At 35.0% G+C, this 144,179-nt stretch overlaps 4 protein-coding genes, 11 non-coding genes and 1 pseudogene across 15 annotated transcripts; 6 read left to right on the plus strand and 10 right to left on the minus strand.

Annotated features, from left to right (window-relative positions):
* Positions 1-17,316: 17,316 nt before the first annotated feature.
* Trnag-ucc (transfer RNA glycine (anticodon UCC)) lies at positions 17,317-17,388 on the minus strand. Its single transcript has one exon. It is a non-coding gene; the product is annotated as a tRNA-Gly (tRNA).
* An 18,519-nt stretch (positions 17,389-35,907) lies between these two features.
* Positions 35,908-35,979, minus strand: Trnag-ucc (transfer RNA glycine (anticodon UCC)). The gene has a single exon. It is a non-coding gene; the product is annotated as a tRNA-Gly (tRNA).
* An 11,829-nt stretch (positions 35,980-47,808) lies between these two features.
* Positions 47,809-47,880, minus strand: Trnag-ucc (transfer RNA glycine (anticodon UCC)). Its single transcript has one exon. It is a non-coding gene; the product is annotated as a tRNA-Gly (tRNA).
* Positions 47,881-48,235: 355 nt separating this feature from the next.
* Trnag-ucc (transfer RNA glycine (anticodon UCC)) lies at positions 48,236-48,307 on the minus strand. Its single transcript has one exon. It is a non-coding gene; the product is annotated as a tRNA-Gly (tRNA).
* A 4,262-nt stretch (positions 48,308-52,569) lies between these two features.
* On the plus strand, positions 52,570-53,759 carry LOC131949491 (uncharacterized). The gene has a single exon (XM_059311391.1). The coding sequence runs from the start codon at positions 52,651-52,653 to the stop codon at positions 53,233-53,235; it is 585 nt and encodes a 194-aa protein (XP_059167374.1). The 5' UTR covers positions 52,570-52,650; the 3' UTR covers positions 53,236-53,759.
* Positions 53,760-54,816: 1,057 nt separating this feature from the next.
* On the minus strand, positions 54,817-54,888 carry Trnag-ucc (transfer RNA glycine (anticodon UCC)). Its single transcript has one exon. It is a non-coding gene; the product is annotated as a tRNA-Gly (tRNA).
* A 13,068-nt stretch (positions 54,889-67,956) lies between these two features.
* On the plus strand, positions 67,957-68,403 carry LOC131949499 (EKC/KEOPS complex subunit Tprkb-like). The gene has a single exon (XM_059311395.1). The coding sequence runs from the start codon at positions 67,957-67,959 to the stop codon at positions 68,401-68,403; it is 447 nt and encodes a 148-aa protein (XP_059167378.1).
* Positions 68,404-71,111: 2,708 nt separating this feature from the next.
* Trnag-ucc (transfer RNA glycine (anticodon UCC)) lies at positions 71,112-71,183 on the minus strand. Its single transcript has one exon. It is a non-coding gene; the product is annotated as a tRNA-Gly (tRNA).
* Positions 71,184-82,814: 11,631 nt separating this feature from the next.
* On the minus strand, positions 82,815-82,886 carry Trnag-ucc (transfer RNA glycine (anticodon UCC)). The gene has a single exon. It is a non-coding gene; the product is annotated as a tRNA-Gly (tRNA).
* A 934-nt stretch (positions 82,887-83,820) lies between these two features.
* Positions 83,821-84,517, plus strand: LOC131949515 (NADH dehydrogenase [ubiquinone] 1 beta subcomplex subunit 10-like). The gene has a single exon (XM_059311407.1). It carries the CDS (start codon positions 83,829-83,831, stop codon positions 84,264-84,266), a length of 438 nt encoding a protein of 145 aa, XP_059167390.1. The 5' UTR covers positions 83,821-83,828; the 3' UTR covers positions 84,267-84,517.
* Positions 84,518-89,427: 4,910 nt separating this feature from the next.
* On the plus strand, positions 89,428-90,417 carry LOC131949517 (SAP domain-containing ribonucleoprotein-like). The gene is given in 2 exon segments (XM_059311409.1): positions 89,428-89,956; positions 89,959-90,417. Coding segments are annotated over 2 exon segments (726 nt in total). The 5' UTR covers positions 89,428-89,460; the 3' UTR covers positions 90,189-90,417.
* A 187-nt stretch (positions 90,418-90,604) lies between these two features.
* Positions 90,605-90,676, minus strand: Trnag-ucc (transfer RNA glycine (anticodon UCC)). Its single transcript has one exon. It is a non-coding gene; the product is annotated as a tRNA-Gly (tRNA).
* Positions 90,677-97,374: 6,698 nt separating this feature from the next.
* On the minus strand, positions 97,375-97,446 carry Trnag-ucc (transfer RNA glycine (anticodon UCC)). The gene has a single exon. It is a non-coding gene; the product is annotated as a tRNA-Gly (tRNA).
* A 13,232-nt stretch (positions 97,447-110,678) lies between these two features.
* Positions 110,679-110,750, plus strand: Trnag-ucc (transfer RNA glycine (anticodon UCC)). Its single transcript has one exon. It is a non-coding gene; the product is annotated as a tRNA-Gly (tRNA).
* Positions 110,751-118,364: 7,614 nt separating this feature from the next.
* On the minus strand, positions 118,365-118,436 carry Trnag-ucc (transfer RNA glycine (anticodon UCC)). Its single transcript has one exon. It is a non-coding gene; the product is annotated as a tRNA-Gly (tRNA).
* Positions 118,437-130,486: 12,050 nt separating this feature from the next.
* LOC131949500 (ras-related GTP-binding protein C-like) lies at positions 130,487-131,550 on the plus strand (annotated as a pseudogene).
* Positions 131,551-144,179: the final 12,629 nt, after the last annotated feature.

The raw sequence follows: 144,179 nt of genomic DNA on the forward strand, positions 1-144,179 counted from the left end.
GAAAAGAATGGAAAGTTAAAGATAATTACAACACATTAAGTGATTAACAGATAAACTCAGGATTTATGGAAGAACTTATAACAGCGATCCCACAAAAGACGACCAAGAAACTTAGGCCATACTCAACAGTAAAATAATTCTCAATCCGGAAAAATACCAATACTGCAATACAACCATCTTTGCCACAACTGCATTAGTAAACATATACATCATTCCAAAAATAATTTTCGCAGCGACGTACTCTACAATACAATATTAAACAAACAAACAAGCACATTAGATCATTCATTTTCAAAAACACGATTAGAAACATTAGCAACAAAACCTTAATACAAAACAAATTAAATGGAGGTATAAGGCTACACGACATTCATACTAAAATAAACACCTTCCGATTAAAACATCTGGATAGAATAAGGATAGATCCACATTATCATCCACTAGCACAATACTACAAAGGGTTAAACATAAAGATAATTCTAAAATTAAACATCACAACACTACACTATGGGGGAAATGACATAGGCAGCTTTTTATAAAGAAACGCTAGCAAATTTCCAAAGAAACAGAAGCATTATTATGGAAGACACACACAAAATATACGACATCCAAATCAAACAACAAGCGACACCCTTATACACCAGGATTAGTTGGCCCAAGGAACGCAATATAAAGATACATATTTTAGAAACCTACATAATAAACTCATTACACCAAAAGAAAGGGAATTAGCGTACAGACTGATTTTTAATACAACACCAGTGTTACGAAATACAAAGTCAAAATCAAAATGTTAAAATAACATGTCAAACGTCAGACAAAATATACAAGAAACCGAGAAACACATTCATTTAGATTGTTTATTAGTACAGAAAGCAAAGCAAACTTGAGAAAATATTGAAAACCACCAATCAAACAGCCACAAGAAATAAAGTAATCACACTTAACTTAATTATTCTAATTAACACGACTAGATAAAGAACAGAAGACGAAAACAGACTAGTAGCAAACGGCTATTTATATATCGACTATGTGGGGAAATATGAATAAATTCAGATTTTATTTTAAAAAATGCACTAACATCGAGGTAAAATGAATATTTCAAGCAAAGCTAAGACATAGACTGGGAACTCTCACCTAACAAAACAAAACAAAAAAAATTAATCAGCCACAACATGGCGACGCAGCACAACAGCCAGTAACAAGCATGTATGCAGTCATCACACAGATATCGACACCAAAGAAAGAAACATCCGACCCTCAAATCTCACAACAACAAACAATCTTGCTGACATCAACAACCAAAAGGAAGTAAGAGGACAGCCAAGTACCGGAGAAAACATCAAAAGCAGCTTAAGTTAATGTAGGAGAAAACGAGTCAGCAGCCACCACCCCGTCCAAAACACCGACTGAAGACCGACTCAACAATTGTCTACTCTGCTTTTGTTTGTTCTTCGTACCAAGGGCAAACCTTATGGTTAAGGAACACTTCGACGCCTTAATCTGTCGCATATGCAAAGTTACAATAGATACAAACATGCTCAAAAATTTTGCAACGAAAAACCCACAGGACATTTAGATACAAGTGCTCGTATTGTGAGGCTACAGACACCGACTTTACCACAAAGAAACAACTAAAAACGCACCTCAAAAGCTGGCACTCAGACAACGACCCAGCACACACCAAAGTTTATTGTAGAAAAGACTCAAACAACGAAGTTTATTGTAGAAAAGACTCAAACAACGAAGTTTATTGTAGAAAAGACTCAAACAACGAAGTTTATTGTAGACAAGACTCAAACAACGAAGTTTATTGTAGACAAGACTTAAACAACGAAGTTTATTGTAGACAAGACTCAAACAACGAAGTTTATTGTAGACAAGACTCAAACAACGAACTTTATTGTAGACAAGACTCAAACAACGAAGTTTATTGTAGACAAGACTCAAACAACGAAGTTTATTGTAGACAAAACTCAAACAACGAAGTTTATTGTAGACAAGACTCAAACAACGAAGTTTATTGTAGACAAGACTCAAACAACGAAGTTTATTGTAGACAAGACTCAAACAACGAAGTTTATTGTAGACAAGACTCAAACAACGAAGTTTATTGTAGACAAGACTCAAACAACGAAGTTTATTGTAGACAAGACTCAAACAACGAAGTTTATTGTAGACAAGACTCAAACAACGAAGTTTATTGTAGACAAGACTCAAACAACGAAGCAACATATATCTACAGAGATGAAGAGAACTAGTCCAACCAAGTCCAACCAATAATAAAACAGAGTTTCTTCCAGGCATCTCCCCCCCCCCCCCCCCCCCAAGAAAGTCTACCGCCCGCCCGATCGAGATGGAATTTATATAGAAAACACATATGCTTTTACAGGTTGTCAAAACAAATCTAACGTCAGTGTCATATTTTTTCATATCCTCATTACTTTGCAACTACCTTTAAGGATCTGTTCAAAGGAACTTTTATTAAATACCTTAATGTATAAACTTGCAATAAATGTTTGATTTATAATATAGATGGATTATTTTGATTTACTTGCAATAAAATAGGCCTTTCAAGTCCAGAAAAAAATGGTAAACTAGACCATTTGTGTATGGGATAGTGTGGCCTAAGCGGTAGAGCGCTAGGCGGCTAACCCAATAGTCTCAAGTTAGAATCCAGGACCAAGTCATTAGAACGTCCCCGAGTCCACCCAAATCTGATGGGTACCTAACTCTTGTTAGGGAAAGTAAAAGTAAAGGCGGCTGGGCTAAGTGCTGACCACATTATCCCTTCATAATCCGAGGTCAAGAAACATATAAACTCTCCTTCATCTGCCCAATTGATTGTTAGGTCTAAGGAGAATTCTTTACTTTTTTTAATATCATTAGTGTAAGTTAAGATTTTGACATAAAAAACTACATGTGCAGAGATTCTTAGTTAAGATAGAGTAAAGCTCATTTAGGATTGTATTGATTTCATATGAAAAAATTTATCAAGACATAAATACTTTCTGCAAAGTGTGTTCTTTTCAGTATTCAAAATATTGTTGTTGTTTTTTTTTTACTTATAAAAATATTTAAGTTACATTTTTGGTATTTTTTATTTATTTTTAAAAAATTATTCTAGCTTATGACACAAGCACCTAAATTATAAACATAAATATATTTGTATTTGTTTAACATCTGAAGTAAACAGAAAGCTTTTATTCAGATTTTTTTCAAGTTTACTAACAACGTTAAATGAAAACATCCATTGTGAATGACAGTGACAATACATTTTTCTAAATTACAAAAATGGTCTTTTAAAATCTCAAGTTGTGATTTCTATTTTAAAGTAAAATTGTCGCAATAATTATATACACTGCACACACTTTTTTTTACTCCAAAAATTCACTTTGTGTTGAATGTTCTGTGTTATTTGGCGCAGTTAATTTTTTATAAAATGTATGTATCGTGAAATTGTGTTCAGGAAAATAGTGGTGAAATTTTTGCTTGTGACCTTTGTCAGAAATGAATTATTAAGAATAATGCCGAGAAGGATATAGATCTAGTTTTGAAACTGAAATCAGAGAAATGTATAAAATAAATAATGCTTTTTTGTAGCTGAAATTTTAAAACTGAAATCCATATAATGTTTTTTTTAGAAATAATGCATTGTATGTTATAGTTGTGAAATCCTAGAAATTACTTCTAGAAAATGTATTTATTTATTTTATATATAACTCTTGAGATTTTAAGTTTAAGATTTGTAAAGGTGGAATGTTGCTTTGGTTTACAGATCATCTGTATTTTTTATTCTGATATAGACCTATATAATATGTCAAAATGTTTACAAAGCCAGTTACGTGTTTCTCATAGTGTGTGTATATAATTATATAAAATCTGTTTCGGTATGGGTGAAAGGGTTAGATTTCTTTTTGGAGAGTAAACGAGCTAATTTAAGTTTTATAAGATACAATGTTATTAACGAATGTAGTGACTCACACGTGTTGTGAGATGTATTTGTATAGAAATGTGTTGTATCCGGTGAAGGTTTTATTACAGTAGCTTTGTATAAACGAATGGAGTATTTCAAAAAGATCATTTGTAAGTGAAGCAGAGGTAGCCGAAATGTCATGGACCCAACTTGGAGGAATCGCCCTAAAACCTACTGAGATGGAGAGATGTAAATGTGTCCTTATTTTCCACAAGGGGCCTCAGGGATGATGATGATGATGCTGATGTTGATAATGATGATGATGATCAGGGACATGGCTACACTTGATGTTATGGGATGGCGTGGTTTGGTGGTAGAGCGCTTGACTGCTATCCCAACGGTCTCGAGTTTGTATTATTTTTACTTGACCAAAATACAAAACATTACAAAACTGTTGAACGAAGTGGCATAAAAGTAAACAGCTATCAGTACCCTACATTAATAACCTCCTATTAGTTTAGCCTGAAGCCTATCTTTATTGAAAACTGCAAGACAACAAAATTGTATGTTCCGTGTATAATGTCAAATATAGAATAATCCCAATAAGAATGTATACAAAGATAACTTCATCGTACTCCATACATTCGTAAGTCGACTTGTATGATTTATAACATTAAATACCAGATAATTAAAAGTCTATTCAAAATTCAAACCATGCGTAACATATAATCGTAAATAAGCCGTCTTTGTTACAAAATGAATATAAACACATAGACAATAAAAATATAATAATTTCTGATAGGGACGTAAATGATTTCTCCCCCATCTAACCCTTATGATGTAACAAACTGAACTAGGTAAATTGTCTTTAATAGAGGGAACATTTTCCTGACAACACAACGAATAATTGCAATGATTGTCAAACTAAGTGCTGTCAATTATCTCCCATGTTAAAATATAACCATGTTAAAGGGAAACTAAAAACATATTTTCGTTAATATTTTAATTAATACTTTGAGTAGTACAATGGTTATAAAATATTTATAATTGTTATTTTTATTATTAAAAAACAATAATTGGTTGTTTGATTCAGTAATTAAAGTATGTGTTTTTTAATAATAATAATAAACAAGGTTACTACATACGAAAACAAAAACGCGTGGTTTTATTGCACTTTCGTGCTTATAAATTAACACGATACGCCTCTACAGGTGCTTGAATGTTGTGTCCGAATGATCTAATTTTTTTTAAAACTAATACAGACTGTAATAAAAAAATTCAACAACTTTGGGAAAGGGAGCGGGGGAAAAATAAACGCAGAAAAATCAAAAGTAATGGGTATAGGTAAATGGAAAGGTAAAGATAACTATCACATAGACATAACAATAACTGACAAACTCAAAATTTATGGAATAACCTATACTAGCGATCCCACAATAAACGACCAAGAAACTTGGACCACACTGAAAAAAATAAAATAAATCACAATCTGGAAAAATACCAATACTGCAATACAACCATTTTTGCCAGAGCTGCATTAGTAAACAGATATATCATTCCAAAAATAATTTTCGTAGCGACGAACTCTACAATACCCAACTCATTTATTAAAAAAAAAACAAGCTCATTAGAGAGTTCATTTTCAAAAATACGATTAGAAACATTAGCCACAAAACCTTAATACAAAATAAATTAAATGGAGGTATAGGGCTACACGACATTCAAACTAAAATAAACACCTTCCGATTAAAACACCTGGATAGAATAAGGATAGAACCACATTATCATCCATTAGCACAATACTACATTGGGTTAAACATAAAGAGCATTTTAAAATTAAACATCATAACACCACACTATGGGGGAAATGACATAGGCAGCTTTTATAAAGCAACGCTAGCAACATTCCAAGGAAACAAAAGCATTATTGGGGAAGACACAAAAAAATATACGACATCCTAGTCAAACAACAAGCGACACCCTTATACACGAGAATTAGTTGGGCCAGGGAACACAATATAATAGACATTAAAGATACATTTAGAAACCTACATAATAAACGCATTACACCAAAAGAAAGGGAAATAGCATACAGACTGATTTTGAACACAACTCCAGTTTCACGAAATACAAAGTCAAATCAAAATGTTAAAATAACATGTCAAACGTGTAAACAAAATATACAAGAAACTGAGAAACACATTTATTTAGATTGTATATTAGTACAGAAAACAAAGCAAACACTTGCGAAAATATTAAACACCACCAATCAAACAGCCACAACAAATAAAGTAATCACACTTAATTTAATTAACACGACTAGACAAAGAACAGAAGACGAAAACAGACTAGTAGCAATGGCTATCAGTGTTTCTTCCAGACTTTTTTCTCCGGGGGGGGCACTTGAAATCTTCGGGAGGGCGGTAAACTTTCTTCGGGGGGGCGGACACTGTTAAAAGTATATATTTTCTATATAAATTATATAAATTTCATTTCGTTCGGGGGGGGGGGGGCGGTAAAAATTTTTCGGGGGGGGGGCGAGATGCCTGGAAGAAACTCTGATGGCTATTTATAGATCGACTATATGGCAAATTAGGAATAAAGTCAGATATTTTTTCACAAAATACACGGACATCGAGTTAAAAGAAATATTTCAAGCAAAGCTAAGACATAGACTGGGAACTCTCACTTAACTGAGAAAAAAAAGAAATATACAGGAAAGAAATAAATAAAGTATTAATTTTAATTTAGACAGTCTCAAGCCAAACATCACTCGATCAGCCCCCCAAAGTAAATTAACATTAGAACAGTCTTCTGTTTCCCGGGTTTTAAAATGCACAACCTGAATGGTAGAAAGAGATACCCACCTCAACCCCCCCAACACACACACACTCCCCCCCCACCCCACTCAACCGGACTGGCGGACATTTCAAGATAGCGTGCCCTCATTGCCAAGGGTCAATTTTATGTCATGGAAAGTTTTGGAATGATAGGTCAGTACGTGATTACAGAGACACTTCTCCCACAGGATTTTCTATTTCTGTCCATGGGTGGCTACAGTGTGAACTTTTGACTCCGCAGCACACTAAACTAAGCAGTGAAGAGAAACCTAGTTTGCACACCTTATTTTAATCTAGTTCTTATGCCATTTTATTTTTTCACTTTGATTATTATATATGCAATTGATGTTCATTGTTCATGTCTTTGATGCTATGTAAAATCTATCAAATATATTATTATTACTGATTTAAATGTTTAAAACAATTGAATTAATAAAAATAAAAATAAAAAAAATCTACCCCCTCCTCTCCCCCCCTCTATCCACTTTACCCTCAGACATGATAACCCCACGATCCCTTGAACTGTTCCAACGACCCCACCACCCACCGCAACATCAATATCCAGAACTTATTTAAAGTTCTAAATCTTGTCTCTTTCCCCTCATCTTTCACACTGCAACCTTTTGCAACTCAATGCGACCACTACAACACCCTTTCAACTAGTCAACTTAAGTTGTTTCCCTACATAGAAAATGCTTCACTGTCCCATTGACCCTCTCTGAAAAATTTCCTTTCCTCTCCCCACCCAGACTTCTGACACTTTCATTTGACCTTCACCCCTTTTACTGTCATCCTTTGCAATTTTTTTATAATCAAATACATGACATCATGTAAATATTCATTATGTACATTTGCAAAACCTTTCGTTTTCATTTGGTGTTCACAATTATGTTAAAAAATTTGATGTTGATGTACTTGTTTTAATTGCAAATAAAAGTATTTAAAAAAAAAAAAAAAAATTATAATCTTCAAGTAAACAGCCACAACACACAATGCAATCACACTTTATATTGCCTATTAAAATAAATTTAAAAAGCTCTATAATAACATACTTATTGCATTCTTCGAAAATAAGAAATTAAAGCAAACTTTCTCTTTTTAATTAAAGCTAACGCGACATATCATACGCCGCTATTTAGTTGTTGATTTTTCTACTTTTCAGTTATTCATAATTTGTGAATTTGACGCTACCAACGCTGCCACTGAAAATATTTCTTTAAAACACTATAAGTAGCTCGTTAAGGACAATAACCACCCCCCCCCCCTCCTCCCCCCCCCTCCGTTAAAGTAAACTCCACTTAGTTACCCCCCACCCCCCTACGTTTAAAATTGTTTCAAACTAAATTATCTGCCCCTAATAGTCGTCACAAAACCCGGCTCTGTTTGTAAACATTTAGAGTGAACCACAGCTCACCAGACCATGTAGGGGTGAGGAGGTAGGGAGCGCGTTTACAGCTTGTTTTCTAGAGAAGGAGTAGGCGTGTAATATAGTGACAATGTGTTACCATTGATCAGAGCCAAATGGTAGAGTGGGGTCCAGGAAGTAAGGACCACTTTTTATTTTAAAAATAATTTTTGAAACTTGCTATTCAGCTGTTAACTCGCTTTTAAATTGAAGTTTTTGTAAAATTTAATCTTTACACCACCGACGCTTTCATGTAAAAGGCTAAAGATAAATTCTAGAACGTACGAAACAGTTGATGACAGTTATTAGTAATATTACGTTCGTATGACGTCACACGTCTCCAACGTACTCTGTTTTGGGCAGCCCTCTTTATAAGCCCGGCAACCCTTGCCTCTTCTATTGTCCTTCTTCTTGATTTCCTTGACCTGTCTACTTTCCTCTTCCTCTCGGGATTCCAGTCTAACGCTTCTGATAAAATTAGACTGGTCTAAAATTTGACAAATTATTGGATAAAACATAAAACAACAAAGACTGGTACGGGTTGTGGAGTCAATGACATGTAAATTAAGTTTAAACCCGTATTTGGTACTATTATTAATTTAGCCTGAAGAATATCTTTATTGAAAACTGCAAGACAACATAATTGTATGTTCCGTGTATAATGTCAACATTGTTAAAATATCGAATAATCCCAATATGAATGAATAAATAGATAATCTCACCTTACTTTATACATTCGTAAGTCGACTTATAACAATAAATACCTGATTATTAAAAATCTATTAAAAAAACAATACATAATATATAATCTTAAATAAGCCGTCTATGTAACAAAATGAAAATAAAAATATAGACAATAAACTTATAATAATTTCTGATAGGGACGTAAATGATTTCTCAAAATATCTGCGAATGAGAACATAAGATATCTCCCCATCTAACCCTTATGATGTAACAATCTAAATGGGTAAATTGTCTTGAGTGTGTCGATATTTTCCAGACAACACAACGAATTATTCCAATGATTGCCTAACTAATTGCGATCTCCCATATTAAAATATAACTATGATAAAGGGAAACTAGAAATATATTCTCGCTAATATATTAATTATTACTTCGGGAAGTACAATGCTTATATAATGTTTATAAGTATTTGCTGTATTAACAAAAAATAATGTTCTGTTATTTGATTTAGTAATTGGAGTATTTTATTTTTAAAATTAGTAAAGAACGTAACTACATATGAAAAAAATTGTTGTTTTATTACACTTTTACGCTTATAAATTAACGCGAGACGCCTTTATAGGTGGTTTACACGTTACTCTTAATAGGCAGCTAATAATTTTTTTTAAACTACAAGTCAACAGCCACAACAAAATAACCGCCCTTTTTCTTATTAACATAACTAGTAAATTAATAACAAACCTTGTGCATGCTATGAAAATAAGAAATTAAACAAACTTTCTCCTTTTAATAAAAGCTTATGACGCTAAGATATGTAATTTCCAATTTCCCAATATAGCATTTTTTTTTTTTGGTAATCAAACATTTTATTAAAAAACAGTTCGTTAGACGGGAATCGATTGCTTGGAAGACCCCATGCTGACCTTTACACCACGACAGTCGATATGGGAAAAGATAATTTCTAAAGCGCAAATTTGGGAATACAACCTTCTGATCATTTGTTGACGGTGATTGAGTATTCTTACCTTCAATTGACGTCACACACCTTAAAGTCTAGCTGAAGTGTACGTACGACTACAGACCAGAGCCATTCAACAACTAGAAATAGAACTTTACTGAGTTACCAAAGTGATTGATTTAGACAATGACGACGTCAACACACCACTGAAAATATCAAGTTCTTGAAAAACAACCATTAACACTTCCAGACGTAAAAATGACGATTTCTATTGACCTATTTGGGGTAATCCAAAAACCACATCATAGTAATGTAACTCGAAGGTTTCACAAAAAGTGGGGGGGGGGGGGGGGGGGGGTTGTTTATAGTTATAGTTTAAACTTGATTTATCACAAAACGTAGTTTAAAAAAAAACATATGCGTCAGCCGTTAATCGATCCCGGATCGACTGCTTGAAAGCAACCATGCTAACCTTTACACCACCGACGCCGATATTATTTTGTGGCCTCCCTCTGAGTTAAGACAAACCCAATCAGTAGCTATATCATTATAATCAGTCGTTGACATTGATTGATTTGGGCAGTGACGTCGTCAGTAAACTACGTCACATTTCAAGGCGGGCGGAGGGGGTGGCGGAAAATTTCACATATTATAAAGTAATGTATGAAACTGATTCTAAATACGTAGGTCGATTTTTTTAAAACTATTTTTGTAATAAAGAAATTCCGCATCATAATATACTCAATGTTGTCGGAGTTCAGTCAATATTTCAGAAAGAAATCAATTTATTAATGTAACTAGGGTAGTTACCATATTATGGTTAACAACGTATTACAGTCTGATGCAATAGTGCAGATGTTGGGCTGATAACGATCACAAAGCCAAGGCGTAGTTTGGGAAGCGATACGACAAAGCCGCTGCGCAGTTCACATGCTGACGTAACAGTGCAGATGGTTTATTAATCTGATTGTATGACAGAAGCTGCGCAATTAATATTCTGATGCAACGATTAGAATACGAGTACGAATACGAGTACGAATACGAGTACGAATACGATTACGAATACGAAGGGATATATAGGAAGGCGACAGCTGAGAACGATGAGTAGGAGTAGGAGTAGCAGTATCAAGTTGGTTACTGAACGTTGTAGACGTATTGTGTTAATAGGGACGATAGACATGTGCATTCGGTTATGTGAAGACTAGTGAGGACGGTTGGGGGTCAGTTGATTCATTCTATTATTGTGAAGCATTTCTTTTGATTCATGTAATAAAAGGATCAATGGTAAACCTGCATCTTCGAGTATCTATATTGTGGTCGATGTTGTGTAGAATGAGTAAATACACTCGTTAACATTTGGCACTACAAGCAAATAGACTCGTTACATTTGGCGTCGTCAGCAGGATGATTCAACTAGACCAGCCGCTTTAGGCACCCACTATCAACCTAGATCCAGTTCATAACTGTGTTTCGTGTGTGTGAATTCGGACATTCAGGAACAGTGAAAATTGAGGAACGAGGAAAATTATTCATACATACACGGTAGGAAAGGTCTTTTTTTTTTTTTACTCAAGGAATAAAAATTAGAATGTCTACTCTGGACGAGAAGCAGACCCATATTGTGGTCCTGCCCAGAGAGTCCCACATTAACAAATTTTACGGGGACGGTGATCCAACTGTAACCAACAGGTTCAGTGAAGAGGTCAAAGCGGCCTGGGCCTCGAGATACATGTCACCAGAGGAAAGATTAAGACTGCTGATGGGCAGTATAGGAGAGACGGTTAGGGCAGAGGTCAAATGCCACGATAAAACCATCCAATCATATCCAGATAAGGTGCTGGATCTAATTATGGAGACCTTTGGGGAGAGACGGTCGGGATCGCAACTGCTATCGGGGTTCGTAGGCTTAAAGCAGAGAATGGCGGAGAGTGTGATGGAGTATTCACACCGAATGAACAGGGCCTTTGATTTGGTAAAGGGCAAAACACCTGACATTGATGTGCGCCTACTGAGGGACCATTTCATCGAGGGGCTAGCAACCCCGATCTTAAGGAGAGAGTTGAAAGAAGAGGTCTACAAAGACCCACAGTTGACCTTCCTTCAGGTCAGGAACTCAGCGATCCGCAGGTCCGAGGATGAGGACCAATCGAACTGTTCGGTAGACAAAGTCTCTGTGCCGGAACAGAAACAATCCCCACCCACAGGGACCGGCACGATGGAAACCATGATGGCTCAACTGTTGGCCCACCTGGATAAGGTTGACCAACGATTGGAGAGGTTAGAAAGCAGGCCAACAGCAGAGAATCAGGACAAAAACGGGACAAAACATAGACAGGTTAGACGGCCGCGACCTGCCAAGCCATCACTCCAGTGGACAGCTGACGGTAGACCAATTTGCCTGTCCTGCTCACAACCCGGACATATGGCACGGTACTGTCAGGGGAAACGATCGCCTTATGTAAGGCAGGGTCAGGCTACAGAGGGGCGAGGTTATGGCCCAAGAAACAAAATGATGGGAGTCTGTCCCGAAATGATGATTACGATCGGGGACATCGCGGTGAAGGCAATTGTGGATACAGGCTCCCAGGTGACGACAATTACGGAACAATTTTACACCAAATGGATGAAAGGAAAAGTAGTTTAAGGTCTGACACATGCATGCGCCTGACGGCAGCTAATGGACTAACCATTCCATACTGTGGTTATTTTCTGGCGGATGTCGTGGTGGCGGGACATAGGTTAAAGCAGGTTGGGGTGTTCGTTACGAAACACAACCTAGAGACAAATGTGTCAAATATACCTTGCCTGTTGGGCATGAATATCCTGGGCCAGTTGCCAGAATTTCTTGCAAATATTGTCGGATCGCCCACACCAAGTCGGGGATCAAAGTTGGCCAGGTTTGCCAAGACCAGAGGAAGGACATCAGTCCCGGCAAACACGGTCAAGGCAATCACATTACAAATTGGTGATAGAAGTGTGAATGGTGATGTGATGATAGAACCATGTGGCGCCGCACTGAGGGCAGGCGTCGTGTTACTGAGGACATACACATCAGCGGAAAATGGACTGGTTCAAGGATTAGTGGCAAATGTATTGGATGAGGAAATTTTTATACCGCCTAACACTCTGGTAGGAGTACCACAGAACGTCGAGGTACAAAGGTCGGCACGGTGCATCGAACTGATCAATATCAGCAGTAATGAAGTAACAATTAGGTCGGTCAATGTGACGGCCGAGGTGAAGAAAGAGGATGGCCGATCATATACATTCCCGGAAACCGAGGACCGAAAATTAAATGAATTACTGAATAAGTACAGGGATATATTTGCCTCGTACGAGGGTGATTTGGGGTACACGGAAGTAATAAAACACCAGATACCCTTACTACAAGACAAGCCTATGGCGCAACCTTATCGAAGATTACCACCAAGTCACTACTCTGCGGTGAAAGCACACCTGAACGATCTACTAAAAAAGGGAATTATTACAACCAGCACAAGCCCGTATGCGGCACCGATAGTAGTGGTAAAAAAGAAGTCAGGGGAGATAAGACTGTGTTGTGATTACCGGAAATTGAACAATATCACAAGAAGGGATGCATTCCCCTTGCCTCGTATTGATGAATGTCTTGATGCGTTGGGGGGAGCAAGATTTTTTTCTACCTTGGATTTGGCTAGTGGCTACCACCAAGTGGCCATGCACCCCAACGATCAACATAAAACTGCATTTATTTCTCCACTGGGACTGTACGAGTGGACCCGTATGCCGTTTGGTCTAACTAATGCGACTGCTACATTCCAGCGAGTAATGCAGAGTGCTATGAGTGACTTTCTATTTCAAATAATGTTGGTGTACTTGGATGATATACTAGTTTACTCAAAAACTTGGGAGGACCATCTAGAAAGATTAGAACAAGTGTTTCTCCGTCTTAGAGAGATAGGAGTAAAGCTGAACCCAGACAAATGCGGCTTCGGTCTGAAATCGGTACGTTTTTTGGGTTATGTGATTTCGTCGGATGGCATCGCCACTGACCCAGATAAAATTGCAGCTGTTAAAGAATGGAAACAGCCAACAACTACAGTAGAGGTCAGATCATTCTTGGGCTTTGCTTCCTATTATAGAAAATGTGTACCTGGTTTTGCAAAAATTGCCGCACCGTTGCATGACTTGGTAAACAAAATGACAAAGAAACACAGTAAGGAGAAAAAGAAAGGCAAAACACAACTGATAGGTGAATTATGGACTGAGGAATGCCTGAACTCGTTTAAGCTACTGAAAAAGGCTTTGACAGAGGCGCCGATATTAGGATACGCAGACTTTGACAAACCATTTCGGCTAGAAATTGACGCCAGCTCTAAAGGTCTGGGAGCTGTGCTATCACAACAACAGAAGCAAGGTTTCAGGGTTATTGCGTATGCCAGTCGAGCTCTGAAGGAATCAGAGAAGAACATGACAAATTACAGCGCCATGAAACTAGAACTGTTGACATTAAAATGGGCTGTGACTGAAAAATTCAGGGACTATCTATTAGGTGCTAAATGTGTGGTATACACTGACAATAACCCCCTCAGTCACCTACAGACAGCAAAGTTGGGATCCATCGAACAGCGATGGGCAGCAGAATTGGCACTCTTTGACCTGGAGATAAAATATCGCCCGGGGCGGTCCAATGGCAATGCGGACGCCTTATCAAGGAATCCTTACGAGAGACCGGGCGATGAGGAAGAAACGCTGACAGGAATATGTGAGGTCAGAGCGTCAACAGATATCCCTCACGGGGTGCAAGCGATGCAAAACGGGCAGACTGTGGTGGAGCACATATCCACAGAGCCCCGTCATATGGACATTAGTGATTTTAATTGCCTTAATCATAAAGAGATAAGAGATGCCCAGAGATCGGATAGTGGCTTACAGCCGCTGTTGAAATACGTCCAGGAACAAAAATTCCCAGGAAAAAGGGAAAGAGAACAGTTTGGTCGGGAAACAAAGAAACTACTGAGTCAGTGGGACCGTCTCAGTATAAAGGATGGTGTTCTCATGCGGAGAATTCATGACCAAATAGACAGGACAATACACCAGGTGGTGGTGCCTGGACAGTTACGAGAAGAAGTGCTAAGGTTGGCACATGACAGGGCAGGACACCAGGGTCAGGACAGGACGCACAAAATATTACGACGGCGGTGTTACTGGCCCAATATGGAGATGGAGGTCTAACGCCATTGTGAGGCTTGTGTGAGGTGTCAGCATGCGAAAATGCCAGTTGTTAAAATAAGACAGCCACCAGGACACTTACTGGCGACAAAACCACTAGAGATTGTGTCTATGGACTTTACGTCGTTGGAGCAATCATCGGATGGGACGGAACATGTGTTGGTAATGACTGATGTATTCACCAAATGGACTGTTGCGGTGCCCACACGAGATCAGACGGCCAAAACAGTGGCAAAGGTCTTAATAGAACATTGGTTCATCAAATATGGCATACCAAGACAATTACACTCTGACCAAGGAAGGGCCTTCGAGTCAGAAGTAATTAACCGACTGTGCAGCCACTACGGGATCAACAAATCTAGAACAACCACATTTAATCCGAAAGGAAACGGACAGTGCGAGCGGTTCAACCGCAGCATGCATGATTTGCTGCGTACTCTAGAACCTGAACAAAAAAAAACGTTGGCCTGATTTTCTCCCAGAGTTGGTATATCTATACAACTGCACCCCCCATGCCACAACCGGCTTTTCGCCACACATGTTACTGTTCGGACGGGAGGCTCGACTCCCTCTTGACTTGTTCCTAGGAAAAAAGGAGAGTATGACTGGCTCATACACCGCATTAGAATATGTGAATGAACATATGAGACGAATTAGAGAAATGTACAGGGTGGTACAGGAAAGACTAGAACATGAAGCACGGCGAAGGGAACCGCCGGTACAAACAAAGGACCCGCCACTCAAACTGAACGACAGGGTATTACTGCGTAGCCACCCGTTAGGCAGAAACAAAATCCACGACCTCTGGGGACAGAAGATATGGCAAGTCGTGGAGATGCCTAAAATAGCCGGTGGCCCCTTTAAAATAAGACCCATCAATCACACCAAACAGGATCGGTGGGCGAATACTGCTCAATTAAAGAAATATTGTCATAGTCAAGAAGAGCAGTTACACACAAAGAAACCTAAGACAATTAGGGAACCGGAAATTACAACGGAAATTCACATACCCATCCCGGAACCATGTCACCATCAACAGCACAACAGCGATACACAAGGGGAGGATAACGGCAACAATGAGGATCCCGGTCCTCCCAGAAGCAGAGACACAGTAGAACAGCAGATAAGTGGTCCGCGGAGAAGTTTGAGAAACAGAAAGAATACGAAATTTTTCGTCAGCAACCATCAATTCTTTCATGGTCGCGCTGGTATGAGAACAGACTGTTCAAAAAGTTATAAAAGTGAACTGGTGAAGGCACCAAACGAAAAAAGGTGGATGTGAATTCTAGAACTGCGTTGTGTCTGAGGAATATGATGAAGACACATTTGACATGTGAAATAGTGATAACTGTCAATCGTTTACGAATGTGACGACATTGACAGTGAGTGGAACAATAATTTTTTTTACGGCGGTGCTTTTGACATTGAAGGAGTGCACCTGTCAAGCGTTGTTTGTGGTTGAAAACACACAAAAAAAGGCGGGGGTGGATGTAACTAGGGTAGTTACCATATTATGGTTAACAACGTATTACAGTCTGATGCAATAGTGCAGATGTTGGGCTGATAACGATCACAAAGCCAAGGCGTAGTTTGGGAAGCGATACGACAAAGCCGCTGCGCAGTTCACAGGCTGACGTAACAGTGCAGATGGTTTATTAATCGGATTGTATGACAGAAGCTGCGCAATTAATATTCTGATGCAACGATTAGAATACGAGTACGAATACGAGTACGAATACGAGTACGAATACGATTACGAATACGAAGGGATATATAGGAAGGCGACAGCTGAGAACGATGAGTAGGAGTAGGAGTAGCAGTATCAAGTTGGTTACTGAACGTTGTAGACGTATTGTGTTAATAGGGACGATAGACATGTGCATTCGGTTATGTGAAGACTAGTGAGGACGGTTGGGGGTCAGTTGATTCATTCTATTATTGTGAAGCATTTCTTTTGATTCATATAATAAAAGGATCAATGGTAAACCTGCATCTTCGAGTATCTATATTGTGGTCGATGTTGTGTAGAATGAGTAAATACACTCGTTAACATTTGGCACTACAAGCAAATAGACTCGTTACATTAAGAAAATAAACTCTGGAGGGTTGGAGTTGTAAGCATCAGCGTGACGTAACTTTATGGGATGAGCATGATGGGGGGGGGGGGGGAATTGATGAGAAGGCGTTTGGGACTATAGGGCTTTGTGTTAATAGAGTGAAGGTTCTTGCTTTTTTTTTGTTTTAGGTAATTTAAAATTTACCATAGAAGACTTAATTGGTAATAGGTGTAAAATAAAAACAGTGCGTCAGCCGGGAATCGAACCCGGATCGACTGCTTGGAAGGCAACCATGCTGACCTTTACACCACCGACGCCGATATATTGATCCCGTCAAATTTATTTAAAATCCAATTGGTAAATACAGACCTAAAGCATTAAAATTATTCTTTGACAGTGAAGAATTACGTCGTTAATATACTGCGGCACATTCCGTGGGAGGTGGGAGAGGGGGAGGGGCTAACAAACTTTTATTGGAAATTTCAAGTTCTAAAAAACCAGCCATTGACACCGCCAGACGTAAAAACAATAACACTGAGGGATGGGGTGGGGGGCAGAGGCGTAGCTCAAAAAAGTATTATTTCCCTCCCCTATAATTGGTAAAATTTTACATCTGTCGTTTTTGAATGCAGTAGGCCTATCTAATCATAAAATTATTTAATTAATCTATTTGAATGATTTTCTGGATATGCACATATTTTTGTTTGATTGTTTTTGCTTAAAAAATAAAGTTTTACTTAATTATCTAAAACAATAGAATTTCAGACGATACAAAAAAAAGCGTTAACTCAGTGCACAGAGTACAGATTATTCCTTTGGCAAAATAGCATTCATCCAAGAGATTTACTTAATTACTTGCCAATTATTTACTAGACACACTATATGATGTTTACATTAAAAGTTGACGAGCTTAGTTAAACGTCTTGAGCGACTTCACATACGTCCGTGCATTTAACACGTTTTAGCAGTGAGGTTGTTATAATGAGATATTAGGGTTTAAACTAAAAAGGTAACCAAAAAAATAATTTAAAAATCAGACGAACATAGAATAAGGGAATTAAAAACTGTGAAGAATGAGAAAGGGATATCTTATTATTAATTGTCTACTACAGAAAAAAATACTTTGTGTTTTATTAGTGAGTCAGGAATTTTAAAAACTTAGTCTTTAAACAAATGTTTAAATTGTAACGGGACTCAATTGGGATCTTACATTTTTTCGATTAAGGCTACAAAAGCAAAGATTTGTTTTTTAGACACCTGCCTAGAGGTAGGGCACTAGACTACTAACCAGAAAGTCTCGTGTTCGAATCCGAGTCAAAGACAGTGGAACGCACTGAGTCCACCCAGTTCTGGTGGGTAACTCACATTAGGGAAAGTAAAGGCGGCTGGGTATAGTGCTAACCACATTATCCCTTCATATGCCGAGGTCAAGAAACATATGAACTCTACTTCATCTGCCCAATGGATCGTTTGATCTAAAGAGGAAATATTTCCCAAAAGTAAAACTTTGAAAATTTAATAGGCCTATCATAACCAACATTTTAAAGAGCAAAACATACGACTTAATTAAAACAATGCACTGAATTTAAATACTATCGTATATTTATTTCCTTTGTATTACAATTTAAATCAACAATATTTTTATTTAAAAACCATACGTAACATATACTCATAAATAAGCCGTCTTTGTATAATAATTTATAATAATTTCTGGTACGGACGTAAATGATTTCTCAAAATATCTGAGATCGAGACGATAAGACATCTCCCCCATCCAGTGGCGTAGCGAGGTCGGTGTCACCCGGTGCGACACTTAATGGTGTCACCCCCCAGAGGCGTAGCAACCCTTCCCGGGGACAAACTTTCAATTTTCAATTTGCACCCCACCTCAAACTTTCGATTTGCACCTCTTAAAAGACTATTTAAACCTCGAATTAATCACTTAATTAAGTGGAATTATAATTAATCTGCATATATTTTGCTATTTTTTGCCTTGGTGTCACCCCCCTAAATGGTATGACCCGGTGCGGTTCGCATCCCCCCCTCGCTACGCCCCTACGCCCATCTAACCCTTATGATGTAACAATCTGAGATGGGTAAATTGTCTTGAGTGTAGGCGACAACACAATGAATAATTTCAATGATTGCCTTACCAAGAATAAATTTATTATCTCCCATGTTAGTATGTAACAATATTAAAGGGAAGCTAAAATGTATTCTCGTTAATATTTTAATTAATACTTTGGGAACTATAAAGCATATATAAAGTTTATAAGTCTAAGTGTTTTCTTTATTAAGGTATAAAAAATAAACTTATGTGGTTTAATTTGTAATTAGATTTTTTGTCTAATATTAATAAACAGATTGACCATATAAGAAAAAAAAACATAGTTGTTTTATTACATTTTTATTGTTTAAAGTTTAACGATACGCCTTCAACAGCGCTCTTTGAAGGTATTGAATGGTCAACAGTTTTTTTTTAATCTTCAAGCAAACAGCCACTACAAATAAAGCACATCTCAAATCATTTTAATAACATTACTAGATTCTAGTTAAATAACCATTGTAAAAAACTTTATAACAACAAACTTTTAGCATGCAATGAAAATGAGAATGTAAAACAAACTTTCTCTTTTTAATAAAAACATATGTTGCTAAAATATCTAGTTTCCCATTTCCCATTATTGCATTTATTTTGGTGATCAAACACATAATCAGAAGGCTGTAGTCCCGAATTCACGCATTAGAAATTGAACTCATATTGAATGTCGGTGCTGTAGAGGTAGCATTATATAAACTAATGGAGTAGTTTGAAAAGATCAGTTGTCAGTGAAGCAGAAGTAGCCGAAATGTTATGGACCAAACTTGGAGGAATCGCCGTAAAACCTACTGAGATGGAGAGATATAAATGTGTCCATTTTCCACAAGGGGCCTCAGGGATGATGACGATGATGATGATGATAATGATGATAATGATGATGATGATGATGATGATGATGATGATGATGATAATGATGCTGATGATAATAATGATGATGATGATGATGATGATGATGATGATGATGATGATGATGATGATGGTGATGATGATGATGATGATGGTGATGGTGATGATTGTGGAGAGATCTCACACTGATCATGGACAAGCCTACACTTGATGTTATGGGATGGTGTGGTTTGGTGGTAGAGCGCTTGACTGCTAGCCCAACTTTCTCGAGTTTGTATTTTTTTTACTTGACAAAAATACAAAACATTACAAAACTGTTGAACGAAGTGGCATAAAAGTAAACAGCTATCAGTACCCTACATTAATAACCTCCTATTAGTTTAGCCTGAAGCCTATCTTTATTGAAAACTGCAAGACAACAAAATTGTATGTTCCGTGTATAATGTCAAATATAGAATAATCCCAATAAGAATGAATACAAAGATAACTTCATCGTACTCCATACATTCGTAAGTCGACTTGTATGATTTATAACATTAAATACCTGATAATTAAAAGTCTATTCAAAATTCAAACCATGCGTAACATATAATCGTAAATAAGCCGTCTTTGTTACAAAATGAATATAAACACATAGACAATAAAATTATAATTATTTTTTGTTAGGGACGTAAATGATTTCTCCCCCATCTAAACTTATGATGTAACAATCTGAACTAAGTAAATTGTCTTTAATAGAGGGAACATTTTCCTGACAACACAACGAATAATTTCAATGATTGTCAAACTAAGTGCTGTCAATTATCTCCCATGTTAAAGTATAACAATGTTAAAGGGAAACTAAAAACATATTTTCGTTAATATTTTAATTAATACTTTGAGTAGTACAATGGTTATAAAATATTTATAATTGTTATTTTTATTATTAAAAAACAATAATTGGTTGTTTGATTCAGTAATTGAAGTATGTGTTTTTTAATAATAATAATAAACAAGGTTACTACATACGAAAATAAAAACGCGTTGTTTTATTGCACTTTCGTGCTTATAAATTAACACGATACGCTTCTACAGGTGTTTAACGGTTGTGCCTAAATGATCTAATTTTTTTAAAACTAATACAGACTAATAAAAAATTCAACAACTTTGGGAAAGGGAGCGGGGGAAAAATAAACGCAGAAAAATCAAAAGTAATGGGTAAAGGTAAATATAACTATCACATAGACATAACAATAACTGACAAACTCAAAATTTATGGAATAACCTATACTAGCGATCCCACAATAAACGACCAAGAAACTTGGACCACACTGAAAAAATAAAATAAATCACAATCTGGAAAAGTACCAATACTGCAATACAACCATTTTTGCCAGAGCTGCATTAGTAAACAGATATATCATTCCAAAAATAATTTTCGTAGCGACGAACTCTACAATACCCAACTCATTTATTAAAAAAAAACAAGCTCATTAGAGAGTTCATTTTCAAAAATACGATTAGAAACATTAGCCACAAAACCTTAATACAAAATAAATTAAATGGAGGTATAGGGCTACACGACATTCAAACTAAAATAAACACCTTCCGATTAAAACACCTGGATAGAATAAGGATAGAATCACATTATCATCCACTAGCACAATACTACATTGGGTTAAACATAAAGAGCATTTTAAAATTAAACATCATAACACCACACTATGGGGGAAATGACATAGGCAGCTTTTATAAAGAAACGCTAGCAACATTCCAAGGAAACAAAAGCATTATTGGGGAAGACACACAAAAAATATACGACATCCTAATCAAACAACAAGCGACACCCTTATACACGAGAATTAGTTGGGCCAGGGAACACAATATAATAGACATTAAAGATACATTTAAAAACCTACATAATAAACGCATTACACCAAAAGAAAGGGAAATATCATACAGACTGATTTTTAACAAAACTCCAGTTTCACGAAATACAAAGTCAAATCAAAATGTTAAAATAACATGTCAAACGTGTAAACAAAATATACAAGAAACTGAGAAACACATTTATTTAGATTGTATATTAGTACAGAAAATAAAGCAAACACTTGCGAAAATATTAAACACCACCAATCAAACAGCCACAACAAATAAAGCAATCACACTTAATTTAATTAACACGACTAGACAAAGAACAGAAGACGAAAACAGACTAGTAGCAATGGCTATTTATAGATCGACTATATGGCAAATTAGGAATAAAGTCAGATATTTTTTCACAAAATACACGGACATCGAGTTAAAAGAAATATTTCAAGCAAAGCTAAGACATAGACTGGGAACTCTCACTTAACTGAGAAAAAAAAGAAATATACAGGAAAGAAATAAATAAAGTATTAATTTTAATTTAGACAGTCTCAAGCCAAACATCACTCGATCAGCCCCCCAAAGTAAATTAACATTAGAACAGTCTTCTGTTTCCCGGGTTTTAAAATGCACAACCTGAATGGTAGAAAGAGATACCCACATCAACCCCCCCAACACACACACACTCCCCCCCCCCCCCCACTCAACCGGACTGGCGGACATTTCAAGATAGCGTGCCCTCATTGCCAATGGTCAATTTTATGTCATGGAAAGTTTTGGAATGATAGATCAGTACGTGATTACAGAGACCCTTCTCCCACAGGATTTTCTATTTCTGTCCATGGGTGGCTACAGTGTGAACTTTTGACTCCGCAGCACACTAAACTAAGCAGTGAAGAGAAACCTAGTTTGCACACCTTATTTTAATCTAGTTCTTAAGCCATTTCATTTTTTCCCTTTGATTATTATATATGCAATTGATGTTCATTGTTCATGTCTTTGATGCTATGTAAAATCTATCAAATATATTATTATTACTGATTTAAATGTTTAAAACAATTGAATTAATAAAAATAAAAATAAAAAAAAATCTACCCCCTCCTCTCTCCCCCTCTATCCACTTTACCCCCAGACATGATAACCCCACAATCCCTTTAACTGTTCCAACGACCCCACCACCCACCGCAACATCAATATCCAGAACTTATTTAAAGTTCTAAATCTTGTCTCTTTCCCCTCATCTTTCACACAGCAACCTTTTGGAAACTCAATGCGACCACTACAACACCCTTTCAACTAGTCAACTTAAGTTGTTACCCTACATAGAAAATGCTTCACTGTCCCATTGACCCTCTCTTCTTCTTCTTCTTCTTCTTCGTTCTTAATTATTAGTGTTGAAGGGGATCGAGATTTATCTGCCAGTGGGTTTGAACTCGAGACTTTGTTCGAATTTATCAACCATGATTTTTTTGCCGACTCGACCACGCCTCCAACACAATTAAGCGTTACGTGTCAACAGTTTATGCGCCATTGAGGCCATTGACTCCGATTTCAGCCTGCTTTTCTTTTTGGATTTGCTTCCATAGCCTTTGTCCAACCAAGAACAAACTACAAGGCAGCAGTTGTTTGATTTTGGAGTTGTCTCTCCTAGAAGAGTGGCTGTCCCCAGCTAACGAGCCTCATCTGCCCGAGGGTTCGAACTCGAGACTTTTCGGTTTAGCAAACATAAGCTTTACCGACTCGACCACGCCGACCCTCTCTGAAAAATTTCCTTTCCTCTCCCCACCCAGACTTCTGACACTTTCATTTGACCTTCACCCCTTTTACTGTCATCCTTTGCAATTTTTTTTTTATAATCAAATACATGACATCATGTAAATATTCATTATGTACATTTGCAAAACCTTTCGTTTTCATTTGGTATTCAAAATTATGTTAAAAAATTTGATGTTGATGTACTTGTTTTAATTGCAAATAAAAGTATTTAAAAAAAAATGTATAAGTAACTATAAATACTAATATGTAACTAAAAAAAAAAAAAAAAAAAAAATATGTGTAAGTAACTTTCCTCTCCCCACCCAGACTTCTGACACTTTCATTTGACCTTCACCCCTTTTACTGTCATCCTTTGCAATTTTTTATAACCAAATACATGACATCATGTAAATATTCATTATGTACATATGCAAAACCTTTCATTTTCATTTGGTGTTCAAAATTATGTTAAAAAATTTGATGTTGATGTACTTGTTTTAATTGCAAATAAAAGTATTTAAAAAAAAAAAAAAAAAAAAAAAAAAAAAAAAAAAAAAAAAAAAATTACACTATAAGTCAGCAGCCACTACAAAACAACCGCGTTTTATTTTATTAACATAACTAGTAAATTAACAAATATAAACACCTTTTTAATAATTAACTTTGTACATGCAAAGAAAATAAGAAATTAAAACAAACTTTCTCCATTTAAAAAAAGCTTATGTCGCTAAAATATGTAATTTCCCATTTCCCATTATAACATTAATTTAGGTAGTTAAACATTTTATTAAAAAACAGTTCGTCAGCCGGGAATCGAACCTGGATCGACTGCTTGGAAGACCCCATGCTGACCTTTACACAACGACACTTAATATGGGAAAAGATAATTTCTAATGCGCAAATTTGGGAATACAGCCTTCTGATCATTTGTTGACGGTGATTGAGTATTCTTACCTTCAATTGACGTCACACACCTTGAAGTCTAGCTGAAGTGTACGTACGACTACAGACTAGAGCCATTTAACAACTAAAAATAGAACTTCACTGAGTTACATATGTCTGTTTAATTCATTCATAGTTTCCTTTTACACTCTTTGACGTGTAGGCTTGCCAGAACGTTCTCCCAACCCCTTTCTATCTCTGACAAGCTCTCTCAGTTGTCCTTAGGTTTGATCTGATGTATTCAGTTCACTCTCTCAGTTGTCCCCGAGTTTGATCTGATGTCTTTAGTTCACTCTCTCAGTTGTCCCCAAGTTTGATATGATGTCTTCTGTTAACTTTATCAGTTGTCCTCAAGTTTGATCTGATGTCTTTAGTTCACTCTCTCGGTTGTCCTTAGGTTTGATCTGATGTCTTCACTTCACTTGCTACAGTTAGGCACTTGTAGTCTTTGATCGCCCATTGTTTTACCTCTGGTTTACAAAGAAAGTGTCTAATGTCTTTATTAATCAGGTTTCCATCTTTCTCAACATATAGACAATTACTCACTGTCATTTCCTTACCGATGAGATTTCTGTTTTCTCTTTGGTTAATTTCTCGTGTACATCTTTATTTTACAGTATACATTAGCCCGGACAAAAAAAAATTAACAAAGTCTTTGATAAAAAAATAGATTATGCAGTTGAAACAAGTATTTCTTTGATATTTATTTGGACTATTTATCAGACCATAGTTTGAAGAGCGTATATATTTATTTACCTTATTTGTTTTTTGTTTATTCCAATTATTTTCATATCTTATATATGTCTATTAGTTTATTTATAATATTTTAGGGCCTACTATGTTGAATCTCTTACCGTGCCGGAGGAATATCGTCATTTGATTACATAACAAACATCACAATTTTACAATAATTCGTCAGCTTAAGAGCTTAAGCTTGGCATTTTTGTAAAATCTAAAAGTTTGTCAAACATTTAAAACAAAGCGGGAGTGATCACCCCTAAACTAGTCATGTTAATATATAAAGTGTTATTGGTTTGATTTGTTTGTTGTGGCTGTTTCCTTGTGGATTTGAAAATAAAACTATAAACTGACCATTTCAAAGACCGTCAAGTCAACAATAAAAAGCGTATCGTTTAATTTATAAGGATAATAGTGCAATAATTAAAAGCGCTTTCGTTTTCGTATGTAGTACCTTTTTTATTATTGTTAAAAATAAAATAATCCAAATACTAAATCAAACAACTAAACATTGTTTCTATTAATAAAGAAAACACTGAAAACATAGACAATAAAATTATAATAATTTCTGATAGGGACGTAAATGATTTCTCAAAATATCTTTGAATGAGACCATAAGACATCACCTTTTTTTTTGAAGAAGTTTGTTTCGAAAAAAAAAATTACTTCATTTTGTTGAAGACACGGAGAGCGGTAAATTACTTTATTTCGAAAAATTTGAAAAAATTGCTTCATCATTACTATAAACTAAATGAAGGGTGGGTTCACTGAGATATTTGAGAAATACAAAAGAACTGCAAGTACTCTGTCGTTCATAGTAGATCATCTCAACACAAAGACAATTGAGATTTACTTTGAGCTATTTGGAATTGATACTGGTTCGCTTCAAATAAAATTGCTAGATTAACAAACAAAACATTTGTGGAGTTGTAAGTTCACATATATTAAGAGCAATTTAGAAGATTTGGAGGTCAGTAAAACATGCACGTTTCGCCGCACAAGTAGACAGCTCTAAAAGAAATGTCGCGAGTGGAGGCACTATTATGTGACGGATGGAATAGTTTTCCAGGATGCTACAGTGGGGTGAAGAAGTTGGCATTTGGAGTGCTGACAATCTTCGGGTCAACATTCATGCGAGCAAGCGTTTTCTTGCTTGAATAGAATAAACGGATTGAAGCCAACTAACTAAGTAATAAAATTCTAGAGGCGTGCTTGAAAACAGAAAACAAGTTATGAGCCAGGTTTAAACAAACTTTCAAAAGACATGCAAGGCCAAACTATCGTAAATAGTATTCAATAATTAAAGTTATATAATTTGATTACTGATTGTATTGTTCTAGCAGAGCTTGATAAATTATGTTAATATGTTTTCTGCGAAACATGTGTATGTTTTTATAAGAATAAATATTATTTATATATTTAAATCTATTTATTTTAAATTATATATATATATATATATATATATATATATATATTTTTTTTTTTATTTATTTATTTATTTATTTATGTATATTTATATTTATATATATATAGGCCTATTCCTCATCAATATTATAATATTGAAATAAAAATGTTAGTGGCTCATTAAAAACTTAGAAATGTGGTAAATTGTAACTGTTGGCTCTTCCGTCTCAAAAGGTTGCCGACCCCTGGTGTAGGCGATATTTTCCTGAAGACACAACGAATAATTTCAATGATTCCCTTACAACTAGAAATTTATTATCTCCCATGTTAAAATATAACATTGCTAAAGGGAAAAAAATTATTGTCGCTAATATTTTAATTAATACTTCGAAAATACAATGCTTATAAAAAATTTACAAGCTTAAGTATTTTTTTTATTAAGGAATAAAATGTTTTGTTGTTTAAATGTATTAAGAGTATTTTATATCAACATTTATAAACAAGCTGACCATATAAAGAAAACAGAAATGCTGTTGTTTTACTACATTATTATTGTTTAAAATTAAACGACACGCTTTCAACGGAGCTCCTTCCAATCCATATACAAGTCAATTTTTTATAATCTTCGAGTAAAAGTCAAATCATAACGTCAAAGGTGTAAACTAAAGATGCCTAACGTGAGGACTGATAATGGAGGTCACCCCAAGTTGCAAAGCTTGGGGAAGATCATACGTCATTGTAATTTGCCGGATAAATTGTGTGCCTTGGTAATAGTAGCATAATATGGCATTCGATATCGACATGATAACTTCTTTTTTTAAATAAAAATATAAATTGGATTTTTTCCGAGAGGATCAGAACGACAATAAAAGCGTATCGTTTAATTTATAAGGATAATAATGCAATAAAACTACAGCATTTTTTTTTATGTAGTCACGATGTTTTATTAATGTTAAGAATTTAAAAAAAATTTCAAGTACTTAATCTAATAAACAAACATTTTTTTCTATCAATAAAAAAAACACTAATAAACTTTATATAAGCATTGTACTTCCCGAAGTACTAATTAAAATATTAACGTGAATACATTTTTAGTTTCCCTTGTTCAAAGTTATATTTTAATATGGGAGATAATTAACTGCTCTTAGTTAGGCAATCATTAAAACTATTTGTTGTGTTGTCAGAAAAATATTGTCTAGACTCTAGACTTAAGATAATTTACCTACGTCATATTTTTTTTTATAGTTTAATAGACTTCCTTCCACACAGTTCACTCCTGTATAGCCTGGAGCTAGCTGTGTGGAGAGGTTGCATGAACATGATAAAATAGATACAATACATAGCATTGCATAAAGAGAAAAATGTACAATGTCATTTTCTTGATTTTCCTTCTGTTTTCTTGGTTCCATTTTTCCATGTTTCTTGATTTCATTTTCCCATGTTCTTCTGATTTCTTGTTTTTCATTTCCGGTTTAAGGGGTCGGCGTGGTCGAGTCGGTAAAGCTCATGGTTGCTAAACAAAAAAGTCTCGAGTTCGGACCCTCGGGCAGATGACGTTCGTTAGCTGGGGACAGCCACTCTTCTAGGACAGACAACTCCAAAATTAAACAACTGCTGCCTTGTAGTTTGTACTTGGTTGGACAAAGGCTATGGAAGCAAATCCAAAAAGAAAAGCAGGCTGAAATCGGAGTCAATGGCCTCAATGGCGCATAACCAGTTGACACGTAACGCTTAATTGTGTTGGAGGCGTGGTCGAGTCGGCAAAAAGCTCATGTTTGATACATTCGAACAAAGTCTCGAGTTCAAACCCACTGGCAGATAAATCTCGATCCCCTTCAACACTAATAATTAAGAACGAAAAAGAAAGGAAAAAGAAATTTCCGGTTTCTTTACATATAACATAGAGTATATGTAGTTCTTGGCCTTTGTTCTTGCGCGTATAACTATCTTGATTAGGTTGTGGTTGAATCTTGGTTGGTAGATGTAGTTCGAGAGTGTCAGTGAGGGATATTCCGTTGATGAAGGGATGAGTTTGGTGTCATGGCATTGATGGTAGAGTTGAATCGATGTGGTATGATGCACTGGTGAAAGGGCGAGTCTCGTGTATTGTCTTTGATAGTAGAGATGTTCGATGGAGTGGAGTTTGGAGAGAATAGTTGAGTTGGGAGTCCTTGTGTTGAGAGTGAAGTTGTGTGTAGTCTAGTAATTGAGGTGGTCGAAGTGGCATTGAAGAGTGAAGTTTTCCTGATATTGCTGAGTCGAGGGTTTTAGATGTGAAGAATTTGAGCTTGGTCCGGTAGTTGGAATGGGTAGAGTGAAGTGGTTGACGAGTGTTTATTTTGGGTACGTTGAGTTGGTTTTGAGAGATGGTTAGTTCATTTGCTTTACCTACGTCATATTGTTACGTCATTTACATCCCTATCAATAATAATTATAATTTTATTGTCTATATGTTTATATTCATTTTGTAACAAAGACGGCTTATTTACGGTTATATTTTTAGATTTTTTATTATCAGTTATTTAATGTTTTAAGTCATATTAGTCGACTTAAGAATGAATGGAGTTAGATGAAGTTATCTTTGTATTTATTCTTATTTGAATTATTCGATATTTTAACAATGTTGACATTATACACGGAACATACAATTATGTTGTCTAGCAGTTTTCAATAACAATATTATTATCCTCCCCTACATTTGTAAACGAAATATTAATCTTCTAACTAATTTTCGAATTCACTACCTTACAATATTTAATCTCGCAGTTGTTTTTTTTTTTAAATTAAACTATTTGCATAAGATGTTTTGCATATGCACATACTTTTGTTTGATTGTTTTAGCTTGAAAAAAATAAAGTTTTACTTAAAAATCGAAACAAAATAGAATTTCAGACGATACAAAAAATCAGTTCACAGAGCGCAGATCAGTCTTTGGGAAAAATAGTATTAATCGAAAACATTTACTTAATTACTTGCCAATTATTTACTAGCCTCAATTTCAATGATTGTCTTACCACGAGTAATTTTTTATCTCCCATGTTTAAATGTAACTATACTAAAGGGAAACTAAACATTATTTTCATTAATTCTTTCATTAATACTTCAGAAAATACAATGTTTATATAAAGTTTATTAGTCTAAGTATTTTTTTGCCAACAGAAAACAACGTTTTGTTGTTTAATTAGTGCTAAGAGTATTTTACGTCTAATTTTAAAAAACAAGGTGACCATAAAAGAAAACCGAAACGCTGTTGTTTTATTACATTTTTATTGTTTAAATTTAGAGGACTGAGTTAAATATTTTAGGTGTTGGTCTGTTTAATCTTTGAGTTATTAGCAGCCTCAACAAATAAAGCAATCGCAATGCAGTTTATTAACCTTGCTAGATAAATAACCAATATAAAAACCTTTATAATAACAAAATTTGTGTATGCAATGAAGATAAAAAAAATAAACAAACTTACTCTTTTTAATAAAATCTTAGGTAGCTAAAACATGTCATTTTCCATTTCCCGTTACAGCATTTATTTTGGTGATCAAACAAATCATCAGAAGGCTGTAGTCCCAAATTTACGCATTAGAAATTTTCTCTCATATTGAATGTCGGTGCTGTAAACGTCAGCATGGTTGCATTCAAAGCAGTCGGTCCGGTTTCGATTCCCGGCTAACGCATTGATTTTTTTATAAAAGGGAATTTTAAAATGTTGGTTAACATACATGAAAACAATAACGTTTTGTCGAACCTACAGATAATTTTAATTTTACATCATTTATTTAAATATTTGACTGTTTTTATTTAGCTTTTTACCACTTGTCTATCAAAATCATCGTTTTTTTTTCGTCTTCCAATGACAATAGTTGTCTTCCAGCGTGCCACTGGAAACACTGACCCCCCCCCCCCCCCCCCCCCCCACTCTCCCGCTCCCCCACACCCACCCTGTTACTGAGGAATTTGTGGGGGAAAAAAAGAAACCCTGCCATTTTTTATCTTAGACCATGTCCAATGTTCACCTTAGTCCAGACTAATGTTAAACAGTATGTTTGTCTTCGATTCTCGGCTGACGCACATTTTTTTAATTGCATAGATCAAAGATGTATTTTCAAATAGATTGAACATTCTTAACCCTGTCGTATACGCAGTTTCAAGTATAGAAGGCGTCTTGTAAAAAGGGCTAAATTTGTTTTACACCTCATTGAGACCGTCAATATTTCAGAAATAAATCGATTCAATAATTAATAAGAAAACAAAAACTGGCACTTTTAAAGCCGGGTGTGTATGTCTGTGGGAGAGGGGTTGATTAAGAGAAAGAGAGAAGTTGTTTGCTGACGTGTGACTTAATTTTATGTGAATTGTAGGGAGTGGTTGTTTGGGTCATTCGGTCTACGTATCAACAGTGAGGTATGCGGACATTAGTTTATTATTTTAGGATCATTAAAAGTTCAAATTAACTATTATAGATTTTTTTTTAAAAATAGTAAAATATAAAAAATAGCATGCGTCAGCCGGGAATCGAACCCGAATCGACAGTGAGGTATGCGGATATTAGTTTATTATTTTGAATCATTAAAAGTTCAAATTAACTATTATAGATTTTTTTTAAAAGTAAAGTATGAAAAATAGCATGCGTCATCCGGGAATTGAACTCGGATCGACTGCTTGGAAGGCAACCATGCTGACCTTTACACCACCGACGCCGATACACGTACCAACTTAGATTTATTTAAAATTCTGATCGGACAGTGGTTGAATCGACGGTGATTGATTTGAAGATTGACTGTTTGGTGTCACAAGTCAGTGGAAAGCACCTGAGTCCAACCAGCTCTGATGGGTACCTGACTCACAATATGGAAACTAAAGGCGGCTAGGCATAGTACTGATCATATTATCCCTACATAGGCCGATGTCAAGAAACATGAACTCTACTTTATCTGCCCAAAGATCGTTTGATCTAAAGAGGAATATTAACTAAAAGTAAATATTTTAAAATGTTATATCCCTATCATAACAATAATTCTAAAAAAGTAAAACAAAAATAAGGCACTGAGTGTAAAAACTAATGTAGCTTTTTTCCCTTAGTTTTAAAATTTAAATCAACAATATTTTGATAGGTAAACAGAAAAATTCTATTTAAAAAACGTACGTAACATATACTCGTATATAAGCCGGTGTTAGTTACAAAATGAAAATAAAAATATAGACAATAAACTTATAATAATTTCTGATAGGGACGTAAATGATTTCTCAAAATATCTGCGAACGAGACCATAAGATATCTCCCCCTTCTAACCCTTATGATGTAACAATCTGAGATGGGTAAACTGTCTTGAGTGTGTCCATATATTCCAGACAACACAACGAATTATTTCAATGATTGCCTTACTAAGAGCAATTAATTACCTCCCATATTGAACGACAACTTTGTTAAAGGAAAAATAGAAATGTATTCTCATTAATTTATTAATTAATACTTCGGGAAGTACAATGCTTATACAAAGTTTATTAATGTTTTTTTTTTATTAGTAAAACACATTGATGGTTGTTTAATTCAGTAATTAGAGTATTTTTTTTTATTATTAATAAACAAGGTGACTATATACGAAAACGAAACAGCTGTTGTTTTATTACATTATTATCCTTTAAAAAAACGATACGCCTTTAATTGTATTGCTGGATTTCTTCGATTGTTCTGCTTATTATTTTAAAATCCTCAATTAAACGGAAAGGAAAAATATGGAAAGGTAAAGATAATTACAACACAATAACAGACAAACTCATGGAATAACTTATAACAGCGATCCCACAAAAGACGACCAAGAAACTTGGGCCATACTTAAGAATAAAATAATTCTCAATCTGAAAAAATACCAATACTGCAAAACAACTATCTTTGCCACAACTGCATTAGTAAACAGATACATCATTCCAAAAATAATTTTCGCATCGACATACTCTACAATTCCCAACTCGTTTAATAAACAAACAAACAAGCAAATTAGATAATTCATTTTCAAAAACACTATTAGAAACATTAGTCACAAAACATTAATACAAAACAAATTAAATGGAGGTATAGGGCTACATGACATTTTATAAAGAAACGCTAGCAACATTCCAAGGAAACAAAAGCATTATTAGGGAAGACACACACAAAATATACGACATCCTAATCAAACAACAAGCGACAACCTTATACACGAGAATTAGTTGGCCCGGGGAACACAATATAATATATATATATATATATATATATATATATATATATATATATATATATATATATATATATATATATATATATATATATATAAGAGAAACCTACATAATAAACTCTTTACACCAAAAGAAAGGGAATTAGCGTACAGACTGATTTTTAATACAACACCAGTGTTACGAAATACAAAGTCAAATCAAAATGTTAAAATAACTTGTCAAACGTCAAACAAAATATACAAGAAACCGAGAAACACATTCATTTGCTTGTACATTAGTACAGAAAGCAAAGCAAACACTTGAGAAAATATTAAAAACCACCAATCAAACAGCCACAAGAAATAAAGTAATCACACTTAACTTAATTATTGTAATTAACACGACTAGACAAAGAACAGAAGACGAAAACAGACTAGTAGCAAACGGCTATTTATAGATCGACTATGTGGGGAAATATGAATAAATTCAGATTTTATTTTTAAAAATACACTGACATCGAGTTAAAAGGAATATTTCAAGCAAAGCTAAAACATAGACTGGGAACTCTCACCTAACAAAACAAAACAAAACAAATTAATCAGCCACAACATGGCGACGCAGCACAACAGCCAGTAACAAGCATGTATGCAGTCATCACACAGATATCGACACCAAAGAAAGAAACATCCGACCCTCAAATCTCACAACAACAAACAATCTTGCTGACATCAACAAATAAAAGGAAGAAAGAACCGGAGCAAATATCAAAAGCAGCTTAAGTTAATGTAGGAGACAGCGAGTCAGCAGCCACCACCCCGTCCAAAACACCGAATGAAGACCGACTCAACAATTGCCTACTCCGCTTTTGTTTGTTCTTCGGACCAAGGGCAAACCTTATCTACTGTAGTATCTATTCCAAAAATAAATTTCTATAATTAACTTTTCTAGAACTTAAATATTTTATAGAAATCTTTGTTTGTTTAGCAATGAAACTGGCTAATTTTGGGTAAAAACATAAATTTGAAAAAATAGGCATATTCGCGTGTTATTTTTTTTAAACATTTCTTTTATTCTCCTTATTTCAAAAGGTACCTAATTAGCTCAGATGATAATGTACTTGATACCTCACTGGTGGTGCTGGATCGAGACACACCAAGTCAAACCTAATTTTTTTTAATATGTGAATCTTCCTATTTTAGACTATAAAGTAAGCAACTACTTTGGAAATCTTTGTTTATCTATGCAATTTGCTAATCTCTATAATATATGAAGCAAAGTTGTCGGGTGCCCGAATTAATTAAGCATTCAAATTCTCAATGTTTTTGAAAGCCTAAGCGAAGCTGGGCAGCATGCCTAGTAGAATAGAATCTCGTAAAATAAAACATTCATTGAAAATTTAAAATCTAAAAAACCAACCATTGACACTACCCGACGTAAAAACATTAATAATGAGGGATGGGGTGGGGGTGGATCACTGATCAGTGGTAGAGGTGGGAGGGGGTTCAGGGAGTCAGGACCACTTTTACGGTGTAGAAAGTAATGTTTCAAACTTAATCTCAGCATTTATTTCCCCTTTTGAAAGACTATTTTCGTAAACTGTAATAGAATTGTGTAACATATTGATGTGCTTAGTGTTGAATCAGCTCAGCAAATATTTCAGAAAGCAATCGATATTTAAAAAAAAGAAAAGCTACGATTTTAGAAATATAGTTGGGGGGGGGGGGCGGGGCTGGCAAAGGAATGGTTAGCATAGGTATGACGTCATTTTATGGCGTGTGTGTGTGTGGGGGGGGGGGGGGGTAACTTTGGGGCTTACAGTCTATGTGATAACTGGCATGTTGATGTTATTATATTTCCTACGATCATTAAAATTTAAAATAAATATTTACTACGAGCCGGCCCGCGGCATAACATACGCCGCTATTTAGTTGTTTCTAATTTTCAGTAATTCATAATTTGTGAATTCGACAGTACCAACGCTGACACTGAAAATATTTCTTTAAAACACTTTAAGTAGCTCATTAAGGACCATAACCCCCCCCCCCCTTCCTGAAAGTAAAAATATAGGCAATTAAATTATAACAATTTCTGATACGGACGTCAATGATTTCTCAAAATATCTGCGAACGAGACAATAAGACATCTCCCTATCTAACCTTTATGATGTAACAATCTAAGATGGGTAAATTGACGTGAGTGTGTCGATATTTTCCTGACAACACAACGAATAATTTCAATGATTGCCTAAAAAATAGCAGACCATAAGATATCACCCATATCTAACCCTTATAATGTAACAATGTATGCAAGGTAAATTGTCTTGAGTCTAGATGATATTTTCCTTATCAAACTAGTACTTTAAATGATCAATTATCTCCCATATTTAATGATAACATTGCAACAGGGAAGCTAGAAATTTATTCTCGTTATTATTTTAATTAATACTTCGGGAAGAACAATTCTTATATAGAGTTTATTAGTATTGTTTTCTATTAAAAAAAAATGTTTAGTTGCTTTTTAGTAATTAGATTATTTTTGTTTTTAACATAAATAAATAATATGACTAAATACGAAACCAAAACCCTGTTGTTTTATTTCATTATTATTCCTATGAATTAAAATAAACTTTATTTCATTATAGTACTGCAGTATACAATACGGATCAGCTTATAAAATTTTCTTTACTCTACAAGCAAAAAGCGACAAAAAACTAAGCCAGGGTTCGGCAAATGCGGTTCGCATGCGGCCGGCTCTTTTGGTGTGCAGTTGCGGCTCTTCAGCTCCATGCACAAATAATAATAATTTTATTTTCAAAACTCATAAAAATATTAGTCTACAACACTCGGTGATAAACGATATAACAATAGCTCTAAACAATAAACATTCACAATTCTATTAGAATATGTAGTTACTCCTTATCTCAATGCACTTCCTATTACATTGTCCATTCCGAAGCATTCAAACTTTTCGTTTTTCATTCGACTTTTGTAAAAAGTAAACTAAAAATTAAACTTGCGTCAGCCGGGAATCGAACCCGGATCGACTGCTTGGAAGGCAGCCATGCTGACCTTTACACCACCGACGCCGATATTTATTAGCAGCCTCCCTCTGACTTACGCCAAAACCAATCAGTAGCTATAGACATACAACATTATAATCAGTCGTTGATATTTGAGCACTGACGTAGTGAGGAAACTACGTCACATTTCATGGCGGGAGGAGGGGGGGGGGGGTGGTGGTGGAGAATTTCTCATCTTATAAAGTAATGTATGAAACAATATGTAGGTCGATTTTTGAAAAACTATAGAAATTCTGCATCATAATTTACTCAATGTTGTCGGAGCTCAACTATATTTCAGAAAGAAATCAATTTATTACGAAAATAATTTTCTGCAGAGGTGGGGTTGTGAACATCAGCATGACGTCACATTATGGGATGGGTCAGAGAGGAGGGGGGTTGGGAAATTGAGGGAAGGCGTTTTGGGACTATAGGCCTTTGTTATAATAGAGTGAAGGTTCTTGCTTGTTGTTGTTTTTTAGGTAATTTAAAATTTACAATAAAATACTTAGTTGTTAATTGGTGTAAAAATAAATAAAAAGTACGTCAGCCGGGAATCGAACCCGGATTGACTGCTTGGAAGGCAACCATGCTGAACTTTACACCACCGACGCCGACACTGAACTTAGCTCAATTTGATTAAAATTCAAATCGGATTGTGATTATTTTGACACTGTTTGCTTCGAATATTGACCTATTTTTAGTCACACTCCTGGGATGGGGATGGGGGGGGGGGGGAGAAACTTCAACTGGAAATTTCAACTTTCTAGAAGTTAACTATTGCCACAAAAACAATGAATGTGAGGAATCTGAATATTGCCTTGTATAAGGTCATCCATAAACCACATCACAATGGGACATATTTACCAAAAGTAAATCTTTTAAAATGTAATAGGCCTATCATAACCAACATTTTAAAGAGCAAAACATACGACTTAAAGGGTTTACTATTCACGACTTTTGTAAAAGTAAAAAAAGTAAAAAAAGTAAAAATGCGCAATGCGTCACTCGGTAATCGAACCCGGATCGACTGCTTGAAAGGCAACCTTGCTGACATTTAAACCGCCGACGGCGGTAAATAGCTACGCTCAATTCCATTCAAATTCAAATCGGATAGTGAATAATTTGAAGAACATATAATCGTAAATAAGCCACCTTTGTTACAAAATGAATATAAACATAAAGACAATAAAATTATAATAATTTCAGATAGGGACCTAAATGATTTCTCCCCCATCTAACCCTTATGATGTAACAATCTGAGCTAGGTAAATTGTCTTTAATGTAGGGGATATTTTCCTAACAACTCAACGAATAATTTCAATGATTGCCTAAGTGCAGTCAATTATCTCCCATATTGAAATATAACTTTGTTTAAGGGAAACTAGAAATCTTTTCTCGTTATTAATATTTTAATTAATGCTTCGGTAAGTACAATGCTCATATGATGTTTATAAATGTTTACTGTATTAACAAAAACAATGTTTGGTTGTTTAATTTAGTAATTGAGGCATTATAGTTTTGAAATAATTAACAAGGTGACTAAATACGAAAACTAAAACCCGTTGTTTTATTGCATTTTTATCCACTTGAAACATTGAGTTCTTAAAAAAACATCTATTGACACTTACAGGAGTAAAAACGTTGATTTCTATTGACCTCTTTGGGGTCACGAGTAAATAGCTAAAATGGTAGCGTAGTCAGCTCTCATGCAGGAGGCACGGGTTCTAGACCAATATGTCAATGAAATTTTTGACTGAAATTACATTTTACAAAAAAATAAAGGTCACGAGTAAATAGCTAAGTTTGTAGCGTAGTCCGCTCTCATGCGAGTGGTACAGGTTCTAGACCAATATGTCAATGATATTTTGTTTGGTGTCCAATGGCCGCCGCGGCATGTGTTTGAAAATAGTGCTCCGTATATTTCCATTTTTAATGTGTTATTTGTGACAATTTTGTGTTTTCTTATTTTCAAAATTTGGATTTTAATGACATTGATTGAATCGAGATACCCTTGTTATCTTAATTTAGTCTGCGTGTTTTTTTCTTGCTGTGGACTTCATTTGTAAGTAAATTTTCATACTAAATAAAAACAATTGAAACTTGTTGAGTGTATTTTGGTCCTGGTGGGGCCAAAACACAAAAACAAAGAATGGATGAAGATGGCTTATTCTTTGACGTATGCATACCGGGATTCAAAGCCTTCTTCCATGAACCCAATACGGTAGAAATTACAATCCTCCAAGGCCGATGGCTGACCACAATTACAAATGCCGAGTTTCTAACTCAATTTTCCAAAATAATAGGCTGCCAGGAGACCGAATTCAAAAGAGTATATAATTATGGAGAGGTAAATGTCTGGTACGCCACTCTGAGTTCTAGGAAAATTTATGAGAGTCTTATGTTAACCGAATTTTACGAGCCCAAGACATTGGCCAATGAAAGGACGCAGAGGCTAATTAGAGTGAGCGTCACTCACGTTGACAAAAAGAACTGTGTTAAAGGTACACTGAGATGCGTTCCCCCTCACATCAGTAAGGCTGAACTAGAAACTGCCCTTCAGGGCCTATGTGAAGAGGGGACCACCCCAAACATCAAGACTGAGGACCGAGGGAACAACTATAAATTCATAATTAAACCCAAAATGGACAAAGAAAAAATACCTCACTTTATAAGGTTTAAAGACGCTGAAGGGGCGGCACAGGTGGCAGTAATCCACCTCTCTGAAAGGAGGATGTTGTGCCCCAACTGTAAAACAGATAGGCACTATCCCACCATGTGTAACAAACTCTACGCTCGGTTCATGGACGGGATCCAAAAGAAAGACGGGAGGTATAATGTAATACAGCCTTGGGGAGAACAAGAAAAGGCAGCTCAAAGACAACGACTACAAAACGACAAGAGAAGTTTGGAAAGTTGGGACGAAGACGACATCACTGAACTTAGAGAAAGAAAGGGCAAGGAGATCAGCGCTAACACGGCACGAAGAGAACAGCGTCTGAAGAGGAAAAGAGAAGATGGTGTTGGTGATAAGGAAGAGAGGAGTACACCAAGAGACACAGGAAGTAAACACATGGGTTCCATACAAATGGTGGATGGTGAAGAATCGCCTTCAATATTTAATAACACACCACTATCCAAACCATCTTACAGCGACCTAGTCAAAAGAGGAACAGATCAAGCTAGGCAACTGAAGGCCACAATAGAAAAAGTTAAATCACCAGAGGATAGAGAACTCCCAGACAGCGACAGGGAAGAGCTAGTAAGGCTAGAGTACGACGCTGACAGTAAGGACAGCTTACATTCTGCAATAATGGATGTTCCCCTCCCATCAGAAGAACCGGATATTTTCAACACAACAAACAGTTCAACGGATATGTCAGATAATGAAAATGAGATGGAAAGCGACAATGAACAATTTGAAAGACTCGACATACAGCAAGATCAACAACTACAGGCCAAATAAAATGATCAGAACCAACCATGGGTCTACACACAGTAGTAACTTTAAACATTAGGGGAACCGGCGGTAAAACCCCGGCTCTCATTAATTTCATTCATAAACATAATATCGACATCTTGCTATTGCAAGAGACAAATTTTAACACATTAGAACAAGCACAGACATTTTGCAATAAACTGGGAATTAAACAATCAATACATAGTACAGGGCAGCACAGTAGGGGAACCAGCATACTTTGCACAAACAACAAATACAAACTAGAAAATATGAAAACAGACACACATGGCAGATTTACAAGTGCCATAATTAAAGACAACACATCAGAATACACGATCATCAACATTTACGCACCAACAAAAAAACAAGAACAGAAACACTTCTACAGAAACTTACAGAAAACAATAACCACAGAATACAAAGATGATAAAATAATGCTAGCAGGAGATTTTAACATGGTTCTTAATATGGCCGACATGACGGGACAACAAGAAAATAAAATCCGCAGAATAAAGACAGACGAAGAACAAATTGAAATACTGGAGAACATAATATACACCAAAAATTTAAAAGACGCACATATCAACAAACCTAACAATGATACAGAAACAACCTACTTTAGTACAACACACCATAGTTCATCAAGGCTAGACAGGATATACGTGCATGAAGACACACAGGTGACCAAGATAAAACACATAGCTCAAACACTTCGATTTACCGACCATAAAGCAACATTAGTACAGATAAATACCACACCCAATGAAAAAAATAAATCTGCATACTGGAAATTTAACAACACTCTATTAGAAAACGACAGATACACTGCAGCGATAAAAGACATGGCCGCACACTACACACAAACTATTCCAAAAGCATACGCATTAGAACACTGGGAAGAATTTAAACATGTAATAACAAAACTCACTATTAAAATAGCTAGGGAAATCAACATTGCAAGGAAACAACAAGAAGAATACTTAGAAAGCCAATTAGACACACTAATTAGTTGCAATAGCACTCGAGATAAAATAGATGCAATAGAGAGAGAACTAAACACACTGCATGCACATAAATACAAAGGCGCCCTCATTCGCAGTAGAATAGATACTTTAGGGAGTGAAGAACCATCCCACTACAATATAATACTCGAGCAAATACATGCCAACAACAAACACATCCACAGCATTACAACCAGCAACGGCACGGTGACAACCGACCCCGAAACCATCAAACAAAGTTTTACAACATTTTATCAACAATTCTTTAAATCAGAAGAGGTCAATGCCGACACCCAGGAGAAGTATTTAGAACATATCATAACGGCAGACGACGAAGACCGAAAGAAAATAGACACTCCCATTACTAAAGAAGACATACTCAAAGCAATCAATGGACTAAAATTAAACAAAGCCCCTGGCCCAGATGGCCTGACAAACGAGTTTTATAGGACTTTTGTAACCGACCTCGTCCCCATTTTACAGGCAGCTTATAGCGACATGCATAAAAGGAGAGACTGCGGAACCGACTTCAACAGATCATATATAACTCTGATCCCAAAACCCGATACAGACAAAACAATAATAACCAGCTACCGACCAATATCATTACTAAATAGTGACTATAAGATACTGACCAAAATCTTGGTAAGCAAGCTGGAAACTGTCATACCCAAACTAATTAACTCAGACCAGCAGTGTAGCGTACAGGGGAGAAACATACAGAACCACACACACTTAATACGAGACATCCTACATTACAGCACACAAAAAAACTTCAAGCTAGCGTTACTTAGCATAGACCAACAGAAAGCATTTGATAGGGTAGCACATACATGGCTATTTAAAACAATAGAAGCCTACAATCTAGGCAATTACTTCAGCACGTGGATAAACACACTCTATAACAAAGCACACAGCCACTTACTTATAAACAATAACATTTCTACTGCCATACACATCCAAAAATCAGTTAGACAAGGTTGTCCACTATCCCCTATTTTATACATCCTTAGTTTAGAACCCCTCTTAGAAAATCTTAGACAGGACATCACTATAAAAGGACTGAAACTACCAAACATGGCTGATAAAAAGATACTGGCCTACGCCGATGACACGACTTTTCTACTTCAATCTGAGAAAGCCATAAAGACAGTAATGGAAAGATTTATTGACTTTGGTAAAGCCAGTGGCGGAAAAATCAACACGGACAAATCGAAGGTTATGGGAACAGGACAATGGGCAGACAAAGACGACTACAATACAGACATCACAGTGGTGGACAAACTAAAAATTTACGGAATAACCTATACAGGTGACAACAAGATTAAAGACAATGCTACATGGCTAAAGGTGACCGAGAAAATCCAATCATGCCTTAAAAAATACAAAAATATTAACACAACGATCTTCGCCAGAGCCGCCTTAGTGAACAGATATGTCATACCTAAAATAATATTCATAGCAACAAATTCTGTGATACCTAACAGATTCATTAAAACAACGAACAAGCAAATTAGGGAATTCATCTTTAAAAACACAATTAGAAACATTAGCAACAAAACTTTGATACAAAGCAAGCTAAATGGAGGCATAGGGCTACACGATATACATACAAAAATCAATGCCTTTAGGTTAAAACACTTAGACAGAATTAGGATAGAGCCACACAACCACCCATTGGCTCAATACTATATAGGGCTTAAAATAAAGAATATTCTCAAAGTTAATATCACAACACCACATTATGGAGGGAATGATATAGGGAACTTCTACAGAGAAATATTAAAAATATCTAAAGGAAACAGCAACATCATTGGAGAAAAGTCCAAAAAAATATACGACATCCTAGTCGAGAAACAAGCAACACCTCTATACCATAGGATTAAATGGGCTAGAGAGTACAATACAATAGATATAAGCGACACCTTCAGAAACTTACATAAGAAGCAAATAACACCGAAAGAAAGAGAGATTAGCTATAGGTTAATATTTAACACAACCCCAATCCAACGCAACAACTTTAAAATTACATGCCAGACCTGCAAACAAAACATACACGAGACAGAAAAACACATTTTTTTAGAATGCAGTACAATTCGATTAGCAAAACAAACACTAATGACCATTTTGAAAACAAAGCAAACAATCACTGTAAACAAAGCTATTACATTTAACGAAATCAACAAGACTGGAGACGCAACATATGACGACGACAAACTGATTGCGACGGCCGTCTTTAGATCGCTAGTCTGGTATTTACGAAATAAGATTAAGTATGACGGATTTAAATATACAGACAAAGCTATCAATGAAATCTTTAAATCGAGACTTAGATCAAGACTCAGTCAATACACAGACAATTTCGACGGACAGCAGACAATATAAAATGCAAACTATTAAAATAATTATGTTTAGGTGACATTATGGACAGATATTTTCAGGTCTTCTTTTTCCCACAGCACCGGTATAGTCTTTGCCCTCATTTAAAATTCATCAAAAAGTGTCAAATATGGCCTTGGTTTGAGACCACTGCCCTACTAGGCCTAAAGTATGTCAAATTTGACCTTGATCTGCAATTTTGTTTCTGCTAGTTCTATAGCAGACCCACGTATAGCGCCATATCTAAGACGTGAAAACTGGCCTTGAACTGTTCCTCTTATACTTTGCTTCAAAATAGAACGTGTCAAAATACAGCCTCGAACAACAGTTACACTTCTCTCCCCACTGCAGTGTCACATGTCTTTTATGACGTAGCCGCCTCCGCTAAGTTTGGCCTAAAGGGGAATAATCTTCTTTCCAAAAAAGAAAAAAAGATAACACCACCCTCAACCCATTTGGTATCCAATTAGAATCTACTATCTGTTTATCGCTTTCTACCTTTTATTTACATATTGTTAATATTTTCTATTAATTCCTCACGCTGTTTATATTGCAAAAAATTCTCAACAAAACTGTAAAAACACTTAAGACTATTATGGTAAAAAAAAACACCATGTTTGTATTTCTTTAATTCTGGTTATCTTCATTTGAATTGTTGATCCTTTTTTTTTTTAATAATGTTCACCATTTTGTTCATGTAATGACAATTTTTATTAATGTTTGAACTATGTTAAATACACACTATATCAAGCACACACACATTTGTATATATTGATGTAATGATTTTTATTTGAAAATAAAGATATTTAAAAAAAAAAAAAAAAAAAAAAAAAAAAAAAAAAAAAAAAAAAAGACCTCTTTGGGGTCACCCAAAAACCATATTACAGTAGTGGGGGATAGGGCAGGGGTCGGCAACCTTTTGTGACTGAAGAGCCAAAAGTTACAATTTACACAAATTCCAAGTTTTTAAAGAGCCGCCAACATTTTTATTTCAATATTAGGTATATATATATATATATATATATATATATATATATATATATATATATATATATATATATATATATATATATATATATATATATATATATATATATATATATATATATATATATATATATATATATATATATAGACCTATATATATATATATAATTATATATAGACCTATATATATATATATATATATATATATATATATATAAATATATAGACCTATATATATATAAAGCAATGTGTGTGTGTTTGTGTGTCAGTTTTTCTTTTACGCATTACTACATCATTCATCCGATCGCCATGAAACTTTGGGAAGTTGTTAAAAATTTTCCTGGAGAGGTTTCTGCGAACAAAAAATTTCAAATTGGCAGGCGTGGCGCCCAGGCATGGCGCGGCATGTTTTTCCTCTATATACGGCATATAAAAAATAGGAGTCGATTTTGTATTGACACTCTTCATCCGATCGTCATGGAACCTAAAGGAGTTATTAAAACACTCCAGGGGAGGTTTGTGCAAAAAATATAATCTTTTTAAATTTCGCAAGCGAGGTGCCCCGGGAAATTGCGATTTTTCTCTATATACTGTAAAAAAAATGTCGGATACAATTAGAAAAAGTTTATCCGAGTGCCATGAAACTTTGGGGAGTAAATGAAAATACTCCTGAAAAAAATTATGCGAAAAAAATTTCTAATGGGCGGCGCCCGGGTGGTGCATTTTTTGTCCAGAGTTCCAGGGCGGCTATGTTAGTACTTGGCATCCGTTAATCGGGCGTCCTGCATAGCGGGTAAGGGGTACTACTATATTCAGCGGCAAAACTGCAACAAGCGCAACCACCGGCACCTCGTCCGAAGCGTCCCGTGATCACCCGCGAGCACTATGACGCCCACGTTTTTTTTAAAATAAAACGCTATACACTATAGACACGATGGGCAAAAATACGTTTATTTTAAACAGCGCGATAGGCTGTAGATACAATGAGTTGCTATAGTCGCTCACTAAATCGAATCAGGCGCATCATGTGTCTCTGCAGGTTGCCCAGGGCTATCTCGCGAGCACTAAGCGCCTATCCTTAGATTTAAGAAGCACCCTACAATACGACAATCGATGATTAATCCGAGCTAGGGATTAACAAGGAAAAAAAGAAAACAAGTAGGTACATTGAAATAGGGATTATCTAAATATTCTAATAGAATATAGTATTTATTGTTTACATTTATTATTATATCGTTAATTACAGATTGTTGCAAATTAATACTACTTTGAGTTTTAAAAATAAATTAAATTAATTTTTAATATTTGTGCTGGAGCTGAAGAGCCGCAACTTGACATCAAAAGAGCCGCATGCGGCTCGCGAGCCGCAGGTTGCCGACCCCTGGGATAGGGTAAATTTTAAAAAACAGCTATGCGTCAGCCGGGAATCGAACCCGGATCGACTGCTTGGAAGGCAACCATGCTAAACGTTTACACCACCGACGCCGATATTAAAGAGTGGCCTCCCATTGACTTATAGGAAAACCAAATAGTAGCGATAGACCTACAACATTATAATTAGTCGTTGACAGTGATTGATTTGAGCATTTACGTCGTCAATAAGCTACGTCACATTTCATGGCGGGGGGAGGGGTGGCGGAAAATTTCTCATTTTAAAAAGTAATGTATGAAACTGATTCTCAATATGTAGGTCGATTTTTTTAAAAACTATTTTTGTAATATAGAAATTCTGCATCATAATATACTCAATGATGTTGGAGCTCAGTCAATATTTCAGAAAGAAATCAATTTGTTAAGAAAATAAACTCGGCAGGGATGGAGTTGTTAGCATCAGCGTGACGTAACTTTATGGGATGAGTAAGATGGGGGGGGGGGGAAGTTGGGGGAAGGCGTTTTGGGACTATATGCCTTCGTGTTAAAAGAGTGAATGATTTTGCTTGTTTTTTTTTTTAAATTTAAAATCTCTTTTCTTGGAGACGTTAGAAAACAAGCTGTAAGCACGCCTTGCAGTCGTCTCTCTTCCTTACTAGGAAGTCTGGAGAGTTGTGGTTCACGCTTAATGTTTACAATAGTAGTGCCGGGATTAGTGACGGCTATTAGGGAAAGATAATTTAGTTTGAAACGATTTTAAACTTAGGGGAGGTAGCTAAGAGGAGGCTGCTTTCACTGGGGGGAGGGGGGGGGGGGAGGGGTTGGGGGAAAAGAGGGGGATTATCGTCCTTAACGACTTACTGATAGTGTTTTAAAGCAAATATTTCAGTGGTTAGCTTAGGTATGACGTCATTTTATGGAAGAGTTGGGGGCGACTTCGGGACATTCAGTCTATGTGATAACTGGCACGTGGATGTTATTATATTTTATAGCATCATTAATAATTTAAATTTACTATTATCGACTTGTGTAAAAGAAAACCCCACCTTGGTACAGTGGCTGGTTGCTGCCTACGCTGAAGAAGGGCGACCATTTTGAGGAACATGAACATCTTCTACGCCATGCTGCAGATGGAGGACATGAGCATGGCGGAGATCATGAGCGAGACACTCTTCAAGCCACAGAGCCTGCTGAGCCCTAAAACCTACTGAGAGGGAGAGATGTAAATGTGTCCCTATTTTCTACAAGGGGGCCACAGTAATGATGATGATGATGATGATGATGACAGTGATGATGATGATGATGATGATGATGATAATGATGATGATGATGATGATGATGATGATGATGATGATGATGATGATGATGATGATGATGATAATGATGATGATGATGATTGTGATGATGATGATAATGATGATGATAATGATGATGATGATAATGATGATGATGATGATGGTGATGATGATGATGATAATGATGATGATGATTGTGGAGAGATCTCACACTGATCATGGATAAGCCTACACTTGATGTTATGGGATGGCATGGTTTGGTGGTAGAGCGCTTGACTGCTATCCCAACGGTCTCGAGTTTGTATTAGTTTTACTTGACATAAATACAAAACATTACAAAACTGTTGAAAGAAGTGGCATAAAAGTAAACAGCTATAGGTACCCTACATCAATAACCTCCTGAGTACATTTAATCAACTTTTAATAAGCTTTAAAAGATGGTGTAGCAACCATCTATATACACACTTGTTACGTCCGGGTTAGATTCGAATTCAAGAACGACTCGGGTTAACGTTCGATACGTTTATTAGGTCTCACATATCACATTACAACATAGCCCTCGACCTAACCCTGCCAACTAACTAACCCCTGACAACCATTCACTCCAGCTTTTATACCGCATTCGACCTTGGGATAACAATACACAAACACACCGGGGTTAACAATATTCTAGGGTAAACTCAACTCACACACTCACTCTCCCCTAATTCTAGATCATTCTATCCTATTCTAGTCTAACCTACAACTGACCCGTAACAACACTCTAAATCAGTCTTTCTTAACCTTTTTAAAGGTACCGAACCCCACCTGTTTCGTATGCGCATTCATCGAACCCTTTATAACAGTTCTATGATCCGCATTGACACAATCCCATCGTGAATCACATGAGCCGTGTGTGTGTCTCGACCTGCGTCGAACCCCTGAGGCTCACTCATTGAACCCTAGGGGTTCGATCGAACTCAGGTTAAGAACCATTGCTCTAGATAAACTTGTTCAGAAAACTGCATTTGTTATAGTTAAATTATGTACGTAGCTATTAATGTTTCTAATCTAAACAGTATTACACGTTTTTTAAACATGATTTGGGTTGTTTTGTACGCGATGTTTTATGTACAAAATAAACAATAACAAAATTAAATCAGAAACTGTTTCATTTACTAAATCATTGTTCACTGTTCAGTTTTCAACATCAAGTTCAAAAATGGCTAATAATATTCTTCACTGGTCTATTTCACTCAAAAGACTCGTGAAATGTAACTCCAAGTTTTCACAAATAGGGTGGGGGGGGGGGGGGTGAAAGAGTGGTTTATAGTTACAGTTTAAACTTGATTTATCACAAAATCTTGTTAAAAAAAAAAACATATGCGTCAGCCGGGAATCGAACCCGGATCGACTGCTTGGAAGGCAACCATGCTGACCTTTACACCACCGACGCCGACATACGTCAGAAAAAACTAAAAGATATATGATCATTAGTTAACAGTGATTGAGAAATAAACATATTTATTTCTTTTAGATGTCATCCATAAATGACTTTAAATTAAGCTTTTTGGACAATTTTTACCTCCCCTCCGTCACACATCGTCACAAAAATCACGTCACACCTCAGCCTACAAACGCCCTCACTATTACAGTTGAATTGTTTTTAAAACATCGATATGTTTTCCAAAATCATGTCTGAACTCTGTCAACATAAAGTATTCTAATCCATTTCTATTACGAGTTTTAAAAAAAAAAGTTTTCTAGAACAAGAAATAAAGTAAAAAATAAAAAAATTAAAAAAATATAATTGCGTCAGCCGGGAATCGAACCCGGATCGACTGCTTGGAAGGCAACCATGCTGACCTTTACACCACCGACGCCGATACATAGCGATCAATTTCATTCAAATTCAAATCGGATAGTGATTATTTTGACAATTTAATTTAGCATTTGGAGTATTTTAGTTTTTAAATCAATAAACAAGGTGACTAAATACAAAAACAAAAAGCCGTTGTTTTATTGCATTTTTATCCTTATAAATTAATACGATACGCCTTTGTAGGTATTTCTAAATACAATTTAAAGCAGACACTTAACTATTTTTTTTAAATACTAGTCAGTAACTAGTCAACAGCCACAACAAAACAATCGGGTTTTATTTTGTTTCTTTAACTAGTAAAATAACAAATATAAACTCCTTTATTATAACAAACTTTGTGCATGCAATGAGAGTAAGAAATATTAAAACAAACGTTCTCCTTTTAATAAAAGATTTTGAAGCTAAAATATGTAATTTCCCATTTCCCATTATAGCATTTATATTGGTAATCAAACATTTTATTAAAAAAGAGTTCGTCAGCCGGGAATCGAACCCGGATCGACTGCTTGGAAGGCAACCATGCTTACCTTTACACCACCGACGCAGATGCACTACCAACTTAGACCATGTCAAATTTCCACCTTTCTCCAGACTAATGTAAAACAGTCTAAGCTCAGCGTAGTCTAGTTCAAGTGTCTGTTTTCACCAGTAGCCTACTTTGCTAGATCTCATTCAACCGAACAAAAAAATGTCGACGTCACATTTAAGAAAAAAAAAACTATTTTACAACCACCTCTCCATTGTGAAATATGGTCCAAAAAACGCAGTACACCATTGTCACATATAGTCCCAAAAAGTCAGTCATCTCCCCATTGTCACACATAGTCCTAAAAAGTCTTCCATCCACCATTGTCACATTTAGTCCCAAATAGTTATTCCTCCATCCCCCATTGTCACACATAGTCCCAAAAACTCACATCTGATAGTGTCAATAGTTGACTTATACAAATTTTAAATTTCCAGTTGAACTTTCTTCTACAACTTTCTTCACATTATCCCTTCATATGCCGAGGTCAAGAAACATGAACTCTACTTTATCTGCCCAAAAGATCGCTTGATCTATGGAGGAATCTTAACCAAAGTAAATCATTTAAAATATAATAGCTCTATCATTACAATCATTTAAAAAAGTAAACATACGACTTGAATAAAATAAGGCACTGAATTTAAAAAAAAAAAACTAATGTAGTTTATATTTCCTTTGTATTAAAATTTAAACCAACAATATTTTAATAGGTAAACAAAAAAAATCTGTTAAATAAAATACGTTACACATACTCTTAAATAAGCCGTCTTTGTAACAAAATAAAAATTAAAATATAGACAATAAAATTATAATAATTTCTAATAGGAACGTAAATGATTTCTCAAAATATCTGCGAACGAGGCCATAATACGTCACCCCCACCTAACCATTTTTGGTGTAACAATCTGAGCTAGGTAAATTGTCTTGAGTATAGGCGATATTTTCCTGACGACAAACCGACTAATTTTAATAATTGCCTTACTGCGAGCTATTTATTATCTCCCATGTTAAAATTTAACAGCGTTGAAGGGAAACTAAAAATAAATTCGTGTTAATATTTTAATTAATACTTTGAGAAGTACAATGTTTATATAAAGTTTATTAGTCTAAGTATTTTCTTAACTATAAACAAACGTTTTATTGTAAAGTTTAGTAATAAATGTATTTTATGTCTAACATTAATTAACAAGGTGACCATATACGAAAATAAACACGCTGTTGTTTAATGACATTTTTATAGTTAAATTATAAATGATATGCCTTTAAGTAATGTGAGTGTTTGCTTAAGAGGTAACTAATTATTTTTCTCTAAACTTCAAGCAAAAAAAAAAAAAAAATCAATAAAAAAAAAAAAAAAAAAAAAAAAATCTTCAAGCAAACAGCTACAACAAACAATGCAATCACACTTTATTTTATGACTATTAAAATAACAAAATTGAAAAGCTTTAAAAAAAATTAACTTTTTGTATCCTTTGAAAATAAGAAATTAAAAAAAACTCTTTTTAATAAAAGCATATGACGCATGCGACTTTTTTGATGTCGAGATGCGGCTCTTCAGCTCTATGCACAAATATTAATAACGAGACAAATGGCCCGTTGAGCAGTTTCTTCCAGGCATCTCTTCGGGGGGGGGGGGGGCGAAGCCTCTCCGAAAATTTTTACCGCCCCCCCCCCCCCCCCCGAACGTAATGAAATTTATATAATTTATATAGAAAATATATACTTTTAACAGTGTCCGCCCCCCCCCCCCGAAGAAATCTTACCGCCCCCCCCCCCCCCCCCCCCCGAAGATTACCCCCTCCCCCGGAAAAAAAGTCTGGAAGAAACACTGCCGTTGAGGGAGAGATACAACGGGCGCTAGGTTGATAATGTCTTTTCCTCTAAATTGGAACTAAAAACAAAATCATCACCTCAACTGTAATTTTAACCAGAAACGAAAAATGTTATTGAAAACGGATTTCTGATCAGAATCGGCATTATAACCGGAATTAAGCTTGATCTGCGCGTAGTTATTGCTGCATATTAATACTAAACATAGTCGAAGTCATACCCCTAAACCAGGGGTCGGCAACCTGCGGCTCGCGAGCCGCATGCTGCTCTTTTGATATCAAGATGCGGCTCTCCAGCTCCTTGAACAAATACTAATAATCTGAATAAAAATATAAAATATTTGAAATAAAAAAAAAGTTAGTGGCTCTTTAAAACCAGGGAAATTTTGAAAATTGTAACTTTTGGCTCTTCCGCTTCAAAAGGTTGCCGACCCCTGCCCTAAACCTTGCATCTTTTGAATTTTCAAATCCCTCAGTGAGCTCATACTTTGTTTTTTTTATAGTAATGCTGAAGTAATTAATCTTAATAGTAGCGTTGGTTTTATCATGATATTTTTTTCATTTTTTTTCGAAATAAAGTAATTTACCGCTCTTCGTTTTTTCAACAATGAAGTAATTTTATTTTAACACATTTCATGCATGGCATATGCTGGGTTTTCCTTTCTTTGCAGTTTTACATTTAGCTCGTTTACTTTGTGATATCAAAAAAATAATTAAAAAATCAGACGAACATAGAATAATAGGATAAAAATTGTGAAGAGTGAGAAAGAAATATTCTAATCTTAATTGTCTTTAAAAGACAGAGGCCTAGAAGAAATAGGTTTCTTTTTTCTACTAATGAGTCAGTCTTTTGACAAATGTTAAAAATATAACGGAATTTAGTCATTATTCAATTGGGATCTTAAAATTGTTCGATTAAGGCAAAAAAAGAAATGATTTTATTTTTATACATCTATCTAGACTGGACGTCTCGTGTTCGAATCCTGGTTCAAGTCAGTAGAACATACGTGAATACATCCAGCTCTGATGGGTACCTAACTCACGATTACGAAGTTAAAGGCGGCTGGGCATAGTACTCACCACATTATCCCTTCATATGCCGAGTTCAAGAAACACGAACTCTACTTCATCTGCCAAAAAGATCGTTTGATCTAAAGAGGAATATTAACCAAAAGTAAATCTATTAAAATGTGGCAGGCCTATCATAACAATCATTTTAAAAAATTAAAACATGCGACTTGATTAAAATAAGGCACTTAATTTAAAAACGAATGTAGATTTTTGTCCCTAGATTTTTGTATTAGACTTTAAATCAACAATATTTTGATAGGTGAATCGAAAAATTCTATTTAAAAATCTTACGTAACATATAGGCCTACTCGTAAATAAGCCGGGTTTGTTACAAAATGAAAAAAAATATAGAGACAATAAAATTACAATAATTTCTGATAGGGACGTAAATGATTTCTTAAAATATCTGAGAACTAGATATAAGACATCACCCCCATCTAACCCTTATGATGTAGCAATTTGAGCTCGGTAAATTGTCTTTAGTATAGGGGATATTTTCCTAACAACAAAACAAATAATTTCAATGATTGGCTAACTAAGTGCAGTCAATAATCTCCCATATTGAAATACAACCTAGTTAAAGGGAAACTAGAAACGTATTCTCGTTAATATTTTAATTAATACGTCGCGAAGTACAATATTTATATAATATTTATGAGTGTTTACTTTATTAACAAAAACAATATTTGGTTGTTTAATTTAGTAATTGGAGCATTTTATTTTTGAAATCAATAAACAAGGTGACTACATACGAAAACAACATCACGTTGTTTTATATCGTTTTTATTCTTATGTATTAACACGATACGCATTTTCAGTTGTTCGACTGGTGAACTTTTTTGGACATCGCAATCAGAGGATCTCATTGAACTTAAAAATATGTTTGTTTTAACCGTTTGATAAAAACATTAGAAAATCATGTCTTTTTGTTTTAGCAGAATGTCTTCTTGTTTGAGAACATTAAAGATACACAAGACATGTAAACACATTCACGCGTCGTATTCACATTTTACAAAGATAAAAAGAACGCAAGACAAACTGAAACTTACATCAGCTGTTTTTAAAAACGAAAGTGAAGATAAAATCAGATTAAACATTTGCCATAAGCTCCACTATCAGTTTAAACATCACTTTAACTCATCCAGCAAACTTCATGATGACAGCATTGATGTGTCTGATATAACACAACATGAACTAAAATCTAAAAAGTTGGGAGATTTTGTACCTCGTCTTGCAATCTTGTACAAGTGTAAAATATGTGGAACCAGAAACAACCATACATTTTCTAAAAAATCTTATGAAGAGGGAGTTGTGATTGTGAAATGTTCTAAATGCCAGAGTAACCATTTAATTGCTGACAATTTGGGATGGTTTAAAGATGTTAATAAAAGAAATATTGAGGAAATTTTGGCAGCTAAAGGTGACGAGGTGACTAGATTAAAAGACATAGACATTCCTAAAGAGGTGTTGGAGGAATTAAAAAAGATGCAACAAAAGGACTGAATCTTGTTATTCACATGCCAAGATACTATTCTATTACTATGTTGTTATTATTCCTAGAAAATATCTGCGTGATAAAAATGTAGACCAGCAGTATCATGAGGTCAGGATCTGGGTGCTATAACATATAAGATGTGATGCCATCACTTTTTTCTCCTCTTTTGTCTGGAAAGTATAACACTGCCTATATTTTAAAGAATTGCTAAATTTACCAACAAAGAATGTAAAAATAAAATATCTCAGGAGAAGGGAGCATGTAACATCATAGTTAAAATGTTGAATTTTTTAAGGGTGTATGTGTGGTGTAACCTTGAGAAACAACAACTTTATATCCAAATTAAAATATGAACAATGGTTTCTACTTGTATTAATCAAATTGTTTCGGTTCTTCAATCTTATTATATTTATAATGTTATGACTATAATAAATAGTTCCTTTTTATATCAAGATAATAAAAAGTGCTTATTATTAATACCAGTAAATAACTTTCAAGATAACACTGACATTTTAAATTTAGCATTTCATTTACCCTTTTATTGATTTATACTCAGGTATATTTTAGGTTTTAACAACTTCTAATACATACTGTGTGTCACATTATATAAATTTAATATGGTTTCATCAGTGTATACATTGTCTCAGTATACACAATACAAGACATGAACATAAATATTTATTGTTTTAAAAATACATTTTTACTGAATGTGAATGCCTTACTTTTGTACTGGTGGAATGCTGTGGATAACTCAGTCGGTGTGTTTTAAATTTTAATGTATTTGGGTTCAATTAAATGCCTTAATATTTAGATTATGCTGTTTCCTGCAAATGTAACATAAGTTAAAATGTTCTATAAAATATGTATATAGACATTACTTTCACTGTTTGAATAAAGTGAAGAAAAAACCCCACCTAAAGGAAAAAAAAAAAAAAAAAAAAAAAAAAAAAAAAAAAAAAAAAAAAATTTTAAACTACAAGTCAACAGCCACAACAAATCAATCGCGTTATCAACAAATATTAAGTCCTTTATTATAACAAACTTTGTACATGCAATTAGAATAAGCAATTAAAACAAACTTTCTCCTTTTAATAAAAGCTTATGTCGCCAAGATATGTAATTTCCCATTTCCCATTATTTCATTTTTTTTGGTAAACAAACATTTTATTAAAAATCAGTTCGTCAGCCGGGAATCGAACCCGGATCGCCTGCTTGGAAGACCCCATGCTGACCTTTACACCACGGACTATATATGGGAAAAGATAATTTCTAATGCGCAAATTTGGGAATACTAACTTCTGATCATTTGTTAACGGTTTTTGAGTATTCTTACCTTCAATTGACGTCACACACCTTGAAGGCAAGTTGAAGTGTACGTACGACTACAACCATTGAACAACTAGAAATAGAACAGTGGTTAGCTTAGGTATGACGTCATTTTATGGAAGGTGTGGGGGCGACTTTCGGACTTTCAGTCTATGTGATAACTGGTACATTGATGTTATTATATATCGTAAGATCATTAAAATTTAAAACAAAAATTTACTATTCACGACTTTTGTAAAAGCAAAAAAAGTAAAAATGAATCTTGCGTCAGCCGGGAATCGAACCCGGATCGACTGCTTGGAAGGCAACCATGCTGACCTTTACACCACCGACGCCGATACATTGACCGACTTAGATTTACTTGACATTCCGAACTGGCGGTGGTTGAATCGACGGTGATTGATTTGAAGATTGACCTCCTCTTAGTTACCTCCTCTAAGTTTAAAATCGTTTCAAACTAAATTATCTGCACCTAATAGCCGTCACCAAACCCGTCTCTATGATTGTAAAATGTAAACAGCGTGAACCACAGCTCACCAGACCATGGGGGGGGGGGGGTTGGGGGTGGTAGCGATAGAGACGAAGAGAGGGGACTGTAAGGAGCGCTTGCAGCTTGTTTTCTAACGGCTCCCAGAAGAGAATTATATATATAGATGATTGTCTAAGTGCAGTCAATTATCTCCCATATTTAAATACAACATTGTTAAAGGGAAACTAGAAACGTATTCTCGTTAATATTTTAATATTAATACGTCGCGAAGTACAATATTTATATAATATTTATGAATGTTTACTTTATTAACAAAAACACTATTTGGTTGTTTAATTTAGTAATTGGAGCATTTTATTTTTGGAATCAATAAACAAAGAGACTACATACGAAAACAAAAACGCGTTGTTTTATTGCATTTTTACCTTTATAAATTAACACGATACGCTTCTACAGATGTTTTGCCGGTATTACAAAATGGAGTGCTAATAAAATTTTTTAAACTACAACTCAACCCACCTCAACCCCCCCCCCCCCCCCACCAACACACCCACACACTCCCCCCCCCCCCCCCACTCAACCGGACTGGCGGACATTTCAAGGTAGCGTGCCCTCATTGCCAAGGGTCAATTTTATGTCATGGAAAGTTTTGGAATGATAGATCAGTACGTGATTACAGAGACCCTTCTCCTACAGTCGTTTCTATTTCTGTCCATGGGTGGCTACAGTGTGAACCTTTGACTCCGCAGCACACTAAACTAAGCAGTGAAGAGAAACCTAGTTTGCACACCTTATTTTAATCTAGATCTAGTTCTTATGCCATTTTATTTTTTCCCTTTGATTATTATATATGCAATTGATGTTCATTGTTCATGTCTTTGATGCTATGTAAAATCTATCAAATATATTATTATTACTGATTTAAATGTTTAAAACAATTGAATTAATAAAAATAAAAATAAAAAATCTACCCCCTCCTCTCTCCCCCTCTATCCACCTTACCCCCAGACATGATAACCCCACAATCCCTTTAACGGTTCCAACGACCCCACCACCCACCGCAACATCAATATCCAGAACTTATTTAAAGTTCTAAATCTTGTCTCTTTCCCCTCATCTTTCACACTGCAACCTTTTGAAAACTCAATGCGACCACTACAACACCCTTTCAACTAGTCAACTTAAGTTGTTTCCCTACATAGAAAATGCCTCACTGTCCCATTGACCCTCTCTGAAAAATTTCCTTTCCTCTCCCCACCCAGACTTCTGACACTTTCATTTGACCTTCACCCCTTTTACTGTCATCCTTTGCAATTTTTTATAATCAAATACATGACATCATGTAAATATTCATTATCTACAATTGCAATACCTGTCTTTTTCATTTGGTGTTCAAAATTATGTTAAAAAATTTGATGTTGATGTACTTGTTTCAATTGCAAATAAAAGTATAAAAAAAAAAAAAAAAAAAAAAAATCTTTGCACACTGTAAAAAAAAAAAAAAAAAAAAAAAAAAAAAAAAAAAAAAAAATTAAACTACAAGTCAACAGCCACAACAAAACAATCGCGTTATCAACAAATATTAACACCTTTATTATAACAAAATGTGTACATGCAATTAGAATAAGAAATTAAAACAAACTTTGTCCTTTTAATAAAAGATTGTGTTGCTTTGATGTGCTTAGTGTTGAAACAGCTCAGCAAATATTTCAGAAAGAAATGGATATATTAAGAAAAACAAAGCTGCAATTTTAAAGCGGTGGTTGGGGTGGGGGTTGTGAGGAGGGGGGTGGGGCAAAAGTGGTTATCTTAGGTATGACTTCATTTTATGGAAGTTGTGGGGGTGACTTCGGAACTTTTAGCCTATGTAATAAGTGGCATGTTGATGTTATTATATTTACTTGGATCATTAAAATTTAAAATAAAAATCTAATATTAACGACTTTTATAAAAGAAAAAAGTAAAGCCGGGAGTCGAACGCGGATCGACTGCTTAGAAAGCAACAATGCTGACCTTTAAACCACCGACGCCGATATATATCAAAGCTCAATTTGGTTCAAATCCAAATCGGATAGTGATTAATTTGATTGTATTTGCTTCGAATATTGGCCAATTTGTAATCACATTCATTGGATGGGGGGTGGGGGTGGGGGTTGAGGAGAAACTTCAACTGGAAATTTCAATTTTCTAGAAGTCAACTATTGACACTTAAACAATGAGTCTGAATATTAACCTGTATAAGGTCATCCATAAACCACACCAAAATGGGGGTGGGGATGGAGACGGTGGGGGGGGGGGAGAAAGAGGTGGGGTGGAATACGGTGACAAAGTGTTGCCATTTATCAGAGCTAAATGGTAGTGTGGGGTACAGGAAGTAAGGACCATTTTTTATTTTTTTAAATAATTTTTGAAACTTGCTACTCAGCTGTTAACTCGCTTTTAAAAAAAAGTTCTTGTAAAATTAAACCTTTACACCGCCGAAGCTTTCAGGTCAATGGCTAAAGATAAATTCTTAAAGTTCAGTTCCGTTGGTGGCAGTGATTGAGTAATATTATATTCGTTTGACGTCACACGTCTCCACCGAACTCGGTTTTGGGCAGCCCTCTTTATAAGCCCGGCAACCCTTGCCTCTTCTATTGTCCTTCTCCAGGATTTCCTTGACCTGTCTACTTTCCTCTTCCTCTCAGAATTCCAGTCTAACGCTTTTGATAAAATTAGACTGGTCTAAAATTTGACAAATTATTGGATAAAACATAAAACAACAAAGACTGGTACGGGTTGTGGAGTCAATGACATGTAAATTAAGTTTAAACCCGTATTAGGTACTATTATTAATTTAGCCTGAAGAATATCTTTATTGAAAACTGCAAGACAACATAATTGTATGTTCCATGTATAATGTCAACATTGTTAAAATATCGAATAATTCCAATATGAATAAAAAAAGATAACTTCATCTTACTCTATACATTCGTAAGTCGACTAATATGATTTATAACATTAAATACCTGATAATTAAAAGTCTATTAAAACCATACGTAACATATAATCGTAAATAAGCCGTCTTAGTTGCAAAATGAAAATAAACATATAGACAAAAAAATTATAATATGGACGTAAATGATTTCTCCCCCATCTAACCCTTATGATGTAACAATCTGAGCTAGGTAAATTGTCTTTAGCATAGGGGATATTTTCCTAACAATACAACATATAATTTCAATGATTGCCTAAGTGCAGTTAATTATCTCCCATATTTAAGTATAAATTTGTTAAAGGGAAACTAGAAATATATTCTTGTTAATATTAATTAATACTTCGGGAAGTGCAATAATTATATCATGTTTGTGAGATTTGTTATTTGTTAACAAAAACATTTTTGTTGTTTAATTTAGCATTTGGAGTATTTTAGTTTTTAAATCAATAAACAAGATGACTAAATACAAAAACACAAAGCCGTTTTTTTTATGCATTTTTATCTTTATAGGTTAATACGATACGCCTTTGTGGTTGTTTCAAAATACACTCCTAAAAGTCACTTAACTATTTTTTTTTATTACTAGTCAGTAACTAGTCAACAGCCACAACAAAAAAAAACGGGTTTTATTTTGTTTCTTTAACTAATAAAAATAACAAATATAAACTCCTTTATTATAACAAACTTTGTGCATGCAATGAGAGTAAGAAATATTAACACAAAAGTTCTCCTTTTAATAAAAGATTTTGAAGCTAAAATATGTAATTTCCCATTTCCCATTATAGCATTTATATTGGTAATCAAACATTTTATTAAAAAGAGTTCGTCAGCCGTGAATCGAACCCGGGTCGACTGATTGAAAGACCTCATGCTGACCTTTACACAACGACACTTAATATTTGAAAAGATAATTTCTAATGCGCAAATTTGAGAATACAGCCTTCTGATCATTTGCTGACGGCGATTGAGTATTCTTACCTTCAATTGACGTCACACATCTTGAAGTCTAGCTGAAGTGTACGTACGACTACAACCATTGAACAACTAGAAATAGAACAGTGGTTAGCTTAGGTATGACGTCATTTTATGGAAAGTGTGGGGCGACTTTCGGACTTTCAGTCTATGTTACAACTGGCACATTGATGTTATTGTATATCTTAGGATCATTAAAATTTAAAATAAAAATTAAACTGAGACTTGCGTCAGCCGGTAATCGAACCCGGATCGACTGCTTGGAAGGCAACCATGCTGACCTTTACACCACCGACGCAGATGCACTTACCAACTTAAATTTATTCTGATCGGACAGTGGTTGAATCGACGGTGATTGATTTGAAGATTGACCTGCTTGGTGTCACAAGTCACTGGAAAGCCCCTGAGTCCAACCAGCTCTAATGGGTACCTGACTCACGATAAGGAAACTAAAGGCTGCTGGGCATAGAACTGACCATATTAAAGCTTTTAAAATGTAATAGGCCTATCATAACAATAATTTTAAAAAGTAAAACATGGGACTTGAATAAAATAAGGCACTGCATTTAAAAACTAATGTAGATTTTTGTCTTTAGTATTAAAATTTAAATCAACAATATTTTGATAGGTAAATCGAAAAATTCTATTTAAAAATCTTACGTAACATATACTCGTATATAAGCCGGGTTTTTTTTACAAAATAAAAATAAAAATATAGACAATAAAATTATAATAATTTCTGATATAGACGTCAATGATTTCTTAAAATATCTGGGAACGAGAACATAAGACATCACCCCATCTAACCCTTATGATGTAACAATCTGAGCGAGGTAAATTGTCTCGAGTGTAGGCAATATTTACCTGACAACACAAAGAATAATTTCATTATTTCCAAACTAAAAGCAGTTAATTATCTCCCATATTATAACATTGTTAAAGGGAAAATGAAAATTATTCTTGGTAATATTTATTTAATACTTCGGAAAATAAATGCTTGTATAAAGTTTAAGTATTTTTTTTATCAATAAAAAAAAATGTTTGTTGTTTAATTTAGTAATAAGAGTATTTTATGTCCAAAATTAATAAACCCATTGACAATATCAGAAAACAAAAAGCTTGTTTTTTTTTACATTATTATTGTTTAAAATTACACGATACGCTCTCATTAGCGTTAGAAGTCTACAATTAATGATCATCAATTTTTTTATAAGAATTACAATAAACTTTCTCTTTTTAATAAAAGATTATGTTGCTAAAATATGCAATTTCCCAAATCCCATTATTGCATTTATTTTGGTGATCAAACAAAAACCTAGAAGGCTGTAGTCCCAAATTTACGCATTAAAAGTTATCTCTCATATTGAATGTCGGTGGTGTAAAGGTCAGCATGGTTGCCTTCAAAACAGACGGCCCGGATTAGATTCCCTGCTAACACAATAACGTTCAATAAAAACGAGCTGACCCGCTATTTAGTTTTTTTACTTTCTATTTTTCAGTAATTCATAATTTGTGAATTCGACACTACCAACGTTGCTACTGAAAATATTTTGCTTTAAAACACTGTCACTAGCTCGTGAAGGACGATTATCCTCCCCCACACTTTCTACTCCTCCCCCTCCCCTGTTAAAGCAGCCGTCCGTGACGACAGTTTACAGGCGACAATGAAAAGATAATGCAGAACTTGTTTTTTTTACCTCCCCTTTGTTTAAAATCTTTTAAAAACTAGATTATCTGCCTTTATTAGTCGTTTTATTTTAACTTTACAGTCAACATACCATTGTTGCAGAACCACGGATGACTTCTGCAAGACTCAAGACAGGTGAAATTCATCGTTTGACATCTGATAGTGTCAATAGCTGACATATACAAAAATGAAATTTGCAGTTGAAGTTGCTCCCCCTCCTCCAGAGTGTGACATGGTCGATTGAGGACTACAAACAGGTCAATAGTCAAATCAATCACTGTCAAATGTATCATTAGCCAATCAAAATTTAATTTTTTTTAATTGCATAGATCAAAGATGTATTTTCAAATGGATTGAACATTCCTAACCCTGTCGTATAGAAGACGTCTTGTAAAAAGGGCTAAAATCGTTTTACACTTCATTGAGACCGTCAATATTTCAGAAATAAACCATTTAAATAATTAATAAGAAAACAAAAACTGGCCTTTTTAAAGCTGGGTGTGTAAGTCTGTGGGATGGGAGGGGGGGGGATGTTGAGTAAGAGAAAGAACAGAGTTGTTATGTGACATGTGACTTAATTTTATCTGAATTGTGGAGAGTTGTTTTTTTGGGTAATTCGGTCTACGTATCAACAGTGAGGTATGCGGATATTAGTTAATTATTCTAGGATAAAAGTTCAAATTAACTATTATATTTTTTTTTTTAAAGTAAAATATAAAAAATAGCATGCGTCAGCCGGGAATCGAACCCGGATCGACTGCTTGGAAGGCAACCATGCTGACCTTTATACCACCGACGCCAATACAACTTAGATTTATTTAAAATTTTGATCGAACAGTGGTTGAATCGACGGTGATTGATTTGAAGATGGACCTGCTAGGTGTCACAAGTCAGTGGAAAGCCCCTGAGTCCAACCAACTCTGATGGGTACCTGACTCACGATAAGGAAACTAAAGGCGGCTGGGCATAGTGCTTACCACATTATTCCTACATATACCGAAGTCAAGAAACATGAACTCTACTTTATCGCCCCAAAAGATCGTTTGATCTAAAGAGGAATATTAACCAAAAGTAAATATTTCAAAATGTTATAACCCTATCATAACAATAATTCTAAAAAAGTAAAACAAAATTAAGGCACTGAATTTAAAAGCTAATGTAGAATTTTCCCCTTAGTTTTTAAATTTAAAAATACAATATTTTGATAGGTAAACAGAAAAATTCTATTAAAAAAAAACGTACGTAACATATACTCGTTTATAAGCCGGTGTTACAAGATAAAAATAAAATAAACCGGGAGTAATCTCCCCTAAACTTTCTCGAATATTCTTATATAACTAGGAATATAGACATGATTTTTAATTACTTAAACTTTTAAAAATAGAATAGAATCTCATAGAAAAAAAGAATTGCGCACCAAGCGAACGCCAAAACAAAATGTGCATAATAGTGCGCAATATTATAAGTACTTTATAAATTTACATTAGTTTTTTTGAGAAATCGGAAATAGCGTAAATTAGTACTTCCGGTCAACGGAAATTACTCAAAATTTAACAGAAGGTAGAGAATTAGATCTTGTACTTACATGTGAAATTTCATTGATCTATCTGAAATAGTACTCAAGTTATAGGCTTTTGAAAAATTCAAAGTAGAAAAGTACCACTTCCGGTTATCGGAAATTGCTCAAAAGTTGTTCAGGATCTACGATTTTGATAAAATACTTATATATGAAATTTCATCAACCTAGCTGTAACGGTACTCGAGTTATCTTGTTTACACACAGACAGATACACAGACAGACACACAGACATACGGACAAGATTGCAAAATTATGATTTTCTGTATCAGCGAGTTGTAAAACGTCGAGATTTGTAAAAATCTAGATTTTTTTTTGCACGATTACAATACTTTCTCTTTACTTCGTATATACGAGAAAGTAAATATAGACAATAAACTTATAATAATTTCTGATAGGGACGTAAATGATTTCTCAAAATATCTGCGAACGAGACCATAAGATATCACCCCCTTCCAACCCTTATGATGTCACAATCTGAGATGGGTAAACTGTCTTGAGTCTAGGGCAGGGGATATTTTCCTGATAAAACTACGAATAATTTTAATGAGAAGTTAATTACCTCCCATTTTCAACGACAACTTTGTTAAAGGGAAAGTATAAATGTATTCTCATTAATATTTTGATAAATAGAGCCTACTTCGGGAAGTACAATGCTTATATAAAGTTTATTAGTGTTTTTTTTTAATTAGCTAAACATATTGCTGGTTGTTTAATTCGTAATTAGAGTATTTTATTTTTAAAATTAATAAACAACGTGACTATATACGAAAACAAAACAGCTGTTATTTTATTACATTATTTTCCTTTAAAATAAAACGATTTTTAAATTAATTCTATTTCCAATGTGTTTTCCAATGTTTTGATGACTATTTTTAAAATCCTCAATTTAGCGGAAAGGAAAAAAATGGAAAGTTAAAGATAATTACAACACATTAACAGACAAACTCAGGATTTAAGGAAGAACTTATAACAGTGATCCCACAAAAGACGACCAAGAAGCTTGGGCCATACTGAACAATAAAATAATTCTCAATCCGGAAAAATACTAATACTGTAAAAAAACATCTTTGCCAGAGCTGCATTAGTAAACAGATACATCACTCCAAAACTAATTTTCGCAGCGACAAACTCTACAATTCCCAAATTGTTTAATAAACAAACAAACAAGCACATTAGATAATTCATTTTCAAAAACACTATTAGAAACATTAGCCACAAAACCTTAATACAAAACAAATTAAATGGAGGTTTAGGGCTACACGACATTCATACTAAAATTAAACACCTTCCGATTAAAACATCTGGAGAGAATAAGGATATGTCCACATTATCATCCATTAGCACAATACTACATAGGGTTAAACATAAAGAAAATTTTTAAATTAAACATCACAACACTACACTATGGGGGAAATGACACAGCAGCTTTTATAAAGAAATACTAGCAACATCCCAAGGAAACAAAAGCATTATTGGGGAAGACACACAAAAAATATACGACATCCTAATCAAATAACAAGCGACACCCTTATACACCAGGATTAGTTGGGCCAGAGAACACAATATAACAGATATATATTTTAGAAACCTACATAATAAACTCATTACAGCAAAAGAAAGGGAATTAGCGTACAGACTGATTTTTAATACAACACTAGTGTTACGAAATACAAAGTCAAATCAAAATGTTAAAATAACATGTCAAACGTCAAACAAAATATACAAGAAACCGAGAAACATATTCATTTAGATTGTAATGTATATTAGTACAGAAAGCAAAGCAAACACTTGAGAAAATTTAAAAAACCACTAATCAAACAGCCACAACAAATAAAGTAATCACACTTAACTTAATTATTGTAATTAACACGACTAGACAAAGAACAGGAGACGAAAACAGACTAGTAGCAAACGGCTATTTATAGATCGACTATGTTGGGAAATAGAAATAAATTCAGATTTTATTTTTAAAAATACACTGAAATCGAGTTAAAAGGAATATTTCAAGCAAAGCTAAGACATAGACTGGGAACTCTCACCTAACAAAACAGAACAAAAAAAAATTAATCAGCCACAACATGGCGACGCAGCACAACAGCCAGTAACAAGCATGTATGCTGTCATCACACAGATATCGACACCATAGAAAGAAACATCCGACCCTCAAATCTCACAACAACAAACAATCTTCCTGACATCAACAACCAAAAGGAAGTAAGAGGACAGCCCAGAACCGGAGAAAACAACAAAAGCAGCTCAAGTTAATGTAGGAGAAAACGAGTCAGTAGTCACCACCCCGTCCAAAACACCGACTGAAGACTGACTCAACAATTGTCTACTCTGCTTTTGTTTGTTCTTCGTACCACGGGCAAACTTTATGGTTAAGGAACACTTCGACGCCTTAAAACTGTCGCATATGTAAACTTACAATAGATACACACATGCTCAAACATTTTGCAACGAAACACCCAAATGACAATTAGATACAAGTGCTCGTGTTGTGAGGCTACAGGCACCCACTTTACCACAAAGTAACAGCTAAAAACGCACCTCAAATGCTGGCACTCAGACAACGACCCAGCACACACCAAAGTTTATTGTAGACTAGACTCAAACAACGAAGGAACGTATGTCTACAGAGATGAAGAAGACTAGTCCAACCCAGAGGCGTAGCGACGGGGGAGGAGGGGGGTACATATGTCCCCGAGTTCAGACCCTAGGGGCGCCAAAATAAGCTCATTTTAGCTGCTATTTTGAATTATAAATATAAAATATATATGGTGAGGGGGGGTGGAAGACGCCAAATTGAAAGTTTGTCTCCGGGAGGGGTCTTTCAGACTCTCTAGTTCAACCAAAAATGAAAAATAACAACAATGTTTGAAATGACAACCAACCAACACCATAAGAGCTTAAACAATCGTAAATTTTGTGTATTAAATCCAACCTTTTTATCTGGTAAAAAGCAATTTTAAAATATTGCTCGTCTATTAATTAGAACCACTACGCATTTAATTTATGATCATGTCTTTGAAATTGTATTTAAATAAATCGGGAGTGAGCTCCCCTAAACTTTCTCGAATATTCTAATATAACACTACGGGGTATGGCAACTCGGGACAATATTTTTAATCCATTTTTAATTACTTAATTTTTTTTCTAATAGAATAGAATCTCTTAAAATAAAACGTTCATTGAAAATTCAAAGTTCCAAAAATGAACCGACCATTGACACTACCAGACGTAAAAACAATAATAATGTGATGGGGTGGGGGTGGATCACTAATCAGGGGTAGAGGTGGGAGTGGTATCAGGGAGTCAGGACCACTTTTGCGATGTAGAAATTAATGTTTCAAACTGAATCTCAGCATTTATTTCACGTTTTGAAAGACTATTTTTGTAAACTGTAATAGAATTGTGTAACCTATTGATATGATCAGTGTTGAAACAGCTCAGCAAATATTTCAGAAAGAAATCGATATATTAAGAAAAGAAATGCTGCGATTTTAAAAACATGGTTGGGGGGGGGGGGGGGCAAGGAGTGGTTAGCATAGGTATGACGTCATTTTATGAAAGTTTTGAGTTTGTAGGGGGGGGGGGGGTAACTTTGGGACTTTCAGTCTTTATGATAACTGGCATGTTGATGTTATTATATTTCCTAGAATCATTAAAATTTAAAATAAAAATAAGCTATTAACGACTTTTGTAAAAGTAAAAAAAAGGAAAAACAAAGTAAAAATGAGCCTTGCGTCAGCCGAGAATCGAACCAGGATCGACTGCTTGGAAGGTAACCATGCTGACCTTTACACCACCGCCGACGGTAGCTAAATTCCATTGAAATTCAAATCGTATAGTAAATAATTTGACAAACATATAATCGTAAATAAGCCGTCTTTGTTACAAAATGAATATAAACATATAGACAATAAAATTTTAATAATTTCTGATAGGGACGTAAATAATTTCTCCCCCATCTAACCCTTCTGATGTAACAATATGAGCTAGGTAAATTGTCATTAATGTAGGGATATTTTCCTGAAAACACAACGAATAATTTCAATGATTTCCTAAGTGCAGTCAATTATCTCCCATATTGAAATATACATCTTATAATGGGAAACTAAAAATGTATTCTCATTAATATTTTAATTAATATTTTGGGAAGTACAATGCTTATATAATGTTTATAAATATTTATTGTCTTAATTTAAACAATATTTTGTTGTTAGATTTAGTAATTGGAGTATTTTATTTGTTTAAATTATGAAAAAACTGTAACTACATACGAAAACAAAAACTCGTTGTTTTATTGCATTTTTATCCTTATAAATAAACACGATACGCTTTCTAGGTGTTGGGAAGCTCAAATTTAAAATATAACCTAATAATTATTTTTCATGTCCAAACAAACAAAATGGCGGCCCACATGAAAGGAACTCTTACACGTTACGAAGACTCAAAACTAATTCAAACATTATTTGCTGATTTAAGGTCATGCAAGATCCTTAGCAGGGGTCGGCAACCTTTTGAGACCGAAGAGCCAAAAAGTTACAATTTACAAAATTTCAATTTTTAAAGAGCCACTAACATTTTTATTTCAATATTATGACCTTATAATCTTTATTTAGGATTTGGTGTATATATATATATATATATATATATATATATATATATATATATATATATATATATATTAAAAAACAGTCCGTCAGCCGGGGAATCGAACCCGGATATATATATATATATATATATATATATTTATATATATATATATATATATATATATATATATATATATATATATATATATATATATATATATATATATTATATATATCAATGTATGTGTGTGTGTGTTTGTTTTCTTTTATGCATTACTACACCTTTTGTCCGATCGCAATGAAACTTTGGGAAGTTGTTGAGAATACTCCAGGAAAGGTTTCTGATAAAAAGGTTTTTCAAATTCGCAAAATTGGCGCCCCGGTAGCGCACTATTCGATTCTTCTCTATATACTTTATATAAAAATAAATGTCGATTGCGGTTCCACACCTTTCATCCGATCGTCATGAATCCTCAAGGAGTTGATTAAAACACTTCAGGGGAGGTTTGTAAAAAAAAAATCATTTTAAATTTCTCATAGGCGGCGCCCAGGTGGTGCATTTTTTGTCAATACACCTTTTGGCGCCCAGAGTTCCTGAGCGGTTATGTTAGTATTTGGCATCCGTTAATCGGGCGTCCTGCATAGTATGTAAAGGGTACTACTATGTTCAGCGACAAAACTGCAACAGGCGCAACCACTGAAGCCTCGTCTATTGCCCAACACGAAGCACCCCGGGCTCGCCTGTGAGCACTATGGCGCTTGGTTCGTTTTTAAAAATAGGCTATACACTATAGACAAGATGGACAAAGATACGTTCATTTTAAACAGCGCGATAGGGCTATGGATACAATGAGTTTCTTTAGTCGCTCAAATCAGGTGCGTTCTCCGGCGTATCCGCAGGATGCGATTTAGCGCCCAGGGCTGTCCCGCAAGCAATAAGCGCCTACCTTTGTTTTAAGGCGCACCATACACTACGACATTCGATAATTAAACCGAGCTAGAGGTCGTACGCTGCGCCCCTGCGGTAGTGTAATCGGGTTCACGAGAGCACCTCTTTCCGTCCTCGACAGTTAGGCGGTGAGTTAGTTAGGCAAATTGTCATGAGTGGATTAATCGAAGCAAGTCTTCTTAAAGCTAATATGGTGATGGATCAATTTCAAGTTTTGGTAGCAGCCAACAAAGCAGTCCACCTTCAACGTACAAACTCACTGGTAACAAAGAATGTGCAATCAGAGATTTTATATAGTCTTTCATCAAGCAAAAATATTTCTGAATCTTTTCGATCTTTTGGTGCATCAGATTCAGACAAAAGTGTGTTTGTAGCTATTGTGGATGACACTGATTTCAATACATTGAACAAAATATCTGAATTGCTTGGGAAAGATACATCTGATTTAGATCAACTTCCGAAAATAGCATACACAAAATTAATCACAAAGGTATATAAACTAACAGAAGAGGAGTTATCAAACTTTTCTTTACTGGATTCTCTTGTGGCCAGCATATCATCGAAAGAAATAATAACAGCAGGGAAAGGAAAAGACTAAATGTTATTATCATCTCATCATAATAAATCTTGTTTGTAGAATGAAAAAAAAATTTAACTACAAGTCAACAGACACAACAAAACAATTGCGCTTTATTTTATTACTATAACTAATAAAATAACAACTATAAACTACTTTGTACATGCAATGAGAATAAGAAATTAAAACAAACTTTCTCCTTTTAATAAAAGCTTATGTGACTAAGATCAAAGTGTAGTATCTGTTATGGATCTACATAAATCTTAGCCATTTTGTTGGTCAGCCCTTTTTAGGGCTGGCTGCCGGGGCCGAGAGGCGGTCAATCTACTACTCAACTCCTCAAGCAATCAAATGCAAATCTCGCCAACGATCGCAGCGGGGTTGCGCCCACACATCCCTCGAAGTGCACATGCCCTCGAGATGAGTCACCCAGTAATTGTATTGGGTGGCTTCAAATGTACGAGTGGCTAATTTTTCCATTTCTATTCCTCAGCCTGACGACACCCACCTAGGAGAAATCTTAGGTGGGAGGCTCCGTCACAATCGCCAGCAAATCAACTCATCATCTCTCAAAGATCAACTACGCAAAACACAACTGCCTCGCTATCAACAACCTCACTATCACTCTGACGACACCCACCTAGGAGAAATCTTAGGTGGGAGGTTCCATCAAATACCAGCAAATCAACTAACCACCTCTCAAAGGTCAACCACTCAACTTACCTATAATAAACACTCGTCAACAGCTTCACTTTGCCCATTTCAACTACTTGACCAAGCCCAAATTCTTCACATCTACAATCCTCGACTCAGCAATATAAGGAAAACTTCATTCTTCAACGTCATCTCGCCCACCTCAATTACTCGACTACGAAACAATTGCACTCTTTTTCAAACCACAACAATAATTCAAAGCAACCCTCTTTAAACGATATCTCAACACAAGAACCCCCAACTCAACTACTCTCTCCAAGCTCCACTCGTTCGAACAACTCTACTATCAACGACAATACACGAGACTCGCCCTTTCACCAATGCGTCATACCTCATCGATTCAACTCTACCATCACGCCACGACACCAAACTCATCCCTTCATCAACGGAACATCCCTCATTGATACTCTCGAACTACATCTACCAACCAAGATTCAAACACTACCTAATCAAGATTGTTATACACGCAAAAACAAAGGCCAAGAACTACGAGAAGCGATGATGTTTCGTCATGTACTCTATGTTATTTCTAAAGAAACCGAAAATGAAAACAAGAAATCAGAAGAAGATGGAAAAATGAAACCAAGAAAACAGAAGGAAAATCAAGAAAATTACATTGTAAAATTGTATGTATGCAATGCTATGTATTGTATGTATTTTATCATGTAACCTGTCCACACAGCTAGCTCCTGGCTCGAATGGAGTGAGCTGTGTGGAAGGAAATATATTAAACACAAAAAAAAAAAAAAAAAAAAAAAAAAAAAAAAAAAAAACAGCGACAACAAACTAAGCAATCACACGTTATATTTTTTAACATGATTAGTAAAATAACAAACATTTGGCATGCAATAACAATAAGAAACTAAAACAAACTTTCTCATTTTAATAAAAGATTATGACGCTAAAATATGTAATTTCCCATTCCCCATTATAGCATTTTTTTCGCGTAATCAAACATTTCATTAACAAACAGTTCGTCAGCTGAGAATCGAATCCGGATCGACTGCTTGGAAGACCCCATGCTGACCTTTACACAACGACAATCAATCGGAACAGGGCCCCTAAACGTCCTAGGCCCCCCCGCATTGCGGGGTCTGGCGGTATGGTAGTTCCGCTCTGCCCCATGCTGACCTTTACACCACGACACTTAATATGGGAAATAATAATTTATAATGAACAAATTTGAGAATACAACCTTCTGATAATTTGTTGACGGTGATTGAGTATTCTTACCTTCAATTGTCGTCACACACCTTGAAGTCTAGCTGAAGTGCACGTACGACTACAGACTAGAGCCATTCAACAACTGGAAATAGAACTTCACTTAGATAACTAAGTGATTGATTCGAACAATGACGTCGTAAATACATCACTGAAAATATCGAGTTCTTGAAAAACAAATTTAATTAAAAAGTCTAGTGACATTTATGCGCAATTTCCTTATGTTATCTAAAAATAGCTCTGACGTATAATGCTGGGATGCGTTCAAGCTAGAAGAACGATCGGTTTGTAGGTGTTTATGTAATTTTCAAATTTGTGACTAAACGAGAGGATATTTTTGAAAACGGCAATATTGTTCTAAATTACGGCAGGAATCGATTGGTACATGTTTCAAGTCGCTAAGTGGTCTGGTTGCCGAGATATGGGCCAAAAACTGCATTTTTTCGAGGTTTTTTGAATTTTCCGGGAAATACATGAAAGAAACCCGGAATTTTTATGGCCTATGCTCATTCTCGTAACTTGCTTAACATAATTGCTTTTGGAACTAGTCATCGATATTGCTTCGTTGAGGAGGAGATACGACTTAAAGCCCGGACACACATTCATCCATCCATCCATCCATTCCCAGAAATGACGCGTTAATAAACGCAATTCTCCAGAATGGAAATTGCGCTAAAAAACAATAACACTTCCAGACGTAAAAATTGTGATTTCTATTGGCCTTTTTGGGGTCACCCAAAAACCACATCACAGTAGTGGCGGACGGAGTGGTAGAAAGTAAATAAAAAATACCATGCGTCAGCCGGGAATCGAACCCGGATCGACTGCTTGGAAGGCAACCATGCTGACCTTTACACCACCGACGCCGATGCATAACATAGCTCAATTTGATTGAAATTCAAATTGGATTGTGATTATTTTGAAAGCTTCGAATATTGACCTATTTGTAGTCACACTCCTGAGAGGGGATGGGGAAGAAACTTCAACTGGAAATTTCAACTTTCTATAAGTCAACTATTGACAATAAAACAAGGAATTTGAGGAATCGGAATATTGATCTGCGTATGGTCATCCATAAACCATATCACAATTAGTTGAGGGGAGGGGGGGGAGAGAGAGGAGGAGGAGGTGGGGTGGAATATGGTGAAAAAGTGTTGCCATTGATCAGAGATAAATGGTAGTGTATGGTCCAGGAAGTAAAGACTTGCTACTCAGCTGTTAACTCGCTTTTAAATAGAAGTTCATGTAAAATTTAACCATAACACCACCGACGCTTTCATGTAAAGGCTTAAGAAATATTAGAGACCGTTCGAATCAGTTGATGTCTGTGATTGAGTAATATTACATTCGTTTGACGTCACACGTCTCCGCCGTACTCTGTTTTGGGCAGCCCTCTTTATAAGCCCGGCAACCCTTGCCTCTTCTATTGTCTTTCTCCAGGATTTCCTTGACCTGTCTACTTTCCTCTTCCTCTAGGGACTCCAGTCTAACGCTTCTGATAAAATTAGACTGGTCTACGATTTGACAAAAAATTGGATAAAACATAAAACAACTAATACTAGTACGGGTTGTGAAGTCAATGACATGTAACTAAAGTTTAAACCCGTATTTGCTACTATTATTAGTTTAGCCTGAAGCCTATCTCTATTGAAAACTGCAAGACAACATAATTGTATGCTCCGTATATAATGTCAACATTGTTAAAATATCGAATAATACCAATAAGAATGAATACAAAGATAACTTCATCTTACTTTATACATTCGTAAGTCGACTAGTATGTTTTACAACATTAAATATTTGATAATTAAAAGTCTATTTAAAACCATATGTAACATTCAATCGTATATAAGCCGTCTTTGTTACAAAATGATTATAAACATATAGACAATAAAATTATAATAATTTCTGATAGGGAAGTAAATGATTTTCCCCCATCTAACCCTTATGATGTAACAACCTGAGCTATGTAAATTGTCTTTAATGTAGGGGATAATTTCCTGACAACACAACGAATAATTTCAATGATTGACTAGCGCAGTGAATTACCTCCCATATTAAAATACAACCTTGTTAAAGGGAAACTAGAAACGTATTCTCTTTAATATTTTAATTAATACTTCGGGAAGTGCAATAATTATATCATGTTTATGAGTTATTTTTTGTTAACAAAAACATTTTTGTTGTTCAATTTAGCATTTGGAGTATTTTAATTTTTAAATCAATAAACAAGGTGACTAAATACGAAAACCAAAAGTCGTTGTTTTATTGCATTTTTATCCTTATAAATTAATACGATAAGCCTTTGAGGTGTTAATAATTCAACTCCAAGCAAACACTTAACACATTTTTTAAAATACTTTTAACAGTTTGTTTTAAGATTTAGTTGTAATCGGGTATTAATTATTTGTCTGTTGATGTTGCTTTAAGTTAAGACTAAAGAACAAGAACCAATTCCTGTTATTGATTTTAATATAAGAATGCTCAATCTTCTGCACTAACAAATAGATTGTTTCAGGGTAGAAAATAATACTTGTAATAAATATTTTCTTGTCTCAAAAAAAAAAAAAATACTAGTCAACAGCCACAACAAAACAATCGGGTTTTATTTTTTTTCTTTAACTAGTAAAATAACAAATATAAACTCCTTTATTATAACAAACTTTGTGCATGCAATAAGAGTAAGAAATATTAAAACAAACGTTCTCCTTTTAATAAAAGCTTTTGACGCTAATATATGTAATTTCCCATTTCCCATTATAGCATTTATTTTGGTAATCAAACATTTTTATTAAAAACAGTTCGTCAGCCGGGAATCGAACCCGGATCGACTGCTTGGAAGACCCCAAGTTGACCTTTACACCACGACACTAAGGGAAAAGATAATTTCTTATGCACAAATTTGGGAATACAACCTTCTGATCATTTGTTGACGGTGAGGGGGGGGGGGGGGTTATCGTCCTTAACGAGCTACTTATAGTGTTTTAAAGAAATATTTTCAGTGGCAGCGTTGGTAGTGTCGAATTCACAAATTATGAATAACTGAAAAGTAGAAAAAAAACAACAACTAAATAGCGGCGTATGATATGCCGCGGGTCGGCTCGTTCTATTTAAAAATCTTACGTAACATATACTCGTAAATAATCCGGGGTTCGTTACAAAATGAAAATAAAAATATAGACAATAAAATTATAATAATTTATGATAGGGACTTAAATGATTTCTTAAAATATCTGCGAACGAGAACATAAGACATCACCCCCATCTAACCCTTATGATGTAACAATCTAAGCGGGGTAAATTGTCTTGTGTGTAGGCCAGGGGTCGGCAACCTTTTGAGACGGAAGAGCCAAAAGTTACAATTTAAAAAATTTCCTAGTTTTTAAAGAGCCACTAACATTATTTTTTTTCAATATTTTGGTATTTCATATATGGATTAGGTAAATAAATTTGATTTTTGATTTGAGATAAATAGCGTTAAATATGAACTTATTGTTTCATATAAAAACAAACAAATGTTTCGCACAAAAACTGTTTTAGCTAGATCTGCTATGATAAAAGCAGTAATCACATAATATAACTATATGACTATCCCAATACACTTTAGAAGCCAAAAACTTATTTTTCTTTCTTTACGGACACCGCTGGTCCAGTAGGTATCTTTCATAGCCAGGCAGGCGTTAACATGGCAAACTCTAACAGTTTGATTACTGTATCGGTCGCTTCTGTCTTTGGTTCTCACAAGGCTTATCTTTCACCCTACTCAACCCAGAGTCCAGTACCTGGCTCAACTGTATGAAACTAATAACTAAAATACTTCGTCACTCGGGTCAAATTAATGCATACTGACAGGTAGAGGAATGTATTCTCTATAAAATAACATTCCCCATTTAACGATATTCGAAAACGTCGGCACTTCGACAGTGACAAAAATCGAATAGTCGCCACGGTGCTAGCTACAGCATAGCTGTGGGGCTGGGCCTGGTGCCCAAGCGGCTGTCGTATACTTTCTACCTTACCTTTTCTCACTGTTCTCTGATGAGTGTTTTAATCCTGTATAAAGTTGTTTTTCTTTAAGGTATAATATTTTTTATGAGATTTGAACATGAAATAGTATAACTATTAATATGTGTGCATTGAACTCGAGAGCCGCAACCTTGACATCAAAAGAGCCGCCTGCGGCTCGCGAACCTCAGGTTGCCGACTCCTGGTGTAGGCGATATTTTCCTGACAGCACAACAAAAAATTTCATAGATTGTCTAACTAAGAGCAGGTAATTATCTCCCATATTATAAAATAACATTGTTAAAGGGAAAATGAAAATTATTCTTGGTAATATTTAATTAATACTTCGGAAAATACAATGCTTGTATAAAGTTTAAGTATTTTTTCTTATTAAAAAAAAATTTTTGTTGTTTAATTTAGTATTAAGAGTATTTTATGTCCAAAATTAATAAACACATTGACAATATAAGAAAACAAAAAGCTTGTTTCTTTTTACATTGTTATTGTTTAAAATTAAACGATACGCTTTCAATAGCATTAGCACGCTGTAATCAATGATCGTCAATTTTTTTTACAAGAATTAAAACAAACTTTCTCTTTTTAATAAAAGATTATGTTGCTAAAATATGTAATTTCCCAAATCCCATTATTGCATTTATTTTGGTGATCAAACAAAAACTTAGAAGGCTGTAGTCCCAAATTTACGCATTAGAAGTTATCTCTCATATTGAATGTCGGTGGTGTAAAGGGCAGCATGGTTGCCTTCAAAACAGACGATCCGGATTAGATTCCCGGCTAAAGCAATAAAGGTCAATATAAACAGGTTGGTTGTTTTACTTTCCATTTTTCAGTAGTTCATAATTTGTGAATTCGACACTATCAATGTTGTGACTGAAAATATTTTGCTTTAAAACACTATCACTAGCTCGTGAAGGACGATTATCTTCACCCACACTTTCTTCTCCACCCCACCCCCGTTCAAGCAGCCCTCCGTGACGACAGTTTACAGGCGACAATGAAAAGATCAAGCAGAACTTGTTTTTTTTAACCTCCCCTTAGTTTCAAATCTTTTAAAAACTAAATTATCTGCCCCAAATAGCCGTCACTAGTTCTACCCGTCTCTGATTGTAAACATTTAGTGTTAACTACAGTTCACCAGACTGGTAGGGGTGGGGGTGGTAGGTATCTGCCTTGAGAGCGGGGAAGTAACGGCATGCGTCTTCATTGTGTCTCGCATGGTCCCCATGAAGAGAATCATATATATAGATGTTGATTCCCAAATGCTATAAAGGGAATTTTAAAATATTGGTTAACCTACAAGAAAACAATAACGTTTTGTTGAACTTTCAACCTACAGATAATTTTAATTTTGCATCATTTATTTAAATATTTGACTGATTTTATTTAGCTTTTTACCCCTATTCAGTCAAAATCATCGTTTTTTTTTCGTCTGCCAAAGACAATAGTTGTCTTTCAGCGTGCCACTGGAAACACTGACACCTCCCCCCTCCCATCCCACCTCCCCCACTCCCCCACACCTACCTCGTCACTGAGGAATTTGTGGGGAAAAACCCTGCCATTTTTATCTTAGACCATGTCAAATTTTCACCTTAGTCCAGACTAATGTTAAACAGTCTAAGCTCAGTGTAGTCCCGTTCTAGTGTCTGTTTTCACCAGTAGCCTACTTTACAACATCGCCTTCAACGGAACAAAAATTTTCCGTTCGTCTAGAGTCTAGAGGGTCGTCCAGTCCAAGATACGACGTCATAATTTTTTAAAAAACAATTTTTGTAACCACCTCTCCAGCCTCTTCATTATGAAATATAGTCCCAAAAAGTCAGCCCCCACTAAATATTGTCACATACAGTACCAAAAAGTCAGTCCTCCATTCCCCATTGTCACATATAGTCCCAAAAAGTCAGTCCTCCATCCCCGCTAATGCAGTCACACCTCAGGCTATACCCCCACTATGCCTCCGAATCGAAATAAAAAAAAACAAACATCAAGTCCTTTCTTAATTACATTATGAGGTTAATCAACTATAACTATTAAATTTTAGAAAAACTTCCTTTTAAAAGCGAGTTACCAGCTCAGTATCAAGTTTCAAAATTTACTTTAAAAATAAAAAGTGGTCCTTATTTCCTGAACACCACTCCACCCTTTAGCCTTGATCAATGGCAACACTTCATCACTATATTCCACCCCACCTCCCTCCCCCTCCCCCCCCCCCCCCCCCCCGTTATAATGTGGTTTATTGATGACCCTACAAAATTCTTCGTTTGACGTCTGATATTGTCAATAGCTGACTTACACAAAAATGAAATTTCCAGGTGAAATTTCTTCCCCCTCCCCCCGGATGGTGACGTGATCGATGGAAGACCACAGCAAGGCCAATACTCAAATCAATCACTGTTAAATTAATCAGTATATAATCATAATATATAAATCATAATTTAAAACAAATTGAACGTGGTGTAAAGGTCAGCATGGTTGCCTTCCAAGCAGTCGAGTCGTGTTCGATTCCCGGCTGACGCATGCTATTTTCTATATTTTACTTTTTTTCCCACAATAGTTAATTTGGACTTTTAATGATCCTAGAATAAACTAATATCCGCTTACCTCACAGTTGATACAATGACCGAATGACCCAAAAAGCCACTCCCGACAATTCACATAAAATTAAGTGCCACGTCGGCTAACAACTTCTCTCTTTCTCTTACTCAACCCCCCCCCCCCCCACCCTTCCACACACACACACACACACACACACACACAGACATACACACACCCCCTTTAAAAGTGCCAGTTTTTGTTTTCTTATCAATTATTTAAATGGTTTATTTCTGAAATATTGACTTTCAACAATGAGCATATTAATATGAATCAATTATCGCTTATACATCTGATAGTGTTAATTGTTGATTTGAAAGAACTTGAAATTTCAAGGTTAATATATATATATATATATATATATATATATATATATATATATATATATATATATATATATATATATATATATAGAAATAGAAATAGAAACAGAAGTGGTAATGTCTGAAAGAGGTGGAGAAAGTACAACTTCCGTGTTTCGGAAATCGCTCAAAAATGGATTGAACATTTTTGATCAAATACTAATATAATTAAAAATAACTAGAAGGGTACTAAAGTTATCGTGTTTTCAGATGAACAAATAGACAAAATTACGACTCAATCAGGTGAAAAACGATTTTAGCCCTTTTACAAGACGTCTTCTATACTTGAAACTGCGTATACGACAGGATTAGGAATGTTGAATCTATTTGGAGATACAACTTTGATCCAGGCCAGGGGTCGGCAACCTGCGGCTCGCGAGCCGCATGCGGCTCCTTTGATGTCAAGTTGCGGCTATTCAGCTTATTGTATTTTATTTTTAAAACTCATAAAAACATTGTTCTGCAACAGTCGGTAATGAAAGATATAATAATAAATATAAACAATTGACACTCGCTAATACATTAGAATATTTAGTTACTCACTATTTCAATGTACTTTCTATTAAATTGTCCATTCGGAATTGTAACATTCAACTTCATGGTAGATATCATAAAGAAACTAAATGAGTTTAATGTTAAACTGGAAGGAAAACCCAGCATATGCCTTGGTTGAAGAGGTGGATTGTTTCGAAAAAAAAACAACCTTTTTTGGTTAAAACCACGGAAAGCGGTAAATTACTTAATTACGAAAAATCTGGAAATAAAAATATCGTGATGAAACCAATGCTACTATAAACATGAATTACTTCAGTATTACTATAAACAAAATGAAGGATGTTTTCACTGAGAGATTTGAGCAATTCAAAACAAATTCAAGCACTCTGACGTTTATAATAGACCCTTTCAACACAGAAACAAATGAGATTATTTCATACATTTAAAGCTATTTATTTAAAATTATAATATATATATATATATATATGTAACTGGGGTAGGCCTAACTACCAGTTACAAATGATAACGAACGATAAGCCGCGACGCAGATTACAATCTGATGCAACCATAACAGGTGGCTTATTAGATCGGACGGATAACAACCTCAAAGCCAACGCGTGCTATTTTGGGAAATGGTACGAGGAAGATTCAGACGATCTGTCAACTTTGATTGATGGGATGCAGATGTTTTATTGGATCGGACTGTACGTCAGAAACTGCGCCGTTGGTATTCGGAGACATCGATTACAAGTATCGATTACGGAAATGGATACAAGTACGACTACGATTTCAGGGGATAAATAGGAGGGGACGACTGAGCTCGACCTCTTACCTCTTTCATCGCTCGCTTAGATCAGTCAGTCTGTGTGACTATGTCAAGTCGGTTATAGAACGGGTTAGCCGTATTGTGTTAAGAAGGATTATAGACATGTGGATTCAGTTATATAAAGCCTAGTGAAGGACTGTTAGGGGTCAGTTGATTCAGACTATTATTGAGAAGCATTCCTGTTGATTTATTGTGTTATTATGAAGCATTTCTTGATTCATGTAATAAAGGATCAATAGCGAACCTGCATCTTGAGTATCTATACTGTGGTCAATGTTGTCTAGAATGAGTGGTTAAACTCGTTAACACGTGGCACTACAGGCAATTAGGTCTCATTACATGTGGCGTTGCGAGCATGGTAACTGTTGGCTCGTTACAATTGGCGTTGTCGGCAGGATAAATGTTCGCTCGTTACATATATATATATATATATATATATATATATATATATATATATATATATATATATATATATAATCTTTAACAAACACTATACTATTGACTATACTATTGACATAACAATGTTTGTGGCTCTTTAAAATCTGGGTAATTTTGTGAATAGTAGCTTTTGGCTCTTCCGTCTCAAACGGTTGCCGACCCCTGATCTAGGCAAATACAAAATGTGCGTCAGCCGGGAATCGAACCCGGATCGACTGCTTGGAAGGCAATTATACTGATATTTACACGTTCACATTTAAATGGTTGAAGATAAATTCTAGACCATTCGGATCAGCTGATGACAATGAATGACTAATATTACTTTCATTTGACGTCACACGTCTCCACCGAACTCGCTTTTGGGCAGCCCTCTTTATAAGCGCGGCAACCCTTGCCTCTTCTATTGTCCTTCTCCATGATTTCCTTGTCCTGCCTACTTTCCTCTTCCCCTCGGGATCCCACACTTTGGCGACTATTGAAATTATACAGGTCTAAAGTTTGATTTAACATAAAGCAACACGCTGAGACTGACAATTGTTGTGGAGCCAATGACACCCAAATGAAGTTTAAACCACAAGCAGTATGAGATTATTAGTAGTTTAGATTGTTCGTGTTTGGAAAATGCAAAAAGCCATAATTGTATGTTCCGTGTATAATGTAAACATTGTTAAAATATCGAATAATCCTAATTAGATACAAAGATAACCCCACCTTACACCAGGGGCGGAACTACTGTGCCGCCAGACCCCGCAATGCGGGGGAGGGGGGGGGCCTTTACGTTTAGGGGCCTAACTCCGACCAAAATAACAATGAGTTTACTTTTCATAAATAATGTTTTTCGTGTACCTTGATATTGGTTTTGTAAAAAACAAACAGGTCGACTATAGCAGTGATTGTTCTACAGTAACTAACACACCCTGTTGCGTAGAAAAATATAAAATCTGCAAGAGCTGTACCTTTAAAGATAGGCAAACGTTCAGACTACTTCCATGACTTAATGCTCTTCTTTAAAATAGGGGTGCCAATAAAGCTCATTTAAATAGTTTTGTACTATGTAATTCAAAAGCAATTTATTCTCTTAATTATTATAAAAATAAGGCATACTAAAGAATCCTATAGCTATAAAAATGAATGTATCCAAAACTAATAATACAATTACGAAAAATCATAAAAATAAACATAACGCGAGAAACCTTTGCACAAATCAAGCTTACGTGATTATATAATTTTACCAGCTTGCTTATTATAAAATATTATTTTCACAATATTCGGTACATATGAAAAAACAAGTTAATTAAAAAAGTCTAGTGACATTTATGCGCAATTTCCTTATGTTATCTAAAAATAGCTCTGACGTATAATGCTGGGATGCGTTCAAGCTAGAAGAACGATCGGTTTGTAGGTGTTTTTGTAATTTTAAAATTTGTGACCAAACGAGAGGATATTTTTGAAAACTTTCTTCGGCAATATTGTTCTAAATTATGGCAGGAATCGATTGGTACATGTTTCAAGTCGCTAAGTGGTCTGGTTGCCGAGATATGGGCCAAAAACTGCATTTTTTTCGAGGTTTTTTGGCTTTTCCGGGAAATACATGAAAGAAAGCCGGAATTTTTATGGCCTATGCTCATTCTCGTAACTTGCTTAACATAATTGCTTTTGGAACTAGTCATCGATATTGCTTCGTTGAGGAGGAGATACGACTTAAAGCCCGGACACACATTCATCCATACATTCATTCATTCATTCATCCATCCATTCCCAGAAATGACGCGTTAATAAACGCAATTCTCCAGAATGGAAATTGCGCTAAAAATTGTTTACTGGCTCAACCCCTTTGTTGAGGTAACTAAACTAAAAGAACATTTCTTTCCTTCTCGAAGTACATTCTTTAATTTACAGTCAAAGGGGAACAGCCACAGAAATATTACGTAACTCGGGACAGTATTAATATCCTCCCCTACATTTGTGAACAAAATATTAATCTTCTAACTTAAAATCTAACTCATCTTCGAATTCACTACCTTACAATATTTAATCTCACAGTTTTTTAAATTAAACTATTTGCATAAGATGTTTTGCATATGCACATACTTTTGTTTGATTGTTTTAGCTTTGCCAATCAATTTCAATGATTGTCTTACTACGAGTAATTTTTTATCTCCCATGTTAAAATGTAACAATACTAAAGGGAAACTAAAAATTATTTTTGTTAATTCTTTAATTAATACTTCAGAAAATACAATGCTTATATAATATTTATTAGTGTAAGTACTTTTATATTAACAAAAAACAACGTTTTGTTGTTTAATTAGTGTAAAGAGTATTTTACTTCTAACATTAAAAAAAAAGGTGATTATATAAGAAAACTAAAACGCTCTTGTTTTATTACATTATTATTGTTTAAAACTAAACGATGCGCAAATCTAAGTATTGTGTACAATGCATTAGCAAGTCAGCTAATATTTTGTCAATCTTTGAGTTAACATGAACATATATGTTACATATTTATACAAGTTTTGTTTTATCATTGATATTTTCCCATTATGTGGCTAATACAAAACGTTCAAAAGTGGTTAAATAACAATGTAAAATAGAAAAGAGCAAAAAAAATCTTTAAGCTAACAGCGTCAAAAAACAAAGCAATCGCAATGCAGTTTATTAACCTTGCTAGATAAATAACCAATATAAAAACCTTTATAATAACAAAAATTGTGTATGCAATGAAAATAAAAAATAAACAAACTTACTCTTTTTAATAAAATCTTAGGTTGCTCAAATATGTCATTATCCTTTTCCCGTTACAGCATTTATTTTGGTGATCAAACAAATCATCAGAAATCTGTAGTCCAAAATTTACGCATTAGAAATTTTCTCTCATAATGAATGTCGGTGGTATAAAAGTCAACATGGTTGCCTTCAAAGCAGTCGATCCGGTTTCGATTTCCGGCTAACGCATTGATTTTTTATAAAATGTTGATTCCCAAATGCTATAAAGGGAATTTTAAAATGTTGGTTAACATACATGAAAACATTAACGTTTTGTTGAACCTACAGATAATTTTAATTTTACATCATTTATTTAAATATTTGACTGATTTTATTTAGCTTTTTACCACTTATCTGTCAAAATCATCGTTTTTTTTTCGTCTGCCAATGACAATAGTTGTCTTCCAGCGTGCCACTAAAACACTGACCCCCCCCTCTCCCTCTCCCCCACACCCACCCTGTTACTGAGGAATTTGTGGTGGGAAAAAAGAAACCCTGCCATTTTTTATCTTAGACCATGTCCAATGTTCACCTTAGTCCAGACTAATGTTAAACAGTATGTTTGCCTTCTAAGCAGGCGATGCGGGTTCGATTCCCGGCTAACGCACAATTTTTTAATTGCATAGATCAAAGATGTGTTTTCAAATGGATTGAACATTCCTAACCCTGTCGTATACGCAGTTTCAAGTATAGAAGACGTCTTGTAAAAAGGGCTAAAAATCGTTTTACACCTCATTGAGACCGTCAATATTTCAGAAATAAATCGATTAAATAATTAATAAGAAAACAAAAAACTGGCACTTTTAAAGCCGGGTGTGTATGTCTGTGACATGTGACTTAATTTTATGTGAATTGTAGGGAGTGGCTTTTTGGGTCATTTGGTCTACGTATCAACAGTGAGGTATGCGGATATTAGTTAATTATTCTAGGATCATTAAAAGTTCAAATTAACTATTATAGATTTTTTTTTAAAAAGTAAAATATAAAAAATAGAATGCGTCAGCCGGGAATCGAACCCGGATCGACTGCTTGGAAGGCAACCATGCTGACCTTTACACCACCGACGCCGATACACGTACCAACTTAGATTTATTTAAAATTCCAATCGGACAGTGGTTTAATCGACGGTGATTGATTTGAAGATTGACCTGCTAGGTGTCACAAGTCAGTGGAAAGCCCCTGAGTCTAACCAGCTCTGATGGGTACCTAACTTACGATAAGGAAACTAGTACTGACCACATTAAAGCTTTTAAAATATAATAGGTCTATCATAACAATCATTTAAAAAAGTAAACATGCGACTTGAATAAAATAAGGCACTAAAATAATAAACTAATGTAGATTTGTGTACTTGGTATTAAAATTTAAATCAACAATATTTTGATAGGGAAACCGAAAAACTCTATTAAAAAACCGTTCGTAACATATACTCGTAAATAAGCCGGGGTTTGTTACAAAATAAAAATAAAAATATAGACAATAAAATTATAATAATTTCCGATATAGACGTAAATGATTTCTCAAAATATCTGCGAACGTGACCATAAGATATCTCCCCATCTAACCCTTATGATGTAACAATCTAAGATGGGTAAATTGTCTTGAGTGTGTCGATATTTTAGAGACAACACAACGAATTATTTCAATGATTGCCTTACTAAGAGCAATTAATTACCTCCCATATTAAACGACAACTTTGTTAAAGGAAAAATAGAAATGTATTCTCATTAATTTATTAATTAATACTTCGGGAAGTACAATGCTTATACAAAGTTTATTAATGTTTTTTTCAATTAGCAAAACACATTGATGGTTGTTTAATTCAGTAAATAGAGTATTTTATTTTTAACATTAATAAACAAGGTGACTATATACGAAAACGAAACAGCTGTTGTTTTATTACATTATTATCCTTTAAAAAAACGATACGCCTTTAATTGTATTGCTAACAGCTCTTCGATTGTTCTGCTGATTATTTTAAAATCCTCAATTAAGGACATAAACAAGAAATGGGGCACGAAGAAGAAGAGCATCATTCAGCATCACCCCAAAATAGTGGAAATTTCAAGTTTCAGAATGTTGCAATGGCTTTATTTAAAGTTTTCGACGGGCCAGTGACTTATGTACGAGAGAAGGTGGTGTTACCTATTCAGAGCAGGAACCAAACCAAGTATTATCACAGGCATTTCAATAGGGTCCCAACAGTGGACCAGTGTGATGAAGAAGATCCAGTTTGCATCTATGAAGCTGACCAGCAGTTCCACAGAGACAGGATGGTTGACAGCGATATTGTCAGGATTCTGAGGCAAAGAAAGATTGAATGCTATGCGTGGGAAGGTCCTGATAAAAAATACAAATGTCAACAGATTGATGAAGATTATAACCAGGCGCCTGTTAACTGGTTCATCAAATATAGTGATATGAGAAGCGGGAAAGGTGCTTTATAGGCCTACATGAAACAGAAACATAGACTTATTTGGGAGAGAAGGAATCCAGGTAAAAAAAATTACACTGAATAAATAGTTCTATTCAAGATACTAGGTTTTAAATAAATGAACTAATTAGAATGTGTATACTCGCTGTTGATGTCAAGTCTATGAAAACGTAGTTGATTAAAAGAAAAAATTGTGTTAACAGTTCAATCTGATTTGCCAATATTTTTATTTTCATTATTGATTCAACTGACCTAAAAATAAGGACAATTTAAACAATTTTCCTGTTATAAAAACTTAATTCATCTTGTTTTCAGTGCTTTAGTTTTCAAAATAGCCATGTTTTGAAACTTTTTTAACTTGCTGATTTTCAGTTGAATAAAAATGTGTAACTTGTCTTAAAAAAAAATAAATAAATAAAATCCTCAATTAAACGGAAAGGAAAAATATGGAAAGGTAAAGATAATTACAACACAATAACAGACAAACTCATGGAATAACCTATAACAGCGATCCCACAAAAGACGACCAAGAAACTTGGGCCACACTTAACAATAAAATAATTCTCAATCTGAAAAAATACCAATACTACAAAACAACTATCTTTGCCACAACTGCATTAGTAAACAGATACATCATTCCAAAAATAATTTTCGCAGCGACATATACTACAATTCCCAACTCGTTTATTAAACAAACAAACAAGCAAATTAGATCATTCATTTTCAAAAACACTATTAGAAACATTAGCCACAAAACATTAATACAAAACTAATTAAATGGAGGTATAGGGCTACATGACATTTTATAAAGAAACGCCAGCAACATTCCAAGGAAACAAAAGCATTATTGGGGAAGACACACACAAAATATACGACATCCTAATCAAACAACAAGCGACAACCTTATACACCAGGATTAGTTGGCCCAGCGAACACAATATAATATATATATATATATATATATATATATATATATATATATATATATATATATATATATATATAGATGTATATATATATATATATATATATATATATATATATATATATATTAGAAACCTACATAATAAACTCTTTACACCAAAAGAAAGGGAATTAGCGTACAGACTGATTTTTAATACAACACCAGTGTTACGAAATACAAAGTCAAATCAAAATGTTAAAATAACTTGTCAAACGTCAAACAAAATATACAAGAAACTGAGAAACACATTCATTTGCTTGTACATTAGTACAGAAAGCAAAGCAAACACTTGAGAAAATATTAAAAACCACCAAGCAAACAGCCACAAGAAATAAAGTAATCACACTTAACTTAATTATTCTAATTAACACGACTAGATAAAGAACAGAAGACGAAAACAGACTAGTAGCAAACGGCTATTTATAGATCGACTATGTGGGGAAATATGAATAAATTCAGATTTTATTTTAAATAAACCGGGAGTGATCTCCCCTAAACTTTCTCGATTATTCTTATATAAAATAACAGGGGACGGGAACTCGGGCTATAGACATGATTTTTAATCCATTTTAAATACTTAAAGTTTTAAAAATAGAATAAAATCTCCTAGACAAATTAATTGCACACCAAGTGAACGCCAAATAAAAAAGCGCATAATAGTGCGCAATATTATTAGTACTTTTAAAATTTACATTAGTTTTTTGAGAAATCGGAAGTAGCGTAAAGTACTACTTCCAGTCAACGGAAATTACTCAAAATTTAACAGAAGGTAGAGAATTAGATCTTTTACTTACTTGTGAAATTTCATTTATCTATCTGAAATAGTACTCAAGTTATAGGCTTTTGAAAAATTCAAAGTAGGAAAAGTACCACTTCCGGTTATCGGAAATCGCTCTAAAGTTGATGCGGATCTACGATTTTGATAAAATACTTATATATGAAATTTCATCAACCTAGCTGTAACGGTACTCAAGTTATCGTGTTTACACACGGACAGACAGACAGACAGACAGTCAGACACACAGACATACGGACAAGATTGCAAAATTATGTTTTTCCGTATCAGTGAGGTGTAAAACGTCGAGATTTGTAAAAATCTCGATTTGTTTTTTGCACGATTACAAGACTTTCTCTATACTTTGTATATACGAGAAAGTAAAAATGCACTAACATCGAGGTAAAATGAATATTTCAAGCAAAGCTAAGACATAGACTAACAACTCTCACCTAACAAAACAAAACAAAAAAAATTAATCAGCCACAACATGGCGACGCAGCACAACAGCCAGTAACAAGCATGTATGCAGTCATCACACAGATATCGACACCATAGAAAGACACATCCGACCCTCAAATCTCACAACAACAAACAATCTTGCTGACATCAACAACCAAAAGGAAGTTAGAGGACAGCCAAGTACCGGATAAAACATCAAAAGCAGCTCAAGTTAATGTAGGAGACAGCGAGTCAGACAGCCACCACCCCGTCCAAAACACCGACTGAAGACCGACTCAACAATTGCCTACTCTGCTTTTGTTTGTTCTTCGTACCACGGGCAAACCTTATGGTTAAGGAACACTTCGACGCCTTAAACCAGTAGCGTAGCGAGGGGGGGGGGGGGGAGATATGTCCCTGGGCGCCGACCTTAGGGGGCGCCAAAATGGGTTGTAAAAAAATTGAAAGGTTCAGGGGGGTGCAAATCAAAAGTTTGAGGGGGGGGGGTGCAAATCGGAAAGTTTGTCCCCGGGCGCCGGGAAGGGTCGCTACGCCTCTGCCTTAAACTGTCGCATATACAAACTTACAAGATACAAACATGCTCAAACATGCTCAAACTTATTGTGAGGCTACAGACACCGACTTTACCACTAAGAAACGGCTAAAAACGCACCTCAAAAGCTGGCACTCAGACAACGACCCAGCACACACCAAAGTTTATTGTAGAAAAGACTCAAACAACGAAGGAACGTTTGCCTTCAGAGATGAAGAGGACTAGTCCAACCCAGAGGCGTAACGACGGGGGAGGAGGGGGGTACATATGTCCCGGAGCTCAGACCATAGGGGCGCCAAAATAAGCTCATTTTAGCTGCTATTTTGAATTATAAATATAAAATATAAATGGGGAGGGGGGGGAGACGCCAAATTGAAAGTTTGTCTCCGGGAGGGGTCGCTACGTCTCTGGTTCAACCAACAATGAAAAATAACAACAATGTTTCAAATGACAACCAACCAACACCATAAGAGCTTAAACAATCGTAAACTTTTTGTATTAAATCCAAGCTTTTTATCTGGTAAAAAACAATTTTAAAATATTGCTCGTCTAGTAATTATATTAATTAGAATCACTACGCATTTAATTTATGATCATGTCTTTGAAATTGTATTTGTTGCAGACCGGACTACAATGTTGCCGTCGGGTTGCTTAGTCACCGGCCGAATACGTTGCTGACACTGGCTCGGGCACTAGCCAATAAGGCCGACGTTGTCTAGGGGTATTCAATGATTCTACCCGAGTCAGCAACAGTAAAATAATCAACGGAACAGGAGACCTTCTTAGTTTGTGCTGTTTATTAATGTGCTGAATGCCTGTTCTGCTGAGCGAGGCTTCCCCTAACCGCTAACGTCGGGAGCGCTTGTGCGAGAGAGAGGGAGACTAATTAACCTGCCTGTATTTATACCCCTGTCTTAACCCCCTAGCTATTCCCATGAGACAATGGGCTCAAAACTTGTGACCTAACAAATTATCCCCCCTGGCGCTAACAACCCTGGCTACTGGTCAGTATAAAGACTACTATTGTCCTGTCAGAGCGGTCAGTCTCCTTTGAACGTGTCACCTACTGTCCATCCCTACTGTGTGCCCTGTAATTATCTAGTGAATGGATGTTTGTGGAATTCTGACCTAACAGTATTTAAATAAATCGGGAGTGATCTCCCTTAAACTTTCTCGAATATTTTAATATAACACTACGTGGTATGGCAACTCGGGACAATATTTTTAAATACCATTTTTAATTACTTAAACTTTTTATAATAGAATAGAATCTCGTAAAATAAAACGTTCATTGAAAATGTATAGTTCCAAAAATGAACCGACCATTGACACTACCAGACGTAAAAACAATAATAATGTGATGGGGTGGGGGTGGATCACTGATCAGGGGTAGAGGTGGGAGGGGGTTCAGGGAGTCAGGACCACTTTTGCGATGTAGAAATTAATGTTTCAAACTGAATCACAGCATTTATTTCACGTTTTGAAAGACTATTTTTGTAAACTGTAATAGAATTGTGTAACCTATTGATATGCTCAGTGTTGAAACAGCTCAGCAAATATTTCAGAAAGAAATCGATATATTAAGAAAAGAAATGCTGCGATTTTAAAAATATGGTTGGGGGGGGGGGGGGAGGGGGGCAAGGAGTGGTTAGCATAGGTATGACGTCATTTTATGAAAGTTTTGAGTTTGTAGGGGGGGGGGGGTAACTTTGGGACTTTCAGTCTTTATGATAACTGGCATGTTGATGTTATTATATTTCCTAGAATCATTAAAATTTAAAATAAAAATAAGCTATTAACGACTTTTGTAAAAGTAAAAAAAAAAAGGAAAAACAAAGTAAAAATGAGCCTTGCGTCAGCCGAGAATCGAACCAGGATCGACTGCTTGGAAGGTAACCATGCTGACCTTTACACCACCTCCGACGGTAGCTCAATACCATTGAAATTCAAATCGTATAGTAAATAATTTGACAAACATATAATCGTAAATAAGCCGTCTTTGTTACAAAATGAATATAAACATATAGGCAATAAAATTTTAATAATTTCTGATAGGGACGTAAATGATTTCTCCCCCATCTAACCCTTCTGATGTAACAACCTGAGCTAGGTAAACTGTCTTTAGTATAGGGGATATATTCCTGACAACACAACGAATAATTTCAATGATTGCCTAACTAAGAGCAGTCAATTATTTCCCATATTGAAATATAACCTTGTTTAAGGGAAACTAGAAACCTTTTCTCGTTAATAATATTTTAATTAATACTTCGGTAAGTACAATGCTTATATAATGTTTATAAATGTTTATTGTATTAACAAAAACAATGTTTGGTTGTTTGATTTAGTAATTGAAGCATTATATTTTTTAAATCAATAAACAAGGTGACTACATACAAAAGTAAAAACGCGTTGTTTTATTGCATTTTTATCTATTAAAATATCCGACCAAACCATGGAAGATTACAACAAAAATGAAAGTTCCTGAACTCAAACAAGTGTTGAAAGAAAGAGGATTGTCCATAACTGGTACAAAAGCAGAGCTTCTCAAACGTCTTGAAGAAGCGTTGGGTGCAGTAGTTGAAGGATCAGAAGGTGGACTTGATGATAGTATTCATAGCATTGATAACATATTAAATGATGACAGCATCACACTGGCAACAAAACCTGAGGATAAGCCTGATCCCCAACCAGCAGTCACTCCACAGAAAGTAGAAGTAACTGCATCAAATAGTGTTAAGAACTTGGCAGATACAACAAAACAAAATACACCAGATACTACACAGACAGCTAAACCAGCAGAAATGGCTAAACTTTCAGAAGAAGAGAGACTGAAACTCAGAGCGAAAAAGTTTGGTGCAGAATCTTTAGAGGCAAAAAAAGAGTTGAGGGCTCAAAGGTTTGGTTTACCTGCAAGTGCCAACAAATCTCCTACAGCAGCTCTAGCCAGCCCAACTGGAGAGGACATTGATGTTTTAAAAAAAGAGCAGATAGGTTTGGTGCAGTGGTGTCCTCATCATTAACCAAGGCTGATGAAGAAGAAAGAAAAAGAAAAAGAGCTGAAAGATTTGGAACTCCAACTGCTGCTTCTGCTACACCTTCTACTACTTCTAGTCTGAAAGTTAGTACCGTCACTTCAACAGATTCAGACATAGAGGCCAAGAAGAAAAAGAGGGCAGAACGATTTGGACTAGCTACATAATGTTAATGGGCAGCTTACAAATCTATGTGCGTTCATCATATTGACCTTTTCTTCATTAATTTAAATATTCACTTAGGATCTTCAATTATTTTAAACTGTTGTAAATTTTTTTAGTTTCCACTGCCATGTATGGTTCTTCATCTTTAAAATTAATGACTGTTTTAAGATTTGAAAAATGTTAAGGTAAAATTTTTAATGTCACAAGAACAAATAAACATACTTGTATGGAAAAAAAAAAAAATATATATATATATATATATATATATATATATATATATATATATATATATATATATATATATATATATATATATATATATATATATATATAAACTATTGACCTGTTTGGGGTCACCCAAAAACCACATCACAGTAGTGGGGGATAGGGAGGTAGAAAATAAATTTAAAAAATACTATGCGTCAGCCGGGAATCGAACCCGGATCGACTGCTTGGAAGGCAACCATGCTGACCTTTACACCACCGACGCCGATACATAGCGATCAATTTCATTCAAATTCAAATCGGATAGTGATTAATTTGACAATGATTGATTTGAATATTGAGCCATTTATAATAACAGTCCTAGGGGGGGGGGGGGGAGAAACTTCCACTGGGAATTTCAATTTTCTAGAAGCCTACTATTGCCACAAAACAATGTATTTGAGGGATCTGAATATTGACCTGTGTAAGGTCATACATAAACCACATCACAATGGGGATGGGGTGGGGGGAGGATTGGGGGGAGGGGGATAAGGTGATGAAGTGTTGCCATTGATCAGAGCTAAAGGGTAGAGTGGGGTCCAGGAAGTGAAGACCACTTTTTATTTAAAAAATATTTTTTGGAACTTGCTACTCAGCTGTTAACTCGCTTTTGATTAGAAGGTTTTGTAAAATTTAACCTTTACACCACCGACGCTTTCATGTAAAGGCTTAAGATAAATTCTAGAACGTTCGGATCAGTTGATGTCTGTGATTGAGTAATATTACGTCCATATGACGTCACACGTCTCCACCGAACTCTATTTTCAGCAGCCCTCTTTATAAGCCCGGCAACCCTTGCCTCTTCTATTGTCCTTCCCCAGGGTTTCCTTGTCCTGTCTACTGTCCTCTTCCTCTCAGAATTCCTCTCAGAATTCCAGTCTAACACTTTTGATAAAATTAGACTAGACTAAAATTTGACAAATTATTGGATAAAACATAATTGTTCCGGGTATTATGTCAAAATTGTTAAAATATCGAATAATCCCTATAAGAATGAATACAAAGATAACTTTATCTTTCTCTGTACATTCGTAAGTCGACTAAAATTATTTATAACATTAAATACCTGATAATTAAAAGTGTATTAAAAACCATACGTAACATATAATCGTAAATAAGCCGTCTTTGTTACAAAATGAACATAAACATATAGACAATAGAATTATAATAATTTCTGATAGGGACGTAAATGATTTCTCCCCCATCTAACCCATATGATGTAACAATGTGAGGTAGGTAAATTGTCTTTAGTATAGGGGATATTTTCCGTACAACACAACGAATAATTTCAATGATTGCCTAAGTGCAGTCAATTATCTCCCATATTGAAATATAACTTTGTTAAAGGGAAACTAGAAACGTATTCTCGTTAATATCTTAATTAATACTTCGGTAAGTACAATGCTTATATAATGTTTATAAGTGTTAACTTTATTAACAAAAACAATGTTTGGTTGTTTGATATAGTAATCGGAGTATTTTGTAATTGAATTCAATAAACAAGGTGACTAAACACGAAAACGAAAACCCGTTGTTTTATTGCGTTTTTATTCTTATTAATAAACACAATACGCCTTCGCTGGTGATTGCCAGAATGTTAGATAAAGAGCTGATAATTTATTTTTTAACCACGCAAGAGTGTGAACAAGAGTAACAAACTTGATCAGTATGCATTGATTAAGTACCCTCTGACCACTGAGTCTGCCATGAAAAAAAATTGAAGACAACAATACTCTTGTATTTATTGTCGACAAGCGTGCTAACAAGCCCATGATAAAGATGGCTGTCAAGAAACTGTACGATATTGAAGTATCAAAGGTTAATACATTAATTAGGCCTGATTGTGAAAAGAAAGCCTATGTGCACTTGGCTCCAGATTATGATGCCTTAGATGTTGCCAATAATATTGGAATCATCTAAAGTGGAATATAACTGCATTAAAATTTGTTCTAAATGTTAAAAAAAAAAAAAAAAAAAAAAAAAAAAAAAAATTAACTACAAGTCAACAGCCACAAAAACAATCGCGTTTTCAACAAATATAAACTCCGTTATTATAACAAACCTTGTACATAGAGTTTCTTCCAGGCATTTTTGCCGCCACCCTCCTCCCCCGAAGAAAGTCTACCGCCCCCGCCCCACCCCCCCCCCGAAAATCTCAAGTACCCACTCCCCCCCCCCCCCCCCCCTGAGAAAAAAGTCTGGAAGAGACACTGTTTGTACATGTTATGAAAATAGGAAATTAAAACAAATTTTATCCTTTAAATAAAAGCTTATGACGCTAAAATATGTAATTTCCCATTTCCCATTATAGCATTTATTTGTAATCAAACATTTTATTATCGAACCCGCATCGACTGCTTGGAAGGCAACCATGCTGACCTTTACACCACCGACGCCGATGCACGTACCAACTTAGATTTATTTAAAATTCCAATCGGACAGTGGTTGAATCGACGGTGATTGATTTGAAGATTGACCTGTTTGGTGTCACAAGTCACTGGAAAGCCCCTGAGTCCAACCAGCTCTTATGGGTACCTGACTCACGATATGGAAACTAGTACTGACCACATTAAAGCTTTTAAAATATAATAGGTCTATCATAACAATCATTTAAAAAAGTAAACATGCGACTTGAATAAAATAAGGCACTGAAATAAAAAAAACTAATGTAGATTTTTGTACTTAGTATTAAAATTTAAATCAACAATATTTTGATAGGGAAACCGAAAAATCTATATATATAATTCTCTTCTGGGAGACTCTAGAAAACAAGCTGTAAACCCGCTCCCTACCACCCCCACCCCTAAATGGTCTGGTGAGCTGTGGTTCACTCTAAATGTTTACAAACAGACCCGGGTTTAGTGACGACTATTAAGGGCATATAATTTAGTTTACTTTAACGGAGGGGGGGGGGGGGGAGGGGGGTTATCGTCCTTAACGAGCTACTTATAGTGTTTTAAAGAAATATTTTCAGTGGCAGCGTTGGTGGTGTCGAATTCACAAATTATGAATAACTGAAAAGTAGAAAAAACAACTAAATAGCGGCGTATGATATGCCGCGGGACGGCTCGTTTTATTTAAAAAACGTACGTAACATATACTCGTAAATGATCCGGGGTTCGTTACAAAATGAAAGTAAAAATATAGACAATAAAATTATAATAATTTATGATAGGGACGTAAATGATTTCTTAAAATATCTGCGAACGAGAACATAAGACATCACCCCCATCTAACCCTTATGATGTAACAATCTAAGCGGGGTAAATTGTCTTGTGTGTAGGCCAGGGGTCGGCAACCTTTTGAGACGAAAGAGCCAAAAGTTACAATTTACAAAATTTCCCAGTTTTTAAAGAGCCACTAACATTATTTTTTTTCAATATTTTGGTATTTCATATATGGATTAGGTAAATAAATTTGATTTTTGATTTGAGATAAATAGCGTTAAATATGAACTTATTGTTTCATATAAAAACAAACAAATGTTTCGCACAAAAACTGTTTTAGCTAGATCTGCTATGATAAAAGCAGTAATCACATAATATAACTATATGACTAGCCAAAAACTAATTTTTCTTTCTTTACGGACACCGCTGGTTCAGTAGGTATCTTTCATAGCCAGGCAGGCGTTAACATGGCAAACTCTAACAGTTTGATTACTGTATCGGTCGCTTCTGTCTTTGGTTCTCACAAGGCTTATCTTTCACCCTACTCAACCCAGAGTCCAGTACCTGGCTCAACTGTATGAAACTAATAACTAAAATACTACGTCACTCGGGTCAAATTAATGCATACTCACAGGTAGAGGAATTCATTCTCTATAAAATAACATTCCCCATTTAACGATATTCGAAAACGTCGGCACTTCGACAGTGACAAAAATCGAATAGTCGCCACGGTGCTAGCTACAGCATAGCTGTGGGGCTGGGCCTGGTGCCCAAGCGGCTGTCGTATACTTTCTACCTTACCTTTTCTCACTGTTCTCTGATGAGTGTTTTAATCCTGTATAAAGTTGTTTTTCTTTAAGGTATAATATTTTTTATGAGATTTGAACATGAAATAGTATAATTATTAATATGTGTGCATTGAACTCGAGAGCCGCAACCTTGACATCAAAAGGCCGCCTGCGGCTCGCGAACCTCAGGTTGCGGACCCCTGGTGTAGGCGATATTTTCCTGACAGCACAACAAAAAATTTCATAGATTGTCTAACTAAGAGCAGGTAATTATCTCCCATATTATAAAATAACATTGTTAAAGGGAAAATGAAAATTATTCTTGGTAATATTTAATTAATACTTCGGAAAATACAATGCTTGTATAAAGTTTAAGTATTTTTTTATTAAAAAACATTTTTGTTGTTTAATTTAGTATTAAGAGTATTTTATGTCCAAAATTAATAAACACATTGACAATATAAGAAAACAAAAAGCTTGTTTCTTTTTACATTGTTATTGTTTAAAATTAAACGATACGCTTTCAATAGCGTTTGCACCTCATCAGCAATGATCGTCAATTTTTTTTACAAGAATTAAAACAAACTTTCTCTTTTTAATAAAAGATTATGTTGCTAAAATATGTAATTTCCCAAATCCCATTATTGCATTTATTTTGGTGATCAAACAAATAATTAGAAGGCTGTAGTTCCAAATTTACGCATTAGAAGTTATCTCTCATATTGAATGTCGGTGGTGTAAAGGTCAGCATGGTTGCCTTCAAAACAGACGGTCCGGAATAGATTCCCAGCTAACGCAATAAGATCCAATAAAAACGAGCTGACCCGCTATTTAGTTGTTTACTTTCTATTTTTCAGTAATTCATAATTTGTGAATTCGACACTACCAACGTTGCGACCGAAAATATTTTGCTTTAAAACACTGTCACTAGCTCGTGAAGGACGATTATGCTCCCCCAAACTTTCTACTCCCCCCCCCCCCCCCCCCCGTTAAAGAAGCCGTCCGTGACGACAGCTTACAGGCGACAATGAAAAGATAATGCAGAACTTGTTTTTTTACCTCCCCTTAGTTTAAAATCTTTTAAAAACTAGATTATCTGCCCTTATTAGTGGTTTTATTTTAACTATACAGTCAACATACCATTGTTGCAGAACCACGGAAGACTTCTGCATGACTCAAGACAGGTGAAATTCATCGTTTGACATCTGATAGTGTCAATAGTTGACTTATACAAAAATGAAATTTCCAGTTGAAGTTTCTCCCCCCCCCCCCACCCCCGGAGTGTGACGTGGTCGATTGAGGACTACAAACAATCAAATCAAAATTAGCAAATCAAAATTTAAATCAAATTGAGAGTGACCATGTATCGGCGTCGGTGGTGTAAAGGTCAGCGTGGTTGCCTTCCAAGCAGTCGATCCGGGTTCGATTTCCGGCTGACACATGCTATTTTTTATATTTTACTTTTTTAAAAAAATCTATAATAGTTAATTTGAACTTATAACGATCCTATAATAATAAAGTGATATCCACATTCCTCACTGTTGATACGTAGACCGAATGACCCAAACAACCCCTCCTTACAATTCAGATAAAATTAAGTCACATGTCACATAACAACTTCGTTCTTTCTCTTACTCAACCCCCCCCCCCCCCCCCACCCTCCCACAGACATACACACACATGGATATGTTGACTGCATAGTTAAAATAAAATATTTTTGCTACATTATCCTCAGCGACAAAATGTTTGTAAACGATAAATTACAAAGACTAAAGACCCAAACTTTTGGTTTACTGAAATGGTTGTGAATTATTATAAATTTAAAGAAAATCAGTTTATTCACTGCATTCAAAAAGCTTTTTATTATTATAGTTGTTTTTTGTTTTTTTTTAATTTCATTAAAACGAGTTTTTTTCTGGATAAATTTATTAGAAATGTGAATTTTTTCGAAAATATGCTACAATTTATCAGTTATATGTTATATGTCATATTAGTCAACTTACGAATGTATGGTGTAACGTGGGGTTATCTTTGTATCTAATTAAGATTATTCGATATTTTAACAATGTTGACATTATACACGGAACATACAATTATGGCTTTTTCCAAACACGAACAAGCTAAACTACGAATAATCTCATACTGCTTGTGGTTTAAACTTCATTTGGGTGTCATTGGCTGCACAACAATTGCCATTCTCAGCTTCAAGCTTGTTGCTTTATGTTAAATCAAACTTTAGACCTGTATAATTTCAATAGTCGCCCAAGACTGGGATCCCCGGGGAAAGGGGAAAGTAGACAGAACAAGGAAATCATGGAGAAGGACAATAGAAGAAGCAAGGGTTGTCGGGCTTATAAAGAGGGCTGCCCAAAAGCGAGTTCGATGGAGACGTGTGACGTCAAATGAAAGTAATAATAGTCATTCATTGTCATCAGCTGATCCGAAGAATCTAGAATTTATTTTCAACCATTTAAATGTGAGCGTGTAAAGGTCAGTATAATTGCCTTCCAAGCAGTCGATGCGGGTTCAATTCTCGGCTGACGCACATTTTTTAATTGCATAGATCAAAGATGTATTTTCAAATGGATTGAACATTCCTAACACTGTCGTATACGCAGCTTCAAGTATAGAAGACGTCTTGTAAAAAGGGTTAAAATCGTTTTATACCTCATTGAGACCGTCAATATTTCAGAAATAAATCGATTAAATAATTAATAAGAAAACAAAAACTGGCACTTTTAAAGCCGGGTGTGTATGTCTGTGGGAGAGGGGTTGATTAAGAGAAAGAGAGAAGTTGTTTGCTGACGTGTGACTTAATTTTATGTGAATTGTTGGAAGTGGCTTTTTGGGTCATTTGGTCTACGTATCAACAGTGAGGTATGCGGATATTGGTTTATTATTCTTGGGTCATTAAAAGTTCAAATTAACTATTATAGATTTTTTTTAAAAGTAAAATATAAAAAATAGCATGCGTCAGCCGGGAATCGAACCCGGATCGACTGCTTGGAAGGCAACCATGCTGACCTTTACACCACCGACGCCTCTACACAATGCTGATCGGACAGTGGTTGAATCGACGGTGATTGATTTGAAGATTGACCTGCTAGGTGTCACAAGTCAGTGGAAAGCCCCTGAGTCTAACCAGCTCTAATGGGTACCTGACTGTGAGGGTGGGGATTTTTAAGATGCGCGGAACGAATGAATCCAACAACACGCAGTTCAAGTTCAACTATAATTGTTCTTTATTAAAATGATATATATGTTCAAGTTTCTACCTAACTGATCTACACTGTACTATTTACTTCTACTACTGACTGTTCACTATACTACTAACTCCCACGACCAATCCTAACACTATCTACATTCTACAACCTAACACCTTCTCTACTCTTCGCTATCTAATCATGATCTCCTAACTATCTACATTCTCGGCCGTCTCTGACCGCTACCTAACAACTCCTGGCCTATCGCTCTACTGCCCCACGCCTCAGTGGTCAGCTGACCGTCCCACGTGACCGGTCAGTCCTGTGCGCCCATTGGTCTCTCTAACCAACCAACTAGGCCTATGGTCTGTTTCTGCTAACCTATATCTGCTAAACATGTCTGACGTAATCTTGCGTCATCACATATCTCCCTCCCTTTCTGTAGCTGACAAATTATATTTTTCAGCGTCTGCTACTAATCTAATACATCAACAACTATCTATCTTACTACTCTATTCTATCCCTAACATCAATCATAGAAATCAAAAACAAAATGGGACAGCACAGTTTACAAAAACATAAAATCTTGTGTCTGTGTTCCTGAAAAAAGTCATTGTTTTCGTTCTTGTGTAGGTATCCTAACGTCTGTGGTGTTTCTGTTTGATAATGTATGTCTATGTTATGGTATGTGTGAATTCAATCATGTGAAACTCAGTTCTGGCTAGGTTGCCGTGTACTGGCCTTGAGCCAATCTTAGTAGAATGTGTAACTGGTTGAACGGCTCTGCGAGCAGTGTATGTGTAAGTGTTATGTAATTACTGGCGTTCCTCTGTGGTGGGTGGGTTGTGGTGAGTTTTGATGTAAATTCCCGTGAGGCGGGTGTAGGCGTAACTTTCGTTGGTCAATGTGATGACGCAACAATTTCATCTCAACGCTGGTTGAGACGTCCACGTAGAGTGATTATACGATGAACTGGAGCTGTCTGATGCGGTGGTGAACAATGACGTAACATTCCGACGCTGGGAACTTGGACGATGGGTCGTCTACCCTTTGTATGTGCCGACGTAGGTGTACGTAGCTGGCGGTCTGTTATTCAACCCCAGTGCGGGGGCGAAGCGGTGGCGATGCACCCGCTGTCTTGACCAGGGCAATTCTCTGTTAAGCAGGGCTGTTCGCTGTCCAGGTAATTCAACGTAATCAGGGCTTCAGGTGGCGGCACTCTTTGAAGTGTCTCTTCATCTCGTCTCATTCTGTGTAACGCTGGTGGGTCTGAAATTGTATTACGAGACCATGAGCAATGGCTTTACATGACCATTTATTGCCCGCGCAGACAAGTATTCAGACAGAGGTACCTTCCATTAAATGAAAACCTCAATCCCAAATTTATACGTGCTGAACATTTGTCTGGCGGCATAACAACATTAAGAAAATAACATTACAAATATAACATTACAAAAATAACCAAATAAAAAAATCAGTACACTCTAATCTAACAACAATCTGTAAAGCCTAATAAACTCAATAGACGTAAACACTACTAGAGCTTAGAAATAGCTTCACAAAAAGAATAGACATGTAAGTGTATATCGTGCCATTTCAACACGTGATCATATAGTGGAGCAGCTCTCACTATCTGACTTCTGACAAAAATCTGGCTGGCTTGACTTAATTGACTGACTTCACTTATGACTTCAGTAACCTGACTTATTTCGCTTTAACTGACTTCAGTAATTTCACTTATTTAACTTTGACTTCAGTAACGTGACTGACTTCAATTTAACGACTGATTCCACTTTGACGACTTCAATTACTTCAACTTGACGACTAACTTCACTTTGAAGACTAACTTGACCTCGACGACTTCACTTCAATTCAACTTAAAAGACTTCACTGACCGACTTAAACTTCGACGACTTTAACGTCTTCACTTTGACTTCAAAGACTTTTCCTTGACTTCAACTACTTCAATATGACTTCAAAGACTTCACTTTGACTTCAACTACTTCAATATGACTTCAAATAATTCACTTTGTCTTCAACAACTTCAATATGACTTCAAAGACTTCACTTTGACTTCAACAACTTCAATATGACTTCAACGACTTCAATATGACTTCAAAGACTTCAATATGACTTCAAAGACTTCACTTTGACTTCAACAACTTCAATATGACTTCAACGACTTCAATATGACTTCAAAGACTTCAATATGACTTCAAAGACTTCAGTTCTGACTTTTACTTCACGCCGATTTCTCGACGACTTAGATTCACACAAAAAAAACATCGACTTGACTTTAGTCCGTTGTTCAAAATCATTCGTGGGGGCGTTCCGGGTCAAATTCTATCCAGGCCTTAATATACCACACTAGGACCGATAGGGTGGGGCTCGGTGTGGGCAAAGGTGTTGTGAGCTTTCACATGGTCTATGATTACTATACTTGTGTTTGTGTAGGTGTGTTGATGGGGTCATCTGGTTTAACGCTGACCGGGAGTAACTGTGCTCTCTGTCTGCTATAAAATTCTTTGTTACATATTCCTCTGATTCCTTGTTTACTGATTTCTTCAATCTCAGCAATCTATTACTGACTGTGTCGTTCTGCGGCCCTAAGTTATGAACATCTGCACCAATCTCGGTAGTCTTTCTAGAATGATCATCAATAACCTCGTTAACTTTTTCTATCCACTTGTCCGTTTTGAAATGCAATTCGTCTACTTTTGTGTCTATTTGTTCTTTGTCCCGAATACTGGGCTGCTTGTTTATTTGTTGCTTGTGACTCATGAATTCTACATTAAATTGCTTCACTCCTGTAATGTTGCCTAATATCATATCGTATGGCCCGTTTTTGAAAACAACTGCTTCAACTGTTTTACACGCTGAGGGTGTGGCTATGGTGACTATAGCTGTTGGCCAAACATATGTGCTGCCTCTTGAACTGTGAACACGTTGTGTTCTGCCTGTGTATTGGTGGTGTTGTACGAATGTGTTACGTACTGCCACTGTGGAGCATAGTGTATCCCTAATTGATGTGGCGTATCTGTTATTGACTTTTGATGTAAATATGTCTGTTCTTCTACTGGCTTCTGTAAACGATGACATAAAAGCTTTTCTATTTATCTGTCTATATTTTGGTCTGTTGCGTTGTGCATCTTGTTGGCGTCTATCATAATATCGTATTCTGCAATTTATTTGTTTGTGGCCTGTTCTATTACAATAGTAGCATCTGACACTGTAATTGTGTTTTTGTTGACTGTAGTTAATCTGAATGGTGTGATTTGCCGTATTATGTTTTTGGAGTGTATGTTGTGTTTCACTTTTTGTTGTAGGTATTTCGCTTGCTTCACTGAACGTGTCATCTGAATCTGAATCGTAGGAATAGTAAAATGTTGTTTCAGCTGTCTGGTTGTTATTATTAGTATCTAAACTTTGCACCGTTTCTTGTTTGGCTTGGCAAAGTTCTCTCAATTTTTCTCTTTCTTTACGAATTCTTTCTGTTTCTTCTTTAAGTCCGGCAATATATGTTTCTGCTTCTCTTTGTTTCTCTGCTAACTCGGCATCTATCTTTGCATCATATTCTTCTTCAGTCAACAAGGAATCTGGATCTCCGAATACCTTGTAATCTACAATTCTATTGATCAAATCTTCCATAGCATCTGGATCATCTAGAGTTTTTACGTCAAATTCTTTAACAGTTAATAACCAGTCTCGATTTTCTGTTGTCGTGTATTGTCCAAGCCTAATAATCAATTCATCCAGAATATCTGGATCCTCAATAGTTCTTGAATTGCTTTTCACTTTGACTGTATTCTGAACATTTATATCTAGTAACGAGTTATTAATTCTACCTGACTCTTCTAGGCCTGACTTAAGCTCAGTTTTAGTGCCCACTTCGTACAATGGAGGCATTTTTAAGGGTAGTGTGGTTGAAGAAACAGATAAGAAAGAGGCAGAAAAACCGCTGGTACCAAATATCCAGCACAAGTCTAAACCCAAACGTTTAAAAAAATTTTGGAAGGTACTTATCTTTTTGGACATGTTGACTGTTCCCTTGTGTTGGTAATCCAAACTCGTTCCGGTTGAAGAAACCCTCTGTTGTGTTGAGTTAAGAAAGCTGTACACCAATACACTCCGTCATGAGTAACCAATATACTGTCTTTCCTGTCCTCGACCCGCGCTCCACCAATTGTGAGGGTGGGGTTTTAAGGGAGGCCGGAACGAATGAATCCAACAACACGCAGTTCAAGTTCAACTATAATTGTTCTTTATTAAAATGATATATATGTTCAAGTTTCTACCTAACTGATCTACACTGTACTATTTACTTCTACTACTGACTGTTCACTATACTACTAACTCCCACGACCAATCCTAACACTATCTACATTCTACAACCTAACACCTTCTCTACTCTTCGCTATCTAATCATGATCTCCTAACTATCTACATTCTCGGCCGTCTCTGACCGCTACCTAACAACTCCTGGCCTATCGCTCTACTGCCCCACGCCTCAGTGGTCAGCTGACCGTCCCACGTGACCGGTCAGTCCTGTGCGCCCATTGGTCTCTCTAACCAACCAACTAGGCCTATGGTCTGTTTCTGCTAACCTATATCTGCTAAACATGTCTGACGTAATCTTGCGTCATCACACTGACTCACGATAAGGAAACTAAAGGCGGCTAGGCATAGTACTTACCACATTATCCCTACATAGGCCGATGTCAAGAAACATGAACTCTACTTTATCTGCCCAAAGATCGTTTGATCTAAAGAGGAATATTAACTAAAAGTAAATATTTTAAAATGTTATAACCCTATCATAAAAATAATTCTAAAAAAGTAAAACAAAAATAAGGCACTGAATTTAAAAACTAATGTAGATTTTTTCCCTTAGTTTTAAAATTTAAATCAACAATATTTTGATAGGTAAACAGAAAAATTCTATTTAAAAAACGTACGTAATATATACTCGTTTATAAGCCAGTGTTAGTTACAAAATGAAAATAAAAATATAAACAATAAACTTATAATAATTTCTGATAGGGATGTAAATGTATTCTCAAAATATCTGCGAACAAGACCATAAGATATCACCCCCTTCTAACCCTCATGATGTAACAATCTGAGATGGGTAAACTGTCTTGAGTCTAGGGCAGGGGATATTTTCCTGACAACACAACGAATAATTTTAATGAGAAGTTGATTACCTCCCATATTAAACGACAGCTCTGTTAAAGGGAAAATAGAAATGTGTTCTCATTAATATTGTGTTAAATACTTCGGGAAGTACAATGCTTATATAAAGTTTATTAGTGTTTTCTTTAATCAGCAAAACACATTGCTGGTTGTTTGATTTAGTCATTAGAGTATTTTATTTTTAAAATTAATAAACAAAGTGACTATATACGAAAACGAACCAGCTGTTGTTTTATTACATTATTATTCTTTAAAATAAAACGATACGCGTATAATTGCTGTTGTAAGATAATTTTGGATGTCCTGTTGCCTGTTTTAAAATCCTGAATTAAACGGAAAGACACTTTCATTTGACCTTCACCCCTTTTACTGTCACCCTTTGCAATTTTTTTATAATCAAATACATGACATCATGTAAATATTCATTATGTACATTTGCAAAACCTTTCGTTTTCATTTGGTGTTCAAAATTATGTTAAAAAATTTGATGTTGATGTACTTGTTTTAATTGCAAATAAAAGTATTTAAAAAAAAATTTAAAAAAATAAAATAAAATAAAAAAAAAAAATAAAAATAAAAATAAAAAAAAAACCGGAAAGAAAAAAAAAGTTGAAAGGTAAAGATAATTACAACACATTAACATATATATATATATATATATATATATATATATATATATATATATATATATATATATATATATATATATATATATATATATATATATATATATATATATATATATATATATTACATATAAAATAAATAGCTTAAAATACGAAATAATATTTATTCATATAAAAGCATACACATGTTTCGCACAAAACATATTAAAGAAGTTTAGCAAGCTCTGCACCAAATAAGAAACTTTTCATTGTTATTAGATCTAAATCTTTAATTACCGAGTATTGCAGACTAATATTTTTATGAGTTTTAAAAATAAATTAAAATAATTATTAATATTTGTGCATGGAGCTGAAGAGCCGCATCTTGACATCAAAAGAGCCGCATGCGGCTCGCGAGCCGCATGTTGCCGACCCCTGCATTAACAGACAAACTCAGGATTTATAGAAGAAATTATAACAGCGATCCCACAAAAGACGCCCAAGAAACTTAGGCCATACTGAACAATAAAATAATTCTCAATCTGGAAAAATACCAATACTGCAATACAACCATCTTTGCCACAACTGCATTAGTAAACATATACATCATTCCAAAAATAATTTTCTCAGCGACATACTCTACAATACCCAATTCGTTTATTAAACAAACAAACAAGCACATTAGATAATTCATTTTCAAAAACACTATTAGAAACATTAGCCACACAACCTTATAATACAAAACAAATTAAATGGAGGTATAAGGCTACATTCATACTAAAATAAATACATTCAGATTAAAACATCTGGATAGAATAAGGATATATCCACATTATCATCCATTAGCACAATACTACATAGGGTTAAACATAAAGATAATTCTAAAATTAAACATTACAACACTACACTATGGGGGAAATGACATAGGCAGCTTTTATAAAGAAACGCTAGCAACATTCCAAGGAAACAAAAGCATTATTGGGGAAGACACACAAACAATATACGACATCCTAATCAAACAACAAGCGACAACCTTATTCACCAGGACTAGTTGGGCCAGGGAACACTATATAACAGATAGATATTTTAGAAATCTACATAATAAACTCATTACACCAAAAGAAAGGGAATTAGCGTACAGACTGATTTTTAATACAACACCAGTGTTACGAAATACAAAGTCAAAATCAAAATGTTAAAATAACATGTCAAACGTCAGACAAAATATACAAGAAACCGAGAAACACATTCATTTAGACTGTTTATTAGTACAGAAAGCAAAGCAAACTTGAGAAAATATTAAAAACCACCAATCAAACAGCCACAAGAAATAAAGTAATCACACTTAACTTAATTATTGTAATTAACACGACTAGACAAAGAACAGAAGACGAAAACAGACTAGTAGCAAACGGCTATTTATATATCGACTATGTGGGGAAATATGAATAAATTCAGATTTTATTTTAAAAAATGCACTAACATCGAGGTAAAATGAATATTTCAAGCAAAGCTAAGACATAGACTGGGAACTCTCACCTAACAAAACAAAACAAAAAAAAATTAATCAGCCACAACATGGCGACGCAGCACAACAGCCAGTAACAAGCATGTATGCAGTCATCACACAGATATCGACACCATAGAAAGACACATCCGACCCTCAAATCTCACAACAACAAACAATCTTGCTGACATCAACAACCAAAAGGAAGTAAGAGGACAGCCCAGAACCGGAGAAAACATCAAAAGCAGCTCAAGTTAATGTAGGAGACAGCGTGTCAGCAGCCACCACCCCGTCCAAAACACCGACTGAAGACCGACTCAACAATTGTCTACTCTACTTTTGTTTGTTCTTCGTACCAAGGGCAAACCTTATGGTTAAGGAACACTTCGACGCCTTAATCTGTCGCATATGCAAACTTACAATAGATACAAACATGCTCAAACATTTTGCAACGAAACACCCACAGGACATTTAGATACCAGTGCTCGTATTGTGAGGCTACAGACACCCACTTTACCACAAAGAAACAACTAAAAACGCACCTCAAAAGCAGGCACCTAGAAAACGATGCAGCACACAACGAAGTTTACTGTAGACACGACTCAAACAAAGAAGTACCATATATCTACAGAGATGAAGAGGACCAGTCCAACCAAGTCAAACCAACAATAAAACAGAGTTTCTTCTAGGTATCTCCCCCCCCCCCCCCACTTCCCCCACCCCAAAGAAAGTCTACCGCCAGCCCGATCGAGATGGAATTTATAAACATATACTTTTACAGGTTGTCAAAACAAATCTAACGTCAGTGTCATATTTTTCATATCCTCAATACTTTTTCAACTACCTTTAATGATATGTTCAGATAAGCTTTTATTAAACACATTGATGTATAAACTTACAATAAATGTTTGATTTATAATATAGATCGATTATTTTTATTTATTTTTGCAATAAAATAGGCCTTTCAAGTCCAGAAAAAAATAGTAAACTAGACCATTTGTGTATGGGATAGTGTGGCCTAAGCGGTAGAGCGCTAGGCTGCTCACCCAACAGTCTCAAGTTAGAATCCAGGACCAAGTCATTAGAACGTCCCCGAGTCCACCCAAATATGATGGGTACCTAACTCTTGTTAGGGAAAGTAAAATTAAAGGCGGCTGGGCTAAGTGCTGACCACATTATCCCTTCATATGCCGAGGTCAAGAAACATATGAACTCTCCTTCATCTGCCAAATGGATTGTTAGGTCTAATGAGAATTCTTTAGTTTTTTTTATATCATTAGGATAAGTTAAGATTTTGACATAAAAAACTACATGTGCAGAGATTCTTATTTAAGATATAGTAATGCTCATTTAGGATTGTATTGATTTCATATGAAAAAAATGTATCAAGACATAAATACTTTCTGCAAAGTGTGTTCTTTTCAGTATTCAAAATATTGTTTTTTTTTTTTTTTTTTACTTATAAAAAAATGTAAGTTACATTTTTGGTATCTTTGATTTATTTTTAAAAAATTATTCTAGCTTATGACACAAGCACCTAAATCATAAACATAAATAAATTTTTATTTGTTTAACATCTCAAGTAAACAGAAGGCTTTTATTCAGATTTTTCAAGTTTACTAACAACGTTAAACGAAAACACATCCATTGTGAATGACTATGACAATATATATTTCTAAATTACAAAAACGGTCTTTTAAAATCTCATGTTGTGATTTCTATTGAAAGTAAAATTGTCTCGATAATTATATACAGTGCACACAAAATGTGTTACACCAAACATCACTTGGTGTTGAATGTTCTGTGTTATTTGGCGCAGTTAAATTTTTATAAAATGTTTGTATCGTGAAATTTTGTTCAGGAAAATAGTGATGAACTTTTTATTTGTGACCTTTGTCAAAAACGTATTTTTTAGATTTTTATAATATTAAATACCTGATAATTAAAAGTCTATTAAAAACCATACATAACAAAATGAATATAAACATATAGACAATAAAATTATAATAATTTCTGATAGGGAAGTAAATTATTTCTCCCCCATCTAACCCTTATGATGTAACAATCTGAGCTAGGTAAATTGTCTTTAGCATAGGGGATATTTTCCTGACAACAAAACGAATAATTTCAATGATTGCCTAACTAAGTGCATTTATTATCTCCCATATTGAAATATAACCTTGTTAAAGGGAAACTAGAACTATATTCTCGTTAATATATTAATATTAAGGGGAATTAGACTGGTCTAAAATTTGACAAATTATTGAATATAACATAAAACAAATAAGACTGGTACGGGTTGTGGAGTCAATGACATGCAAGTAAAGTTTAATCCCGTAAATGCTACTATTATTAGTTTACCCTAATGCCTATGTTTATTGAAAACTGCAAGACAACAAAATTTTATGCTCCGTGTATAATGTCAACATTGTTCAAATATCCAAAAATTCCAATAAGAAGGAATACAAATGATTGCCTATCTAAGTGCAGTCATTAATTTAACACGACACGCCTTTATAGGTGTTCCATATAGGAAGCCGAATGGACAACTGATATTTTTGTTTAAAACTACAAGTCAACAGCCACAACAAAATAATCGCGTTTTATTTTATTACTTTAACTTAGGGGTTCCCAACCTTTTTTTACTCTAGAGCACATTCTAAAATATCGGTAGGGTGGCGGGCACCATCTATTTTAAATCGACAAACTCCTTCCAGAGGCGTAGCGACCCTTCCCGTCACCCGGGGACAAAACTTTCAATTTGCACCCTCCCCCCCCCCCCCCCCCCCCTCAAACTTTCGATTTCCATCCCCTTCAACCTTTCAATAATGTTTATGAAAAAAAATTCTGTCTCTGTGGAATAGTGAGAGGCGGGCACATACGAATCGTTCGGCGGGCGACATGGCGCCCGCGGGCACGGGGTTGGAAACCCCTGCTTTAACTGGTAAAATAACAAATATAATCTCCTTTATTATTACAAACATTGTACATGCAATGAAAATAAGAAATTAAAACAAACTTTCTCCTTTCAATAAAAGCTTATGTCGTTAAGATATGTAATTTCCCATTTCCCATTATAGCATTTGTTTTGGTAATCAAAGATTTTATTACAAAAAAAAAACAGTTCGTCAACCGGGAATCGAACCCGGATCGACTGCTTGAAAGATCTATGCTGACCTTTACACCACGACATTATGAGAAAAGATAATTTTTAATGCGCAAATTTTGGAATACAACCTTCTGATCATTTGTTGACGGTGATTGAATATTCTTACCTTCATTTGACATCACACACCTTGCTAGATTGCCTTACTAAGTGCAGTCAATTATCTCCCATATTGAATATAACCAGATTAAAGGGACAATAAAATTGTATTCTGGTTAATATTTTTATTAATACTTTCGCTAGAAAAATGGTTATATAATATTTATAAGTGTTTTCCTAATTAACAAAAACATTATTTTATTGTTTGTTTGATCTAGTAATTGGAGTATTTTATTTTTGTGAAATTAATAAACAAGGTGACTAAATACGAAAACAAAAACGCGTTATTTTATTGCATTTTTATTTTTATAAATTTACACGATACTCCTTTGAGGGTGCTTTATACATTTTCCAAAAAGTACATCTAAAATATTTTTTTTAATCAGAATAATCAGCCACAACAAAACAACTGCACTTTAAGTTTATTAACATAACTAGTAATTTAACAAATTTAAACACCCCATTAATAACAAGCCTTGTACATTCCATTTTGTTCTTTCTGAAATCAAACATTTTATCGGAAAACAGACATAAAAACAATAAGGGATATGGTGGGGGTGGATCAATGATCAGGGGTAGAGTTGGGAGGGGGTTCAAGGAGTCGAGACTACTTTTGTGTTGTAGAAAGTAATGTTTCAAACTTAATCAATACATTAATTTCACTTTTTGAAAACTATTTTTGGTAAACTGTAATGGGGCCGTCCATAAATGACGTCCCACTCGTAGGGGTCAGGGCTGGGGTCCGTAATTTTGTGACGGTCTGTGATCAGGTGGGGCTCAGATGGTGCGACGACACACTTTTTCATTATAAAAAAGCAATGTTAGAAAATGTATGTTAGACGTTATTTCACGTTTTAGAAAACAGTTTTAATAAATTGTAATAGTAATTGGTTAAAATACAATATTTTGACGAGACAAGATTTTGGAAAAATAGTGACTTTAAAAATAAATCCAACTGCAATTTAGAAGGGGGTTGTAGGCTCAGGTGTGAAGTCATTTTAGGGGTGGGGTCTGGCTTTTTATGACAATGTGTGACGCAGGGAGGGGGTAAAAATCGTCAAACGTGACGTCATTTATGGATGACCCCAATAGAATTGTGTAACCTATTGATATGCTTAGTGTTGAAACAGCCCAGCAAATTTTTCAAAAAGAAATCGATATATTAAAAACGAAAAGCTGCGATTTTAGAATTATGGTTGGGGGGGGGGGGGCGGCTGGGCAATGAGTGGTTAGCATAGTAATGACGCCATTTTTTGGAATGTGTGAGTGGGGGGGGGTAACTTTTGGACTTCCAGTGTATGTGGTAACTGGCATGTTGATTTTATTATGTTTCCAAGGATCATTAAAATTTAAAATAAAAATTTACTATTCACGACTTTTGTAAAAGAAAAAAAGTAAAAATGAGACTTTGTGGCCGGGAATCGAACCCGGATCGACTGCTTGAAAGGCAACCATGCTGACATTTACACAAACGACGCCGATACCTTTCCATTTTCGATTTATTTAAAAATCTGATTCGACAGTGATTATATCGACGGTGATTGATTTGAAGATTGACCTGTTTGATCTGCCCAAAAGATCGTTTGATCTAAAGTTGAATATTAACCAAAAGTAAATCATAACAATAATTTTAAAAAGTAAAACATGCGACTTGAATAAAATAAGGCACTCAATCTTATCTGTCAAAATCATTGTTTGTTTTTTTCGTCTGCCAATAACAATAGTTGTCTTCCAGCGCGCCACTGGAAACACATAAAATAAAATTTTTCAAAAAACGATTTTACAACAACCTTTCTATTGTGAAATATGGTCCAAAAAAATCAGTCCTCCATCCCCCCTTGTCACACATATTCCAAAAACGTTAATCCACCATTCCCCGTTGTCACATATAATCCCAAAAAGTCAGTCATCCATTCCCCATTGTCAATTTTAGTCCCAAAACGTCAGTCCTCCATCCCTGCTAATGCAGTCACACCTCAGCCTATATCCCCCACTATGCCTGCAAATCGCTATTTAAAAAAAAAATATCAAGTCCTTTCTTATTTAATAAAGCTTAGTCAACTACATCGATTAAATTTTACAAAAATTTCTTTTTAAAAACGAGTTAATAGCTCAGTATCAAGTTTCAAAATTTACTTTTTTTTTAAAAAAAGTGGTCCTCAGTTCCTGAACCCCACTCCACCCTTTAGCCTTAATCAATGGCAACACTTCGACACCCTATTCCACCCCACCTTACCCCCACCCCTCACCCCGTTGTTATAATGGTTTATTGATAACCCTATATAGGTCAAATTCATCGTTAGACGTCTGATTGTGTCGATAGTTGACTTATACAAATTTGAAATTTCCAATTGAAGTTTCTTCCCCCCCCCCCCCCATCCGCTCGAAGTGTAACTTGATCGATGGAGGACCACAAACAGGTAAATATTCAAAGCAATCTCTGTCAAATTAATCATTAGCAAATCATAATTTAAATCAAATTGAGCGTCACTAACAACCGGCGTCGGTGGTGTAAAGGTCAGCATGGTTGCCTTCCAAGCAGTCGATCCGGGTTCGATTCCCGGCTGACGCACATACTTTTTTTAAAATTGCATACATATTACAACCAAAACAGTCAGATTTTTCTATTATATATGACAACTATCGAGCATTCGCAGAAATACAGGATGTAAGTTCAAATATTGATCAACTGTTTTATTTTTGTTTTTCCAAATAACGTCAATATATCAGGATGTACATAGTCGACAATATTTTAGTTTTACAGCTTTTAACTTCGGATAAAAGATGGATGAATTAAATCATAATAAACAAGTTCAATAAATAAATTAATTACTCAATCATTGTTAACGTGTGATTGGTAGGCGGTGTAGTCAAACATCTGAGTTTCACATTTGTTTTCCATTTTTCCAACTTACATACGCGTCGGTAGTGTAAAGGTCACCATGGTTGCCTTCCAAGCAGTAGATCCGGGTTCGATTCCCGACCGACGCATGCTATTTTTGTATGTTTTACTTTTAAAAAAATTATATAATAGTTAATTTGAACTTTTAATGATCCTAGAATAATAAACTAATATCCACATACCTCGCTGTTTATACGTAGACCGAATGACCCAAACAACCATTCCCTACAATTCAGATAAAATTAAGTGACACGTCAGCTAACAACTTCTCTCTTTCTCCTACTCAACATCCCCCTCCCCCATACACACCCACCTTTAAAAGTGCCGTTTTTGTTTTTCAATTAATTATTTAATTTATTTATTTCTAAAATATTGACTGAGCTCTACTATCAACAATGAGTATATTAATAAGAATCAATTATCGCTTATACATCTGGTAGTGTCAATTGTTGATTTGCAAGAACTTGAAACTTCAAGTATAATGTATATATATATATATATATATATATATATATATATATATATATATATATATATATATATATATATATATATATATATATATATAGGCCTATATATATCTATATATATAATTCTCCTCTTCGAGCCGTTAGAAAACAAGCTGCAAACGCTCTCCCTACCTCCCCACCCCTACATGGTTTTAGTGAGCTGTGTTCACTCTAAATGTTTACAAGCAGAGCCAACGATTTTAAACGTAGGGGGGGGGGGGGGGGGACGGGGGGGAAGGAAGGGGGGGGGGTTATGGTCCTTAACGAGCTACTTATAGTGTTTTAAAGAAATATTTTCAGTGTCAGCGTTGGTACTGTCGAATTCACAAATTATGAATTATTGAAAATTAGAAACAACTAAATAGCGGCGTATGTTATGCCGCGCGCCGGCTCGTATATTATATTTGTCGGGTGTGATTGTCAATGAACTTACAGGTATATTCTCAAATGACATTAAGGGAAGTAATATTTCAAGTCCAATCGGGCGATAGAATTACAGAAACTGGTAAAAAAAATCGCTAGTGTTTCCAAGAAATAGAAACACATAGAAGTGGAAATGTCTGAAAGAGGTGGAGAAAGTACAACTTCCGTGTTTCGGAAATTTCTCAAAAATGGATTGAAAATCTTTGATAAAATACTAATATAATTAAAAATTTCGTTCAAATAAATAAAAGGGTACTCATCGTGTTTACAGATGAACACAATTAGACTAAATTGCTACTCAATCAGGTAAAAAAAACGATTTTAGCCCTTTTACAAGACGTCTTCTATACTTGAAACTGCGTATACGACAGGGTTAAGAATGTTGAATCTATTTGGAGATACAACTTCGATCTATGCAATTAAAAAAATGTGCGTCAGCAGGGAATCGAACCTAGATCGATTGCTTGGAAGGCAACCATGCTGACCTTTACACCACCGACGCCGGTGCAAAACGGAAAACAAAGAAATGTGGAATTAATTCACGAAGTGTGATCACTGAACAGGGGTAGAGGGAAGGGGGGGGGGGGGGGTACTTTGCCATTTTAGAAAGTAATGTTTGGAACTGAATCACAGCATTTATTTTACTTTTTGAAAGACTGTTTTTGTAAAGTGTAATAGAATTGTGTAACCTATTAGTGTTAAAGAGCTCAGCCTATATTTCAGAAAGAAATCGGTATATTAAGAAAAACAAAACTGCAATTTTAAAGAGATGGTTGGGTGAGGGGGGTGGGCAAAACTGGTTTGTTTAGGTATGACGACATTTTATAGAAGGTGTGGGGGGGGGGGGGGTCCAATTCGGGACTTTTAATCTACGTGATAACGGGCGTTGATGTTATTATATTTCCTAGTATTATTTAAAAAAATTAAAAATTACGATTCACGACTTTTGTAAAAGTAAAAATGAAAATTGCGTCAGCCGGGAATCGAACCCGGAACGACTTCTTGAAAGACAACCATGCTGACATTTACACCCTCGACGCCGGTACATAGCTACGCTCAATTCCATTCAAATTCAAATCGGATAGTAAATTAGTTCGAAGAGCCTGGTATGTCGGACTCCCAAGTCCCCTACATGATAATGAGCCAGGAGAATTGTCCGCACTAGACGGGCGAATCTCTGTTGCTTGCTCCAAATAGCGTGGGGGAGGAGAGGGGAAATACTGCCGGGAACCAAGAAGGGTTTTGCTCTCGACCCTAGCCAGATGTCTTGACTTTAAGCTGCGGCCTTCACTTGGCTTCGGATGTGTGCCACTAGTCGGACCAAGCTCATGACCCCCCTAGTGGGTGCGGGATGGCTAGTGGTAGCCAACAGCAGCTAGAGGTTTTTGATCTTGACGAGTAGAACTGCTGTATGCGTTCGGCTCTTCCGAAGAGCCTGGTACGTCGGACTCCCAAGTCCCCCACATAACAGCGAGGGGGGGGGGGAGAGGTGCAAGACTGCCTGGAACCAAAAGAGTCCGCCGCCAAATCTTTCTTTTGACTTTAAGCGGCGGCCTTAACGGGGCTTCGGAATAATGCCACTGGTCCGACCAAACTCATGTCCCCCCTAGTGGGTGCGGAATGGCCAGTGGCAGATAACAGCAGCTAGAGGGTTTTGATCTGGCGGAATGCCCCCCCCCCCCCCACGATCAAGCTGGGTACCAGGCGGTAGGACGACGTCCCGCGTCTGGTGGGTGGGGAAGGAAAGCCCGGTGAGAGCCCACGGAAGTAGCGACCGAGGTGTGGGGAACTCTCTCGGGGTTTGCCACACTGAGGCCTGCCTGGCTAATGGAAGTGAACATTCTGAGCCGGTTTCCGTATAAGGAAGGAAGTAAATAAGCCGTCTTTGTTACAAAATGAATATAAACATATAGACAATAAAATTATAATAATTTTTCGATAGGGACATAAATGATTTCTCCCCCATCTAACCCTTACGATGTAACGATCTGAGCGAGGTAAATTGTCCTTAGTACAGGGGATATTTCCTGACAACACAACAAATAATTTCAACGAGCCGACCCGCTGCGTATCATACGCCGCTATTTAGTTGTTTTTTTTTTCTACTTTTCAGTAATTTATAATTTGTGAATTCGACAGTACCAATGCCGCCACTGAAAATATTTGCTTAAAAACACTATAAGTAGCTCGTTAAGGACGATAACCCCCCCCCCTCCTCCACCCCCCCCCCCTTCTCCCCCCTCATATATATATATAGATGATTGTCTAAGTGCAGTCAATTATCTCCCATATTGAAATACAACATTGTTAAAGGGAAACTAGAAACGTATTCTCATTAATATTTTAATATTAATACGTCGCGAAGTACAATATTTATATAATATTTATGAATGTTTACTTTATTAACAAGAACACTATTTAGTTGTATAATTTAGTATTTGGAGAATTTTATTTTTGAAATCAATAAACAAAAAGACTACATACGAAAACAAAAACGCGTTGTTTTATTGCATTTTTATCGTTATAAATTAACACGATACGAATTCAGCGATACTGTCCTTCAAGCTCAAAATGGAGTGCTAATACATTTTTTTAAAACTATAAAAAAAAAAAAAAAAAAAAAAAAAAAAAAATTTTAAAACTATAAGTCAAAAGCCACAACAAAACAATCGCGTTATCAACAAATATTAACTCCTTTATTATATAACAAACTTTGTATATGCAATTAGAATAAGAAATTAAAACAAACTTTGTCCTTTTTAATAAAAGCTTGTGTTGCTAAAATATGTAATTTCCCATTTTCCATTTTAGCATTTATTTTGGTAAACAAACATTTTATTAAAAAACAGTTCGTCAGCCGGGAATCGAACCCGGATCGACTGCTTGGAAGACCCCATGCTGACCTTTACACCACGACACTATGGGAAAAGATAATTTCTAATGCGCAAATTTGGGTATACAACCTTCTGGTCATTTGCTGACGGTGATTGAGTATTCTTACCTTCAATTGACGTCACACGCCTTGAAGTCTAGCTGAAGTGTACGTACGACTACAGACTAGAGCCATTGAACAACTAGAAATAGAACTTTACTGTGTTACCAAAGTGATTGATTTAGACAATGACGACGTCAATACAATACTGAAAATATCAAGTTCTTGAAAAACAACCATGGACACTTCCAGACGTAAAAACGATGATTTCTATTGACCTGTTTGGGGTCAACCAAAAACCATATCACACTAGTGGGGGATAGGGAGGTAAATTTAAAAAAAATACTATTCGTCAGCCGGGATTCGAACCCGGATCGACTGCATATGGAAGGCAACCATGCTAACCTTTACACCACCGACGCCGATATTAAAGTGTGGCCTCCCTTTGACTTATAGGAAAACCAATCAGTAGCTATAGACATACAACATTATAATCAGTCGTTGACAGTGATTGATTTGAGCATTTACGTCGTCAATAAACCACGTCACATTTCATGGCGGGCGGAGGGGCTGGCGGAAAATTTCTCAAATCATAAAGTAATGTATGAATCTGATTCTCAATATGTTGGTCGATTTTTTAAAAACCATTTTTGTAATAAAGAAATTCTGCATCATAATATACTCAATGTTGTCGGAGCTCAGTCAATATTTCAGAAAGAAATCAATTTATTAAGAAAATAAATTCTGCAGGGGTGGAGTTGTTAGCATCAGCATGACGTCACATTATGGGATGGGCAAGATGGGGGTGGGAAGTTGGGGGAAGGAGTTTTGGGACTATAGGCCTTTATGATAATAGAGTGAAGGTTCTTGCTTGTTGTTGTTTTTTAGGTAATTTAAAATTTACAATAAAAGACTTAGTTGGTAACAGGTGTAAAAATAAATAAAAAGTACGTCAGCCGGGAATCGAACCCGGATCGACTGCCTGGAAGGCAACCATGCTGAAATTTACACCACCGACGCCGATACATAACTTAGCTCAATTTGATTAAAATTCAAATCGGATTGTGATTATTTTGACACTGTTTGCTTCGAATATTGACCTATTTGTAGTCACACTCCTGGGAGGGGGGGGGGGGAGGGGGAGAAACTTCAACTGGGAATTTCAACTTTCTAGAAGTCAACTATTGCCACAAAAACAATGAATTTGAGGAATCTGAATATTGCCTTGTATAAGGTCATCCATAAACCACATCACAATGGGGTGGAGGGGGTGGGGGGAAGAGGAGGAAGTGGGGTGGGATATAGTGACAAAGTGTTGCCATTTATCAGAGATCAGAGGCGTAGCGAGGGGGGTGCGGAGCGCACCAGGTGACACCATTATCGAAAGTATGAGGGGGGGGTGAAAATCAAAAGTTTGAGGGGGGGGGGGGGTGCAAATCGAAAATTTGAAAGTTTGTCCCCGGGAAGAGTCGCTACGCCTCTGTGGTGGTGACACCATTAAGTGCCGCACCGGGTAACACCCGACCTCGCTACGCCACTGTCAGAGATAATTGGTAGACAATCGTAGAGCCGGGTTTATTAACGGCTATTAGGGGCTTATAATTTAGTTTTAAACGATTTTAAACTTAGGGGAGGTAACTAAGTGGAGGCTGCTTTCCCGGGGGGGGGGGGGGGGGGGGTAGGGTAGGGGTTGGGGGAAAGGAGGGTGGCGGGGGGTTATCGTCCTTAACAACCTACTGATCGTGTTTTAAAGCAAATATTTTCAGTGGCAGCATTGCTACTGTCAAATTCACAAATTATGAATTACTGAAAAGTAGAAAATAAAACAACTAAATAGCGGCATATGATACGCCGCAGGTCGGCTCGAAACTTATAATCGTAAATAAGCCGTCTTTGTTACAAAATGAATACAAACATATAGACAATAAAATTATCATAATTTTTGATAGGGACGTAAAAAATTTCTCCCCCATCTAACCCTTATGATGTAACAATCTGAGCTAGGTAAATTGTCTTTAGTATAGGGGATATTTTCCTGACAACACAACGAATAATTTCAATGATTGCCTAAGTGCAATCAGTTATCTCCCATATTTAAATATAACCGCATTAAAGGGAAACTAGAAATATTTTCTCGTTATATATTAATTAATACTTCGGGAAGTACAATGCTTATATAATTTTTATATGTGTTTACAGTATTAACAGAAAATAATGTTTGGTTGTTTGATTTAGTAATTGGAGTATTTTTTTTTAAATAAGTAAACAACGTGACTACATATGAAAACAAAAACTCGTTGTTTTATTGCATTTTTATCCTTATAAATTAACACGATACGCCTTGTCAGATGTTCCGTACCACTTACTGAATGAGCAGCTGATACTTTTTTTAGACTACAAGTTAAAAGCTACAACGAAACAATCGCACTTCTTTTTAAAAACATAACTAATAAATTAATAACAAACTTTGTACATGCAATGAAAATAAGAAATTAAAACAATCTTTCTCTATTTCATAAAAGCATATGTCGCTGAGATATGTAATTTCCCATTTCCCATTATTGCATTTTTTTTTGGTAATCAAACATTTTATTAAAAAAACAGTTCGTCAGCCGGGAATCGAACCCGGGTCGACTGCTTGGAAGACCCCAGGCTGACCTTTACACCACAACACTCAATATGGGAGAAGATAATTTATAATGCACAGATTTGGGAATACAACCTTCTGATCATTTGTTGACGGTGATTGAGTATTCTTACCTTCAATTGACGTGACACACCTTGAAGTCTAGCTGAAGTGTACGTACGACTACAGACCAGAGCCATTGAACAACTGGAAATAGTTAACTAAGTGATTTATTCGAACAATGACGTAGTTTAAACACCACTGAAAATATCAGTAAACTACGGCACATTTCAAGGCGGGGGGAAGGGGGGGGGGGGGGATTTCTCATTTTATTAAGTAATATATGAAACTGATTCTCAATAAATAGGTCGATTTTTTTAAAAACTATTTTGGTAATATAGAAATTCTGCATCATAATATATTCATTGTTGTCGTAGCTCAGTCAATATTTCAGAAAGAAATCTATTTATTAAGAAAATAAACTCTGCAGGGGTGGAGTTGTAAGCATCAGCGTGACGTCACATTATGGGATGGGCCAGATGAGGGGGGGAGGGAAGTTGGGTGAAGGCGTTTTGGACCTGCCCTCCGTCACAAAAAAAATGACGTCACGCTTCAGCCTACAAACACCCTCACAATTACAGTTGAATTTTTACTTAATACATCGTTATGTTTTCCAAAATCCTGTCTGAACCCTGTCAACATAAAGTATTCTAACACATTTCTTTTGCGATTTTTTAAAATAACAAAAGTTTTCAAAAACAAGAAATAAAGTAAAAAAAATAAAAAAATGTATTTGCGTCAGCCGGGAATCGAACCCGGATCGACTGCTTGGAAGGCAACCATGCTGACCTTTACACCACCGACGCCGATACATAGCGATCAATTTCATTCAAATTCAAATCGGATAGTGATTAATTTGTGATTGATTCGGATATTGACCCATTTATAGTCACAGTCCTGGGAGGGGGGGGGGAGTTCAACTGGAAATTTCTATTTTATAGAAGTGTGTTTTGTTTATTAACAAAAAACAATGTTTGGTTGTTTGATTTAGTAATTGGATAATTTTTTTAAATCAATAAACAGGGTGACTACATACGAAAACAAAAACGCGTTGTTTTATTGCATTTTTATCGTCATAAATTAACGCCTTTATATGTATTAAGACTTTCCGGATTGTACATCTAAAACATTTTTTTTTTAAAACTACAAGTCAACAGCCACAACAAAAATATCGCACTTTATTTTATTAACAAGAACAGTAAAGTAACAAATATAAACACGTTTATAATAACACTTTAACCTAGTACACGACTACACAACCTGCCAATCACACTTAGACCGTGCCTGAATAATTGTCAATTGTTTTATTTTTTTTAATTTATCCTGTTTATTAAGAACTAATTTAAGCCAACTTTTATCCGATATAAAAATAATGTAAACCTAAATTATGATTTGGCTTATTAGGGCCTGAAATTAGAATGCCTAAACAGAGGCGTAGCGAGGGGGTGGGCGGGGGCTGGGGATAGCACCGGTTGACACAATTTAAGGGGGGGGGGTGACACCAATGCAAAAAATAGCAAAATGTATAGAGAAAAACTTGAGCGGGGGGGGGGGGGTGCAAATCGAAAGTTTGAGGGGGGGGGGGAAGGGGGGGGGTGCAAATCGAAAATTTGAAAGTTTGTCCCAAGGGAAGGGTCTATTCGCCTCTGAGGGGGGGGGGGGGGTGACACCATTAAGTGCCGCACCGGGTGACACCCGACCTCGCTACGCCACTGTGCCTAAACATGCTGGAAGAAATTTGTCATTTGAAAATTCAAAATAAAAATCTTTCAGATAAACCTGTTTATCAATATTTGAACTTACGTATTGTATTTCAGTGAATGCTCGGAAATTTTCATTTATAAAAGAAATATTGGAATCTTTTGGAGCTAATATCTATGCAGTTTCAAAAATCAACTGCGTCAGCCGGGAATCGAACCCGGATCGACTGCTTGGAAGGCAACCAAGCTAACCTTTACACCACAGTTTCCGATATACAGCTAAGCTCAATAGTGATTAATTCGACAGTTATTAATTTGAAAATAGACCCGTTACTAGTAAATCGTCATTTGGAAATACAAAATTAAAAAAATAAAATAAAAAAATATAAATATGCAGATAAACTAGTTGATCAATATTCGAACTTACATCATGTATTTCTGTGAAATACAAAAGTTGTGATATATTATAATAAAAAGAAAATTTGATTATTTTGAAGAAACTATCTATGCAATTAAAAAAAAGAACGCCTTATAATTAACAAATATCAGATGCGTAGCGATGGGGTGGGGGGGGGGGATGCGGGCCGCACCGGGTATTTATTGATGCATTTATTGATTATTTAATGCATTGATTTATATAGTTGTTGAATTTGTTTTCATTTAACATCTAAATTTAAATTTTAAAAAAGAAACATTTTTATTACCATGTGCCTTTGAAAAAGGAAACCCACTAAAATTTATTTTACTGGCTCAACGCTTTGTTACGCTAACTAAAAGAATTTATTCTCTTAAAATACCTTCTTTAGTTTTACAGTCTAGGGGAAATAACCGCGGAAAAATTGCGTAGCTCAAAAAAGTATTATTCCCCTCCCCTATAATTGGTAACATTTTACATCTGTCGTTTTCGAATGCAGAATAAAGTTTTACTTAAACATCGAAAACAATAGAACTTCAGACGATACAAAAAAAAGCATTAACTCAGTGCACAGAGTACAGATTATTCCTTTGGCAAAATAGCATTAATCCAAGAGATTTACTTAATTACTTGCCAATTATTTACTAGACTCACCATGTGATGTTTACATTAAAAGTTGACGAGCTTAGTTAAACGTCTTGAGCGACTTCACGTATGTCCGTGCATTTAACACGTTTTAGCAGTGAGGTTGTTATCATGAGATACAAGGGTTTAAACTAAAAAGGTAACCAAAAAAATAATTTAAAAACTGTGAAGAATGAGAAAGGGATATCCTATTATTAATTGTCTTCAACAGAAAAAAATACTTTGTGTTTTATTAGTGAGTCAGGAATTTTAAAAACTAAGTCTTTAAACAAATGTTTAAAATGTAACGGGATTCAATTGGGATCTTTCATTTTTTTCGATTTAGGCTAAAAAAAGCAAAGATTTGTTTTTTATACACCTGCCTAGAGGTAGGGCACTAGACTACTAACCAGAAAGTCTCGTGTTCGAATCCGGGTCAAAGACAGTGGAACACCCTGAGTCCACCCAGTTCTGGTGGGTAACTCACATTAGGGAAGGTAAAGGCGGCTGGGTATAGTGCTAACCACATTATCCCTTTACATGCCGAGGTCAAGAAACATATGAACTCTACTTCATCTGCCCAATGGATCGTTGGATCGTTTGATCTTCTTCTTCTTGAGGCCATTAACTCCGATTTCAGCCTGCTTTTCTTTTTGGATTTGCTTCCATAGCCTTTGTCCAACCAAGAACAATCTCTCTCCTAGAAGAGTGGCTGTCCCAAGCTATCGAGCCTCATCTGCCCGAGGGATCGAACTCGAGACTTTTCGGTTTAGCAACCATGAGCTTTACCGACTCGACCACGCCGACCCCCCATCGTTTGATCTAAAGAGGACATATTTACCAAAAGTAAATCTTTTAAAATTTAATAGGCCTATCATAACCAACATTTTAAAGAGCAAAACATACGACTTAATTAAAACAATGCACTGAATTTAAATACTATCGTATATTTATTTCCTTTGTATTACAATTTAAATCAACAATATTTTTATTTAAAAACCATACGTAACATATACTCATAAATAAGCCGTCTTTGTATAATAATTTATAATAATTTCTGGTACGGACGTAAATGATTTCTCAAAATATCTGAGATCGAGACCATAAGACATCTCCCCCATCCAGTGGCGTAGCGAGGTCGGTGTCACCCGGTGCGGCACTTAATGGTGTCACCCCCCAGAGGCGTAGCTACCCTTCCCGGGGACAAACTTTCAATTTTCAATTTGCACCCCACCTCAAACTTTCGATTTGCACCTCTTAAAAGACTATTTAAACCTCGAATTAATCACTTAATTAAGTGGAATTATAATTAATCTGCATATATTTTGCTATTTTTTGCCTTGGTGTCACCCCCCTAAATGGTATGACCCGGTGCGGTTCGCATCCCCCCCTCGCTACGCCCCTACGCCCATCTAACCCTTATGATGTATCAATCTGAGATGGGTAAATTGTCTTGAGTGTAGGCGACAACACAACGAATAATTTCAATGATTGCCTTACCAAGAATAAATTTATTATCTCCCATGTTAGTATGTAACAATATTAAAGGGAAGCTAAAATGTATTCTCGTTAATATTTTAATTAATACTTTGGGAACTATAAAGCATATATAAAGTTTATAAGTCTAAGTGTTTTCTTTATTAAGGTATAAAAAATAAACTTATGTTGTTTAATTTGTAATTAGAATTTTTGTCTAATATTAATAAACAGATTGACCATATAAGAAAATAAAAACCTAGTTGTTTTATTACATTTTTATTGTTTAAAGTTTAACGATACGCCTTCGACAGCGCTTCCTTGGAATTTCGAATAGTCAACAGTTTTTTTTTTATCTTCAAGACATGTAATGACAATTTTTATTAATGTTTGAACTATGTTAAATACACACTAAGTCAAGCACACACACATTTGTATATATTGATGTAATGATTTCTATTTGAAAATAAAGATATTAAAAAAAAAAAAAAAAAAAAAATGAAGTTAATAGGAATGGCCAAGAAAATTAAAACAATGGTTTTCCATAATAAAATACACAATAGAGGTCAATGAATGGGGAATATCCTGGTTGTTTATTTGTATTAAACAATATAACATCCTCTAAAAAAAAAAAAAAAAAAAAAAAAAAAATCTTCAAGCAAACAGCCACTACAAATAAAGCACATCTCAAATCATTTTAATAACATTACTAGATTCTAGTTAAATAACCATTGTAAAAAACTTTATAACAACAAACTTTTAGCATGCAATGAAAATGAGAATGTAAAACAAACTTTCTCTTTTTAATAAAAACATATGTTGCTAAAATATCTAATTTCCCATTTCCCATTATTGCATTTATTTTGGTGATCAAACAAATAATCAGAAGGCTGTAGTCCCACATTTACGCATTAGAAATTGAACTCATATAGATGTAGCATTGTATAAACTAATGGAGTAGTTTGAAAAGATCAGTTGTCAGTGAAGCAGAAGTAGCCGAAATGTTCTGGACCAAACTTGGAGGAATCGCCCTAAAACCTACTGAGATGGAGAGATATAAATGTGTCCATTTTCCACAAGGGGCCTCAGGGATGATGATGATGATAATGATGATGATAATGATGATGATGATAATGATGATGATGATGATGATAATGATGATGATGATGATAATGGAGTAGTTCTCACACCTATCATGGACAAGCCAACACTTGATGTTATGGGATGGCATGGTTTGGTGGTAGAGCGCTTGACCGCTATCCCAACGGTCTCGAGTTTGTATTATTTTTACTTGACAAAATGACAAAACATTACAAAACTGTTGAAAGAAGTGGCATATAAAATACTTAAAAAAAAACTTTTTAAAAAACCACGTTTTTCTTGTGGACTAAAAAGTAGAAAATAACTATTTACATACATTTGATGACAAAAAACGTGGGTACGTTCACCATAAAATTTCCCGACCCATCTGCCCAACCCACGTTTTTTGTCATCAAATGTATGTAAATAGTTATTTTCTACTTTTTAGTCCACAAGAAAAACGTTTTTTTTTTTTTTTTAAATTTTTAAGTATTTTATTTTCTCCTTTTTAGTCCGTTGCTACACATGAAAAACGTGGTTTTTAAAAAAAAGTTTTTTATATAGTTTATTTTCTACTTTATCCAATGACTTGATTAAGTATGACTTGACTAAGTGTTTATAAATACACGGACTAAAAATCTTGAGCGACCAGGATTCGAACCTGGGTTGTCGCGGCCACAACGCGAAGTACTAACCACTATACGATCACGGCCAGCGCGCTCACATCGATTGGGGCCGAAGTAACTGTGTCAATAGGCCTTCAGTCTTGTCGGTATCTTTAGAAATCATGTCCTCAATTTTATGGTCCTTTGGGCGTAATTAAATTAAGCTAATTACGGTCTCTAATTGCTAGTTTTTATGATTGCATCTGAAATTGTTAGGCGAAAGTAGCCTGCATGCCAAATTTCAGATCTATAGAGCAATCAGAATTGGGCTAATTTTCGATGTCAATTTTAACAACAAACAAACACACGCGAAGCTGAGTTAATAAAAACGTGTTAAAAAGTAAACAGCTATCATTACCCTACATCAATAACCTCCTGAGTACATTGAATCAACTTCTAATCAGCTTTAAAAGATGGTGTAGCAACCATCTATATACACATTCTAGAACAGTGGTTCTTAACCTTTTTGGAGTTACCAGTTTCATAAGCGCATTCACCGAACACTTGGGTTTCGATCGAACTCAGGTTAAGAACCACTGCTCTACATTGCAAAAGATAAACTTGTTCAGAAAACTGCATTTGTTATAGTTAAATGATGTACGTAGATATTTATGTTTCTAAACTAAACAGTATTACACGTTTTTTTAACATGATTTGGGTTGTTTTGTACGCGATGTTTTATGTACACAATGAACAATAACAAAATTAAATCAGCAACTGTTTCATTTACTAATAAATTATTGTTCACTGTTCAGTTTTCAACATCAAGTTCTAAAAAGGCTAATAATATTCTTCACTGGTGTATTTCATTCAAAAGACTTGTGAAATGTAACTCCGGGAGAATGGTTTATAGTTACAGTTTAAACTTGATTTATCACAAGATGTTGTTTAAAAAAAAACATGCATGCATCAGCCGGGAATCGCACCCGGATCGACTGCTTGGAAGGCAACCATGCTGACCTTTACACCACCGACGCCGATATACAACTAGAGGAAAAACAGATTTAAACGCAGATGTATAATCATTTGTTAATAGTGATTAAATAATAAACACGAGCCGGCCCGCGGCATAACATACGCCGCTATTTAGTTGTTTCTAATTTTCAATAATTCATAATTTGTGAATTCGACAGTACCAACGCTGACACTGAAAATATTTCTTTAAAACACTATAAGTAGCTCGTTAAGGACCATAACCCCCCCCCCCCCTTTCCTTCCCCCCCCCCCCTCACGATTAAAATCGTTGGCTCTGCTTGTAAACATTTAGAGTGAACACAGCTCACTAAAACCATGTAGGGGTGGGGAGGTAGGGAGAGCGTTTGCAGCTTGTTTTCTAACGGCTCGAAGAGGAGAATAGGTAGGAAAAGTCTATGTAATCATACTAAATTTTTTAAAAATTATTTTAAAAAATATGGCAAGCGATAAAATTATAGCTACAATTTTAAAAATTAAAGTCGATTAGGAACCATCGATTACACTCATTTTCATATTTTTGTGTTGAACATAAGCCGTTGAAAATGATTTTGAATTATTGTATAAATTTAAATATTTAATAAAACCGCCCTCAACCCCACCTTGAACTGAACTGAACTGGCCAGGGAGAGGAAAAAGATTAAAGTCATAACATTTATTGTCCATGATAAATACCGACAAGGCGATCCAAGAAAACAAAATGGCGAACTAGGGAATATTTTCAGTTCGATTCAGGCTTTCAAAATTCGTTTGTATCCCTGTTCATTATAGTTGGCTTATTTTATTATGACTGTTATGCTCAGATTACTAATATCTAACATTATTCTTATTAATAGTTTTACCAATGTTTTTGTAGAATGTTTTTAACGCACGTTCCATTATTTTTGTTAGGCCTGTGCTGTGACTACTCACTGTGAGTGCTCTAAGCCAGTCTAAGGCTAGAGATCTAAAAATCTAGCTATAAGTTTCTAGATCTAATCTAGATCTAGATTATCTAGACTAGATATTTTTATAGAGAATCTAGTACTAGATGGAGTACTCTAGAGATCTATTCTAGATCTAGAATCTATTATCTAGATCTAGTCTAGAGAATCTAGCTAGATTCTAGATCTAGACGTCTACGACTCAGATCTTCTAGTATAGAATCTAGAGTCTAGATCTAGATCTATATAGATCTACTATATAGTAATAATATAGACATCTAGATCTAGTCTAGTAGTAGATCTAGTATGTTACGGCTTTTTAATATATGTTTCATTATTTATTAAATATAAAAATACTAGATCTAGCCTATTCTATTTAATTTATAAACTTAATAAATAATACTTAGGCCTATAATACTCAATAATACTAACTATAGATCTAGATCTAGATCTTATAGTTAGTTACAATGATTGTACGAATAAATAGTAGTAAATATATTTACTATCGTAGTAGTATTAGTAAGTATAGTTACTCTATACTCTATACTCTATACAGTTACTAACTTACTAGGTATATTATAATACACACAACCTCATAATTGCAAAATCATGACATTAGTGAATAAATTATTTAGTAGGCCAATAATTTCTATATTAATTTAATTTAATAGTTGATACTTACTAAATTACTAGATCTGTACAAAATACATTTTATTTAGGATAATATATATTATACACTATGGTACAGATGACAGTCCTAATACTTACATTGTTATTATGATAAGGGCCCAGTTAGAGGTAATTACTAATTAGACTTATGATGACTTATGTTAGTCTAATAACTAATAGATTCATATTTAATAACAGTAGGTCTATAGGCTTAAAATAGTATTGTAAAAAAATAAAGTATGCTTAATTTTTACAGTTGTCATATTACTTTTAGTTTCAGTAAGCCTATCTAGACTGTAGATTTAGACGTAGTAGCTTAGTAGTAGTCTAGTAGGCCTGTGATAGCGTAGGTAGTTAGTATTAACTAGGCTTAATAAGGCTACAATTTTAAACTGTAAAAATTACATGTAGCCTAAATAAAAGGTTACAGACTAGTGCATTAAATAATATCCAAAATTTAAGTTTAATCTAGATTAGTAGTCTAACAGTAATTCTAGGCCTCTAATAATAATAGTAAAAATTACTGAATAGTAGAGTAGGCTTACTAGTAAAGAGCTTATTTTAGTTCTACTTAATTAACTTAATATATGACATAGTCTACTCTTAGTCTTATGTAGTGATCTTTAGAACTTAAAACGCAGAAGTTGATAAAGCCAAAAGGTGTCAATTGTCATAGATGGATTAACTTACTAATCAAATTAATATAATTATCCTAATATTTATTCTAGTATGTGTATGAATTAATGATAGTTATAGTAGCCTAGTTTGAATATCAATTTTCAACTAATTCCTGAGGTGGCTAAACATAAGTAGTAGATCTTTATTGATACCTTTTTTTTTTTTAATAATAAATACATGACTTTTGGACTCTTTTGAAGGCCTATTGTATTTAATGACAAACTCCTTACATTAAAATATTAAAAGTAAATTATTAGACATATATTTTTAATGAATGGTAATGGTTAGATAGCCCATACAATCCAGTACATAAATACACATCATTGCTTTATGATCTTTATAAGACAGGCAAATATTTTTATTTATAACATTAAGAGTTGAAAGTATGTAAACATAATGAGTTTAATATAACAGTTTATGAAATTTATTTATGTTTTTTTAGATACTGTGGATTATACAACTGCATACAGAGAAGAAAAAAGTCAAGATGAAGCTCAATTTAAAAACTGATCCAAGGATACATGTTGGACCCAAGAAAACTTGTTCATATTGAACAACTATTTTTTATTATGTTAGTTCTGAATGAATATGGCAATTAAAAAAAGAAAATCATAAACTTTGTTATGTTTATTTTTTTTTTTCAGCACTGGTTGTGTGTGCTGGTGTAAGCGGAAACTATATTATTTCTACCTTAACTCAATAATTAACTTAAACTGGCGAACTATAGTTTTTAAGAATATGGTGCTGAAGTAGATTTCACCTAGTTTTGTTGCCTCTCCATATTAATAAATTTTATGGTCAGCAAAATGTCAAACAGCTTTTACTAAGTTTTACTGTCTATAACCAGTCAGGTACCAGTTAAAGCTGCTTTGAATTTGAATCAGAGACAACCTAAAGGATTAAAATTTCAACTCAAGAACTTTTGCTTTAGCAAATGTGTTCACAAATATGTAGTCCCACTCTAAGTCTTACATTTGCATATATCTATCATAGATGTTAAACATAATGTTAAGGGAAGAATCAAGAATATGGGTTTTTGTCAATTCTAGCCATACCAGCATATAAATGTAGACCAGGCTTAGTGAAGCATGGCTGATAACTAACCATCAACCACAAATACACCAAACTATAATCACTACCTGTTTCCTGGTAATGTGTTGTTATTGGCCGTGCAAGTTTATGAACATGTTGTAATTGTTAATATATTACAAAAGAAAAAGACAGTTGCTGATCAGATGCATTCCAGATATTTGAGGAAAAGATGTTTTCTATAAGGATAGGCAGCTATAGCAAATGAGGTTAGGGGAAATGTTAAGATAAACTATTTAATAATTGTAATGACAGAGATACCATCACAACAAAAAATGTAATTGGGTTTGTATGACTAATTAATGAATATCCTATAAATAATAGCAAAAAGCTGTAGTGGTCGTCCATAAAAGACTTTGACGTAGTGGGGGAGATTTGGATCTTTGTGTCAGGGGGGAGGGGATTCAGAAAGTAAGATGACACTTTTCCATGTTCAACAAACACTCATGTTAAAAAACTGAATTTAAGCCTTTAATTTGCATTATTAAAAGTTGTTTTATAAATTGTTATAAAATAATTCATCAATAGGCCTACATTGAATGTTGGAAAAGCTCATAGGTCTAAATATTTTATGAAAATCTGTGCTTTAAAAACAAAATGGGGGGGGGGGGGGGTGTTGGCTTAGGTTTACTTTTTTGGGGAAGGGGGAGGTCTGGCATCGTTGTGACATCGTTAATAGATGACCCCATAGTCAGAGGTCGATCTAGATTGATTAGGCCTATATTAAAATGTTGATATTAATTACGCTTTACTTATTATTACAATGGAATATAGCCTAGTAGTTTATTTATATTAAATAATATAACATCCCCTTTCACCACAACACCCTGACTATACTAATCCAAATTAAAATAAAAATGATTGGTAAATTACTATTATATTATTAGTCATTTTTAGTTTGAATATTTCTAGCCTTAGTAAAACCGGAAGTGACTTTGTACTCATTTCACAAATGTTATAAAATATTCAATTTTGGTTCAAAAATATGCTTTCTGGCAACACAAAGTGGAACCACTTTTGGAACCACTTTTCCTACCTATTATATATATATAGATTTTTATTTCTTTTAGATGTCATCTATAAATGACATTAATCTTTTTGGACGATTTTTACCTGCCTCCGTCACAAAAAATGACGTCACACTTCAGCCTTCAAACGCCTTCACACTTACATTGAATTTTTCTTAATACATCGGTATGTTTTTCAAAATCCTGTCTAAACTCTGTCAAAATAAAGTATTCTAATTAACTTCTATTACGATTTTAAAAAAAAGTTTTCTAAAACAAGAAATAAAGTAAAAAAATATATATATAATTGCGTCAGCCGGGAATCGAACCCGGATCGACTGCTTGGAAGGCAACCACGCTGACCTTTACACCACCGACACCGATACATATACCAACTTAGATTTATTTAAAATTTCGATCGGACAGTGGTTGAATCGACGATGATTGATTTGAAGATTGACCTGTTTGGTGTCACAAGTCAGTGGAAAGCCCCTGAGTCCAACCAGCTCTGATGGGTACCTGACTCACGATAAGGAAGCTAAAGGCGGCTGGGCATAGAACTGAACACATTAAAGCTTTTAAAATGTAATAGGTCTATCATAACAATCATTTAAAAAAGTAAAACATACGACTTGAATAAAATAAGGCACTGAATTTTAAAAAAAAGATAATGTAGTTTATATTTCCTTAGTATTCAAATTTATATCAACAATATTTTGATAGGTAACCCAAAAAATTCTATTAAATAACCATTCGTAACTTATACTCGTAAATAAGCCGTCTTTGTGACAAAATGAAAATAAAACAGACAATAAAATTGTAATAATTTCTAATAGGGACATAAATGATTTCTTAAAATATCTGCGAATGAGACCATAAAACATCACCTCCATCTAACTTTTATGATGTAACAGTCTGAGCGAGGTAAATTGTCTTTAGCATAAGGGGTATTTTCCTGACAACACAACGAATGAGTTCAATGATTGCCTAACTTCGAATAAATGTATTATCTCCCATGTTAAAATATAACCATCTTAAAGGGAAGCTAAAATGTATTCTCGATACTATTTTTAATAATGCTTCGGAAAGTATAAAGCTCATATAAAATGTATAAGAATAAATATTATCTTTTTAAACAAAAAATAAAGTTTTGTTGCATAATTTAGAAATAAGAATATTTTTGTCTAATTTAAATAAACAAGTTTACCATATAAGAAAACAAAAACGCAGTTGTTTTATTACATTTTTATTGTTAAAATTCTAACGATACGCCGTCAACGACGTTCTAATAATCTCAAAAAATTGGCAACCTTTTTTTTAAATCTTCAAGTATACAGCTAATTTTATGTAAAAAAAAAAAATAAAAAACAAATGTTAAAAAATTCCGGAGAAAAATTTTATATTTATTTTTAGGCTAAGTTAGTAACCCTGTGATACTTGAGTACCCTAATTATCTTAAATCACAATTGTGCCGTAAATAAAAGTACTAAATATTTAGATATATGGGATGTGATAGATTTAGATTTTAGATCGTAAGTCACATGATGAGGAAAGAAAAACACGATCTCTTGAAAACTATCAAGATATCTAAAAAAAGTTACAGTAATTCTTTGCTGAATATAGAGAATCACATGAACAGCTAAACAGTAAAAATGTCCTTTGTGGACGATCAAGCAGACACATATGTAGGGTCATTCCCCAAAGGGTTTGGTTATGGACCTGAAGAGACTGACATTGAAGGAGAAGTGAGTCCTGGGGATGAGAAGCCAAGGATTTTGTTAATGGGTCTAAGAAAAAGTGGCAAGTCATCAATACAAAAGGTTGTCTTCCATAAAGTGTCACCAAATAAGACTTTGTTCCTGGAGAGTACCAATAAAATTGTCAAAGATGATATTTCCAATTCATCAATTGTCCAGTTTCAAATCTGGGATATTCCTGGCCAAATTGATTTCTTCGATGCTGCCTTCGACTCAGAGTATATCTTTGGTGGATGTGGCGCCCTAATTTTTGTTATTGATGCTAAAGATGACTACATGGAAGCATTATCCAGGTTACAGATGGCAGTGACCCGTGCCCACAGAATTAATGAGAATATAAAATTTAAAGTGTTTATCCACAAAGTGGATGGTATGTCTGATGACAACAAGATAGAAACACAGAGAGACATTCTGCAGAGAGCAACAGATGAGCTAGCAGACGCGGGGATGGATAATATCAGACTAAGTTTTCACTTAACCAGCATCTACGAGCATTCAATATTTGAAGCCTTCAGCAAGGTTGTGCAGAAGCTGATCCCCCAGTTGGCTGTCCTGGAGAACCTATTGGACATTGTCATCTCTAACTCAAAAAATTGAGAAGGCTTTCTTCTTTGATGTCGTTAGTCAAATTTACATCGCCACAGACAGTTCACCAGTTGATATGCGATGTTACGAAATGTGCTGCGATATGGTTGACGTTGCAATTGATATTTCTTGTACATACGGTGCTCGTGATGATGGTGTATTTGACAATGAGTCGGCTTCATTTATCACACTAAACTCCAGTACAGTGTTGTTTCTTCGGGAGGTCAACCGGCATGTGTGTAAAGCAACAGAATGTTTTTCTTCACCATGTTTTTCATAAACTTAGTCAGCTGAACAGTAAATTCTGCTGATGTTTAATTTATAAGTTGCGTTTTGTTTTTATGCTGAGTGAGTATGCTTGTTTTTTTGTTGTTGTTTTTCATGTTTACTCTAGGTTTGTGCCCTATTTTTATCCAGTTTCTTGAAAAAAAGTTTGTTTTAAATGTCTTTAAATAAGAAAACATTGGAAGCTTGTAAGATCGAGATGTGATTTATTGAAGTTTGTTTTTTAATTAAGAGGAATCACTGCATGTTTGATACTTATACAAAGATGAGAATATAAGTACGGTGTTTTAAAAATGGTGAATATTGTGTTGAATGAGTAAGTAAAGTAGCAAGAAATAACATAATTTATATTGTTTTTTAAAAAAAAAATATGATTAAATATGTTCGTTTTCCTGCCTTTTCGTCAATACACCACTGAAAAGATCAAGTTCTTAAAAACCAACCATTGACACTTTGAGACGTAAAAACGATGATTTCTATTGACCTGTTTGAGTTCAGCCAAAAACCACATCACTCTAGTGGGTGATGGGTTTGTAGACAAAAAAAAATCATAAAAAACGTTTTAATAACAAGCTTTTATGGACTAATGCACTAAAAAGTAGAAAATAAATTAGAAACTACTATTTAAATAACTATAAAGAAAAGCGTGGGTCACATTGGTATCTATTCGATACCTTTACTAATGTTTAGGGTGTGGGGGGGGGGAGAGGAGGAGCTGGGGTGGAATAAGGTGACAAAGTGTTGCCATTGATCAGAGCTAAATGGTAGAGTGGGGTCCAGGAAGTAAGGATCACTTTTTATTTAAAAAAATAATTTTTGAAACTTGCTACTCAGCTGTTAACTCGCTTTTAAAAAAAGTTTTTATAATGTAACCTTTACACCACCGTCGCTTTCATGTAAAATGCTAAAGCACAATTCTAAAGCATTCGAATCCGTTAATTACAGTGATTGAGTAATATTACTTTCATTGACGTAACACGTCTCCGCTGTACTCTGTTTTGGGCAGCCTTCTTTATAAGCCCGGCAACCCTTGCCTCTTCTATTGTCCTTCTCTAGGATTTCCTTGACCTGTCTACTTTCCTCTTCCTCTAGGGATTCCAGTCTAACGCTTCTGATAAAATTAGACTGGTCTAAAATTTAACAAATTATTGGATAAAACATAAAACAACTAGGACTAATACGGGTTGTTGAGTCAATGACATGCAAATAAAGTTTAAACCCGTATTTGCTACTATTATTAGTTTAGCCTGAAGCCTATCTTTATTGAAAACTGCAAGACAACATAATTGTATGTTCCGTGTATAATGTCAACATTGTTAAAATATCGAATAATTACAATATGATTAAAAAAAGATAACTTCATCTTACTCTATACATTCGTAAGTCGACTAATATGATTTATAACATTACATACCTGATAATTAAAAGTCTATTAAAACCATACGTAACATATAATCGTAAAAAAGCCGTCTTAGTTGCAAAATGAATATAAACATATAGACAATAAAATTATAATAATTTCTGATAGGGACGTAAATGATTTCTCCCCATCTAACCCTTATGATGTAACAATCTGAGCTAGGTAAATTGTCTTTAGTATAGGGGATATTTTCCTAACAATACAAAGAATAATTTCAATGATTGCCTAAGTGCAGTTAATTATCTCCCATATTTAGATATAAATTTGTTTAAGGGAAACTAGAAATATATTCTTGTTAATATATTAATTAATACTTCGGGAAGTGCAATTAATTATATTATGTCAATGAGTTGTTTTTTTTTTTTGTTAACAAGAAAATTTTTGTTGTTTAATTTAGCATTTGGAGTATTTTAATTTTTAAGTCAATAAACAAGGTGACTAAATACGAAAAAAAAGTCGTTGTTTTATTGCATTTTTATCTTTTTAAATTAATACGAGACGCCTTTGTAGGTATTTCTAAATAAACTCTAGGCAAGACACTTAAATTTTTTTTAAAATACTAGTCAACAGCCACAACAAAACAATAGGGTTTTATTTTGTTTCTTTATCTAGTAAAATAACAAATATTAACTCCTTTATTATAACAAACTTTGTGCATGCAATGAGGGTAAGAAATATTAAAACACACGTTCTTCTTTTAATAAAAGCTTTTGACGCTAAAATATGTAATTTCCCATTTCCCATTATAGCATTTATTTTGGTAATCAAACATTTTTATTAAAAACAGTTCGTCAGCCGGGAATCGAACCCAATCGACTGCTTGGAAGACCCCATGCTGACCTTTACACCGACACTTAATATGGGAAAAGATAATTTCTAATGCGCAAATTTGGGAATACAATCTTCTGATCATTTGTTGACGGTGATTGAGTATTCTTACCTTCAATTGACGTCACACACCTTGAAGTCTAGTTGAAGTGTACGTACGACTATAGCCATTGAACAACTAGAAATAGAACAGTGGTTAGCTTAGGTATGACATCATTTTATGGAAGGTGTGGGGGGGGGGCAACTTTCGGACTTTCAGTCTATGTGATAACTGGTACATTGATTATATTATATATCTTAGGATCATTCAAATTTAAAATAAAAATCTACTATTCACGATTCTGTAAAAGTAAAAAAAGTAACAACTGAAACTTGAGACAGCCGGGAATCGAACCCGGTTCGACTGCTTTGAAGGCATATAATAACTGCCTCCGATTTTGTTCAAAATCCAATGGGTGAGTACAGACCTAATGCTGTATAATCAGTAGTAGACAGTGAATGATTTGAAGATTTACTTCGTCAAAAAACTACGTCACATTTTGTGGGAGGTATTTAAACTAAAAAAATTACTATTAACGACTTTTGTAAAAGTAAAAATAAAGTAACAAATAGAACTTGCGTCAGCCGGAAATCGAACCCGTATCGACTGCTTGGAAGGCCACCATGCTGACCTTTACACCACCGACACCGATACATACACCAACTTAGATTTATTTAAAACTCCGATCGGACAGTGGTTGAATCGACGGTGATTGATTTGAAGATGGACCTGCTTGGTGTCACAAGTCAGTGGAAAGCCCAACCAGCTCTGATGGGTACCTGACTCACGATAAGGAAACTAAAGGCGGCTGTGCATAGTACTGACCACATTATCCCTACATCTGATGTCAAGAAAAATGAACTCTACTTTATCTGCCCAAAGATCGTTTGATCTAAAAGGGGTCGGCGTGGTCGAGTCGGTAAAGCTCATGGTTGCTAAACAGTAAATTCTCGAGTACGAACCCTCGGACAGATGAGGCTCGTTAGCTGGGGACAGCCACTCTTCTAGGAGAAAAAACTCCAAAATCAAACAACTGCTGCCTTGTAGTTTGTTCTTGGTTGGACAAAGGCTATGGAAGTAAATCCAAAAAGAAAAGCAGGCTGAAATCGGAGTCAATGGCCTCTACGGTTGATAAATTCGAAAAAAAAAGTCTCGAGTTCAAACCCTCTGGCAGATAAGGCTCCCCTCCCAACACTAAAAATTAAGAACGAAGAAGAAGAAAGAAAAAGTTTGATCTAAAGAGGAATATTACCCAAAAATAAATCTTTTAAAATGTAATAACAATAATTTTAAAAAGTAAAACATGCGACTTGAATAAAATAAGGCACTGCATTTAAAAACCAATGTAGATTTTTGTCCTTAGTATTAAAATTTAAATCAACAATATTTTAATAGGGAAACCGAACAATTCTATTTTAAAATCTTACGTAACATATACTCGTAAATAATTCGGGGTTCGTTACAAAATGAAAATAAAAATATAGACAATGAAATTATAATAATTTATGATAGGGACTTAAATGATTTCTTAAAATATCTGCGAACGAGAACATAAGACATCACCCCATCTAACCCTTATGATGTAACAATCTAAGCGGGGTAAATTGTCTTGAGTGTAGGCCAGGGGTCGGCAACCTTTTGAGACGGAAGAGCCAAAAGTTACAATTTAAAAAATTTCCCAGTTTTTAAAGAGCCACTAACATTATTTTTTTTTCAATATTTTGCTATTTCTTATATGGATTAGATAAATAAATTTGATTTTTGATTTGAGATAAATAGCGTTAAATATGAACTTATTGTTTCATATAAAAACAAACAAATGTTTTGCACAAAAACTGTTTTAGCTAGATCTGCTATGATAAAAGAAGTAATCACATAATATAACTATATGACTATCCCAATACACTTTAGAAGCCAAAAACTTATTTTTCTTTCTTTATGGACACCGCTGGTCCAGTAGGTATCTTTCATAGCCAGGCAGGCGTTAACATGGCAAACTCTAACAGTTTGATTACTGTATCGGTCGCTTCTGTCTTTGGTTCTCACAAGGCTTATCTTTCACCCTACTCAACCCAGAGTCCAGTACCTTGCTCAACTGTATGAAACTAATAACTAAAATACTACGTCACACGGGTCAAATTAATGCATACTGACAGGTAGAGGAATGCATTCTCTATAAAATAACATTCCCCATTTAACAATATTCGAAAACGTCGGCACTTCGACAGTGACAAAAATCGAATAGTCGCCACGGTGCTAGCTACAGCATAGCTGTGGGGCTGGGCCTGGTGCCCAAGCGGCTGTCGTATAATTTCTACCTTACCTATTCTCACTGTTCTCTGATGAGTGTTTTAATCCTGTTTAAAGTTGTTTTTCTTTAAGGTATAATATTTTTTATGAGATTTGAACATGAAATAATATAACTATTAATATGTGTGCATTGAACTCGAGAGCCGCAACCTTGACATCAAAAGAGCCGCCTGCGGCTCGCGAACCTCAGGTTGCCGACCCCTGGTGTAGGCGATATTTTCCTGACAGCACAACAAAAAATTTCATAAATTGTCTAACTAAGAGCAGGTAATTATCTCCCATATTATAATATAACATTGTTAAAGGGAAAATGAAAATTATTCTTGGTAATATTTAATTAATACTTCGGAAAATACAATGCTTGTATAAAGTTTAAGTATTTTTTTTTATCAAAAAAAAAAATTTCGTTGTTTAATTTAGTATTAAGAGTATTTTATGTCCAAAATTAATAAACGCATTGACAATATAAGAAAACAAAAAGCTTGTTTCTTTTTACATTATTATTGTTTAAAATTATACGATACGCTTTCAACAGCATTGGTAGACTCGGGTCATTAATCGTCAATTTTTTTACAAGAATTAAAACAAACTTTCTCTTTTTAATAAAAGATTATGTTGCTAAAATATGTAATTTCCCAAATCCCATTATTGCATTTATTTTGGTGATCAAACAAAAACTTAGAAGGCTGTAGTTCCAAATTTACGCATTAGAAATTATCTCTCATATTGAATGTCGGTGGTGTAAAGGTAGGCATGGTTGCCTTCAAAACAGACGGCCCGGATTAGATTCCCTGCTAACACAATAGTATTCAATAAAAACGAGCTGACCCGCTATTTAGTTTTTTTACTTTCTATTTTTCAGTAATTCATAGTTTGTGAATTCGACACTACCAACGTTGCGACTGAAAATAATTTGCTTTAAAACACTATAAGTAGCTTGTGAAGGACGATTATCCTCCCCCACACTTTCTACTCCCCCCCCCTCCCGTTAAAGCAGCCGTCCGTGACGACAGTTTACAGGCGACAATGAAAAGATAATGCAGAACTTGTTTTTTTTTACCTCCCCTTAGTTTCAAATCTTTTAAAAACTAAATTATCTGCCCCAAATAGCCGTCACTAGTTCTACCCGTCTCTGATTGTAAACATTTAGTGTTAACTACAGTTCACCAGACTGGTAGGGGTGGGGGTGGTAGGTATATGCCTTGAGAGCGGGGAAGTAACGGCATGCGTCTTCATTGTGTCTCGCATGGTCCCCATGAAGAGAATCATATATATAGATGTTGATTCCCAAATGCTATAAAGGGAATTTTAAAATATTGGTTAACCTACAAGAAAACAATAACGTTTTGTTGAACTTTCAACCTACAGATAATTTTAATTTTGCATCATTTATTTAAATATTTGACTGATTTTATTTAGCTTTTTACCCCTATTCAGTCAAAATCATCGTTTTTTTTTCGTCTGCCAAAGACAATAGTTGTCTTTCAGCGTGCCACTGGAAACACTGACACCTCCCCCCTCCCATCCCACCTCCCCCACTCCCCCACACCTACCTCGTCACTGAGGAATTTGTGGGGAAAAACCCTGCCATTTTTATCTTAGACCATGTCAAATTTTCACCTTAGTCCAGACTAATGTTAAACAGTCTAAGCTCAGTGTAGTCCCGTTCTAGTGTCTGTTTTCACCAGTAGCCTACTTTACAACATCGCCTTCAACGGAACAAAAATTTTCCGTTCGTCTAGAGTCTAGAGGGTCGTCCAGTCCAAGATACGACGTCATAATTTTTTAAAAAACAATTTTTGTAACCACCTCTCCAGCCTCTTCATTATGAAATATAGTCCCAAAAAGTCAGCCCCCACTAAATATTGTCACATACAGTACCAAAAAGTCAGTCCTCCATTCCCCATTGTCACATATAGTCCCAAAAAGTCAGTCCTCCATCCCCGCTAATGCAGTCACACCTCAGGCTATACCCCCACTATGCCTCCGAATCGAAATAAAAAAAAACAAACATCAAGTCCTTTCTTAATTACATTATGAGGTTAATCAACTATAACTATTAAATTTTAGAAAAACTTCCTTTTAAAAGCGAGTTACCAGCTCAGTATCAAGTTTCAAAATTTACTTTAAAAATAAAAAGTGGTCCTTATTTCCTGAACACCACTCCACCCTTTAGCCTTAATCAATGGCAACACTTCATCACTATATTCCACCCCACCTCCCTCCCCCTCCCCCCCCCCCCCCCCGTTATAATGTGGTTTATTGATGACCCTACAAAATTCTTCGTTTGACGTCTGATATTGTCAATAGCTGACTTACACAAAAATGAAATTTCCAGGTGAAATTTCTTCCCCCTCCCCCCGGATGGTGACGTGATCGATGGAAGACCACAGCAAGGCCAATACTCAAATCAATCACTGTTAAATTAATCAGTATATAATCATAATATATAAATCATAATTTAAAACAAATTGAACGTGGTGTAAAGGTCAGCATGGTTGCCTTCCAAGCAGTCGAGTCGTGTTCGATTCCCGGCTGACGCATGCTATTTTCTATATTTTACTTTTTTTCCCACAATAGTTAATTTGGACTTTTAATGATCCTAGAATAAACTAATATCCGCTTACCTCACAGTTGATACAATGACCGAATGACCCAAAAAGCCACTCCCGACAATTCACATAAAATTAAGTGCCACGTCGGCTAACAACTTCTCTCTTTCTCTTACTCAACCCCCCCCCCACCCTTCCACACACACACACACACACACACACACAGACATACACACACCCCCTTTAAAAGTGCCAGTTTTTGTTTTCTTATCAATTATTTAAATGGTTTATTTCTGAAATATTGACTTTCAACAATGAGCATATTAATATGAATCAATTATCGCTTATACATCTGATAGTGTTAATTGTTGATTTGAAAGAACTTGAAATTTCAAGGTTAATATATATATATATATATATATATACATATATATATATATATATATATATATATAGAAATAGAAATAGAAACAGAAGTGGTAATGTCTGAAAGAGGTGGAGAAAGTACAACTTCCGTGTTTCGGAAATCGCTCAAAAATGGATTGAACATTTTTGATCAAATACTAATATAATTAAAAATAACTAGAAGGGTACTAAAGTTATCGTGTTTTCAGATGAACAAATAGACAAAATTACGACTCAATCAGGTGAAAAACGATTTTAGCCCTTTTACAAGACGTCTTCTATACTTGAAACTGCGTATACGACAGGATTAGGAATGTTGAATCTATTTGGAGATACAACTTTGATCCAGGCCAGGGGTCGGCAACCTGCGGCTCGCGAGCCGCATGCGGCTCCTTTGATGTCAAGTTGCGGCTATTCAGCTTATTGTATTTTATTTTTAAAACTCATAAAAACATTGTTCTGCAACAGTCGGTAATGAAAGATATAATAATAAATATAAACAATTGACACTCGCTAATACATTAGAATATTTAGTTACTCACTATTTCAATGTACTTTCTATTAAATTGTCCATTCGGAATTGTAACATTCAACTTCATGGTAGATATCATAAAGAAACTAAATGAGTTTAATGTTAAACTGGAAGGAAAACCCAGCATATGCCTTGGTTGAAGAGGTGGATTGTTTCGAAAAAAAAACAACCTTTTTTGGTTAAAACCACGGAAAGCGGTAAATTACTTAATTACGAAAAATCTGGAAATAAAAATATCGTGATGAAACCAATGCTACTATAAACATGAATTACTTCAGTATTACTATAAACAAAATGAAGGATGTTTTCACTGAGAGATTTGAGCAATTCAAAACAAATTCAAGCACTCTGACGTTTATAATAGACCCTTTCAACACAGAAACAAATGAGATTATTTCATACATTTAAAGCTATTTATTTAAAATTATAATATATATATATATATATATGTAACTGGGGTAGGCCTAACTACCAGTTACAAATGATAACGAACGATAAGCCGCGACGCAGATTACAATCTGATGCAACCATAACAGGTGGCTTATTAGATCGGACGGATAACAACCTCAAAGCCAACGCGTGCTATTTTGGGAAATGGTACGAGGAAGATTCAGACGATCTGTCAACTTTGATTGATGGGATGCAGATGTTTTATTGGATCGGACTGTACGTCAGAAACTGCGCCGTTGGTATTCGGAGACATCGATTACAAGTATCGATTACGGAAATGGATACAAGTACGACTACGATTTCAGGGGATAAATAGGAGGGGACGACTGAGCTCGACCTCTTACCTCTTTCATCGCTCGCTTAGATCAGTCAGTCTGTGTGACTATGTCAAGTCGGTTATAGAACGGGTTAGCCGTATTGTGTTAAGAAGGATTATAGACATGTGGATTCAGTTATATAAAGCCTAGTGAAGGACTGTTAGGGGTCAGTTGATTCAGACTATTATTGAGAAGCATTCCTGTTGATTTATTGTGTTATTATGAAGCATTTCTTGATTCATGTAATAAAGGATCAATAGCGAACCTGCATCTTGAGTATCTATACTGTGGTCAATGTTGTCTAGAATGAGTGGTTAAACTCGTTAACACGTGGCACTACAGGCAATTAGGTCTCATTACATGTGGCGTTGCGAGCATGGTAACTGTTGGCTCGTTACAATTGGCGTTGTCGGCAGGATAAATGTTCGCTCGTTACATATATATATATATATATATATATATATATATATATATATATATATATATATATATATAATCTTTAACAAACACTATACTATTGACTATACTATTGACATAACAATGTTTGTGGCTCTTTAAAATCTGGGTAATTTTGTGAATAGTAGCTTTTGGCTCTTCCGTCTCAAACGGTTGCCGACCCCTGATCTAGGCAAATACAAAATGTGCGTCAGCCGGGAATCGAACCCGGATCGACTGCTTGGAAGGCAATTATACTGATATTTACACGTTCACATTTAAATGGTTGAAGATAAATTCTAGACCATTCGGATCAGCTGATGACAATGAATGACTAATATTACTTTCATTTGACGTCACACGTCTCCACCGAACTCGCTTTTGGGCAGCCCTCTTTATAAGCGCGGCAACCCTTGCCTCTTCTATTGTCCTTCTCCATGATTTCCTTGTCCTGCCTACTTTCCTCTTCCCCTCGGGATCCCACACTTTGGCGACTATTGAAATTATACAGGTCTAAAGTTTGATTTAACATAAAGCAACACGCTGAGACTGACAATTGTTGTGGAGCCAATGACACCCAAATGAAGTTTAAACCACAAGCAGTATGAGATTATTAGTAGTTTAGATTGTTCGTGTTTGGAAAATGCAAAAAGCCATAATTGTATGTTCCGTGTATAATGTAAACATTGTTAAAATATCGAATAATCCTAATTAGATACAAAGATAACCCCACCTTACACCAGGGGCGGAACTACTGTGCCGCCAGACCCCGCAATGCGGGGGAGGGGGGGGGGCCTTTACGTTTAGGGGCCTAACTCCGACCAAAATAACAATGAGTTTACTTTTCATAAATAATGTTTTTCGTGTACCTTGATATTGGTTTTGTAAAAAACAAACAGGTCGACTATAGCAGTGATTGTTCTACAGTAACTAACACACCCTGTTGCGTAGAAAAATATAAAATCTGCAAGAGCTGTACCTTGAAAGATAGGCAAACGTTCAGACTACTTCCATGACTTAATGCTCTTCTTTAAAATAGGGGTGCCAATAAAGCTCATTTAAATAGTTTTGTACTATGTAATTCAAAAGCAATTTATTCTCTTAATTATTATAAAAATAAGGCATACTAAAGAATCCTATAGCTATAAAAATGAATGTATCCAAAACTAATAATACAATTACGAAAAATCATAAAAATAAACATAACGCGAGAAACCTTTGCACAAATCAAGCTTACGTGATTATATAATTTTACCAGCTTGCTTATTATAAAATATTATTTTCACAATATTCGGTACATATGAAAAAACAAGTTAATTAAAAAAGTCTAGTGACATTTATGCGCAATTTCCTTATGTTATCTAAAAATAGCTCTGACGTATAATGCTGGGATGCGTTCAAGCTAGAAGAACGATCGGTTTGTAGGTGTTTTTGTAATTTTAAAATTTGTGACCAAACGAGAGGATATTTTTGAAAACTTTCTTCGGCAATATTGTTCTAAATTATGGCAGGAATCGATTGGTACATGTTTCAAGTCGCTAAGTGGTCTGGTTGCCGAGATATGGGCCAAAAACTGCATTTTTTTCGAGGTTTTTTGGCTTTTCCGGGAAATACATGAAAGAAAGCCGGAATTTTTATGGCCTATGCTCATTCTCGTAACTTGCTTAACATAATTGCTTTTGGAACTAGTCATCGATATTGCTTCGTTGAGGAGGAGATACGACTTAAAGCCCGGACACACATTCATCCATACATTCATTCATTCATTCATCCATCCATTCCCAGAAATGACGCGTTAATAAACGCAATTCTCCAGAATGGAAATTGCGCTAAAAATTGTTTACTGGCTCAACCCCTTTGTTGAGGTAACTAAACTAAAAGAACATTTCTTTCCTTCTCGAAGTACATTCTTTAATTTACAGTCAAAGGGGAACAGCCACAGAAATATTACGTAACTCGGGACAGTATTAATATCCTCCCCTACATTTGTGAACAAAATATTAATCTTCTAACTTAAAATCTAACTCATCTTCGAATTCACTACCTTACAATATTTAATCTCACAGTTTTTTAAATTAAACTATTTGCATAAGATGTTTTGCATATGCACATACTTTTGTTTGATTGTTTTAGCTTTGCCAATCAATTTCAATGATTGTCTTACTACGAGTAATTTTTTATCTCCCATGTTAAAATGTAACAATACTAAAGGGAAACTAAAAATTATTTTTGTTAATTCTTTAATTAATACTTCAGAAAATACAATGCTTATATAATATTTATTAGTGTAAGTACTTTTATATTAACAAAAAACAACGTTTTGTTGTTTAATTAGTGTAAAGAGTATTTTACTTCTAACATTAAAAAAAAAGGTGATTATATAAGAAAACTAAAACGCTCTTGGTTTATTACATTATTATTGTTTAAAACTAAACGATGCGCAAATCTAAGTATTGTGTACAATGCATTAGCAAGTCAGCTAATATTTTGTCAATCTTTGAGTTAACATGAACATATATGTTACATATTTATACAAGTTTTGTTTTATCATTGATATTTTCCCATTATGTGGCTAATACAAAACGTTCAAAAGTGGTTAAATAACAATGTAAAATAGAAAAGAGCAAAAAAAATCTTTAAGCTAACAGCGTCAAAAAACAAAGCAATCGCAATGCAGTTTATTAACCTTGCTAGATAAATAACCAATATAAAAACCTTTATAATAACAAAAATTGTGTATGCAATGAAAATAAAAAATAAACAAACTTACTCTTTTTAATAAAATCTTAGGTTGCTCAAATATGTCATTATCCTTTTCCCGTTACAGCATTTATTTTGGTGATCAAACAAATCATCAGAAATCTGTAGTCCAAAATTTACGCATTAGAAATTTTCTCTCATAATGAATGTCGGTGGTATAAAAGTCAACATGGTTGCCTTCAAAGCAGTCGATCCGGTTTCGATTTCCGGCTAACGCATTGATTTTTTATAAAATGTTGATTCCCAAATGCTATAAAGGGAATTTTAAAATGTTGGTTAACATACATGAAAACATTAACGTTTTGTTGAACCTACAGATAATTTTAATTTTACATCATTTATTTAAATATTTGACTGATTTTATTTAGCTTTTTACCACTTATCTGTCAAAATCATCGTTTTTTTTTCGTCTGCCAATGACAATAGTTGTCTTCCAGCGTGCCACTAAAACACTGACCCCCCCCCCTCTCCCTCTCCCCCACACCCACCCTGTTACTGAGGAATTTGTGGTGGGAAAAAAGAAACCCTGCCATTTTTTATCTTAGACCATGTCCAATGTTCACCTTAGTCCAGAC

The sequence above is a fragment of the Physella acuta genome, unplaced genomic scaffold (genome assembly GCF_028476545.2).
Source record: "Physella acuta isolate Inbredline_101_S28 unplaced genomic scaffold, ASM2847654v3 ptg000699l, whole genome shotgun sequence".
Classification (NCBI taxonomy): domain Eukaryota; kingdom Metazoa; phylum Mollusca; class Gastropoda; family Physidae; genus Physella; species Physella acuta.

What these genes read in the sequence shown, in the direction of transcription:
- LOC131949499 (XM_059311395.1), top strand. Translation starts at nt 67,957, where the DNA reads ATGAGTGGATTAATCGAAGCAAGTCTTCTTAAAGCTAATATGGTGATG.
- LOC131949491 (XM_059311391.1), top strand. Translation starts at nt 52,651, where the DNA reads ATGTCTTTTTGTTTTAGCAGAATGTCTTCTTGTTTGAGAACATTAAAG.
- LOC131949515 (XM_059311407.1), top strand. Translation starts at nt 83,829, where the DNA reads ATGGGGCACGAAGAAGAAGAGCATCATTCAGCATCACCCCAAAATAGT.